We start from the raw sequence: 144179 nt of genomic DNA on the forward strand, positions 1-144179 counted from the left end.
ATATAAATATATATATATATATATATATATATATATATATATATATATATATATATATATATATATATATATATATCGTTTGTATATTAATAATTTAATGATAGTAGTTATAATAAAACCAAAATAATATTAATATTAATAGTGGTAAAAATGATAGTAATTATAATACTTAATATTACTAATGGGATGATAATGTTAATAATTCTATTAATGATAATAATAATGATATTAATAATTAATAATAATAACTATAGAAAATATTAATTTTTCTATTAATGATAGTTATGATAATGATTTTTAATAGTTACATAATAATAATAAACATGATAATTTAAATATTAATACTTATTTTAATGATAATAATATATATTTGCATTATTATAGTTTTACTAATCATTAACTTAACCATAATAATAATAATAACCATATTGATAAAGGTAGTCATTTTAATTTTAATAATAATAATTGTAATATTAATAATGACACTTATATTAATAATAAGTATAGTCATGATAATACATTTGTGTATATAATGATAATACTAATTTTTAATGATAACAATAAATTTAGTATGATAGTTATAATAATACATAACTTAACAATAATGATAATAATATTGTTAGTAACAATAATAATAATGGTAATCATAATAATACTTAAAATCATAATTTCTAATAATAATTATTATAGTGATAGTCATAATAATATTAATAATAACAATTATCTCAATCATGGTAATAATACTTAAAATGATAAATAAATAAGTAATAATAATAATAATAATAATAATAATAATTAAAAAAAAAAAAACTACCTTCTAAGCCTCCTTAAAAAGAACTGCACAAAGACGGTTCGAACCCGAGACCTCTCGCTCATCGCTAACACCCTTAACCATTTGACCATCTCAGTTTTTCTGAGATTAATCCCCTCCAAATATTTATAACTCTTTCCTTTTCTGTTTCTATGTCTCTTCATCTTTTTCAAACATAATCGACTGAAAATCTCACCAATCCATTCACAGCTTAATAATTTGTTTGATTTTAGGATTCATAAAAAATATAGCATCAACTTAAGAATAATTAAATTAATTAAACCACAAAGAAAAATAAAACAAAACAAACTGTTACAGTCTTTTGTTATACGCGATGAACTCCAAATCCAATTTCAAATTTAAGGATGTTTTAGGCAAAGATTTCTAAATGAAATATATTTTAAATTGTTCCAGTAAACTTCCTGGACAACCAATTGAACCAGAGACTTAATTTAGAACTCGAATTTCTTGATAAACCAAATAGTTGACTTTTTAAAGATTATCTTTGACTCGTAAATTTGGATTCATTATGTTGAATTGAGACTTCAAATCTTGCAGAGAGATTTAGTAAAAGCTTCCTAACATCACTACATTTATATATTTTAAAATGGAATTCGAATTGCAGTTGATGTTATTCACAGTTATGAACACTAGAAACTTGAAATCAAATTTGAGATTTTAGTACGTTTTAGACCATGATTACTAAACGAAAGAGGTTCTAAATCCTTATTAGAAACTTCATGAATACTCAATTTAAATTAAAACACAAAAATGAACTTGAATTTTCATGCAAAACAATCGTTTGACTTTTGAATTTATAACTTTGACCTAAAAATTAGAACTTGATAGAATGATTTGGACCTTGATATTTTGCAGTTAGTTTGAGCAGAGGATTCCTAACAAAACTGCATCATTACATTTTGAAATTGGTTCTGAAATCGAGTTTTGAGCAAATCGAAATTAAGAACAGGGCACGACCTGGTTCCTGTGTTTTTTTCTGTTTATTTCTTCATGTGACTGTTATTTAAATTGGTAAGTGATAATGTGGATGGGAAAATCTGAATGATTCTTTGCCTAATAATATAGACTAACTAGTTATTCTATAGTCAGACAGGATAAATCGATCGTACAAGCAAATAAGAAAAAAAAATTAAAAGTGATAACAATGGCTAACAAACTTTGGATTATATCTGTGATCGGATTTGTATGTAATTCAATTAGCTAGACAAATTAAACAGATAAGACAGCAACATGAAACAGTATTTGCAACCGTATATAAATGTATCTATACCTCTGTGTTTATGTATACGTATATATATATCATTATTTGGCATATGTATAAGTATCTAATTTATAATCTGCACATATACTTTCATATATGTTTTAATATATTCGTATTTATATTTATAAATTATAACTATCTTTATTAATAAATATAAATATAAATATAATAATAATACACTTGATAATAATGATAAAATTTTTAATAATATAATAATAATATTATTATTACTAATGATGATTATAATAGTTACTATAAAATATATAACAATAATATTATTAATAACAATAATACTAATTATAATAATGCTAATAATATTAATAACAACAGTAATATCAATAATAACAATACTAATAATAATGATATTAATATTATCCATGATTCATGATAATATAACCAACTTAAGTGTATTAACTTTCAGTAATATAACTAATACTGATTTTAAATGTTAAAATTGTTATTAATATTAATAATATTAATGAAAGTACTATTAATATTAGTATTATATTTTTAACTTGTAATTACACTTAACATGTTAAGATTATATTATAATTATACACTATATATTATATGATAACATGTGTTGTATATTTATTATAAATACTTTATATAATATGTGTATGCATATTAATTATGAAAATGTAATTGTCTTATATATATAAGTACTGTATATATATTTATTTAAATTACAATATTCTCTCATCATAGAAATAAATTTAAACATATAGTATTTATAATTTATATATATATTCCAATATCTATATGATAATAATTATTACAGATATCTATTCAGAGGTTTGTTTTAATAATAATTTTCTTATCTTGTAATAGCTTACTTATTTAATTCTAATGATTCAATTATCTTTTATTATAACCAATTCATACATATATATATATATATATATATATATATATATATATATATATATATATATATATACATATATATTTATTTACAAACAATTGTTCGTGAATCCTCGGGAATAGTCTAAGGTTATATGAATATATTGAAATAGTTCAATAATTTTTTAGACTCAATTTTCCAGACTTTGCTTATCGTGTCGAAATCATATAAAGATTAAGTTTAAATTTGGTCGAAAATTTTCGGGTCGTCACATCGTGAAGATTTAAAATGAACAAAGTGTAATGACGTCTCTAACGTAACTCGTATCGAATCGAAAGAATTTGTGCAACTCTGAAGAAGCATTTTCCTAGGGAAGTGTATAAATGATTGTCCACGTCAATGCGGTTCTAGTTAAACGATAATGTCTTTAGGCACGAAAAGAGTAACGAATTATGATAACGAGTAGTACGTAACTGTAGTGATAAATAGTGATGACGATACTCATCTAAAGTAGTGGTGGTAACTTTACAACACTTGTAAATAATAAGCTGAGACAGGGTGAATAACAACGTGGGAGACAGAATTCCCGAACTAGTATAACTAATGAAGTCGTCGTCATCCATACGTGTATGAATCTTGAATTCACGTGTGTTACCAGAAAGTGGCAGAATACGGATTCGTATGATGAAAGCTTGGTACCAGTAAGAAGTTTGCCTAAGAATGATTCAAGTATAATGCACAAGTAGTCAAGTAAGTGCTATCTATAGCAAATGCAAGTCAGAATGCAATGATTAACTATCCGGTTGTAGTCTAGATTCACTAATGCGTTCTAACGACTCTGTCAGACACACTAATGCATATCCTAGTTCCGTACAACCAACGCTCTAATACCATCTGTAACGACCAGCCAAAATTGCTATTGACAGCGCCGTTAACTTAGGTCCCGTTACGTGGTCATAGTCCCTAAATGAGACGCGTTTGACCAAAATTATGTCGCATTCATTTGAAACGTGTAAGACTTGCAAAGTTTTAAGTTACCAAACGGTTCGACAATGAGTTTAAGTTTACAAAAGTTAATAAGTAAAATGAAATAACTTGCGACATAATATAAGTTGAAAATCACGAATGCTATTCATAGCGTATGCATGTAAACATTAAGTTTGAATCCAAAGGTGCTATCACTAGCGTATGCATGTATGCTTGACCCCAAGCAAGTAATCAAAGTGTGCAGAAGCATGTATCAAGTAGCCAAGTATGAACATGAGAAACATATAGAAAACTGTCAACGAAAAACGTTGGTGAAATCATAGGTGTATTTGTAAACGTTGTTTTTGAACCACAAGATTTAGTATTTCTATAACGTTGATTATCTAAATCGTTTGCATTCCAAAAGTATGTTCGCGAGCACCCAATTATCAAGGCTTAACTTTCCACGAACCCCATACACATAGTGTTAGAACCGACACTGTTTCTCGAAAATATATTTCATCCGAATAACGGTAGCGAATCGTCCGATGAGTGTTTGTCAAACCCATATGGCCATACAACATAAGTTCTCGCTTACACTCGACAAGTGTAACTAATGAAAATCGAATTGAGGATTTTTGTTCTAACTCGCTGTGGAATGTTTGTTTTCATACTTGTGTTCAAAGCACAAAAGTATAATACGTATATGTTTCTCATCCCATAATTTAAAGAGTAAAAGTTGTTGAAAAGGTGGGACTATGATCTCACAGTAGTTGCCTGCCAAAGTACTTGAAATTAAACGTTGTGCAATGAAAGTTGCTTAGCCTTGACCTAAACAAATAAGTCGTATCAAATACCGGTCACGACACAAGGTCGGTCGAAATGTGTTCAATTAGTCCTATGGCTCGTTATGACTCGATTATTTAGCATGTGAATCAAGTTGTAAAGTTTCATGCAAGAATCAAGTATAAAAGAGGATTAGAACGATTGCATAAGTTTTTGGTTAAGTTTGACTAAAAGTCAAACTTGGTCAAGGTCAAAGTCAATGGGGTCAGGTCGGGTATCCGACAATTTTTCTAAGTTATATAATCGTATATGAGCATGTTGGCCAAGTTTCATGTTAATCGGAGGTGCGTAGCATAGTTAGAATTAAACGAAAAATGACAATTTTGGACAGCCCCTGATAGATCATCTGGACGGTGTCTAGAATGGCTGGATGGTGTCCAGCAGTGAAGGGTGGGACAGCGTCCAAATGTATTACAGATCGCTGCTGCTGCAATTTGACAAGTCTCGAACCAAAACACTTTCAAACACAAAATATGAACCGAAAACATTCAGAACACGTATCTTATATCGTTGGAAAGGTATTTTGACGAGGAATACAACTAAACACATATCATCAAACAATTACATCATTTAAAATGACCAAATCCTCGTCAGATGATCGTTCAAAGTTCATCATTGAAGTTTCAAGTTCGTAAAATGCATTTTATGATTCGGGAACTTACTACACACATATAATATGCCGTTTCGTAGGTAATTACGCATACAACACAACTAAACACTTACAAATGTCATTACAAAGCATTTAATGCATCGAATGTTCGTTGTAAGATCTATCAAACCCTAACCATGAATCACAAGATCAATAATCAAGTTAAGGTAAGGTTTTCATGTCATCCAACATACCAAAACGAAGCTAATGCTGCTAGTAACACTTTTAACACATAAGGTTTAACATCTAACAACATTTAATCAACCAAAATCAAGGATTTAATAAACCCATTTCAAGTGTTCATGCTAGTTACACCAAATAACAAGATCGAGCATACAAATTACATACACGACATCACAATGAGCCATAGACACTAATTAACACCATTTCAAGTCTAAAGGTCTAATTTATGAAAATTAGAGATTTTGAAAAGCTTACCATAAGCTATAAAATTGGTACCAAATTGAAGAGGATGATGCAAGGATTGCAAATATGTAGTCGGATTTGTTGTGAGCTTCCTAGATGTGAAATAGATGATGAATTAGTGAATTAGGTGTTTAAGAGTAAAAATGGAAGTATGAAGAAGAGATAAGAGAGAATGAGAGATGGAAGGTGGGTGGTGGTGACTAGTTGGCCACTAGTCTCCACTTTGGTCCCTTGACAACAATAGTCCCTCGAGTTTAAAAGCGGGTGCGTGAATTAACTAAACGAATTATTTTAAATACGCGAGAGTAAACGGAAGATGTTATAATCCAATAACGGAAATGTTAAGAACGTTAGTTAACGAAAGGTACGAATATAGATGACGAAAGGTATTATTTAAAAAAAAGACGGGCGTTAAAATGAATTAACGAAAAAATGCGGGATGTTACATTACCTACACCTTAAAAGAAATTTCGTCCCGAAATTTAGTTGAAAGTAGTAGTCGTTGTTTCTTCTTCAAAATCTTGTGTTGCCAATTCTACGAATGAGTGAAGGTACTTCCTTGGGCATTTCAACGAACTTCGAAAATCGGGGTTTTACGTTGTTTTAAAGTTTGGTTTCACGATTCATAGTTCCCCTAGGAAGTGATGGTGGTCGTCGATAGTAAGCTCATCGAAAAGGTTAACAAGTTCTTGTTTCGCAAGACACGTCTTTAAGTTTGATACACAGAATGTAGGATGAACAGAATTTGTGATCGTTTCCTCTTTCTCGTTGTTTCTGACATCTTAGTGACTTCCCCCCTTCATCTCTTTGAAAAAAGTCGATCCACTGTGGTAAAGTCCCATCTTGTGTGTTGGCCGAATGTGTTGTCTCGTTTTTCTGTGGATTAGCATCTCAGGGTCCTTTGTTGGGCATAAAGAAGTCGTATGGCAGCATTAAACCAACTTTTTATTTTAGGTAATTATGTTTTACTCAGTGAGTAGCGGTCAAGGACAATCTTAGGAGAACCAAAAATTAAATGAGGTGTAATAGTAGGGAAGAAAATATCTTTTCTAATCAATCGCATGAACCTCTCTTTCATTATTTGAAAGAAGGGGTGGGCCAATCACTAATGGATTTGTAGCTTCATCATTAGTTTTTAAAGAAAGAAAACTTTAAAGACCGACAAAAGAGAAATATAAGATAATTCTTTATAGCCTTAACTGAAAGTGGGGGAGGCCCATGTCTACATACGGGTCTTGGATCAATAGAATTCTTCAATTGTTAAGGAAAGAATATTGAGATTAGTCTCCTTGCCATTTTTGTTGTCTTAAGCAATAATATATATATATATATATATATATATATATATATATATATATATATATATATATATATATATATATATAATGTCTCTGTATTAATAAATACTTGAAATCATTAGAGTGCTCCCAACCATGACAACACTTCCTCAAGGACTAACCAACCATTCAGCGCCACATCAGCACTTCCATCTCACTTCCTTCCCAGGACTAAACTCAGGACTAAACACTCCCAACAATGACACTCATTCTTTCATATTTTTTAATTACTTTTTAAATAAAAATAACATATAAAAGAGCAAATTACATTTAATTATCTTAATTAAATTAAAAAAAACTTTCATTATTATTAATAATATTAAAAGAATGCTGTAAAAAAAATATTATTAGAATTATTAATTATTTTTTTACATTCAATCAAACTTTGTAAATAATTTTGGCCATACATTTCTGGGACCCACAATAAATAATATTAAATTACAAATATCTCTATCATCTTCTTCATCTACATAAACCAGATGTCTTCATTTCTTTTATCACCATCACCATCTCCATCTCAAACTTTGAAAACAAATAAAAAAAAATATGCTAAATTTTCAAGTGCAAAAAACGGGCAAAAACACCCAACTTTTCCACAAATATGCTCACAATAGTAATTGAGCTGGACGATCGGGCCTGAGCGGGTTTGGTGCCATCGACGCCCAGCGTGGGCGAGTTTGGGCGGGTCTCCAGGACTAACCGTTGGGAGTGCTCTTAGTACCAAAATTAAATCCAACCCCCTTCCCCTATTAAAATACTATTTGTTACACTGTTTAAACATTATCATATGTCATTGCAATTTATTTTTAAATCTCATAAATAAGAGAGACTACTACATTACAATACTTACGTTTCATTCTTTATGTTTTTTTTAGAGCGAAAAACAAAGGAATTGAATGGATAAAAGATAACATGCATTGTCGAGTTTTTATTTTAAGTGAAAAGGAATATAGAGGAAACGATTAGGAATGAGTGTACATAAGTTTTTTGTTAATCACAATTTCTGCCCCTATTTGGATGGATTGGAAGGACAACTTACATATTTATTTATCTTAATATTATATGTAATCCACTTATTATTTTATAACCAACGTTATTTTTTTGTGCACACAATATTAAATGATGAAAGTAATAATTGAGTTGTTTTTCTCATGTTTAAAAATAATATATGTATGAAATTAATAATTAAATATTGGCTAAATGTAATACATTGATCATATGTTTTATTTACAAACTAACTCATTTCAAATATTGCAAATAATATAACTGCAAAAATGTTTATCTTACATTCATTTTGAATAAATTCATCATAACTGTACATTAATAAATTATATTTATATTATATTTATATTATAGAATATAGAAAAGCACATTTGTAGTGAATTTACCAAAAAATATGACGTATATTATCACCTTTTCACTTTTATGATAATAGTATAAATATATTGATATAGTATTATAATATAAATATAAATATAAACTTTAAGGGGGCGTTTGGTTCGTGGATTTCAATTCCCGGGATTTGAAATCCCATGCGAATTGAAATCCCACGGGATTTGAAATCCTGGGATTTGAAATCCTATCTTCTGTTTGGTTCAAGGTTTTCAAATCTCAAATTTGTAATGCGAACCCGAACGGAAACGAGATCGCAAAACAAAAACCCGAAATCGAAACGTGAATCCAAAACGAGAATGCGACCGTGATACGCGAACCCGAAACCGAAATGCGAACCAAAAATCGAAATGCGAACCCGAATGGACAACGAAACGCGAACCCGAAACGCGTACCCGAAATGCGAAACCGAAACGCTATCCCGAAATGTGACCCCGAAATGCGAACCTAAAACGTGAGCCCGAAACTCGAACCTGAAACGCGAACCCGAAACGCGAGCCCGGATCGCGTATCCGAAATATGACCCCGAAACGCGAACCCAAAATGTAACCCGAAACTCGAGCCCGAAGCGCGAACCCAAAATGTAACCCGAAACTCGAGCCCGAAACGCGAACCCGAAAAGCGAACCCGAAAATCGAACCCGAAACGCGAACCCGAAACGCGAACCTGAAATTCGAACCCGAAACTCGAACCCGAAACGGGAACCCGATCGAAAAACGAAGCCGAAACGCGAACCCGAAAAGCGAACCCGAAACGAGAACCCAAAACCCGAAACGTAAATCGTAAACGTAAAATCATAGAACATGGGATTTCAAATCCCTCATATATACAAAGGATTTTCAAATCCTTCATCTATGGGATTTCAAGGGATTTGAAATGCAAATCTCACGAACCAAATCCTCCAACCAAACATGGGATTTGAAATACAAATCCCACGAAATCCCACGAACCAAACGCCTCCTAAGACTACCAAATGGTTATATATATATATATATATATATATATATATATATATATATATATATATATATATATATATATATATATATATATATATTTCAATGTAGACCATATACCTAAAAATACTATTGTAGGCTTCATACTTTAAAAATATGTATCATTGTAAATATTTGTTAGCCTGCTACCTGTTCCACCTGTAAACTGTCTGTTTATGTTCTTCCTCCTTCATATAATTTTGTCAAAAACCTTAATTCGATTGGATTGATGCTAGAAATCAATTCCTTAGAATTCCAGAAACATCGACTAAGCTTTATAAAGAACCAATTTGAACAAAAACAACATCAATTGTTAAAAATTGATCGCGAACAGTCAGCAGGCAGCAACAATTTTGGACCTCAAATAAAATTTGATTATGTGATTTTGAGTGATTTTAGACATGATTCCTTCATGAATGATATTTCAAATCCATTTACCAATGCTCGAAAGTCATTTCCTTATCATTAACATCACTGAATCGTCGTTTGACTATTTCACTTAAACGTTGACCTTCAAATTGGAGTTTGATTCAGCGAATTAGATCTTCAAAATTTGCAGAAAGCTTCACGCAGTGATTTGTAACAACTATGCTTTTTACATTTTCCCGATTTGTTTCGAAACGACCCGGAGGCTAAACCGTTGAATGACGAACACGAATGAAGAACTCGATCCGATTCGATATGATTTGGTTGTTGTTATACAAATACGAGCAATCACGAAGTTTATATATCTGTTGTATATCACTGAAGTAAGTCGAAAATCTGTTGAAGATCATTAAATAATAGAATCAAACTCGAACTGCATCTTCTTCCACGTTAACAAGTTGTATTGGTGTATATTAACACATTCATTGAGAGTATAAAGCCTACAATAGTATTGTTTTAAAAATATATGACAAACAAAAGAAAAAATATATAATCATTTGATAGCTTTAACCCTAAATATAAATATGATTTTTTGTAATGACAACACTTTAGGTTGTCAATACAAAATTTGAACATGAGTAAAACACATGTACATTAAAAGAAGTCAACCACCATTTCAAATTAATTACCACATGTAACATGACTTTTTACGCTAAATTAATTTTGATTGACAATGACAATTCACCATTAGAGTTGTTAATATAGTACTCCGTAGTTAACTAGTTAATATTAATGTTAATGATTAAAAATTAAAAAATAAATCAAAATAAACATAAAAGCTGAATCTTCTCAAAGAAGTAAAACAACTTCAACCACTTGTATTATTCTCCAAAAGCAAAAGCGAGCAAAGGAAAGCAAAGGAAAGCAAAGCATATTAAATCAATGTAATCACAAAGTTTTGGACTTAGTGATATGGGATAGTCAAGTGTCTCGGGTTCAAGTCTCATCATAAGTTTTCTCTTTCTTGAAAAAAAAAACTTCGCGTTTCGGATTCGGGTGACATGTTTCCTCTGACAATTTTGTGTATATGAATGGGTGGGTGTTTTCGACATTGCGTTCGAACTCCGTCGGTAACTACTAATTCAAAAAAAAAAAAAAAGTTTAAGCAAAGCTTGTTTCCTGATATCAAAAGTTTAATTACTTTAAATAATTATTTTAAGTATTTAATAATAATTTAATCATCAGAAAAGAAAAGAATAAATGTTTTGAAAAAAAATAATAATAATTAATAATTAATAATTAATAATTAATAATTAATAATAATAATAATAATAATAATAATAATAATAATAATAATAATAATAATAATAATAATAATAATAATAATAATAATAATAATAATAATATTTTCTATTTTCTATAATAACTAAAATATTACTTATTGCCCCGCAAAAGTAACACCTTCTGGCTTCTCCACCACTCTAAGTAAAACTTTGATTCAATTTTTAAAAAATCTTAAATGCGATTTCAATTTTACAAAACCCCCCCTATTTACTTCACTTCTTCTCTATTTATGAACCCTGATTTCATCAGTTTCGTTATCTCGACCTGATTTTTGTTGACGATTTATTACACACAGTAATACACTCCGAAATACACATACATATAGATACACAAACAAAAATTTGAGAAATGGCGAACAATGGAGGCAACGGAAGCCACGCTGAAGTTGCTGACGATCATCTGTCATCTGCGCGAAGGTAAAGCCCTATAATTTTGTAATAATTTATATAATATTATTTTTATTTCATGATATATATTATTTTAATAAAATGATTTGATCATTGGCGTGTAAATTGTCAGGCTACATGCAAAAATGTGTGTATATATGTGTATCTGTATGTATATATACACTGATTATCTGTATGTTAGTTGCTAGTTGCTGTATGATTTATATAATTTTGGGTGAAATTTTGGTTGGATGAATAGGATGGTGATGTCAGCATATATATACTTAGATTTTTGTTTAATTAGGGCAATATACCCTTTTTTAGCAAAGGGTACTTTATGTTGAATAACTACGGAGTATTTATTATGTCATCTACATATATACACATATACAGTATTATTTATACATTACATTATATAAATTATATAAATAGAGTAATAAATATAAATATAAATAAAATAGTAGTGTTCAATATTCATGTGAGTCAACAAGGTTTCTCTAGTTGTTTGTTTATTTATATTCTAATTGAAAGTACAATGTATATTGTATACTTATACTAATTTTAGTAATGTGAACTGAAATTAGTATGGGGTATTCTGCATACAAGAATAAAGTATATTTTTTTTCCACACAATATATATACATATCGACACATACATATGATGAAATTTACAAATTTATTTAATGTAATGACTAATTATTTGTGTGTTGATGCAAATGTTCATGTTGAGTTTTTCAGTTATCAGATAGAAGCTTTAGAGCAAGCTTTAAAGCAGAACACAATAGTGTTTTTGGAGACTGGATCAGGCAAAACGTTAATTGCTATTATGCTTTTACGTCGCTATGCACATCTCTTGCGAAAACCTTCACGTTTCTTTGCTGTTTTTTTGGTACCCACTGTTGTGTTAGTCAAACAGGTATACGAAGTTTGTGTTTGACTTATTTCAAGATTAATTATGAGAGTTTGTATATGATATTGTCGTATTGTTGTATCATGTTGTATAGCAAGCTGAAGCTGTGAGGAAGCACCTTGATCTCGATGTGGAAGAATACTGGGGGGAAAAGGGTGTTGATTATTGGAACGCTGCCGATTGGAAAAAACAGCAAGACACACATCAGGTATAAGTCAACAGTTGACTTTTTCTATTATTATTTTTTTTTTAACTTTTTGTTATATATTAAAATTATATGCTATACATATACATAAAGATACTATATATAAAGAAATATATGTGTGTGTATCACTAATGGTCAAACAGTCAAATATCTAGAGGATTTGGAGTTAGGATCACAAATCATGAGCATATTGTATAATTTGCTTATGCAAAGGTGATTAACTTTGGATAAAAAATTGGAATTTTGAAACGTCATATATTTTTATTGGACAATAAAATTCAATACGTAAAGGGTTTTTTTTTTTTTTTTTTTTTTTTTTTTTTTGATGTTGTGAACTACGAATATTATTACCTTGTATTTTAAGTTCTTGTTTTGCTGTTAAATGAAAGTAAATACAGTAAACCTTTAGATCATAAAATGCAAATAAAAGTGCTGACATATAATAAATTTGACGTTTTTTTACATTTCATTCATGCTTTGTTACAGCTAATGGTTATGACACCGGCCATTTTACTTGACGCGTTGAGGCATAGTTTTTTAAGCATGGATGACATCAAGTTACTGATATTCGATGAATGTCATCATGCGAGGAAACGACATGCTTACGCTCTTATTATGCAGGTTTGCTATATGATCCTTCTGTTTCTTTGTATGATCACGCTGTTAATAATTTAATTGATTTCTTACACATAATTTAAAAATCTGAAATGATAATTGTAGGAGTTCTATCACCGCCAGCTACGTGATGGTGCTGATCATCTTCCTAGGATACTCGGGATGACAGCTTCACCTGTGAAAGCTAAAGGTTTGGAAACACTTATTGGTTGCTTAATTAAGTAATGATTTTTACTTTATCTTAATAAATATATATTAGTAAGAAATTCTCACTTTAGATCATCTTATTATATTAAACTTTGTTTGCAATAGAGGTCCTTAGTAGCTTGTTTATTGTACTATAGGGTCAAGCTCAGCTGAGGTTTACTGGAAACACATTAAGAAGCTCGAGAGTCTCATGCAATCTAAGGTTCTCAAGTATCTATTTTGTTTGCTTCTTATATTTTAATTTTCGGGCCAAAATAATAGTATGCGAGAATTGAAGATCAAGGTTGTAAAAGTCATTAGAAGGGGACTGGTTAGTCAAGTCGGGTACTAGTCAAACGCTGACCAATGTTGACTTTCAAACATAAATATAAACAGTTAAGTAGGCCACGTGCTTGCTTTTTTTTCAGAAAAGGGCGGCCCCAACATAAATGAACCAGACCCTAATTTTAAAGCATATAAATTCTTAACCAACTTTGACTTTGACCCATTTTTCCTGACTTTGACCTTCTTTGACCGACTTTTGACCATTGACCGACTTTTTCAGCGATTTTTTCCAAATCCAGTAGGGTTAGTTATTTAGGCCGACTAGTCGACGAGTACTTAACTGTTTAAATGAAGATAATGATGTAGATTGGGAAAATCTTGTTTTTTTTTGGTTTCTGATATTGTACATGTATAATCTTTAAAATGCAGTTCTGTATAGGTAGAAGTTTATATTTATTTTTATTTATATCTATCTATATTTGATAATATAATAATGACTAAATGTGGTTTTATTATTGGATGAAGGTATATACATGTGCAAGTGAATCTGATCTAGCCAAGTACATTTCTTTCTCTACCGAAAAGTATAGATTTTACAAGGCGATCGAAGTTCCATATCAGATGTTTGAGAAGATTATGAGTAGCTTGTCAATATTAAGACAAAAGGTAATTTTGATCTTTGTGTAGAACGTAAATTTGATTTTTTTCTTCTTTTTTTTTTGCATAAAAATAAAAGCTTGGATATCTATGATATGATCCGCAGCATGAAAGAACGATACGAATTTCAAATCTTTCTGAATCGTCAAGGGACAGTGCTATTAAAAGGTTGTCAACGCTATCCAAAACATTCGAGTTCTGCTTAAATGAGCTAGGCATATGGTTGGCAATAAAGGTATATTTGTAAAAAATCATAATTTTGCGTATAATTAACACAACTACTTACTGTTTTTTTTATAAGAATGATGTTTGGGGGTATGAAACAAAAAACCACGTACGATCCTTTAAATGTCAACTTACTCTATTTAACATTCCCTTTAATACAGGCAGCCGAAACATACTCATATGAATCAAACGACCTCTTTATGTGGGGGAATTTGGATGTTCGTGGTGAGAAATTTGCTAGAGAATTTTGCAATGATGCGAAGAAAGTTTTCTCCGCCTATGTACCCCATGGTAATAAAGGCATACTATGATTGTTTTTTATTACATTATTATTATCATTATCATTATATCTATATCTATTGGTAGTAGCTTATATTTGCAGAATCTTTATTTCTGAATTATCATTTTTGGCACTGTCTAGATTGGATGATTAACCACGTTAACCAAGCAGCTGTGAACATTGGATTACTGTCAACCAAAGTAGTGTGCTTAGTTGAATCACTTGCTGATTACAGGTTTGTGCAATATTGTATATCGGTATGTAGGTGACAATTTTGACCCATGTGTGAATGGGTCGATTGTGGTTTCTTTTGTACAGGTGAAACTTAAAAAGTTGAGCTTAATTGGATTGGGTCGTGCTGTAATTAAAATGTTTTGAAATCATAGTTCAAACATTATGCATACAATATTATAAATGTTAAATATGAAAGTATTTGTAGGTCAACAACTAACCTGTTACACCCCATACTGCCACCTCTAATACGTACTCTTAGTTTTGTGTTGCTTATTTGGAGTTTAGTATTAATTTTTTTAACATTTTGGAACTTCATGCAGGCATGTTAATGATATGCGATGTATAATATTTGTTGAGAGGGTGATTACGGCTATCGTGCTTAAAAGCTTACTCAGGGAATTAAATCCCAATCTATGTGGGTGGAAAACCGAATATACAGCTGGCAATCATTCTACGATGCAGTCGCAAAGCCGTGGTGCTCAAAATAAAATTGTTGAAGAGTTTCGTAAGGGAGAGGTTTGCCCATTTTGTTGTGCATATAAGTTAATGTTATTGCTAGGAATATAGATTAGTTTAAATTGTTGAACTTGTTGTAAGTTGTGATTTTGTACAGGTTAATATTATTGTTGCAACATCGATTCTTGAAGAAGGTTTGGACGTTCAGAGTTGTAATCTCGTGATCCGATTCGACATATCTGCTACTGTGTGTAGTTTCATTCAGTCTCGTGGTCGGGCCCGTATGCAAAATTCTGATTTTTTGTTGTTGCTTAGAAGGTATCAACTTTTAAGAGTTCTTGTTTAACTTGAAATTAGAGGTGGTGGTATGGGCAGGTTGATTTATGAGTCAAAACTGATTTGTGTCATAATGAGTTCATCAAAGAATCCTGCTAAACTTTTTCTTGCTTTCATAAATGTATATGTATATGTATATATGAACAGTTTGTCGAATATTGTTTAAAGAATAGTTGTTTCAATAGTTATAATTTTTTAGAATAAGATTTTCTAAGGATGGTTTAACACGTTATCAGTTCAACATTTCATCTTTGGTGACTTCTGGCCCCCTTGAACCATTTGACACGTTGCCTTTTAAGCTAAGTTATTAGTCCCCGTTTGAGCTAATAGAGAACCCATTCACAATTTAATGGATGTATTTTTTTTGCGAACATAAGATTAGTTTCTATTCATGTTGTAAGCCTTATATTTCATGTGTTATAACATATTCAATTATTCCATGTCAGGTTATTAGGTAATTGACAATTAAAAAGTCAAATTTGGATTCTGTTAATTATAACTGAGTTATTACTCATTTTTATGATTCTCAGTGGTGATATGGAAACATTGAATAAGGTAAACAATTACCTCATGAGTGGAAAAATCATGCGAGATGAGTCATTAAGTCATGCGTCTGAACCGTGTGAGCCACTTGACAACGAGATTTTGAATGAAGTTGTTTATCATGTTGAATCTACTGGTGCAACATTAAGCTTGAGCTCTAGCATTTCAATGGTTTACTTCTATTGTTCTCGGCTACCGTCTGATGGGTTTGCTCTAACTCTTAAATGCGCTAATGTTAGTATTACTTGACATTGGTTAAAACTGCAGGCTTGTGCGGGTTAATATTATAATTTCCTACGTAAACTTTTGATGGGTTTGCATTTTGTTGTTATTCTTTGCATGTGCTATGACTGTTATTTAAACTTACCCTGTGCTAGGTGAATAGGACAGTTTTTTTTCGGGATTATTACGAGTCGGGTTGGGTTGACCTTGGACACTTATTGTCTCAAACAATTATTTATTTGTAAACATCTAGTATGTCAACTGTGACTACCAAAGCTAATTTTATTACAATAAACATCTTGTTTTTGATTAAAATGAGTTATGAGGTTTTATGCAGTAAAAGTGTACTTGGGTGACTTTTAACCCATCTGCGGTTTCAATTTGAGCTAAATTTTTGTTGGAAGACTTGCATATCTCCCCAAATTCATATTTTTCAAAAGTAAAAGTATCAATGCATGTTCAGGGAAGTATGTAATATAGATGAACGGATTTTACTTTCCACCTCTATGCATAATTTTTGAATTTTTGTCTATTCATTAGATCATTCAGTTCAGACATAATATGGAAGCTACTGATTATTTATATATAATCGCACCATAGTTGAATTAAAATGTTGCATACTTTGTTGACATGAGAAGTATTATTTTTACATATCATCGTTTTGAGTCTTTAATGAATATGTTTTTATGTTTCATCATTTAGGTATTTTAAACCGTATCCACGATTTGATATTGATAAGCAATCAGGAACTTGCAGCATATATTTTCCTAAAAGTTGCCCACTTCCAAGTATTCATATATCTAGCAGTTCAAGAATGCTAAAACAACTTGCATGCCTTGAGGCTTGTAAGCAACTTCATAAGTTGGGCGCATTAACTGATAATCTTGTTCCTGATACTGTGGAGACATCTGTTGATCCACAAGAAATCGGTAAAATTACTATCCTGTCCTTGGAACCATTAGCTGTGAAATATTGGTGGGCTGGACTGTTTATTTCATGGGTCAAAAAGGGTTAGGCTTGGTCAAAATGGGCCCGGTTAGATCAGAAACACCTTTTTATGTTCTGTGCATTTTGTATATAGAGTTTGTTTTTTACTATAATAACCAAAAGTATCATTTTAGTTATTATTATCCAAACTATTATTATTTCACTGAACACAGGGGCGAAACTGTGTGGGGGCAGGGGGCCGGCCGCCCCCAGTGGATTTTTTTTTCAGCGTAAATTTTTTGGGTTTTTCGACTTTGCCCCCGGTGGATTTTTTTTCCCCCAAAACCTACATATTTTGCCCCAAAACCTTCAAATTTTGCCCAAAATTCTCCAACTTTTGCCCAAAAATCTTCAACTTTTGCCCCAAAATTTTCAAATTTTGTCCAAAAAAATTGCTATGGTTTAAATTTTTTTTTTTTGCACCCGGTGAAAAAAATCCTAGTTTCGCCACTGCTGAACGTATGTTTTTTTTTTTTTGATGAAAACTGATTGTAATTAGTATGCATTAGAAATGCATATTTGGGTGACTTTTGACCCTAGTTTTTGCAAAGTCGTCATTTTTATTCTCCTGTATGACTCCTTAGAGATTGAAAATAACCTGAATTGACCCATTCCATTGTAATTCAATTGAAGCTGAGATCTTTATAGAATTTATATATGTAGTCAATCAGTTCTCTGATAAAAATATATGAATACAGAGTATGATTATGTAGAAGAACAAGTTCAATATGTACCACCAGAGATTGTGGGTCGATTTGGAGCTGATTCAACTAAGATATTTCATTTCTATCTAATAAAACTAAAGAAAAACTTCAATTACGAAGTTCCATTACAAGATATTGTGCTTGGAGTGAACACCGAGTTAAATCTCGACAATGAAGGGTTATCTTTTGATCTCGAGGCCGACAGGGGCAACATTGCTGTCTCTATGACATATATCGGAACTTCTTTGCTTACACAAGAGCAGGTAATTTTAAATTTGCAAAATAAAAATTAAAAAAATTAGACATAACTAATATATAACTATAATAAATTATTTAGTTGTTTTCATCCTGATAATTATATTTGCCTTTTCCAGATCACAATATCTATCAACTTCCAAATGACTGTTTTGAGAGTACTTCTCGATGGTTCTATCACGAAGTTGATCAAGTCTCTTGAAGAGTTCAAATTAGAAAATAGTCCGATGGTATTCGACTATTTATTGCTCCCGTCGATGGGATTAGATGAAAACCCATTAACGATCGATTGGAGTTCTGTTCTGTCTGTCTTGTTTCCTTTTCAAAAAGAACATAATTGTTCTTTAACGGGTGATAACCATCACCCGGTACACATAAAAAACGGCGATAACCATCTGCAAGTAATATGCAGCTGTTTGGTGGAAAATTCACTTGTGTATACGCCTCATAATAAGCGTGTTTATTGCATAAAAAATAGAATACCTGGACTAAATGGTAATTCTTTGATGCAAATAAACGAAGGGGGATCAATTTTATACAAAAATTACTACAAAACGAGGTACCGATTCTTTGCTATAAAGTTGTTTTGTTAGTTTGGTTTTGTAAAGATAAAACTTAGCTTGTTTAAAAATGCAGATATGGGATTAACTTATTGTGTGAAGATGAATCTTTTTTTGCTGCTAGACAACTTTTTGTTGTTCGAAATTATCTTCAAAGAGGCAGACATTACAAGGAAAAAGGTTGGAAAAATTCTTGATTTTTTGCTTCTATGTCTCAGCTTTTTTCTCCTTTTTCCTAATTTTTTCTTGTTACGTTATCTGTTTGTCTTATGACATTATTAAAAATGGTAATGACACGAGTAGATTAGTTATTGTAGATGAACAGTTATCAAATCAAATTTGCAACATTCATTTTCTTTCTACCTTATGACATTCATTTTCTTTCATAAATCATAGAATTAGTATCTCTATCAAAAAGACACTCTGTTTGATTAGACTTTAGTGAATAATCGTTTTCTTCTTTGAATATGACATTTGTTTCATATCGTTTATTACTTTATTTGTTTTTGCAGAGATAAGTAATGCAGGAGTTGAACTGCCATCTGAACTGTGTTACGTATTAATGTCTCCCATATCTATAAAAACCTTATACTCTTTCTCGTTTGTACCATCTATAATGCATAGGATCAAGTCCTGGCTTATTGCCTTGAATTTGAAAAAAATGCATTTAGATTGTAACCCACAATGTGCAAACGTTCCTGCTTCAAAGGTATTACATATAAAAAAAGTATGAACCTTTCTTATTGATTTACCTGAAATAAATTATCCTATAATGATATTATTATTGCGAATGCTATTTCAGATTTTGGAAGCAATCACGACCAAGAAATGCATTGAAAAATTTCATCTTGAATCATTTGAGACTTTAGGCGATTCTTTCTTGAAATATGCTGCTAGCCAGCAACTATTTAAAAACTTTCAGGATCAACATGAAGGCATCTTGAGTTCGAGAAGGGAAAAAATAATCTCCAATAACTCCTTATGTAGATTGGGATGTAACTGCAATCTTCCAGTAATTATTCTTCCTTTATATCTTAAAAATATCATGATTAAAGTACTTAATAATAGTGGTAATTTGAACCCGTTGAAAATTGGTCAAATTGGGCTTTTCGATTATTTCTAAAGGGTTGATTCTAAAGAAAATATGTCAAATGGATCGAAAGTTCCCATAATTAATAACTTGTTCGTAGTTATATTTTGCACACTAAATATTTTAAAAAACTGTTTTGGGTAAATTAAGAATCTAACTGGCCTGTTATGATTTGACCCGGCTCTGATTTGACTCGTTATGCAACTCATCTTTTCTTTTACCTGTATCTTTATTTTGTTATCAAAAAAGTTGTAAAATGACATTCCAATTTCTTACAATGGTAACCCTTTATCTTATTTTTGTAAAGGATATTAATTAATTTATTATATGGTGATATGCTGTTGTTTGCAGGGTTTTATACGCAACGAGCCATTTGATCCAAAAACTTGGGTTGTTCCCGGGGATCGTTCTTGCCCGTTAAAAATGGATGAATTGGTACTTTCAAATGGAAGAAAAATCTATATTGCTCGAACAAGAACCATAAAAAAGAAAGTTGTTGCAGATGTCGTTGAAGCCTTAATTGGTGTATTTTTAATCGAAGGAGGCGAAATGGCAGCTTTATCTTTCATGGGCTGGCTCGGTATAACTGTTGACTTTAACAACACACCGTACATAAGAGACTTGACTTTTCAACCCGAAAAGTTTCTAAATATACAACACTTGGAATCTTTACTTAAATATAAATTTAAAGACGCCTCGTTGCTTGTTGAGGCTCTTACGCACGGATCTTACATGCTACCCGAGATTCCTAAATGTTACCAGGTAACTTTAATTGGTTGGTTATATGGTTTTTTCACATGTTCAAGTAGAACAGTTTGATAGTTTTATATAAGATTGGTTACTGAAACCTATTTATTTTAATCATTTTTGCAGCGTTTAGAATTTTTGGGAGATGCGGTGTTGGATTATCTCATAACGATGCACTTAAACACTAAATATCCGGGGCTGACTCCGGGAATGTTGACTGATCTGAGATCGGCATCCGTAAATAACGATTGTTATGCACAATCTGCAATGAAGGTTGAACTTCACAAACACATTCTACATGGATCTCCAGACCTTCATCGTCATATAGTCTCTACCGTTGAAACCTTTGACCCGTTGTCCTTGGAATATACTTTCGGATGGGAGTCCGAGACCAGTTTTCCAAAGGTCAGTTAATTTTGGTTGGATTTTATTTTTTTTACTTATGAATTTCAATTGTGACTATTTGTTCTAGGATCAGATAATACGTTTTCGGTTATCTACTTTCTTACAAGGTTCTGCAAAACCGATTACTCAAAAAAGTCTAACTGTATACTCTGTAATTTTAACCTTTATTTGAGGGACCTTTAATATGTTTGTTGCTTTCTCAAACTAGTTTATGGACATTTTGTTCTGTGGTTATTTAAAGACAAAATTACTTCATTGGTCCTTGGTCCTTCATGTTTGCCCAAAGTTTCATGAATGGCCCAAAGTATTTTTTTTGGGACGTGAATGACACTAATTTTTGAAAATGTTGCGTCGTTGGTTCCTGATTGTAACAGACGTTATTTTTCCATCGTTATTGTGCATCATGTGAGATGCACACGAGGGCTTTTTAGCCATTTTAGGTATGTAGCACTCATTATTCCCCATCTTTGTGTGCATCATGTCCCCATCGTTAATGACTAAAGAGCCCTCGTGTGCATCTCATGTGATGCACACTAACAATAGGGGAATAACGTCTGGTACATTCAGGGACCAATGACGCAACATTTTCAAAAATTAGGGCCAATGGCGTAATTTTGTTTTTTTTAAATAAGTAAAGTTTTCTGAAGCACTAATCCATAGTAGTATATTTCAAAGTTTATATTTGAATCTGATTTTGGTTGCTCAGTACAAAATCAATATTTAAATAGTAAAACGCACTCTAAAGACCTGTTAACTATTTATCTAACTTTTTATATGTCGGCATTATATATAGGTACTTGGAGATGTTATTGAATCTCTAGCCGGGGCAATTTTTGTTGACTCGGGCTATAATAAAGAGCGAGTTTATGAGAGCATTAGGCCTCTTTTGGAGCCATTGGTGACACCGGAGACTCTAAAACTACACCCTGTGAAAGAGTTGCAGAATATTACTCAAAAAAATCATTACGAATTTAACAAATCGCGTAAACGCACTGAAGATGGTACAATCTTGTTCACTGTCGAAGTGAAGGCGGAAGGCCATGTATTTAAAGAGTCGGGCATGGCACAAGACAAGAAAATGGCTGAAAGACTCGCATCCAAGTCTGTTTTGAAGTTACTTAAAGAAAAAATACCTTCGATTTTTCACAATTCGAAGGAGGGAAATGATTTGAATTCTGAAATGAATGATTAAACTAATGTGCAAAAAGTCCTGTTTGGTATTTCGCCTTTCGAAGTAGGAAGAAGTAAAAGATTTACATCTTGTAGCTATAATGACTTGAATTCTTATTTGAATCAAACTAGGGCAAGTGTTTTGTAGTCCTTAAACCTTAAGGGCTGTGTTTGTTGTGTACTGTTGTACTGAATTCGAATTGTTAAAGCACTTATGAATCCTTGTTTACACAAACAGATGATTGATAAGGTTCAGATTTTAAAACCTCCAGCTAGAAACATTATTGAACTTAAGTAGGTGTCTGTGAATACTAATGTGCTGGTGAAACTTAAAAAAAGTACCCGATATGATATCCAAGCTTCTTTTAAACCATGGCTTGCAGCAACTAGGGTAAGCTCTGCACATCTCTCTGATGATACTCGTTTCTGATAAGAGTGACACTAAAATATGTTACCATCTGATGTCTCTACACTTTTATTAATGAACGAGTCAACCCGGGTTGTGTTTTATCCAAAGAAGTCAAATATAAAATGTACCTAAAATAAGACTTTTTTCTCAGTTGGTCCCTTTATTATACTCCAAATTGCTACTTTGGTCCCTCGATTTTTAATTTTGCAATCAGCGTCCCTTAATTATTTTAATTTTGCAATTCGAGTCCCTCCGTCAAATTTATGTTAAAAAGGTCTGTTAACCCTTGTCATGTGCAATGCGTGTGAGGGTATAATCGTCTTTTTACTCTTTTATTCACTAAAAACAAGGGACCACCGGCGCAAAAAAATCTTAAAATTTTAATTTTTTTAATTTTTTAATTTTTTAATTTATAAATTTATGATATAATTATATTAAAACAATTCATCATCCGATTATCACACTGCATTCAGACATCAAAACCAAAAAAAATAATTCAGTTTCATGATATATGGTACTGTACACGAACAAATTCAATTTCCTATATTATTTTTTTGCTATAGTACCGATATATGCTACATGAACTCCTAATTTGATAATTCAAATTGTTGTTCAAATTTCACTCTGAGTTCAATTTTGTGATTTTGAACCTAAAACGAATGTTTAAGAATCATCACTTTCGACTCACAGTTTCAGATTATAGGAGATATCAATTGTGTTCTTAGTGTTTAACCAAAAAGGAGAAATCGATCTGTTTATATCAATCTAGCAGATCTCATATCGAATCAAACTTAATTTCATGATTCTATACCGACAACGCAACTTCGAAGATCATCAATTTCAAACAAAAGTTTCACTTTGTTACCAAATTACTTCGTGTTCTTCATTCTTCGACAACATCAAGTCGTTGAGGTCCTCGTAGTAAGTCGGTCTATCTCAGCTCAAATTAAACAGAGTTTCGGGTTTCTGGATAAACACTTAAGCTATGTGCATTATGTATTATGAATAACAACAACAAAATCACGCATGATTGATTCAAGCTCTACGTTTCTTCAAAAACATGCCCGTTTTGGTCTCCGGAATAATCTAGCAAATCTCTGATCAAATTGAGGATATATTATGGTTCATAATTACTCAATGAATCTACGAGAAGCATTAGTTTGGCTTACATCTCAACTCGGATCTCGAATTCGCGAAGTCAAACTTCAGGAGAAAAAGTCAAATGAATATGATTTCATCAAATTCAAGTTTAGTTTGTTGTTTCTGGACCGATTGATGGTTGACGAGTATTAGGTGATGGATTTACAATCGATTTTATGAACGAATCAGTATCTAAAATGTACTAACTCGCAAAATCAATTATGGATGAAGTTCATGAAGTTCGCTAGCTGTCCATCAATGATGTTGGAGATAAAAATTTTAAAGAATTTTTAAAGTAAAAAATAGATTATAAAAAATAGATTAAATTAAAGAAAAGTAAATATAATTATATTATAAGAATTTTTAAAGTAAATATAATATAATTATATCATAAATTTATAAATTAAAAAATAAAAATTTTAAGAATTTTTTGCGCCGGTGGTCCTTTGTTTTTTAGTGAATAAAAGAGTAAAAAGACGATTATACCCTCACATGCATTGCACATCACAAGGGTTAACGGACCTTTTTAACAGAAATTTGACGGAGGGACTCGAATTGCAAAATTAAAATAATTAAGGGACACTGATTGCCAAATTAAAAACCGAGGGACCAAAGTAGTGATTTGGTGTATAAAAGAGGGACCAACTGAGCAAAAAAGTCCTAAAATAAAATGGAAATATGTCAGATGGGTCAAAAGTCACCCAAAAGTTTATTCAATTGTATAGAACCTTCAATATCATTTTACTGCAAATTTATTACTATTATTGTAATATTGTAATTGTTTTCTTGTGCTTATATTCAAAAACATTTTCAAGTAAAGTGGACAAAATTTGTATGCATGTCAACCCAACACGTTCTGAACTCATTTGATAACGAAATCAAGCATAATAATTGAGTTCTCCTTATCTGTATTCATAGAGTAGTTTCTATATGGAAATAGCACACTTACCTATTTTAAGTATAAGGTACCATTAACTAATACAAATTGTATAAGTTGTTATAATTCAGTAGGCTTATAACTACCTTTAGTGATTTGATTCTTGATTAAGAATACTAATAATGAAGTGTAAGAACAAAGATGATAATGGAGAGAAAGAGAGAAACACTTTGTAAGTGTGAGAAATGGTGCAAGTTTAATGCTTGCATTCATGACTATTTATAGCAAAAATATCACAAGTTTAGGTAATACAACAATATTACTTTTGTGTATCAATAATTGACTATCCATTTATATATATATTTATATATTATAACACTCCCCCTTGGATAGCAATTTTGTTTGTTGGAGATCAACTGTAAGTTACTGCCTCGTTAAAAACCTTGCTAAAGAAAACCCAGTTGGAAAAAACCTTAGCCAAGGGAAAAAGAGTGCAGCATGGAGTTGACTCCCCCTCAAGTAAATATCTCTTCAGCTGTTACATCTTTTGAACATGTCTCATGCCAATGTTATGAACGTGTGTTCTGAAAATAGCAGTTGAAAGTGCTTTCGTGAAAAGATCAGCAGAGTTTTTGCTGGATTGAACATATCTCATTTCAATCTCGTTGTCCTTAATGAGATTTTGAGTGTATGAGAAGAATCTAGGAGGAATGTATTTTGTTCGGTCACTTTTGATATACCCTTCTTTCATATGTGCTATGCAAGCTGCATTATCTTCATAGATAATTGTGGGACTTTTATTGTAACGACCCGACCAAAACCGTTATTGGCGGCGCCGTTAACTTAGGTCCCGTTGCGTGGTCGTAGTCCCTATATGAGACTCGTTTGACCAAAATTATGTCGCATTCATTTGAAAGGTACAAGACTTGCAAGTTTAGTTTACAAAACCGTTCGACAACAAGTCTAAGTTTACAAAAGTCATAAAGTATAAATGAAATAACTTGCGACATAATTAGTTTAAAAACACAGTTGCTATAAATAGCGTAAGTATGTAAACAAAAGTTTGAATCCAAAAGTGCTATCCCTAGCGTATACATGCATGGTTGACTCCAATCAAGTAATCAAAGAGTGCGGAAGCATGTATCAAATAGCCAAGTATGAACCTGAGAAACATATAGAAAACTGTCAACGAAAAACGTTGGTGAAATCATAGATGTATTTGTAAACGTTGTTTTTGAACCACAAGATTTAGTATTCCCATAGTTGATTATCAAAATCGTTTGCATTCCAAAAGTATTGTTCGCGAGCACCCAATTATCAAGACTTAACGTTTCCTTCCATAGAACCCCATCACAATAGTGTTAGAACATACACTGTTTCTCGAAAATATATTTCATCCGTAGACGGTAGCGAACCGTCCGTAATGAGGGTTTGTCAAACCCGTATGGCCACACAATATAAGTTCTCGCTTACACCCTGCAAGTGTAACTAATGATAATCGAATTGAGGATTTTTGTTCTAACTCGCTGTGGAATGTTTGTTTTCCTTGTACTTGTGTTCAAAGTATAAAAGTAAGTAGTACAAAATGTAACAAAGTATATGTTTCTCAGCCCACAATTTAAAAGTATAAAAAGTTGTTGAAAAGGTGGGACTATGATCTCACCTTGAGTGCACGAGTATAAAAGTACTTCACAAAGTAACGTATGCATGAAAGTTGCTTAGCCTTGACCTAAACAAGTAAGTTGTGTCAATTAACCGGTTACGATACAAGGTCGGGTGAAATGTGTTCAATTAGTCCTATGGCTCGTTACGACTCGAAAAGTATAGCATGTGAATCACGTTGTCAAGTTTCATGCAAGAATCAAGTATAAAAGAAAGACTAGAACGATTGCATAAGTGTTTAGTTAAGTTTGACTAAAAGTCAAACTTGGTCAAAGTCAAAGTCAACGAGGTCGGGTCGGGTATCCGACAATTTTTCTAAGTTATATAATCATATATGAGCATGTTGGCCAAGTTTCATGTTAATCGGAGGTCCGTAGCATATCAAACATTTTACGTCAAATGACCAAGCAAAACAACCCATTTTAGTGTATCAGGACGGTGTCCCAAAATCAGGACGGTGTCCCAGTATGAAGAGTGGGACGGCGTCCCAAAATCAGGACGGCGTCCCAATATGAAGAGTGGGACGGCGTCCCAAAAGTCAGGACGGCGTCCCAATTGGCATCCAGGGTCTGTTTGCTGAATTCCTCAAATGGACGAACCAAAACACAAACAATCACATTTTATGATCCGCAAACAATTAGAACATGTATTTTATATCACCGGAAAGCTCTTTCGACAAGGAACGCAACTAAGCACTTTTCATCAAGCAAAAACATCATATACAATAACCGAAATCCCGTCAAGTGATCAATAGAGGTTTATTTTCAAGTTTCAAGTTCATCAATTGCACTTTAAGTTTCGGGAATCCAATTTATACATATGATATGCCGTTTTGAAGGTAATGAAACATGTAATACAACTAAACACTTATCAATAACATTAACAAGCATTCAACGCATCAAAAGTTCGTTTTAAGAGTTGTCAAACCCTAACCAAAACCTCAAAATCACTAATCATGTTAATGTAAGGTTTTCATGTCAATCAACACACCAAAACGAAGCTATTGAAGTAACTAACACTTTGAACACACAAACATTAACATCTAAACACATTTCATCATCCAAAATCCAAGATTAAGCATACACTTTTCATTTTCAAGCTAGTTACACCAAAACATCAAGATCGAGCATACAAATCATATATTCATGTTATACACGAGCCATAGACACTAACTAACAACATATCAAGTCAAAAACATGAATTTGAGAAATCTAGAGTTTTAGAAATGTTACCCAAAATCGGTGTAGTTAGTATCAAATCGTAGAGGATGACGAGAGGATTAAGAATATGTAGTCAGATTTGTTGTGAGCTTCCAAGATCAAAATTAGATGATGAATTTTGTGTTTGTGTTCTTGAGAGAAAAGGAAGAAAGAAAAAGAGGAAGAAGATGGTGAAATGAAGTGTGTGGTGGTGAGGAGTCACTAGTTAGCCAAGTTTACTCGAGTGGCGAGATTAGTCCCTCAAGTTTGTTGTCGGGTGCGGGAAATAACCAAACGAATATTTTTAAAACGCAAGTTAACGAGAGATGTTATAATCGAGTAACGGGATTATCATGAACACTAGTTAATGAAGTGCACGAATATAGGTGACGAAAGATGTTATTAAAAAAAAAGACGGTATTAAAATAAATTTAACGGAAAAAACGCGGGATGTTACATTATCCACACCTCAAAAGAAATTTCGTCCCGAAATTTAGTTGGAAGTAGTAGTTGTTGAATCTTCCTCGAGATCTTGCGTTGTAAATTCTACGGATAAGTGAAGGTACGTCCTTGGGCATTTCAACGAACTTCGACGGTCGGGATTTTTACGTTGGATTGAAGTTTGGTTTCACGATTCATAATTTCAACCGGTTCTCCTAGGAAGTGGAGTGTACCATCGATAGCAAGCTCATCGAAGGGAATAGCAAGTTACGTCTTCAGGTTCTATGTAGGATGAACGGAGACTCAAATGAGTTGAAAAATCTAAACGGCTAGTAACGGGTCCAAAACGCCCCAGGATTTTAAAAGGACTAAAAATATCGCGGATTTAGCTATCTACGTTTCCCGAAACAGATTACACCTTTTCAAGGTGCGACTTTTAACGTGACGCGGTTTCCCACATGGAACACGAAAGGTTTACGTCTAACATTGGCAAGCTCTCTGGGCGACTACGAGTCGTGTTGGGTCTTTCTTGAATATGAATAAATTTTCTCAGTTGCTCATGAATAAACTCGGCCCCGGTGAATTGATCATCGTTTACTTTGTTCGACAAAAGAGAATGACGTTTCCGGTCACATGTGGTTTCAAAAGGTGTGACGTTAAGAATCGAATGATAACTATCGTGGTAAGAGATTCTGGTTAAAGGCAAGACTTTTCTCAAGTGGTTTGAAGTTGGTAACACAAATTCGTATTACAATTTCCAAGGTTTGAATCGTATGTTTGTTCGGTCCGTCGGGTTTTAGATGGTACGCGGTACTCATGTCTAAACGTGGTCCCGAGGCTTTTTGTAAGGCACTCCGAAATCTAGAAGTGAAACGAGGATCTCGATCCGAAACAAAGTACATTCCGTAAGGTATATTTGAACAAGTTTGTTAGGACAAGTTTCTCAAGAAAATTCGCGTCGCGGAAGATTTATCGGTTTCCAAATACGTTCGTCGAGACTATTCACCCTCGAGGCGAATACTAGTATAACGTGAAGAGTCTCTCTCCATTGAGAATTTAAAATAAAAGATTTCCTGAACCAGAATTACGAGTGTAAGGCGAGAGAAGTTTCCGCCTCGATGCGAGCATAACGAGTAAATTGTAGTTAGTCAATAAGACTGTGCGAGGACGAGATAGTATACACGTGTAACGTATGGTCAAAGTTGGGAGAATTCGTCATTCATTCGGAAGCATAAATATAGTTCGACAATAATCGAAAATGTGTCCCTGGTATGGTGGTTGTCAGTACTTTCGGAGTTTTTAGATGTCCAACATGAATAGATGAAGTCATGTACATGGCTCATGGTGGTGTTTAGGTTGATCGAGTCTAATCACCATCACGTGTCACTAGAACTTTGGTATGTCTTACCGTAATATAACCACGTTGATCGAGTGTCGTTATATTACGCTAACTCATACCTCCATTCCCACATCACTCTATAGATTCAAGTTCGTGTAATCGTGAAGTTTAAAATAAACAAAATGTAACGACATCTCAAATGTGACTCGTATTGAATCGAAAGAATTTCTGCAACTCTAAGGAAGCGTTCCCCGAGGGAAGTGTATAAATGATTGTTCACGTCAATGCGGTTCGAGTCAGACAATAATGTATTTAGGTATGAAAAGAGTAACGAGTCATGATAACGAGTAGTACGCAACCGTAGTGATAAATAGTGATGACGATACTCATCTAGAGTAGTGGTGGTAACTTTACAACACTTGTGGATAGTAAGCTGAGATGGGGTGGATAACAACCAAGGAGTCAGAATTCCCGAACTAGAGTGACTAACGAAGTCGTGGTCATCCGTACGCGTATAAACCTTGAATTCACGTGTGTTACCAAAAAGTGGCGGAATACGAGTTCGTATGATGAAGGTTGGGTACCATTAGAAAGTTTGCCTAAGAATGATTCAAGTATAATGCACAAGTAGTCAAGTAAGTGCTATCTATAGCAAATGTATGTCAGAATGCAATGGCTAACTATCCGGTTGTAGTCTAGATTCACTAATGCGTCCTAACGACTCTGTCAGACACACTAATGCATATCCTAGTTCCCTACAACCAACGCTCTGATACCACTTGTAGCGACCCGACCAAAACTGTTATTGGCGGCGCCGTTAACTGAGGTCCCGTTGCGTGGTCGTAGTCCCTATATGAGACTCGTTTGACCAAAATTATGTCGCATTCATTTGAAAGGTACAAGACTTGCAAGTTTAGTTTACAAAACCGTTCGACAACAAGTCTAAGTTTACAAAAGTCATAAAGTATAAATGAAATAACTTGCGACATAATTAGTTTAAAAACACAGTTGCTATAAATAGCGTAAGTATGTAAACAAAAGTTTGAATCCAAAAGTGCTATCCCTAGCGTATGCATGCATGGTTGACTCCAATCAAGTAATCAAAGAGTGCGGAAGCATGTATCAAATAGCCAAGTATGAACCTGAGAAACATATAGAAAACTGTCAACGAAAAACGTTGGTGAAATCATAGATGTATTTGTAAACGTTGTTTTTGAACCACAAGATTTAGTATTCCCATAGTTGATTATCAAAATCGTTTGCATTCCAAAAGTATTGTTCGCGAGCACCCAATTATCAAGACTTAATGTTTCCTTCCATAGAACCCCATCACAATAGTGTTAGAACATACACTGTTTCTCGAAAATATATTTCATCCGTAGACGGTAGCGAACCGTCCGTAATGAGGGTTTGTCAAACCCGTATGGCCACACAATATAAGTTCTCGCTTACACCCTGCAAGTGTAACTAATGATAATCGAATTGAGGATTTTTGTTCTAACTCGCTGTGGAATGTTTGTTTTCCTTGTACTTGTGTTCAAAGTATAAAAGTAAGTAGTACAAAATGTAACAAAGTATATGTTTCTCAGCCCACAATTTAAAAGTATAAAAAGTTGTTGAAAAGGTGGGACTATGATCTCACCCCGAGTGCACGAGTATAAAAGTACTTCACAAAGTAACGTATGCATGAAAGTTGCTTAGCCTTGACCTAAACAAGTAAGTTGTGTCAATTAACCGGTTACGATACAAGGTCGGGTGAAATGTGTTCAATTAGTCCTATGGCTCATTACGACTCGAAAAGTATAGCATGTGAATCACGTTGTCAAGTTTCATGCAAGAATCAAGTATAAAAGAAAGACTAGAACGATTGCATAAGTGTTTAGTTAAGTTTGACTAAAAGTCAAACTTAGTCAAAGTCAAAGTCAATGGGGTCGGGTCGGGTATCCGACAATTTTTCTAAGTTATATAATCATATATGAGCATGTTGGCCAAGTTTCATGTTAATCGGAGGTCCGTAGCATATCAAACATTTTACGTCAAATGACCAAGTAAAACAGCCCATTTTAGTGTATCAGGACGGTGTCCCAAAATCAGGACGGTGTCCCAGTATGAAGAGTGGGACGGCGTCCCAAAATCAGGACGGCGTCCCAATATGAAGAGTGGGACGGCGTCCCAAAAGTCAGGACGGCGTCCCAATTGGCATCCAGGGTCTGTTTGCTGAATTCCTCAAATGGACGAACCAAAACACAAACAATCACATTTTATGATCCGCAAACAATTAGAACATGTATTTTATATCACCGGAAAGATCTTTCGACAAGGAACGCAACTAAGCACTTTTCATCAAGCAAAAACATCATATACAATAACCGAAATCCCGTCAAGTGATCAATAGAGGTTTATTTTCAAGTTTCAAGTTCATCAATTGCACTTTAAGTTTCGGGAATCCAATTTATACATATGATATACCGTTTTGAAGGTAATGAAACATGTAATACAACTAAACACTTATCAATAACATTAACAAGCATTCAACGCATCAAAAGTTCGTTTTAAGAGTTGTCAAACCCTAACCAAAACCTCAAAATCACTAATCATGTTAATGTAAGGTTTTCATGTCAATCAACACACCAAAACGAAGCTATTGAAGTAACTAACACTTTGAACACACAAACATTAACATCTAAACACATTTCATCATCCAAAATCCAAGATTAAGCATACACTTTTCATTTTCAAGCTAGTTACACCAAAACATCAAGATCGAGCATACAAATCATATATTCATGTTATACACGAGCCATAGACACTAACTAACAACATATCAAGTCAAAAACATGAATTTGAGAAATCTAGAGTTTTAGAAATGTTACCCAAAATCGGTGTAGTTAGTATCAAATCGTAGAGGATGACGAGAGGATTAAGAATATGTAGTCGGATTTGTTGTGAGCTTCCAAGATCAAAATTAGATGATGAATTTTGTGTTTGTGTTCTTGAGAGAAAAGGAAGAAAGAAAAAGAGGAAGAAGATGGTGAAATGAAGCGTGTGGTGGTGAGGAGTCACTAGTTAGCCAAGTTTACTTGAGTGGCGAGATTAGTCCCTCAAGTTTGTTGTCGGGTGCGGGAAATAACCAAACGAATATTTTTAAAACGCAAGTTAACGAGAGATGTTATAATCGAGTAACTGGATTATCATGAACACTAGTTAACGAAGTGCACGAATATAGGTGACGAAAGATGTTATTAAAAAAAAAGACGGTATTAAAATAAATTTAACGGAAAAAAACGCGGGATGTTACATTTATCGTGTTCTAGTCCACAAGAATCAGTAATGATTTGTGTCATTGATCTCAACCAAAAACATTCCCGAGTAGCTTCATGTAATGCAATTACTTCGGCATGATTTGATGATGTAGCAACAAGTGTTTATTTTTGAGAACGCCATGATATTGCAGTACCTCCATTTAGGAATACATATCCAGTTTGAGATTTAGCTTTATGTGGATCAGATAAATAACCTGCATCTGCATAACCAACCAAATCTTGTTTTGATTCGTTAGAATAAAATAATCCTAAATCAGTAGTTCCTCGAAGGTATCGAAATATGTGTTTGATCCCATTCCAGTGTCTTTTGGTAGGAGCAGAGTTGAACCTTGCCAACAAATTAACTGCAAAAGAAATGTCAGGTCTTGTACAATTTGTAAGATACATAAGAGCTCCAATTGCACTGAGATATGGTACTTCTGGTCCAAGAATATCTTCATGATCTTCACATGGATGAAATAGATCAGTTTCAACATTGAGTGATATAACAACCATAGGAGTACCTAATGGTTTTGCCTTGTCCATATTGAAACGTTTCAAAATCTTTTCAGTGTATGTTGTTTGATGTACAAGTAAACCATTAGGTATATGCTCAATTTGTAAACCAAGGCAATACTTGGTTTTTCCGAGATCTTTCATTTCAGATTCTTTCTTTAGAAGTTGAATGGCTTCATGGATCTCTTTATTTGTACCTATGATGTTAAGATCATCAACATAAACAGCTATGATCACATATCCGGATGTTGTTTTCTTAATGAAAACACAAGGGCAAGTCAGGTTATTTGTATACCCTTTGCTTATCAAGTAATCACTTAATCGGTTATACGACATACGTCCCGATTGTTTTAACCCATATAAAGATCTTTGTAATTTAATCGAAAACATTTCTTTGGGTTTTTCATTTGATGCTTCTGGTACCTTAAATCCTTCAGGTATCTTCATATATATATCACTATCAAGTGATCCATATAGATAAGCAGTCACAACATCCATGAGATGCATTTCTAAATTTTTAGAAACTGCCAGGCTGATTAAGTATCTAAAAGTAATTGCATCCATAACGGGGGAATAAGTTTCTTCATAATCAATTCCCGGTCTTTGAGAAAAACCTTGAGCTACAAGTCTAGCTTTATACCTTGTAACTTCATTTTTCTCATTTCTTTTTCGGACAAAAATCCATATGTATCCTACAGGTTTCACATCTTTATGAGTGAGAATGACGGATCCGAAAACTTTTCTTTTATTGAGTGATTCTAATTCAGCTCGTATTGCTTCTTTCCATTGAGCCCAATCATGTCTATTTTGACATTCAACCATAGATGTTGGTTCTGGATCATCATCATTATTCATGATGTCATATGCAACATTAAATGAAAATTTCTCATCAAGATTTTTCATTTCATTTCGGTTCCATAATATTTTTGAATATGCATAATTGATTGAAATTTCTGTATTGACATCATCAATCTCCTCTGCAGTAGGAGTACTGATTTGTGGTTCTTCTTGAATACTTTCTTTTACTTCATTATCAGCTGATTTTCTTTTTCGAGGATTTTTATCCTTTGAACCAATTGGTCTTCCACGTTTCTGACGTGGCAAAGATTCATGAGTGACGTTATTGTCAGCTTTTGGAATTTCAATTCGAGCTGGAGTATTTACTGCTGGTATATATGATTTTGTCATCATTTTTGTATCTGTAAATGCATCAGGCAATTGATTTGCAAGTTCTTGTATATGCATTATCTTTTGAACTTCTGTCTCGCATTCTTTTGTGCGAGGATCAAGATACTTTAATTGAGGTTCACACCATGAAACATCATTTTCTTTATTTTTCATTTCTCCCCCTAATCTAGGGAACAATGTTTCATTAAAATGACAATCAGCAAAACGTGCTGTAAAAACGTCACCTGTCATAGGTTCAATATACCTTAAGATTGAAGATGTTTCATATCCAACATATATTCCCAACCTCCTTTGAGGACCCATTTTTGTACGTTGTGGTGTCGCAATTGGAACATACACTGCACAACCAAATGTTCTAAGATGGGAAATATTTGGCTCTTGACCAAAAGCAAGTTGTAGAGGGGAATATTTATGACTTGCACTTGGTCTGATGTGAATCAATGCAGCAGCATGTAAAATTGCATGACCCCATATAGATACAGGGAGTTTTGTTCTCATTATCAATGGTCTAGCGATTAACTGTAAACGTTTAATCAATGACTCGGCTAAACCATTTTGTGTATGCACATGAGCAACAGAATGTTCAACAACAATTCCTATAGACATGCAATAGTCATTAAATGCTTGAGATGTAAATTCACCAGCATTATCAAGTCTCACCCTTTTAATGGTGTAATCAGAAAAATGTGCTCTCAATTTAATAATTTGGGCAAGAAATTTTGCAAATGCCACATTACGACTTGATAACAGACAAACATGAGACAATCTGCTAGATGCATCTATTAGAACCATGAAATATCTAAATGGTCCACATGGTGGATGAATTGGTCCACATATATCACCTTGGATTCTTTCAAGAAACATTGGTGATTCTTTCTCAACCTTAAGTGGTGAGGGTCTAGTTATCAATTTTCCAAGAGAGCAAGATGTACATGGAACCATTGTATCATGATGGATTTTTCTATCCTTTAGTGGATGTCCATGAGTACATTCAATACTCCTTTTCATTATTGTTGATCCTGGATGGCCTAATCTGTTATGCCATAAACTGAATACACCAGGATCAATATATTTTCGTTAACTACCATATGTATTTCTGGTACATTTATATGTGTATAATGTAATCCAGAACTAAGTCTTGGTAGTTTTTCAACCACATGACTCTTGTCAGTGATACTTAAATATTTCTCATTTTCTGTTGTCACTGACTGATAATCATACCCATTAAGGTATATGTCGGAGAAACTCAATAAATTTCGGCTTGACTTGGGAGAGAATAATGTGACAACCCGGAAATTTCCAACCAAATTTAAACTTTAATCTTTATATGTTTCCGACACGATAAGCAATATTTGTTAAATTAAATTTCAAGAATTTTAAACTATGTTCATACATTCATTCAACCTCGACCAAGTTCCAACGATTCACGAACCATTAAACGAATATGATTATATATGTATATGTGTATATATATTATAACTTGAAACGTAAACAAAATATTAGATTAAATACTTTATATGATTGTATCTGTTTCAAAATGTTTATCAATAGAATTAGAAGATAAGATCAAATGATTGAATTATCAGATATATTGAATTATGATTACAAGTCTCTGTTGAAAGGCCCACGTTGATTTGAGAAATCTTTCCATTTTAACAATATTCAGAAAATGGTAAAGTGATTTATAAATAAGAACAAATTGTCAATCATTGAGAACTAGACAAAGGATAGTTGAAGATTGAATCTCATAAAGACTCGATTGATCTATTTAGTTTCAAACGTACAAAAACGTTTTCAGTTTAAAAAGAACTTTATTATTAAAACGTATATAACTTTTATAAATATCTAGAACCATTTTTGACAACTCATTACTTAACTAGTATGATAAAGATAACGATATTTATATTTTATTTTATTAAATATATATAACGATTTAAATTAATATTATATATATTTATACGCGTATTATACGTACATAGTTTTATACTTTTACTATACTTAAACTTTACCTTTACTTTATTTTTACTTTACTTTAACTTTAATAATTTACTTTAATAATTTATACTTTAATAATTCACTTTAATAATTCATACTTTAATAATTCATACTTTAATAATTCACTTTAATAATTCATACTTTAATAATTCACTTTAATAATTCATACTTTAATAATTCACTTTAATAATTCAAAAATCTATTATAAATAGAATTCAATATGTTTCTTTATTTCATAGAAACTTGAAAATATTTTTCTCTAAACTCTCTCAATCGATTTACATATATATATTTACTCCGTATTATTTCAAGATATTATTAGTATACATAAAATATTACGACGGAGTGCTGTCCGAGTGATTTCAAAATTGTTTTTTGAGTAGGATAGGATTAAGGAAATTATGGGTTATAGCTATGGAGGTGATTGAGTATGGTTCATGTGTATGCTCGTGAGGTCAATATAGTGTTTATCATTTCCGTTGCGTCTACGTACCTTTCCTGCAATATTGAATCTCAATATTGATACGTGAGTACTCATAATTTAACTTTTACATACTAATAGTGTATCCCTGACTAGTGCTCGAGTATTTAAGATTATGCATGCTTGTACTTTTGATATTGCCCTTAGACAGGTTATGTTGAATCTTGAATTAGTTACACTTGCGGTTGAGATAAGGTATAAGATATGCATGTCCTTGGAAAGCTAGCGAAAAATTAAGAACTTTTCCTTTAGATATCGAATGGTTTCGATGAACGGATTAGAAGTTATAATCAATTGAATTTTTGATATTTTTATTAAAAATGATTATTATTATCGTCGTTTTTATCGTCGTTCTAGTTTTATCTTATTATTATCATTATTATTATCTTTATCAATAAAAGGGATTTATCATTAAAAATTGTTATTTTTTTTATTATTACTATCGTTATTATCGTTAAAGTTATAATTAGTAATATTATTATTATTATTATCCAATTATTATTATTATTATTATTATTATTATTATTATTATTATTATTATTATTATTATTATTATTATTATTATTATTATTATTATTATTATTATTAGTATTAGTATTATTATTATTATTATCATTATTAATATATATCATTATTTAAAAATGGTTATTATTATTGTTATTATTATTATTATTACTATATTATCATTAAGATAATTATTAGTATTATCGTTAATAATGTTATAGTAAATATCATTATTAATATTAGTGTAATTAAAACAAATATTTGTAACACCTAATTATTTTGATTACTATTATTATCATTATTATGAACACGATATAAAAGATGATTAAAAGCTATTAAATGAAACGATTAGGAAATAATGAGTAAGAGTATCATGATGAAATTAAAATATTATAAGATATTGATTTAGATAAAATTATCGTTCTTATTATTTTTATCATTACTATTATTATTAAAAGTATCGTTAGTATTAAAACTATCATTTTAACAAAAATTATCATTTTAATAGAAATGTCATTGTTACTATAAAATATCATCATCATTATTATTATTATTATTATTATTATTTTAAATAGAATTATTATTTTAAAGATAATATTAAAAATTATCGTAAATATTAAAGTTATCATAATTAGAATTATCGTTTTATCATAATGCCATCTTAGTAATTATAAATATTTATATTTTTATAATAATAATTATTATTACAAAATAATACAACTTTTACTTACTATTATTATAGATATTATTTTATCAAATAAATACGTGATATAAACATATTTTACTACGTGTAATAACTTACTTTAATAATACCTATCATATTATCTTTATGATATTAAATAAACCCTATAAATTTTATTACTTAATATATATAAAAGTATATTTTATTATATAAATTTAATATAAAATTTTATTTATTAATAAATAAATTATATTATTTACTCTAATAAATCTTTTAAAAATATTTAAAAATATAAAACGACGATATTTAAACTATATATTAATCATGTATAGATTTTTGGAAATTATTTTGAGTCAAATTTACTTTTGTTGACTTTTGCATATTAGTCTCGAGCATTCGGATTGTGGTACACTATGACTTGACCTAATTTGTTAGACAAATATTGACCAACACATAAATATATATAATTAATTTAGGTTCGTGAATCCGAGGCCAACCTTGCACTTGTTCAATGACGTTATATGTATTTTTACTACAAAATACAGTATGGTGAGTTTCATTTGCCTTTTTACCCTTTATATTTTTGAGACTGAGAATACATGCGCTTTTATAAATGTTTGACGAAATAGACACAAGTAAATTGAAACTACATTCTATGGTTGAATTATCGAAATCGAATATGCCCCTTTTTATTAAAGTCTGGTAATCTAAGAATTAGGGAACAGACACCCTAATTGACGCGAATCCTAAAGATAGATCTATTGGGCCTAACAAACCCCATCCAAAGTACCGGATCCTTTAGTACTTCGAAATTTATATCATGTCCGAAGGAGGATCCCGGAATGATAGGGGATATTCTTATATGTATCTAGTTAATGTCGGTTACCAGGTGTTCACCATATGAATGATTATTTTTGTCTCTATGCATGGGACGTATATTTATGAGAACTGGAAATGAAATTCTTGTGATCTATTAAAACGATGGAAATAATTGATTATGATAAACTAATGAACTCACCAACCTTTTGGTTGACACTTTAAAGCATGTTTATTCTCAGGTGTTAAAGAAATCTTCCGCTGTGCATTTGCTCATTTTAAAGATATTACTTGGAGTCTTTCATAGCATATTTCGAAGAACGTTGTATTCGAGTCATTGAGTTCATCAAAGATTATTATTAAATCAATTTATAGTTGGATAGTGGATATTATGAAATGGTATGCATGCCTGTCAATTTTCGATGTAAAGAAAGTTTGTCTTTTAAAAACGAATGCAATGTTTGTAAAGTGTATCCTATAGAGGTCAAATACCTCGCAATGTAATCAATTATTGTAAATCGTTTATAATGTATATGAACGGGTCCTTTCAGTTAGTATCAGAGCGGTGGTCTTAGCGAACCAGGTCTGCATTAGTGTGTCTAACTGATAAGTCGATAGGATGCATTAGTGAGTCTAGACTTCGACCGTGTCTGCATGTCAAAAGTTTCGCTTATCATTTTGTGTCGAAAATTAACTACTTATCATCCTCAGAAAATTACCTGCTTATCATTTTTAGTCTAAGACACGTCTTGCTGCATTGATTGCATGAATAGTGTATAGACAAAAATTCATATCTTAGCATATCTGCTAAATCATATCTTATCGTATCTGTTACTTTAAACTTTGCCTGACATATCCCGCAAAGTCCTCCGTAATCTACGAAATCTTTTGATCTATATATATATATATATATATATATATATATATATATATATATATATATATATATATATTCTATGTAATTAGAATACCATCCGTTAGCCAAAATCATTTCATATCGGAAAAAAAAAATCCTTTATCTAATCGTACGAAATAGAATTCGTCATCAGTTCAAGTCACTCAGATTCCGAAATGGAATCCCATTCAAGCTCTGAAAGCAGTGTGACCGGAATAGATCAACCAATCAGTCATCACCTATTCTGGATGAATTGGGGATGGGTTCGTAGCCTCCTCAATCATTGGAGACAAGAAGAAGGTGATCCCTTCCATCCACCACATTGCCCTCTTGACGAAGAACCTGAAGCACTTACCGGCGAACCTGTCCGAAACACCATTTTCTCGCTCATTTCTAGAGTATCTCGTCACGATTATATATTACATCAAATTTTAGATTTTATTTATCCGCTCGTCCGAACCGACAATCACTCCGGTGTAATAGAAGAAGTCAACGAGCTTCGCGCTCGGGTAGTGGCTTTGGAGAATATGGTGCAGAGATTACAAACACCAGCAGCAGCATCAGCAACATAACCAGTACCACCATCATCAACGCCAACAGTACCATTACCACCTTCAACCACAACCGCATCGTAAACCTCAACTTCACAATCTGTCCCACGAGCATCAACGTCATACGCACCATAGATACCAAGGAGTACCAACAACAATAACTGACGAAGTATTAATTCATAACTTCATTGGAGAAACGTTCCGCGACGATTATGTAATCTCTAAAGTCTTAGAGATTATCTAATCTAGACCTAACCATAAATCAGTTAAGCGAACCAAAATGATAGAAGGAAGAGTAGAAACCCTGACAAAAATGGTGTGTGATTAACAAGCTAAACTTGCTTTACCAACATCATCAACAGTACCGTCAGCGTTACCAACATCGTCAGTACAGTCAACATCCGAATCAACAACACCGATAACATCACAAACTCCGTCAGTTCAAGAATCACTGTGGACATTATTACAAATCAATAACGTGTATATTGTATCAACGAGTTATGAAGAATTAACTCATTCCCTCTGAAGAAATTATATGTATATTATATGTATATATATATATATACATATATATATATATACATATATATATACATATATATATATACATATATATATATATATACATATATATATATATATATATATATATATATATACATATATATATATACATATATATATATATACATATATATATATATATATTGAAATAAATCTTTCCGTGCTAAGCTATTGTGTGTGAATATTAACTACTCGGTTAATTCATATTACAAATATGTAATAATGTACGTTCTTCGGCCGCAACTTAACCAGCATTAACTACAATCTCTGTCGCAATTCAACAAATTCCAATTCATAATAAATCAAGTATATATTTGATTTTACACTTTCATCATCGATGTACCCGAAACTTTTCAGATAACATCATTCGTACTTTGCGAAATTCACAAGAATTCCACGAACTGAACATCATACATCAACAAATAACGAAGTATTGATTCATAATTTCAATGTCATTAAAGAAATACTGCGTAAAAGTTATGTACTTTTTAAAGCCTTTAGGGATTATTCAATTCTAGTTTCAACCGTAAATCAAATGAGTTTAATTTAACATTAACTCATTAAATCTATGTTACATCTGAAGAAAATATACATATCTATATATTTTCATAAAGACTGTAATAAAATTCTTTTGTACAAAATATTAATTGTGAAATTTTTTTTAACGGGTAGGTAATACCCGAGAGATATATAAATTCACAATTAATATGTTACATTCTTCGAATCTGATTCAGCAAATCATCCATTATACTCCCTACTTTTACAACAATATACATTCTTTTATAGAAATCAAAACAACCATACTCATTCAAAATTTAATTACATATTCTGATTTTAAAATCTCAAAATTCAACTTGAGATATGACTAAAATCATCACTCTTAGATCCTTACATCTTTCACAAGCCATATTTTGACTTTAAAACTATGTTAGAACATCAAATGTATGTTAACGATTACAATCTGTGTTTAAACCCTTCAAAAATTTCTGAAGACACTTCGAATGATGAGAAAACGAGATGATACATGTTACCTACAGTTATGTACCCGAAAAACTCTTGAAACCAAAGTAAAAGTTTAAACAACGTATCCGCGTCAGATTCTTTGGCATTTATTAGCAAAAATAACTTTGCAACTCCTATTCAAAGTAGCCAGTTTTGTCACAGCTCCATCAAGTCAACTTCGACTTTTCAGTCAGACTAACCTTATTATAACCTTGAGATATACACCATCGTTACTAGGGAACCTTTTACATTCCACCACATTATTAGCAGATGTACCCACAACTTCATTACCCTTTGACTTTAGCCTCTCCAAAAAGTCATTATAATTATTCATTGAAACCCCATCATTTACTCATTCGCATCTTGTAATGAGAATTGCCATACGAATCATTGGGAATTAGCAATCAGTATTTTGAAATCTCGCAGCATGTCTACGCCAACAGTTATATGTGTATATATAACGTCTATCTTCTGGACTTAATTTGAATGTGAAGTTTCTGAAAAACACTCCGAACTACGAATTGGTTCTCCGAAAATGGAAAAAATGCCGATGAAGCAGCAAAAACTATAAACGACTTTAAACGGTAAAAGCTGGATGATAATGATGAAGTGTGCTGGCAAAGCGCAGAAAAAGAGAAGTTTTAGAACTGGAAAACGGATTGAGCAAAGTAGGAAGGAGGCTGTGGACAAATTACAAAGACTGAACCTGACTTCAAAGGATCCAAATGATTCAGTACCTGTTGAAGTCATTAACGAATACCTTGCTCATGACTATAAACCCCTGCGGACAATATTCTTCATCATCCTCTGATATTAGAAATTCAAAAATATCATCATATCTTTCATTATAAATATCCTCCATATTTCTGAAGATATTTTCTTAATTTTTCTTATTTGAAATCATTTACCTCTTCACGCTATCTGTATTACATCATAAAAGAAACTATTTTAGTTTCTAAATTCTGAAACATTCAAGTTTAAAATAGGAATATTTTGAAGTAGTGTTGGGAACTGAAGCATGAATTAGTATAATATAATGACACTTGATCAATGTGATTATATTACAGTAAGTCATGCCGAGTTTCTAAATGAAATGTGATGATTCACAGATCATAACATCATCATGTGCCATGTTATACGACTCTTATATTCTATTTAACCTCTAAAATATCAAGAAAATATTTCTTGATGGTTCGGCCTTTTCCAAGGTATTCTAGTAATTTGACAAGTCAAGATCATGCCATCACAATTTCCTTCCTAGAACATTAACAATGTTCATTCCGAAATTCATATCTGTGAATTCTGGACCATTACAAGCGGTGCTTAATCGCAAGAAGAAGAAACGAAAGGACAAAACTTCGAAATAGAAATTGGGGTATAAATTGCAGCAAATAAAAGAGAGCATTAACTGTGAATGATAATGATTATAGAAAACATAAGCAGAGACTTTGATATATAAGGGAACATATAAAGCCCAACGACAAACTAGAAATTATAAACCATATATATCGATGCATATAGCAATATAAAGACACGGGAGAACTAGAAACACTATAAACCCAAGAGTATAGTAGAAGTAAATAGATTCTTCCGGCGGTAGATGAAAAAGAAGAATGACCGATATGAAAGTTAGAAGTATATCGAGAATCAGAACTGGATAGAGCATATTGATGAATACTTTAAAATATGAGTTGAGGGGGAAAGAATAGAAGGTGATGAAACATGACTAGGAACTTAGAAATCAACAGATTTAACTCACACAATGGCGGAATAGTGAATCAAACCCTCTAGTGAATAGGTTAAGTTTTTTTTTTGATTAATTTAGTCAAACCACAACTAAATCAAGTGTGATTAGATCAACACCTAGAGCTATTATTCACCACCAGGGTGATTTGGACTGAGAGAGAATCGGAGGAGCTCACTAGATCTGAGTGTGTGTAACAAATGAGAGGCTTAACCTAAAATAAAGAACATAAGACTTTATATACCCCTGCAGTTGACTCACCCATACGATTCATTCGTCACACGTACGAGTTGGCTTCATCAGCCGTACGGGTGATCACTCACTCGTGTCTTCTCATTTAGGTTGTAATTGTGACTTAGCTCATCATCAACCATGCGTATGAGCCTGTCAGCTGTACTAGTGAGGCTTCACTCGTACGTCTGACTAAGTCTAACATAGTCAAACATCTAAATCTCGTTCCTGCAGTTCCTGTAACCACATACAAAACATAGATAGGATAATAACGAGCAATCATGGTGGCCTGTAAACTGTTGTACCTGCAATGGACGTGGGTAGATGTCTAGGGACTTGCATAAAATGCATCAACAGAAGGCGTGAGTTGTAAGGAAATGAAGGAGGTGAATTTATAAGAAAATCTCCGACAAAACAATTAAAATAGACGATCGCATTTAAAGCGGATCCTAATTCCCTTGATTACCGGAGAGTCAAATCTTATTAAGAAGATTTTCTTCAAATCCCTTGAAATCTGGGAATCAATCATATCTACGTCAAATGATAAGATGAATCTATACTTACTCATTTCACTCTTCTATGTTAGCTTCATTCGTACTCTTCATATAAATGGATTGTTTATCCAAATTATTCGCTGATGATAAAACTCTAATTTTCAGCCCGTATGCATCATGAAAACGTACTTATTATCATTCACGACCTTTCCACTCAAATTTCGGGACGAAATTTCTTTAACGGGTAGGTACTGTGACAACCCAGAAATTTCCAACCAAATTTAAACTTTAATCTTTATAGGTTTCCGACACGATAAGTAATATTTGTTAAGTTAAATTTCAAAAATTTTAAACTATGTTCATACATTCATTCAACCTCGACCAAGTTCCAACGATTCACGAACCATTAAACGAATATGATTATATATGTATATGTGTATATATATTATAACTTGAAACGTAAACAAAATATTAGATTAAATACTTTATATGATTGTATCTGATTCAAAATGTTTATCAATGGAATTAGAAGATAAGATCAAATGATTGAATTATCAGATATATTGAATTATGATTACAAGTCTCTGTTGAAAGGCCCACGTTGATTTGAGAAATCTTTCCATTTTAACAATATTCGGAAAATGGTAAAGTGATTTATAAATAAGAACAAATTGTCAATCATTGAGAACTAGACAAAGGATAGTTGAAGATTGAATCTCATAAAGACTCGATTGATCTATTTAGTTTCAAACGTACAAAAACATTTTCAGTTTAAAAAGAACTTTATTATTAAAACGTATATAACTTTTATAAATATCTAGAACCACTTTTGACAACTCATTACTTAACAAGTATGATAAAGATAACGATATTTATATTTTATTTTATTAAATATATATAACGATTTAAATTAATATTATATATATTTATACGCGTATTATACGTACATAGTTTTATACTTTTACTATACTTAAACTTTACCTTTACTTTATTGTTACTTTACTTTAACTTTAATAATTTACTTTAATAATTTATACTTTAATAATTCACTTTAATAATTCATACTTTAATAATTCACTTTAATAATTCATACTTTAATAATTCACTTTAATAATTCATACTTTAATAATTCACTTTAATAATTCATACTTTAATAATTCACTTTAATAATTCATACTTTAATAATTCACTTTAATAATTCATACTTTAATAATTCACTTTAATAATTCAAAAATCTATTATATATAGAATTCAATAGGTTTCTTTATTTCATAGAAACTTGAAAATATTTTTCTCTAAACTCTCTCAATCGATTTACATATATATATTTACTCCGTATTATTTCAAGATATTATTAGTATACATAAAATATTACGACGGAGTGCTGTCCGAGTGATTTCGAAATTATTTTTCGAGTAGGATAGGATTAAGAAAATTATGGGTTATAGCTATGGAGGTGATTGAGTATGGTTCATGTGTATGCTCGTGAGGTCAATATAGTGTTTATCATTTCCGTTGCGTCTACGTACCTTTCCTGTAATATTGAATCTCAATATTGATACGTGAGTACTCATAATTTAACTTTTACATACTAATAGTGTATCCCTGACTAGTGCTCGAGTATTTAAGATTACGCATGCTTGTACTTTTGATATTGCCCTTAGACAGGTTAGGTTGAATCTTGAATTAGTTACACTTGCGGTTGAGATAAGGTATAAGATATGCATGTCCTTGGAAAGCTAGCAAAAAATTAAGAACTTTTCCTTTAGATATCGAATGGTTTCGATGAACGGATTAGAAGTTATAATCAATTGAATTTTCGATATTTTTATTAAAAATGATTATTATTATCGTCGTTCTAGTTTTATCTTATTATTATCATTTTTATTATCTTTATCAATAAAAGGGATTTATCATTAAAAATTGTTATTTTTTTTATTATTACTATCGTTATTATCGTTAAAGTTATAATTAGTATTATTATTATTATCCAATTATTATTATTATTATTATTATTATTATTATTATTATTATTATTATTATTATTATTATTATTATTATTATTATTATTATTATTATTATTATTATTATTATTATTATTATTATTATTATTATCATTATTAATATATATATCATTATTTAAAAATGGTTATTGTTATTGTTATTATTATTACTATATTATCATTAAGATAATTATTAGTATTATCGTTAATAATGTTATAGTAACTATCATTATTAATATTAGTGTAATTAAAACAAATATTTGTAACACCTAATTATTTTGATTACTATTATTATCATTATTATTAACACGATATAAAAGACGATTAAAAGCTATAAAACGAAACGATTAGGAAATAATGAGTAAGAGTATCGTGATGAAATTAAAATATTATAAGATATTGATTTAGATAAAATTATCGTTCTTATTATTTTTATCATTACTATTATTATTAAAAGTATCGTTAGTATTAAAACTATAATTTTAACAAAAATTATCATTTTAATAGAAATGTCATTGTTATTATAAAATATCATTATTATTATTATTTTAAATAGAATTATTATTTTAAAGATAATATTAAAAATTATCGTAAATATTAAAGTTATCATAATTAGAATTATCGTTTTATCATAATGTCATCTTAGTAATTATAAATATTGATATTTTTATAATAATAATTATTATTACAAAATAATACAACTTTTACTTACTATTATTATAGATATTATTTTATCAAATAAATACGTGATACAAACATATTTTACTACGTGTAATAACTTACTTTAATAATACCTATCATATTATCTTTATGATATTAAATGAACCCTATAAATTTTATTACTTAATATATATAAAAGTATATTTTATTATATAAATTTAATATAAAATTTTATTTATTAATAAATAAATTATATTATTTACTCTAATAAATCTTTTAAAAATATTTAAAAATATAAAATGACGATATTTAAACTTTATATTAATAATGTATAGATTTTTGGAAATTATTTTGAGTCAAATTTACTTTTGTTGACTTTTGCATATTAGTCTCGAGCATTAGGATTGTGGTACACTATGACTTAACCTAATTTGTTAGACAAATATTGACCAACACATAAATATATATAATTAATTTAGGTTCGTGAATCCGAGGCCAACCTTGCACTTGTTCAATGACGTTATATGTATTTTTACTACGAAATACAGTATGGTGAGTTTCATTTGCCTTTTTACCCTTTATATTTTTGGGATTGAGAATACATGCGCTTTTATAAATGTTTGACGAAATAGACACAAGTAAATTGAAACTACATTCTATGGTTGAATTATCGAAATCGAATATGCCCCTTTTTATTAAAGTCTGGTAATCTAAGAATTAGGGAACAGACACCCTAATTGACGCGAATCCTAAAGATAGATCTATTGGGCCTAACAAACCCCATCCAAAGTACCGGATGCTTTAGTACTTCAAAATTTATATCATGTCCGAAGGAGGATCCCGGAATGATAGGGGATATTCTTATATGTATCTAGTTAATGTCGGTTACCAGGTGTTCACCATATGAATGATTATTTTTGTCTCTATGCATGGGAAGTATATTTATGAGAACTGGAAATGAAATTCTCGTGGTCTATTAAAACGATGGAAATAAATGATTATGATAAACTAATGAACTCACCAACCTTTTGGTTGACACTTTAAAGCATGTTTATTCTCAGGTGTTAAAGAAATCTTCCGCTGTGCATTTGCTCATTTTAAAGATATTACTTGGAGTCTTTCATGGCATATTTCGAAGAATGTTGCATTCGAGTCATTGAGTTCATCAAAGATTATTATTAAATCAATTTATAGTTGGATAGTGGATATTATGAAATGGTATGCATGCCTGTCAATTTTTGATGTAAAGAAAGTTTGTCTTTTAAAAACGAATGCAATGTTTGTAAAGTGTATCCTATAGAGGTCAAATACCTCGCAATGTAATCAACTATTGTGAATCGTTTTATAATGTATATGAACGGGTCCTTTCAAATAAGGCATCATTTATTAAAAATTTTGTACCATTTGGTATTATGAAATTTGCCTTTCCTATCCCTTTTATCAAGTTAGCAGGTCCTGATATTGTATGTATAGTTCCTTCCGTTGGTTTTAGATCAATAAAATATTTCTCGGATTTAAGTATAGTGTGTGTAGCTCCACTGTCTGCTATACAGAGATCTCCACCACTTGATTGATGTTGTATTCCAGCAAAATTCATATTGAACATCATATATAAGAAATAAATAGTGAGTACATTAATATTACACAATATTTTACACGCAAATAGATAGTACTAAAATATTTAGCAAACATAATGATAAAGACAGACGATATTAAATCGTTTATTTTTCGAAAGACACACAACAACTTAAACATTCAAGAAATCTTCATATAAATCAGATGGTTTCTCAGTGACTGTTGGATCGAGGTTATCCACAAAGTTTACTTCCTTTTCTTTATCTTTCAGCAAATCCTGAAACATCTTAACAAGATGTTTAGATGTTCGGCAAGTATTAGCCCAGTGGCCCATTCTACCACATCTGTAGCAAGATTCTTCAGAATTTTTAGAAGAATTTTCTTCAACATCTTGTTTAGTGGGCTTGTTTTGTGGTTGATATTTATATTTTCGTGGATTATTATTTCTTTGACCACTACGGCCACGACCACGACCACGTCCTCGCCCATTACCATTACCATAAGGATGGTTTCTACCATAGTTATGGCTTTTAGCATGATGATGGTGATGGTTATTATAACCACGACCTTGCCCGCGTCCTTGTCCCTATTTATAATTATTTGCAGTATTTGCTTCAGGGATGGCAAGTGTACCAGTAGGACGGGATTGCTGATTTTTCATTAATAGCTCATCATTTTGCTCTGCAACTAAGAGACATGAATTAAGTTCAGGATATGTTTTGAACTTTAGCATTCTCAAATTTCTTTGCACTGTGATGTTTGCAGCATTCATTGTGGAGAAAGTTTTCTCCATCATGTCTGCATCACTTATTTCATGTCCACAGAATTTAAGTTATGAACATGTATTATACAGAGCTGAGCTATATTCATTTACTTTCTTAAAGTCTTGGAACCTTAATATTCTCCATTGTTCCATAGCAGCTGGAAGTAAAATTTCTCTTTGATTATTGAATCTGCTTTTGAGACCTTCCCATAAAACATGGGGATCTTCTACAGTCACATAATTATTTTGTAAGCATTCATCAATATGTTGATGAATAAAGCAACATGCCGTTGCTTGTTCTTTTTCAGAACAAGTGTTGTTTTCATTTACGGCTTCAAGAATGCCCATTGATTTAAGATGCATTTTTACTTTTATAACCCATGGCATGTAGTTGTTTCCAGTTGATTCTAAATGAGTAAATTTAAGCTTTTCCAGGTTCGACATTTTCTATTAAAACAAACAACATGATAAATTATAGTCACTTTATATTCATAAGTATATAAACATTAAACATAAATTTAATATAACATAAATGATAAGTAGGTAACATTGTCGACCATATGTAAGCAATCATTAATAAATGTTATATTACATAAATATAAATATTAGTAAACATAAATGATAATTAGGCGACAGTGTCGGCCATATAAATGTTAGATAATAGAAATATAAATGTTAGTAACAAAAATGATAAATAGGCGACAGTGTCGGCCATAATAGAAATATAAATGTTAGTAACATAAATAATAATTAGGCGACAGTGTCGGCCATTATAAATGTTAGATAATAGAAATATAAATGTTAGTAACATAAATGATAATTAGGCGACAGTGTCGACCATATATTATTCAGGTGGTATAACCGAACATATATCATTTAGGTGGCAGTGCCAACCATAATTAGTATTAAGATTATCGTGCTGATAACGTATTATAATTCAGTAGGCTTATAACTACCTTTAGTGATTTGATTCTTGATTAAGAATACTAATAATGAAGTGTAAGAACAAATATGGTAATGGAGAGAAAGAAAGAAACACTTTGTAAGTGTGAGAAATGGTGCAAGTTTAATGCTTGCATTCATGGCTATTTATAGCAAAAATATCACAAGTTTAGGTAATACAATAATATTACTTTTGTGTATCAATAATTGACTATCCATTTATATATATATATATTTATATATTATAACATAAGTATTATTGTTTCATGTTTCACTAATTATACCTCAATCAAGCGTTTGTAACATTTGGATACCATTACATTCGAAACTAACCTCCTTAATTCCCTTTTGACTAGAAGTGATCGTATTAGACGCATTCGATGAGTTTATTAGTCCAGGGCAAACAACCGTTACCATGATTCCTTTTTGGTAAAGCTGAAATGAGAAGAAAAGTGCTTAGTATACCGCTCGTGTAACATTTTTCTCTACATCAAGTATACCTCGGACCGCAAGGAATGGAAGTAGCCATTTAACGCAAATTTTGATGCAAAATAGACTGATTGTCCTGGTGCAGGAGTCTTACCTGCAGCACTAATCATTTGCAGATACAAAGGATTTCTAATTTACAAAAAGTGAAAGATAGAAAAAATAAAATAAAAGTAATTATGAATAACAATATACAGAACTAAATGAAGACAATTTGGGAACCTAAAGCCTTATTACAAGAAAAAAAACAAAAAGTTAAACATACCACGACAAAGTGTCCTCTACCTCTCTTCAACATGTGAGGGAGCAGCAGCCGCGTAAGAGATATAGGCCCGATAACATTTACATCAAGTGTTGCCTGATAGCCAAATAGAGATATTACATTTACTTGAAAAGAACAATTGGATGAAGTACATATGATAGACCGATATCAACTGGTATTGTCACATAATACAAAAATTAAATAAAGTAATCTAATGATTTGACTATATTAATATGTGATACCTTGAGACTTGCTTCATGTACATCAAGTGCTGTTGATTTCTGCAATAAGAACAAAACAGGGAAATAAGCTATGTGTTAGCAGTTGAGATGCTTTCTAAATTGACTCATTCGTAAATGAGTAGAAATTGCCACCTTTATTGTGATCTCATAAACAAGGTGCATGCTCCATATACAGGCAAAAAGAAAAGTTATTAAGCGCATTTTAGTACTAAGATAACCTAACTTACAGGTCGTTCAAACGCAGCATTATGAATCACATAATCTACACCAGCTCCGTCAAATAAAGACACAACTTTTTCAACAACCTCTCTTATTGAATCTTCACCAGAACTCAAATCCAAACGTAATATCTCCACCCTTTCAGGTCCATGTTTTCCTAAATTCAGTTCTGAAATTTTCTTAAGACCATGATAAGAATAAGAACAGACACCAAAATATTCATACATATTAAGCAGCAAAAGATATGATAACATGTACCGGAAATTTGTTTCTTAACCCTTTCCAATTCTGACTCATTTCTCGCAGAAATTATTATCTTAGCCCCTAAAGTTGCAAGTTGCTTAGCAAGAACCTCACCTTCATGCAAAAGACTCAAGATGATAAAGTAACAATTTCACATAGTTTCAAGAAAGCTTTGATTATATGATGGAATAACTGATGTTATGCGAGGTGTATATAAAATAGCTTATAAATTTTACAAGGAAATATTATTAAATACGATACAATTTTACACAAGATATTTATTTATTTATAGAATGGATATACTTAAACCTTGCTACAACACTTATAGGCAGTGTACCTATGTACCTAATCGTACAGTAGTGTAGTTTTTAGTAAGTCCGGTTCGTTCCACAGGGAAAAAATCTTTAAACAAAGCTTAACGCTATATTAGTTTTATTTTATAAAAATACAAATATATATAAGTAATATTATTATTATAATGGGGAGTTTTTACCGTTTAATGACCGGTTTGTGAATTTTTAAAACTTTAGTCGCAGTTAAAACCTAATGTAAAATATTAAAAATAAATAAAAGACTAAATTTAAAACGTAAAGTAAATAACGATAATGAAATTGCGATAAATAAAATTGCGATAAAATAAAATTGCGATAATTAAAAAGTACGATAATTAAAAGTGCAATTAAATACAATAACAATAAATAAAAGTGCGATAATTAGAAGTGCAATTAAATATAAAATAAAGGAAATTAAATATGAAATAAAAGAATTATGCTTATTTAAACTTCCGTAATCATGATGTTTGACGTGTTGATTTTAGTTTTATGCCCATGGATTAATTGTCCTTTGTCCTGGATTATTTAATATGTCCGTCTGGTTTTTGTCCATAACAGTCCATCAGTCATAAATATAAAGTGCGAGTATCCTCGTCAAATTATCCTTATACCCGAAGTTAAATATTCCAACTAATTGGGGACTTAAACTGTAACAAGATTTTAATACTTTGTTTAATAATTACACCAGGTTATCGACTGCGTGTAACCCAAGGTTTTAATACTTTGTTATCAATTATGCCAAGTGTCCTTGTACATAATTTCACCCCTGTTTTAATAATTCTAGTGACTATTAATCCATTCCCGTGTCCGGTTAAATGAACGATTATTCGTACATATAAATACCCCGCCCATCGTGTCATAACCCGTCCTTAACCCTAAGAACGAGTTAGATAACGTATGATTTCATTGCGAGGTATTGACCTCTATATGCGACATTTTTAAAAGAGAAACTGCATATATTATACATTACAAACCATAACCATTATTTTTGTTACAAGCTTTAGACAATAAAAAGATGATTATCGTTTAGCGATAATCTTCGACTTACAAACTTTACAAATAATGATAACAACACGATTTCTAGTATATTTTACAACACAAATCCTTGGGTATGCAGTTTTATTTTTGACACAAATATGCGTACGCAAGATCCTGCTCAAATTCAACATAATGCAGCGGAAACTTCTAATTATCACCTGAGAATAAACATGTTTAAAACGTCAACATAAAGTTGGTGAGATATAGGTTTAGTGCCGGCAGCAATATATATATAGACCACAAGATTTCGTATATAAACAGTTTAATAAAAATGTTCTAAGTGGTTGAGCACTTGGTAACCATACTTAACATTTAATCACGTCGCATATTCCCTTTATTATGAAATCTTACTACACCGTACCAAGTGTAGTCACGAAACGAAGTACTGTGCAACCGTTGAATACTGGTCGTCCAGTCCGGTTGGGGTTGTCAGGCCCGATAGATCTATCAACAGGATTCGCGTTTACAATACCGCTGTAAATATTAGTTACCAAGCTACAGGGAAGTATGCCAGTGGTACAACTCAACGTAGAATATATTTTTCAGTTACTTGTGTCCATAACGTAAAACATAAAATACATGTATTCTCATCCCGAAATATTTAGAGTTTAAAAGTGGGACTATATACTCACTTTCGTCTTGAAGATATATATATAATTTGACTTGGTCTCCGGTTGATATCACGAACCTATCCATATATAATATATCAATACCTTTTCTTTTTAAACAAACGTCACATATATATACTTGTTATACTTTTAATACTTTGAATAATTCCTTAGTCCGTAGTTAGCAGTTCGTTGTTAGTAATTCAATTTTAATGGTTCATTTTTAGATGTTTAATATACCCGCAATGAAATAAATAAAACCCCCAACGAAATAAATAAAACCCCATCGTATATGTATTGGTCGAGATTAATCTTGACCCATGGTACCGGTGTTGTCAAATGACGTGTTGCGTACATAAAGTACCGGTGTTGTCAAATGACGTGTTGCGTACAATCATGGGATCTTATGATTAATCTTCTCGTGTTGTTTACGGGTGATCCTGAACCATATAAAATTGAATTATAAGTACATATATATAAAATATCATGTTAACTTAAAAAGATGTGATTTATTTAATTTTTTTCCCAATTATTTTCGTGGCTAAACTAGTCTTGGATATCCGATTTTGTTTCGGTCATAGTTTCTTCGTTACAACTCCGTTTTCGTTGATTCAACTTGCCATCTCCTTGGATCGAGTCCCTCTTTAAGACTATGAACTGTAAATACCTTAGTTTGTATTCAAAATCACACGGCATAGGTCAAACTTTAGTGAAACTTATGAAGTTAATCATTTTCCATCATGTAAACAACCTCAAATGATTATTTTTCTAAAAATACTTATACTTTGAGTTAAATCATGAAATTTTTATGTGTTATCATATTCATAGTAAAAATCATTTTTCCAGAAAATAAACCTCCAATTCAAAGTTTAAGATGGTTTTTAATTATCCAACCCAAAACAGCCCCCGGTTGCACTCCGACGTCGTAAATTCAGTTTTTAAGGTGTTCTTTGAAAAACCAAGTTATACCTTGTTAAGTTAGCATATAATTAAGATATGTTACAGGTCTTGAAGTATTTTAAAAGTTAAGTTAGAAGGATCTATTTAGTTTGCGAACAAGTTTGAAATCATTCAAACTATGTTCTAGTTTATAAACTCTTATATATATAGCTTTAAATATATGAATTGAAAAAGAGTTGAAGTAGAGTTTTTACCTCAAGTTTAAAATGTAAAGTTGCTGGAAAGAAGTAGTAAAATAAAAGTTGAGAGAGTTCTTGCAAGTGTGTGTGAAAATTGGAAGTAAAATTTGGAAAATGAATGTGTAAAAATGAGTTAGAAATGGTGCTTATTTATAGGCTTGAAAATTTGGTTTTTAGTGAAAATATCTAAGATAAGTTAAAATTTATTATGTCATGAATGACATATTATTCCAATAATTGAAGATTTCTATTGGTATATACCAATAGTAAATACTTCTAGAAGCTGTGTATAGTACCCTAGATATACGTATAGGATTATTGAGGAAACGGAACGAGAATTCAAATATAACTATCTTTTGTAAATATACTTATATTGTTTTATGTATAAAAGCCCTTTAAAAATGATTAAATACATTACTTATACGATATATGTATAAACATTATAAATCATCAGTATTTATGTCAAATAACGTTACGTAGGTTATTGTTTTGAAAACTTAAGTTAGTAGTTTCAAAATATACTTATGACTTTTTGTTATTAATACAAAATGAGATATTAAAACATCCTTAGATCATGTTAAATATGTATGTATAATTATCATATATTGTATAGTTCGTGATATCATCGGTCAAACTAGACGGTCAAACGTTGTGTAAAACTCTTTTCAAAAACATAAATCTTAACAATTTGGATTGCTTATCATGTTGGTAAGGTTTAATTTATGTAAATATTAATCTCATAAGTATATAACGATCTGAAAAGTGCGGGTCGTTACAGTACCTACCCGTTAAATAAATTTCGTCCCGAAATTTTAAAATTGTACCTATTTTGCGTCATCGAGAAACAAGTGTGGATACTTTTGTTTCATCTGATCCTCTCGTTCCCAAGTAAACTCAGGACCTCTTCGAGCATTCCAACGAACCTTAACGATCGGTATGTTGCTCTGCTTGAGCCGTTTAACTTCACGATCCATGATTTCGATTGGTTCTTCGATGAATTGTAGTTTCTCGTCGACATGGATTTCTTCAAGAGGAATGGTGAGATCTTCCTTTGCAAGACACTTCTTAAGGTTTGAGACGTGAAAGGTATTATGTACTCCGGCGAGTTGTTGCGGTAACTCGAGTCGATAAGCTACCGGTCCAATGCGTTCGATGATCTTGAACGGGCCTACATACCTTGGGTTTAGTTTACCCCTTTTTCCAAAACGTATTACACCTTTCCAAGGTGACACCTTTAACATAACCATGTCACCGATCTGAAACTCTAATGGTTTCCTTCGAACATCGGCGTAGCTCTTTTGGCGACTACGGGCTGTTTTCAATCTCTCCTTGATTTGTACTATCTTCTCAGTCGTTTCGTGTATGATCTCGGGACCAGTTAATTGTCGATCTCCTACTTCATTCCAACAAATAGGAGATCTACACTTCCTTCCGTACAATGCTTCAAATGGCGCAGCTTTAATGCTCGCATGATAACTATTATTATACGAGAATTCTGCTAATGGTAGATATTTATCCCATCCGTTTCCAAAATCGATCACACATGCCCTGAGCATGTCTTCAAGAGTCTGAATCGTTCTTTCACTCTGCCCGTCGGTTTGCGGATGATACGCGGTACTCATATCCAAACGAGTTCCTAGGGCCTCCTGTAGTGATTGCCAGAACTTTGATGTAAATCTACTATCACGATCGGATATAATGGAAATAGGTATTCCATGCCTTGAAACAACTTCCTTTATATACAATCGTAATAGTTTCTCCATTCTATCCGTTTCCTTTATAGGCAAGAAGTGTGCAGACTTGGTGAGACGATCAACAATCACCCAAATGGTGTCGTATCCCCAGGCAGTCTTTGGTAACTTCGTGATGAAATCCATGGTAATACCATCCCATTTCCATTCTGGGATTTCTGGTTGTTGAAGTAACCCTGACGGCTTCTGGTGTTCAGCTTTGACTTTGGAACAAGTTAAACATTCCCCAACATATGTTGCAACGTCTGTCTTTAAATTAGGCCACCAATAATGTGTCTTAAGATCTTGGTACATCTTTCCAACTCCAGGATGTATCGAGTATCTTGTCTTATGTGCCTCATTTAATATCAACTTCCTTAATCCACCCAACTTCGGTACCCAAATACGATTTGCAAAATATCGAATTCCATCTTCCCGCATAACGAGTTGCTTCTCATACTTCTTCATTATTTCATTTCCTATATTTTCTTTAGTAAGTGCTTCTCGTTGAACTTCTTTGATTTGTGAGTTGAGATTCATGCGAATTTTTATGTTCATCGCTCGTACTCGAATTGGTTCTCGTTCCTTTCTGCTTAAAGCATCGGCCACCACGTTCGCCTTCCCGGGATGATAACGAATTTCACAATCATAGTCGTTTATTAACTCGACCCACCTACGTTGTCTCATGTTCAGCTGTTTCTGATCAAAAATATGTTGAAGGCTTTTATGATCAGTAAACACAGTGCATTTAACCCCATACAAGTAGTGTCTCCATATCTTCAATGCAAACACGACTGCTCCCAGTTCTAGATCATGCGTCGTATAATTCCGCTCGTGAATCTTCAATTGTCGGGATGCGTATGCAATAACTTTCTTTCGTTGCATAAGAACGCAACCAAAACCTTGTCGCGAAGCGTCACAATATATTTCAAAATCATCGTTCCCTTCTGGTAACGATAAAATAGGCGCCGTAGTTAACTTCTTCTTTAGTAATTGAAATGCACTCTCCTGCTCAGAAGTCCATTCATATTTCTTCCCTTTTTGCGTTAACGCTGTCAACGGCTTAGCTATTCGGGAAAAATCTTGAATAAACCTTCTATAATAACCGGCTAAACCCAAAAATTGACGTATCTGCGTTGGTGTCTTAGGAGTCTCCCATTTTTCAATGGCTTCAGTTTTTGCTGGATCAACCTGAATTCCTTTGCTACTAACAACGTGGCCAAGAAATTGAACTTCTTTCAACCAAAAAGCACACTTAGAAAATTTAGCATATAGTTGTTCTTTTCTCAACAACTCTAATATCAACCTTAAATGCTCTTCATGCTCTTGCTCACTCTTGGAATAGATAAGAATATCATCAATGAAAACGATAACAAACTTATCTAAATACGGACTACAAACTCGATTCATGAGGTCCATGAATACAGCTGGCGCATTCGTCAATCCAAACGGCATAACCAAAAATTCGTAATGACCATAACGTGTCCGAAAAGCAGTTTTCGGTATATCTTCTTCTTTGACACGTAATTGATGATAGCCCGACCTTAAGTCAATTTTTGAGTACACACATGATCCTTGGAGTTGATCAAATAAGTCGTCAATTCTCGGTAGTGGATACCGATTCTTGATAGTTAACTTATTTAATTCACGATAATCTATACACATCCTAAAAGATCCATCTTTCTTTTTAACAAATAGAATCGGAGCTCCCCACGGTGAAGTACTTGGTCGTATGAATCCATGATCCAGTAATTCTTTTAACTGACTCTGAAGTTCTTTTAACTCGGATGGTGCAAGTCTATATGGAGCATGAGCCACTGGTGCAGCTCCTGGTACTAAATCTATTTGAAATTCTACAGATCTAAATGGAGGTAATCCCGGCAACTTTTCCGGAAAGACTTCAGGAAAATCTCTTGCCACAGGCACGTCATTGATGCTCTTCACTTTTTCCTTTGTTTCGACTTTATTAACATGTGCTAAGATAGCATAGCACCCTTTCTTCAAGCACTTTTGAGCTTTCAAATAACTAATGAGTTTTAGCTTTGAGTTACCCTTCTCTCCATAAATCATTACTGGCGTTTTATCCTTACGAGGAATGCGAATTGCCTTCTTGGCGCACACAACTTCAGCTCCTATTTTGGACATCCAGTCCATGCCGACTATTACATCAAAACTTCCTAATTCTACGGGTATCAAGTCAATTTTAAACGTTTCTCCGGCTAAATTTATTTTACAATCACGGCAAATTTTATCGGCTTTAATTAGTTTACCATTAGCTAACTCAATCATGTACTTAGCATCGAGAGGTAATGATGAACAATTCAATTTAGCGTGAAAGTCTCCGTAACAAGCTCCGGGTCTTCACATGCCTCTTTAGCATTAATAACAAATGCTCTTCCACGTGCAGGTCCGATATTCTTCTCTGGATTCGGGCACTGGCTCTTATAGTGGCCTTGTTTTCCACACCCAAAACAAGTAATGGTAGCCAAAGCAGTTCTATTTGCGTTGGTGGCAGGAGTCTTGGCACCATTTGTATTCGTAACGAGAGCCCTACAATCTTCAGCAAGATGACCCTGTCGATTACATTTGTTGCATACCACACTACAGTAACCAAAGTGATGTTTGTGACATCGGTTGCATAAAGGACTTTGTCCTTTGTAACCAAAACCTGAACCACTACCCGCACCTTTCGGGGTTTCTTGTTTCTTAAAAGTTTGTTGTTGATTACCTCGATCATAGCTTCCATTCCACTTTCTCTTGTTACCTGATACCTTCACATCAGTATTGAATGCTTTCTTATCCAAAATGACCTGATCCATTAGCTCGTTTGCCATGGTTATAGCTTCATGAATTGTCTTAGGTTTCGATGCTGTAACATTTGCCTTGACCTTTTTGGGCAAACCATCTTTGTACATTTCAATCTTCCGTTCTTCGGTTGGAACCAATTCAGGACATAGCAAAACTAATTCCATGAATCGCTGATTGTAGTTGGTGATTTCAGTACCAATAACCTTCAGACTTTGTAACTCATCTTCCAACTTCCTAACCTCGTTCCTTGGATAATATTCATTGATTAACATTGTTTTGAATTCTTCCCACGGAGTATCATAAGCTACATCTCCTCCTACAGCCTTCACATAATTTTTCCACCACGTGAGTGCACTATCTTGTAAAGTGCACGATGCGTATTTGGTCATGTCCTTTTCAACACAACCACTGATTTTGAACACAGTTTCCATCTTTTCTATCCATCGGGTTAAACCGATCGGTCCTTCTGTTCCACTGAATGATGAGGGCTTGCAAGCTTGAAAAGTTTTGTAAGTGCACCCCACACGAGGATTTGGGTTAACTGCAGCACCTCTTGCAGCCTCGACCCATAACATTCTGTCGTTCACTCGCTGATTGATGAGTTCCTGGATTTCTTGTTCCGTCATTCGGTTCAATCGCGCCATATTCTTCTATAAGAATGAAAAGAAAATAATTATTCACATGGAATATTATAGATGTAGTGTATATTTACAGTACATTATAGCTTATTAATAATATGAACCAGGTATTATTATAAAAGCCTTTTCTTCTTATTAGCGTTTTATAATTATATCTAGGGTAGTACCTACCCGTTAATGTCCATACTTAATAGCTTAGTACAGAATCAATTACTACCATCTAAATAATACTTAACCATGGAAAATTATTGCATTTCACACTTCACTATTTTACATATGCTTATCTTACATCGAACATTAAGCAAACCACACTAATAATATTATACAAAACATTATATGATCCCATGGTTTAATACGGCAGCGCATCGTTTGGTCTATTTTCTAGGACGTTTAGGTTCAAGGAATGGCCTAACGCTTATCCTAGCTGTCTGCCTATATTTTGGCTGTGGGGCTGAAGAACTGGATGCCGGGACAGCACGAATAGGAATAGCGGGAATAGGGGTGGTAGTGTCTAGTGGAGTTGGTGCCACATCATCCTTACTAAACTCGGGATTTGAATTTTCTAATTCATTAGCCTTTCGTTTCTTTCCTAGTTCGAACTCGTCTTTTGTAATTTCCTGTATTTCTTCCTCGGGTTCACTTTCCTCCTCGGGTTCACTTTCCTCCTCGGGTTCACTTTCCTCCTCGGGTTCACTTTCCTCCTCGGGTTCACTTTCCGGGTTCTCTATAGTCGGTTCATCCGGAATTTGTGAGTCTTCCCCAAAGATATTATTTTCGTCATCGGATAGGTTAATGACTGGAACACCATCTGAAGATTCTGGTTCGGAGTCGCTGAATGTGATAACAAGTTTTGAGCCCGACATCTATCATATAACAACTAACCCATTAGTACTACATAATATTTACATATAAATTTTAACCAACAATGATAAGCAATGGTTTTTAAATCAGACCCGGTCAAAGTCCAGACTTACAAATGTATCCTAACGACTTATCGGTTAGACACACTAATGCAAACCTGGTTCACTAAGACCACCGCTCTGATACCACATGTCATAACCCGTCCTTAACCCTAAGAACGAGTTAGATAACGTATGATTTCATTGCGAGGTATTGACCTCTATATGCGACATTTTTAAAAGAGAAACTGCATATATTATACATTACAAACCATAACCATTATTTTTGTTACAAGCTTTAGACAATAAAAAGATGATTATCGTTTAGCGATAATCTTCGACTTACAAACTTTACAAATAATGATAACAACACGATTTCTAGTATATTTTACAACACAAATCCTTGGGTATGCAGTTTTATTTTTGACACAAATATGCGTACGCAAGATCCTGCTCAAATTCAACATAATGCAGCGGAAACTTCTAATTATCACCTGAGAATAAACATGTTTAAAACGTCAACATAAAGTTGGTGAGATATAGGTTTAGTGCCGGCAGCAATATATATATAGACCACAAGATTTCGTATATAAACAGTTTAATAAAAATGTTCTAAGTGGTTGAGCACTTGGTAACCATACTTAACATTTAATCACGTCGCATATTCCCTTTATTATGAAATCTTACTACACCGTACCAAGTGTAGTCACGAAACGAAGTACTGTGCAACCGTTGAATACTGGTCGTCCAGTCCGGTTGGGGTTGTCAGGCCCGATAGATCTATCAACAGGATTCGCGTTTACAATACCGCTGTAAATATTAGTTACCAAGCTACAGGGAAGTATGCCAGTGGTACAACTCAACGTAGAATATATTTTTCAGTTACTTGTGTCCATAACGTAAAACATAAAATACATGTATTCTCATCCCGAAATATTTAGAGTTTAAAAGTGGGACTATATACTCACTTTCGTCTTGAAGATATATATATAATTTGACTTGGTCTCCGGTTGATATCACGAACCTATCCATATATAATATATCAATACCTTTTCTTTTTAAACAAACGTCACATATATATACTTGTTATACTTTTAATACTTTGAATAATTCCTTAGTCCGTAGTTAGCAGTTCGTTGTTAGTAATTCAATTTTAATGGTTCATTTTTAGATGTTTAATATACCCGCAATGAAATAAATAAAACCCCCAACGAAATAAATAAAACCCCATCGTATATGTATTGGTCGAGATTAATCTTGACCCATGGTACCGGTGTTGTCAAATGACGTGTTGCGTACATAAAGTACCGGTGTTGTCAAATGACGTGTTGCGTACAATCATGGGATCTTATGATTAATCTTCTCGTGTTGTTTACGGGTGATCCTGAACCATATAAAATTGAATTATAAGTACATATATATAAAATATCATGTTAACTTAAAAAGATGTGATTTATTTAATTTTTTTCCCAATTATTTTCGTGGCTAAACTAGTCTTGGATATCCGATTTTGTTTCGGTCATAGTTTCTTCGTTACAACTCCGTTTTCGTTGATTCAACTTGCCATCTCCTTGGATCGAGTCCCTCTTTAAGACTATGAACTGTAAATACCTTAGTTTGTATTCAAAATCACACGGCATAGGTCAAACTTTAGTGAAACTTATGAAGTTAATCATTTTCCATCATGTAAACAACCTCAAATGATTATTTTTCTAAAAATACTTATACTTTGAGTTAAATCATGAAATTTTTATGTGTTATCATATTCATAGTAAAAATCATTTTTCCAGAAAATAAACCTCCAATTCAAAGTTTAAGATGGTTTTTAATTATCCAACCCAAAACAGCCCCCGGTTGCACTCCGACGTCGTAAATTCAGTTTTTAAGGTGTTCTTTGAAAAACCAAGTTATACCTTGTTAAGTTAGCATATAATTAAGATATGTTACAGGTCTTGAAGTATTTTAAAAGTTAAGTTAGAAGGATCTATTTAGTTTGCGAACAAGTTTGAAATCATTCAAACTATGTTCTAGTTTATAAACTCTTATATATATAGCTTTAAATATATGAATTGAAAAAGAGTTGAAGTAGAGTTTTTACCTCAAGTTTAAAATGTAAAGTTGCTGGAAAGAAGTAGTAAAATAAAAGTTGAGAGAGTTCTTGCAAGTGTGTGTGAAAATTGGAAGTAAAATTTGGAAAATGAATGTGTAAAAATGAGTTAGAAATGGTGCTTATTTATAGGCTTGAAAATTTGGTTTTTAGTGAAAATATCTAAGATAAGTTAAAATTTATTATGTCATGAATGACATATTATTCCAATAATTGAAGATTTCTATTGGTATATACCAATAGTAAATACTTCTAGAAGCTGTGTATAGTACCCTAGATATACGTATAGGATTATTGAGGAAACGGAACGAGAATTCAAATATAACTATCTTTTGTAAATATACTTATATTGTTTTATGTATAAAAGCCCTTTAAAAATGATTAAATACATTACTTATACGATATATGTATAAACATTATAAATCATCAGTATTTATGTCAAATAACGTTACGTAGGTTATTGTTTTGAAAACTTAAGTTAGTAGTTTCAAAATATACTTATGACTTTTTGTTATTAATACAAAATGAGATATTAAAACATCCTTAGATCATGTTAAATATGTATGTATAATTATCATATATTGTATAGTTCGTGATATCATCGGTCAAACTAGACGGTCAAACGTTGTGTAAAACTCTTTTCAAAAACATAAATCTTAACAATTTGGATTGCTTATCATGTTGGTAAGGTTTAATTTATGTAAATATTAATCTCATAAGTATATAACGATCTGAAAAGTGCGGGTCGTTACACATCGTGTCCGATCGAGTGTATATGGTTATTTATAGGGACGTCCAATTATAAATCTTTATATTAAAATTAACAAATTCTCATTTAGTTAAACAAATATAAAGCCCATTAATAGCCCATAGTCTAATTTCCACAAGTGTCGTTCTTTTGTCCAAACCCCAATTATGGTACAAAGCCCGATTACCCAATTTTAATATTTTTAGCCCAACATCATGATTACTTCGGATTAAATAAGCATAATAATAACTTAGCTACGAGACATTAAATTAAAAAGGTTGAACATAACTTACAATGATTAAAAATAGCGTAGCGTTACACGGACAGAATTTCGACTTACACCCTTACAACATTCGCTAACATACCCTTATTATTAGGATTTAAAATTAAAATTAAAATTAAAATATAAATTATATATATATATATATATATATATATATATATATATATATATATATATATATATATATTTACGTATATATTGAGAGAGAGATAGATTATTGATATATGGTACACCAGAGCTCGTGTTTTATAGGCCTTGTGAACTGAAAAAGTTGGCCATGCGATCGCATGGCTTTTGTGCCTCCAGGCCATGCGATCGCATAGTGGTAGGTGACAGCTCAAAATTCTTGTTTTCTTGTTTGTCGACGTTTTAATTAAATAAATATAATATATAAATAATTATAAGAATTATTTAAATATTATATTATATTTATGTGCATAGTTGACTTGTAATTTTTAGTCCGTTGCGTCGAGCGTTGAGAGTTGACCCTGGTCCCGGTTCCGGATTTTCGAACGTCCTTGCGTACAATTTAATATCTTGTACTTTGCGTTTTGAATCTTGTACTCTTGTAATTTCGAGACGTTTCTTATCAATAATTGGAACCTCTTTGATTGTATTTTGTACTTTTGAGCTTTTTGGTCGTTTGCGTCTTCAATTCGTCGAATCTGTCTTTTGTCTTCACCTTTTATTATTTAAACGAATATCACTTGTAAATAGGACAATTGCAACTAAAAGCTTGTCTTTCTTGAGGAATAATGCTATGAAATATATGTTCGTTTTTAGCATTATCAAATATTCCCACACTTGAGCGTTGCTTGTCCTCAAGTAATATAGTCTTGAAATACTAGAATCACTTCTTTATTCTTCACACTTTGTACATCAGTGATTTCTTTACGGCGGTATAAACAATGGTAGTAACGATGTGGTTTACAGTCCCACATGACTATAAAATTTAGATCCATTAAGGAAATTGGATTTTTATGAAAACATTTGATCTTTTTGAAAATTAAATCTAGCTTTTACCCTAGATAAGTTTTCCGGAATAACCCTTCACCGGTGTTTGCAAAATATTTTTGTGGGTTTGGTGGGTTTCAGATTTGAAAATTTTAGCTCAAAACTTGCGGTTTTGTGTCACCCACTTGCTAACCTTGTATTGGGAAAGCAACACGTCCAGTTTACTTGTTCCGAATATTACCTTTCGGTAAACTACCGTCCGGTTGTAAAGGAAAGCGTTGAACAAGCAACTGTTAAGGAAATGTCCCCTGACATGCTTTTAATTATGGTCTATAACATGTCGGACGCAATTACTATCCTTTGTAGGAGCAATAGTAAAGCTCACCCTTATAATTTTTCGGTCTGGCACAAAGTCCTGTCTTTGACCATGCTATGCAACCACCGTTCTTACGGTTGATACCCGATTTGGTTCAGATGACCTAATGAATTCCAGTTGAATTCCTAGGATTTTACGTTCAATGGTAATGAGCGCATTGAAAATAGGTTTTCAGAAAACAAATCGGTTTTAATTTGATCAAAATATTTTCTCGTTCAAGCTCGAGTTTAGATATCATTGAATTCCATGAGTTTGTAATTCTTAATCTTTAAAGTCAATCTCGAGGATTGAGTAATATCAGGCTTAAAAGCTGAATTTTTATCTTTAAGGAGATTATCCTTTCTGGGGGTCTGATTCATTAGTCTTATCAAGCTAATTTGCACGGCGCCCTCCCCATTTTACGAGACAGATCCTCTCATGGTTAGGATAAGTCTGGCCACATGGCGACTCTGTTTGATGCCGAGGTCCGTGGATTTCCTGCTGATTTTAGAGATGACTTTTCTAGATTTTTCGTCAACCTACAGCTGGTCTGGACGACAACTTCATGACCTAAATCAAGAAGCGCGTTTCTTTTACGGAAGACTTTACTTCCTTTTAACGATGGAATTGATTCATCGTGTAGATCCATCTTTCTTTCAAATATATTACAGTAAATCGGGTAAAACTGTTTAGTTTAGTCCAAAGCAAAAGTATCTTCAATTATTTGTTACAGAAATATGTGACATATGTTTAAAATAACTTGGTAATTTTGCCACACTTGGTTTCTATTTTCCTTTTTATTGTCCTCTATTCCATTTTAAATGAATTCTAACATTTTGGTTTGTTTCTTAATTTATGTCCTTTCCTAGGTAACAATAATTTCGGTGTTAACACCTAGTTTTATCGTTCATAAATATGTATAAACATGATTTTGAATTCATTTAATTGAAAATTTTGAAAAATTTTACTAGAATTGGGTAGTCAGTATATAAGACTAGGGTTGTTCTTTATTATCAGAGAGCACTAGATTCTAATACAACTACTACGTTACTAGTATATCTAATTGTAACTGTAGTGACCCGAACTTTTCCATGTTTATATATATATATTAAATGAAATTGTTATTTACATGATTAAGTGTTTCCAACATGTTAAGCAATCAAACTTGTTAAGACTTGATTAATTGAAATAGGTTTCATATAGACAATTGACCACCCAAGTTGACCGGTGATTCACGAATGTTAAAACTTGTAAAAACTATATGATGACATATATATGGTTATATATATAGTTAACATGATATTATGATAAGCAAACATATCATTAAGTATATTAACAATGAACTACATATGTAAAAATAAGACTACTACCTTAATGATTTTGAAACGAGACATATATGTAACGATTATCGTTGTAACGACATTTAATGTATATATATCATATTAAGAGATATTCGTACATCATAATATCATGATAATATAATAATTTAAAATCTCTTTTGATATTATAAACATTGGGTTAACAACATTTAACAAGATCGTAAACCTAAAGGTTTCAAAACAACACTTACATGTAACGACTAACGATGACTTAACGACTCAGTTAAAATGTATATACATGTAGTGTTTTAATATGTATTCATACACTTTTGAAAGACTTCAAGACACTTATCAAAATACTTCTACTTAACAAAAATTCTTACAATTACATCCTCGTTCAGTTTCATCAACAATTCTACTCGTATGCACCCGTATTCGTACTCGTACAATACACAGCTTTTAGATGTATGTACTATTGGTATATACACTCCAATGATCAGCTCTTAGCAGCCCATGTGAGTCACCTAACACATGTGAGAACCATCATTTGGCAACTAGCATGAAATATCTCATAAAATTACAAAAATATGAGTAATCATTCATGACTTATTTACATGAAAACAAAATTACATATCCTTTATATCTAATCCATACACCAACGACCAAAAATACCTACAAACACTTTCATTCTTCAATTTTCTTCATCTAATTGATCTCTCTCAAGTTCTATCTTCAAGTTCTAAGTGTTCTTCATAAATTCCAAAAGTTCTAGTTTCATAAAATCAAGAATACTTCCAAGATTGCAAGTTTACTTCCAAGTTTTCTAAATCCATTCCAAGTAATCATCCAAGATCAAGAAACCTTTGTTACTTATAGTAGGTTATCTTTCTAATACAAGGTAATAATCATAATCAAACTTTAATTCAATTTCTATAACTATAACAATCTTATTTCGAGTGGAAATCTTACTTGAAATTGTTTTCGTATCATGATTCTGCTTCAAGAACTTTCAAGCCATCCAAGGATCCTTTGAAGCTAGATCTATTTTTCTCATTTCCAGTAAGCTTATCCAAGGAACTTGAGGTAGTAATGATGTTCATAACATCATTCAATTCATACATATAAAGCTATCTTATTCGAAGGTTTAAACTTGTAATCACTAGAACATAGTTTAGTTAATTCTAAACTTGTTTGCAAATAAAAGTTAATCCTTCTAACTTGACTTTTAAAATCAACTAAACACATGTTCTATATCTATATGATATGCTAACTTAATGATTAAAAACCTGGAAACACGAAAAACACCGTAAAACCGGATTTAAGCCGTCGTAGTAACACCGCGGGCTGTTTTGGGTTAGTTAATTAAAAACTATGACAAACTTTGATTTAAAAGTTGTTATTCTGGGAAAATGATTTTTATTATGAATATAAAACTATATCCAAAAATTGTGGTTAAACTCAAAGTGGAAGTATGTTTTCTAAAATGGTCATCTAGACGTCGTTCTTTCGACTGAAATGACTACCTTTACAAAAATGACTTGTAACTTATTTTTCCGACTATAAACCTATACTTTTTTTGTTTAGATTCATAAAATAGAGTTCAATATGAAACCATAGCAATTTGATTCACTCAAAACGGATTTAAAATGAAGAAGTTATGGGTAAAACAAGATTGGATAAATTTTTCTCATTTTAGCTACGTGAAAATTGGTAACAAATCTATTTCAACCCTAACTTAATCAACTTGTATTGTATATTATGTAATCTTGAGATACCATAGACACGTATACAATGTTTCGACCTATCATGTTGACACATCTATATATATTTCGGAACAACCATAGACACTCTATATGTGAATGTTGGAGTTAGCTATACAGGGTTGAGGTTGATTCCAAAATATATATAGTTTGAGTTGTGATCAATACTGAGATACGTATACACTGGGTCGTGGATTGATTCAAGATAATATTTATCGATTTATTTATGTACATCTAACTGTGGACAACTAGTTGTAGGTTACTAACGAGGACAGCTGACTTAATAAACTTAAAACATCAAAATATATTAAAAGTGTTGTAAATATATTTTGAAAATACTTTGATATATATGTTGAAATGTCCCGTTCTTATTGATTAAAAATATTCCATATTAATTGATTTCGTTGCGAGGTTTTGACCTCTATATGAGACGTTTTTCAAAGACTGCATTCATTTTAAAACAAACCATAACCTTTATTTCATCAATAAAGGTTTAAAAAGCTTTACGTAGATTATCAAATAATGATAATCTAAAATATCCTGTTTACACACGACCATTACATAATGGTTTACAATACAAATATGTTACAACAAAATAAGTTTCTTGAATGCAGTTTTTACACAATATCATACAAGCATGGACTCCAAATCTCGTCCTTATTTAAGTATGCGACAGCGGAAGCTCTTAATAATCACCTGAGAATAAACATGCTTAAAACGTCAACAAAAATGTTGGTGAGTTATAGGTTTAACCTATATATATCAAATCATAATAATAGACCACAAGATTTCATATTTCAATACACATCCCATACATAGAGATAAAAATCATTCATATGGTGAACACCTGGTAACCGACATTAACAAGATGCATATATAAGAATATCCCCATCATTCCGGGATCCTCCATCGGACATGATATAAATTTCGAAGTACTAAAGCATCTGGTACTTTGGATGGGGCTTGTTGGGCCCGATAGATCTATCTTTAGGATTCGCGTCAATTAGGGTGTCTGTTCCCTAATTCTTAGATTACCAGACTTAATAAAAAGGGGCATATTCGATTTCGATAATTCAACCATAGAATGTAGTTTCACGTACTTGTGTCTATTTTGTAAATCATTTATAAAACCTGCATGTATTCTCATCCCAAAAATATTAGATTTTAAAAGTGGGACTATAACTCACTTTCACAGATTTTTACTTCGTCGGGAAGTAAGACTTGGCCACTGGTTGATTCACGAACCTATAACAATATATACATATATATCAAAGTATGTTCAAAATATATTTACAACACTTTTAATATATTTTGATGTTTTAAGTTTATTAAGTCAGCTGTCCTCGTTAGTAACCTACAACTAGTTGTCCACAGTTAGATGTACAGAAATAAATCGATAAATATTATCTTGAATCAATCCACGACCCAGTGTATACGTATCTCAGTATTGGCACAACTCAAACTATATATATTTTGGAATCAACCTCAACCCTGTATAGCTAACTCCAACATTCACATATAGAGTGTCTATGGTTGTTCCGAAATATATATAGATGTGTCGACATGATAGGTCGAAACATTGTATACGTGTCTATGGTATCTCAAGATTACATAATATATAATACAAGTTGATTAAGTTATGGTTGGAATAGATTTGTTACCAATTTTCACGTAGCTAAAATGAGAAAAATTATCCAATCTTGTTTTACCCATAACTTCTTCATTTTAAATCCGTTTTGAGTGAATCAAATTGCTATGGTTTCATATTGAACTCTATTTTATGAATCTAAACAGAAAAAGTATAGGTTTATAGTCGGAAAAATAAGTTACAAGTCGTTTTTGTAAAGGTAGTCATTTCAGTCGAAAGAACGACGTCTAGATGACCATTTTAGAAAACATACTTCCACTTTGAGTTTAACCATAATTTTTGAATATAGTTTCATGTTCATAATAAAAATAATTTTCTCAGAATAACAACTTTTAAATCAAAGTTTATCATAGTTTTTAATTAACTAACCCAAAACAGCCCGCGGTGTTACTACGACGGCGTAAATCCGGTTTTATGGTGTTTTTCGTATTTCCAGGTTTTAAATCATTAAGTTAGCATATCATATAGATATAGAACATGTGTTTAGTTGATTTTAAAAGTCAAGTTAGAAGGATTAACTTTTATTTGCGAACAAGTTTAGAATTAACTAAACTATGTTCTAGTGATTACAAGTTTAAACCTTCGAATAAGATAGCTTTATATGTATGAATCGAATGATGTTATGAACATCATTACTACCTTAAGTTCCTTGGATAAACCTACTGGAAAAGAGAAAAATGGATCTAGCTTCAACGGATCCTTGGATGGCTCGAAGTTCTTGAAGCAGAATCATGACACGAAAACAAGTTCAAGTAAGATCATCACTTGAAATAAGATTGTTATAGTTATAGAAATTGAACCAAAGTTTGAATATGATTATTACCTTGTATTAGAGTGATAACCTACTGTAATAAACAAAGATTTCTTGAGTTTGGATGATCACCTTACAAGATTGGAAGTGAGCTAGCAAACTTGAAAGTATTCTTGATTTTATGTAACTAGAACTTGTAGAATATATGAAGAACACTTAGAACTTGAAGATAGAACTTGAGAGAGATCAATTAGATGAAGAAAATTGAAGAATGAAAGTGTTTGTAGGTGTTTTTGGTCGTTGGTGTATGGATTAGATATAAAGGATATGTAATTTTGTTTTCATGTAAATAAGTCATGAATGATTACTCATATTTTTGTAATTTTATGAGATATTTCATGCTAGTTACCAAATGATGGTTCCCACATGTGTTAGGTGACTCACATGGGCTGCTAAGAGCTGATCATTGGAGTGTATATACTAATAGTACATACATCTAAAAGCTGTGTATTGTACGAGTACGAATACGGGTGCATACGAGTAGAATTGTGATGACCCGAAAATTTCGACTAAATTTAAACTTAATCTTAAATGATTAATGACTTCGACACGATAAGCAAAGCCTATGAAGTTGAATCTCAAAATTTTGAACTATTCAATTACCCTTCGGTTGTTCTCAACGATTCGCGAACCATTATATGTAAACAGATACATATATATACTATAACTTGAAAACGTAACAAAGTTTTAATTGCATGATACCGTACATTAAACTTATTGGTTTATATATCTATTTGAATATATATGATTTCAAGTTATTTAGTAAACGATAGTAACATTCGATTATTGATTCGATTGATATTTAGATAAGTTAACTAAAACGTTTAAGATGAACAAGTAAAATACTAATTTGCTACAGTATTTTCAAATTGCTACAGTACCCAAAATGCTACAGTGTTTTCAAAAATCACTATTTACTACAGTGAAATTGACTTTGCTACAGTGAATTGCTACAGTAACACTATTTCAAAATGAAAATGTATATATTATATATATATTAACAAATAGCGAGACGATGATTTATAGAAGTAAATGACCAAAACATTTGAAAGTTTAAGATATACTATGAGTGGTATAGTTTATGGATAATTTAAGACTATATTTTGACAAAGGTACGTGACACGAAACGTAAAATGCAAGTTTTCTAAAGGTACGAAAGGACATTCGAAAAACTGGAACCGGGACATAAGTCGAGTGATGACGTACGACTTATCGGAACAAAAATTACAAGTCAACTATGCACGTGAATTTAATATAATATATAATTAATTATTTAAATTATATATATTATATTAATATTTTATCATGTCGACAAACAAATGGACAAATGATTCTGAGCTGGAAATTGAGGCCATGCGATCGCATGGCCATCATGCCCAAAATCCATGCGATCGCATGAGGCAAAATTTCAGGCCAAGTGCTATAAATTCTCGAGTTTTGGCCAGATAAATCACACACACATATATATTATTTTTACTCCGTATTTATTTATTTTATTATTATTATTATTATTATTATTATTAATAATAAGATTATTATTAATCTTATTATTTTTATTATTAGTGTTATTATTTTTGCGATACAAAAATAATAATGTACATAAAATATTACGATGGAGTGCTGTCCAAGTAATTTTTCAAAACGAGTTTCCGAGAAAGCTAGAGCTAAGGAAAATATGGGTTATTGCCAAGGAGGTTATGGGTAATATTCGGGGGTATTTTTGTGAATCAAACCTCGTGCTTATTATCTCCAATGCGTCTACGTGCTTTCCTGCAATATTGTATATCAATATTAAACTGTGAGTTTCATAAGATCCCTTTTACTCTTTACATTTTGGGGCTGAGAATACATGTAAATGCTTTATTAACTGATTTACAATATTTATATGTGTGAGTTTCATTTGCTCCCTTTTTAATTGCTTTTGCAATATATATTTTTGGGCTGAGAATACATGCACTTTAATTTAAACGCAATGGACACAAGTACATACTAAATTCTACATCGAGTTTGAACCGAAAATCCCTTAGCTTTGGTAACTAGTAACTGCCAGTTATAAGAACTGGTGGGCGCGAGTAGTTGTATATGGATCCATAGGGCTTGATATCCCCGTCCGAGCTAGAGCGCTAGCCTTTTAACGGACGTATGCTATTTGAGAAGCGTACACGTTGGTTTGCGTGTATTATTAAGATGATTATACAAAGGGTACAAATTATATAAACGTTAAAGTTTAGTTACCAGGGTGCTCAATTTTGTAGAACCGATTGATAAACGTTTCGGATGAAACAACTGAAATCTTGTGATCCCCCTTTTATGTAAAACCTATTGATAAACGTTTTGAATAAAACAACTGAACTTTTGTAATCCACATTGATATACGGATTATGTGTAATATTAAAACTATGAACTCACCAACCTTTGTGTTGACACTTGAAGCATGTTTATTCTCAGGTTTCCTTAGAAGTCTTCCGCTGTTTGCTTATATGTTAGACAAGCTATGTGCATGGAGTCATACATGGCATATTTTTCAAGGAAACGTTGCATTCACCAAATCATCACCATGTATCTTATTTTGACTGCACTGTCAACGGAAGTACTATTGTAAACTATTATTTACAGTGATTGTCTATATGTAGAAATCATCAGATGTTGAAAACCTTTGATTTAAATATTCATTTATGGTGTGCCTTTTCAAAAGAATGCAATGTTTACAAAACGTATCATATAGAGGTTAAATACCTCGCAATGAAATCAATGAATGACGTATTGTCCATATGGATTTGGAGCGATCGTCACAAGAATTGTTGATGAAACTGAACGAGGATGTAATTGTAAGCATTTTTGTTAAGTAGAAGTATTTTGATAAGTGTATTGAAGTCTTTCAAAAGTGTATAAATACATATTAAAACACTACATGTATATACATTTTAACTGAGTCGTTAAGTCATCGTTAGTCGTTACATGTAAGTGTTGTTTTGAAACCTTTAGGTTAACGATCTTGTTAAATGTTGTTAACCCAATGTTTATAATATCAAATGAGATTTTAAATTATTATATTATCATGATATTATCATGTATGAATATCTCTTAATATGATATATATACATTAAATGTCTTTACAACGATAATCGTTACATATATGTCTCGTTTAAAAATCATTAAGTTAGTAGTCTTGTTTTTACATATGTAGTTCATTTTTAATATACTTAATGATATGTTTACTTATCATAGTATCATGTTAACTATATATATATCCATATATATGTCATCATATAGTTTTTACAAGTTTTAACGTTCGTGAATCACCGGCCAACTTGGGTGGTCAATTGTCTATATGAAACATATTTCAATTAATCAAGTCTTAACAAGTTTGATTGCTTAACATGTTGGAAACATTTAATCATGTAAATATCAATCTCAATTAATATATATAAACATGGAAAAGTTCGGTCACTACAGTACCTACCCGTTAAATAAATTTCGTCTCGAAATTTTAAGCTGTTGAAGGTGTTGACGAATCTTCTGGAAATAGATGCGGGTATTTCTTCTTCATCTGATCTTCACACTCCCAGGTGAACTCAGGTCCACTACGAGCATTCCATCGAACCTTAACAATTGGTATCTTGTTTTGCTTAAGTCTTTTAACCTCACGATCCATTATTTCGACGGGTTCTTCGATGAATTGGAGTTTTTCGTTGATTTGGATTTCATCTAACGGAATAGTGAGATCTTCTTTGGCAAAACATTTCTTCAAATTCGAGACGTGGAAAGTGTTATGTACAGCCGCGAGTTGTTGAGGTAACTCAAGTCGGTAAGCTACTGGTCCGACACGATCAATAATCTTGAATGGTCCAATATACCTTGGATTTAATTTTCCTCGTTTACCAAATCGAACAACGCCTTTCCAAGGTGCAACTTTAAGCATGACCATCTCTCCAATTTCAAATTCTATATCTTTTCTTTTAATGTCAGCGTAGCTCTTTTGTCGACTTTGGGCGGTTTTCAACCGTTGTTGAATTTGGATGATCTTCTCGGTAGTTTCTTGTATAATCTCCGGACCCGTAATCTGTCTATCCCCCACTTCACTCCAACAAATCGGAGACCTGCACTTTCTACCATAAAGTGCTTCAAACGGTGCCATCTCAATGCTTAAAGGGTAGCTGTTGTTGTAGGAAAATTCTGTTAACGGTAGATGTCGATCCCAACTGTTTCCGAAATCAATAACACATGCTCGTAGCATGTCTTCAAGCGTTTGTATCGTCCTTTCGCTCTGCCCATCAGTTTGTGGATGATAGGCAGTACTCATGTCTAGACGAGTTCCTAATGCTTGCTGTAATGTCTGCCAGAATCTTGAAATAAATCTGCCATCCCTATCAGAGATAATAGAGATTGGTATTCCATGTCTGGAGATGACTTCCTTCAAATACAGTCGTGCTAACTTCTCCATCTTGTCATCTTCTCTTATTGGCAGGAAGTGTGCTGATTTGGTGAGACGATCAACTATTACCCAAATAGTATCAAAACCACTTGCAGTCCTTGGCAATTTAGTGATGAAATCCATGGTAATGTTTTCCCATTTCCATTCCGGGATTTCGGGTTGTTGAAGTAGACCTGATGGTTTCTGATGCTCAGCTTTGACCTTAGAACACGTCAAACATTCTCCTACGTATTTAGCAACATCGGCTTTCATACCCGGCCACCAAAAATGTTTCTTGAGATCCTTGTACATCTTCCCCGTTCCAGGATGTATTGAGTATCTGGTTTTATGAGCTTCTCTAAGTACCATTTCTCTCATATCTCCAAATTTTGGTACCCAAATCCTTTCAGCCCTATACCGGGTTCCGTCTTCCCGAATATTAAGATGCTTCTCCGATCCCTTGGGTATTTCATCCTTTAAATTTTCCTCTTTTAAAACTCCTTGTTGCGCCTCCTTTATTTGAGTAGTAAGGTTATTATGAATCATTATATTCATAGATTTTACTCGAATGGGTTCTCTGTCCTTCCTGCTCAAGGCATCGGCTACCACATTTGCCTTCCCCGGGTGGTAACGAATCTCAAAGTCGTAATCATTCAACAATTCAATCCACCTACGCTGCCTCATATTCAGTTGTTTCTGATTAAATATGTGTTGAAGACTTTTTTGGTCGGTATATATAATACTTTTGACCCCATATAAGTAGTGCCTCCAAGTCTTTAATGCAAAAACAACCGCGCCTAATTCCAAATCATGCGTCGTATAATTTTGTTCGTGAATCTTCAATTGTCTAGACGCATAAGCAATCACCTTCGTTCGTTGCATTAATACACAACCGAGACCTTGCTTTGATGCGTCACAATAAATCACAAAATCATCATTCCCTTCAGGCAATGACAATATAGGTGCCGTAGTTAGCTTTTTCTTCAATAACTGAAACGCTTTCTCTTGTTCATCATTCCATTCAAATTTCTTCCCTTTATGCGTTAATGCAGTCAAGGGTTTTGCTATTCTGGAAAAGTCTTGGATGAACCTTCTGTAGTAACCAGCTAGTCCTAAAAACTGGCGTATGTGTTTCGGAGTTTTCGGGGTTTCCCACTTTTCAACAGTTTCTATCTTTGCCGGATCCACCTTAATACCTTCTTTGTTCACTATGTGACCGAGGAATTGAACTTCTTCCAACCAAAATGCACACTTTGAAAACTTAGCGTACAATTCTTCCTTCCTCAATACTTCTAACACCTTTCCCAAATGTTCACCGTGTTCTTGGTCATTCTTTGAGTAAATAAGTATGTCATCAATGAAAACAATGACAAACTTGTCAAGGTATGGTCCACACACTCGGTTCATAATGTCCATGAACACAGCTGGTGCATTAGTTAAACCAAACGGCATGACCATAAACTCGTAATGACCGTAACGTGTTCTGAAAGCAGTCTTTGGAATATCATCTTCTTTCACCCGCATTTGATGATACCCGGAACGTAAGTCAATCTTTGAATAAACAGACGAGCCTTGTAGTTGATCAAATAAGTCATCGATTCTCGGTAGTGGGTAGCGGTTCTTGATGGTAAGTTTGTTCAACTCTCGATAGTCGATACACAACCTGAATGTACCATCTTTCTTCTTGACAAACAAAATAGGAGCTCCCCACGGTGATGTGCTTGGTCGAATGAAACCACGCTCTAAAAGTTCTTGTAATTGGCTTTGCAGTTCTTTCATCTCGCTGGGTGCGAGTCTGTAAGGAGCACGAGCTATTGGTGCAGCTCCTGGTACAAGATCTATTTGAAATTCAACGGATCGATGTGGGGGTAATCCCGGTAATTCTTTCGGAAATACATCGGGAAATTCTTTTGCAATGGGAACATCATTGATGCTCTTTTCTTCGGTTTATACTTTCTCGACGTGTGCTAGAACAGCATAGCAACCTTTTCTTATTAGTTTTTGTGCCTTCAAATTACTAATAAGATGTAGCTTCGTGTTGCCCTTTTCTCCGTACACCATTAAGGATTTTCCTTTTTCTCGTATAATGCGAATTTCATTTTTGTAACAAACGATCTCTGCTTTCACTTCTTTCAACCAGTCCATACCGATTATCACATCAAAACTCCCTAACTCTACTGGTATCAAATCAATCTTAAATGTTTCGCTAACCAGTTTAATTTCTCGATTCCGACATATATTATCTGCTGAAATTAATTTACCATTTGCTAATTCGAGTAAAAATTTACTATCCAAAGGCGTCAATGGACAACTTAATTTAGCACAAAAATCTCTACTCATATAGCTTCTATCCGCACCCGAATCAAATAAAACGTAAGCAGATTTATTGTCAATAAGAAACGTACCTGTAACAAGCTCCGGGTCTTCCTGTGCCTCTGCCGCATTAATATTGAAAACTCTTCCGCGGCCTTGTCCATTCGTGTTCTCCTGGTTCGGGCAATTTTTAATAATGTGGCCCGGTTTTCCACATTTATAACAAACTACATTGGCATAACTTGCTCCGACACTACTTGCTCCACCATTACTCGTTCCAACACCATTTGTTCCTTTCATTCTATTATCCCCTGGTCCGTAGACCTCACACTTCGCCGCGCTATGACCATTTCTTTTACACTTATTGCAAAATTTGGTGCAGAACTCCGAGTGATACTTTTCACACCTTTGGCATAGCTGCTTCTGATTGTTGTTGTTGTTGCGGTTATTATTGTTGTTGGGATGATTGTTGTAGTTGCTGTTGTTGTTGTTGTTGTTGTTGGGCCGTTTGTTGTAGTTGCGATTGATGTTGCGATTGTTGGGATAATTGTTGCGATTATTGTTGTAATTGCTGTTGTTGTTGTATTGGTGATTCTTATCACTGTTTTCCTCCCACTTTCTTTTGACTTGCTTCACATTGGCCTCTTCAACAGTCTGTTCTTTAATTCTTTCTTCAATCTGGTTCACTAGTTTGTGAGCCATTCTACATGCCTGTTGTATGGAGACGGGCTCGTGTGAACTTATATCTTCTTGGATTCTTTCCGGTAATCCTTTCACAAACGCGTCGATCTTCTCTTCCTCATCTTCGAATGCTCCCGGACACAATAGGCACAATTCTGTGAATCGTCTTTCGTACGTGGTAATATCAAATCCTTGGGTTCGTAACCCTCTAAGTTCTGTCTTGAGCTTATTGACCTCGGTTCTGGGACGGTACTTCTCGTTCATCAAGTGCTTGAATGCTGACCATGGTAGTGCGTACGCATCGTCTTGTCCCACTTGCTCTAGATAGGTATTCCACCATGTTAACGCAGAACCTATGAAGGTATGCGTAGTGTACTTCACTTTGTCCTCTTCAGTACACTTACTTATGGCAAACACCGATTCGACCTTCTCGGTCCACCGTTTCAATCCGATCGGTCCTTCGGTTCCATCAAATTCCAAAGGTTTGCAGGCAGTGAATTCTTTGTAGGTGCATCCTACACGATTTCCTGTACTGCTAGATCCAAGGTTATTATTGGTATGTAGCGCAGCCTGTACTGCGGCTATGTTTGAAGCTATAAAAGTACGGAATTCCTCTTCATTCATATTCAAGGTGTGTCGAGTAGTCGGTGCCATTTCCTTCAAAATAGTCAAATAGAACAAGTTAATCATACAGAATATTAAGAGTAGTTAATAGTATTTCGTAGCATAATATGAACTCATTTATAAAAGCTTTTTCTTCATATTAGCGTTTTATAAGTTTAAATTCGGGTAGTACCTACCCGTTAAGTTCGTACTTAGTAGCTAATATACAATTCAACTACTACAATTCTATATGAAAAACTGATTATAATAATATTTCGCGTTCAAACTTTTACACAATATTTTACAAACTTACAATACCGCTTATTTTACATATAGCATGAAATATAGCACACAATAAATTTGATACAAGATGGTTGTGAAGATAATTCTAGCTAGTACACAAGTCGTTCAGCAAAGCCAATAAAGACACGTAATTCATACGTCCAGAAACAAGTCATGCGTTCTGGTTTTACTAGGATTACTTCCCATCCTTGGTCTTGTAGAACATAACCGTTATGGCCGTTGATAAGACAGCGTGTTGTAACATTGTCAAAGGGATGAGGGTTACGTAATGTCCAACAGTCCCGTAACAATCTAAAAACCTCATTTCTTACCCCAATTACCGACTCCGTCACTTGTGGGAACGTTTTGTTTAATAGTTGTAGCCCGATGTTCTTGTTCTCACTTTGGTGAGAAGCGAACATTACTAATCCGTAAGCATAACATGCTTCTTTATGTTGCATGTTAGCCGCTTTTTCTAAATCACGAAGTCCAATATTTGGATATATTGAGTCAAAATAATTTCTTAACCCATTGCGTAAAATAGCATTTGGGTTCCCCGCAATATATGCGTCAAAGTAAACACATCGTAACTTATGGATTTCCCAATGTGATATCGCCCATCTTTCGAACGAAAGCCTTTTATAAACCAAGGCATTCTTGGAACGTTCTTCGAATGTCTTACAAACTGATCTCACCTTAAATAGTTGTGCCGAAGAATTCTGACCGACTCTAGACAAGATTTCATCAATCATGTCTCCGGGTAGGTCTCTTAAAATATTGGGTTGTCTATCCATTTTGTGTTTTTATACTGTAAAATAGACAAGAGTTAGATTCATAAAAAAATACTTATTAATACAAGCAATTTTTTTTTACATATATCATAAAGCATAAGCACACTATATTACATATATTACACCACACGAATACAACTATCTTATTCCGACTCGCTTGTTTCTTCTTCTTCGGTTTTAGTTCGTTTTGCCAAGTTTCTAGGGATATATGTTGTTCCCCTAATACGAGCCGTCGTTATCCACATTGGTTTAGAAAAACCTGGTGGTTTAGAGGTTCCCGGGTCATTGTTACAACTTAAGGACTTCGGGGGTTGACGATACATATAAAGTTCATCAGGGTTGGAATTAGATTTCTCTATTTTTATGCCCTTTCCCTTATTATTTTCTTTTGTCTTTTTAAATTCAGTTGGGGTAATTTCTATAACATCATCGGAATTCTCGTCGGAATCCGATTCATCGGATAATTGGTAATCCTCCCAATATTTTGCTTCCTTGGCGGAAACACCATTGACCATAATTAACCTTGGTCGGTTGGTTGAGGATTTTCTTTTACTTAACCGTTTTATTATTTCCCCCACCGGTTCTATTTCTTCATCCGGTTCCTATTCTTCTTCCGGTTCCGATTCTTCTTCCGGTTCCGACTCTTCTTCCGGTTCCTCTTCGGGAACTTGTGAATCAGTCCACGAATCATTCCAATTTACATTTGACTCTTCATTATTATTAGGTGAGTCAATGGGACTTGTTCTAGAGGTAGACATCTATCACATAATATCAAACGCGTTAAGAGATTAATATATCACATAATATTCACATGTTAAAAATATATAGTTTCCAACAAAATTTGTTAAGCAATCATTTTTCAAGTAAACACGGTCGAAGTCCAGACTCACTAATGCATCCTAACAAACTCGATAAGACACACTAATGCAAAATTCTGGTTCTCTAAGACCAACGCTCGGATACCAACTGAAATGTCCCGTTCTTATTGATTAAAAACGTTCCATATTAATTGATTTCGTTGCGAGGTTTTGACCTCTATATGAGACGTTTTTCAAAGACTGCATTCATTTTAAAACAAACCATAACCTTTATTTCATCAATAAAGGTTTAAAAAGCTTTACGTAGATTATCAAATAATGATAATCTAAAATATCTTGTTTACACACGACCATTACATAATGGTTTACAATACAAATATGTTACAACAAAATAAGTTTCTTGAATGCAGTTTTTACACAATATCATACAAGCATGGACTCCAAATCTCGTCCTTAGTTAAGTATGCGACAGCGGAAGCTCTTAATAATCACCTGAGAATAAACATGCTTAAAACGTCAACAAAAATGTTGGTGAGTTATAGGTTTAATCTATATATATCAAATCATAATAATAGACCACAAGATTTCATATTTCAATACACATCCCATACATAGAGATAAAAATCATTCATATGGTGAACACCTGGTAACCGACATTAACAAGATGCATATATAAGAATATCCCCATCACTCCGGGATCCTCCATCGGACATGATATAAATTTCGAAGTACTAAAGCATCCGGTACTTTGGATGGGGCTTGTTGGGCCCGATAGATCTATCTTTAGGATTCGCGTCAATTAGGGTGTCTGTTCCCTAATTCTTAGATTACCAGACTTAATAAAAAGGGGCATATTCGATTCGATAATTCAACCATAGAATGTAGTTTCACGTACTTGTGTCTATTTTGTAAATCATTTATAAAACCTGCATGTATTCTCATCCCAAAAATATTAGATTTTAAAAGTGGGACTATAACTCACTTTCACAGATTTTTACTTCGTCGGGAAGTAAGACTTGGCCACTGGTTGATTCACGAACCTATAACAATATATACATATATATCAAAGTATGTTCAAAATATATTTACAACACTTTTAATATATTTTGATGTTTTAAGTTTATTAAGTCAGCTGTCCTCGTTAGTAACCTACAACTAGTTGTCCACAGTTAGATGTACAGAAATAAATCGATAAATATTATCTTGAATCAATCCACGACCCAGTGTATACGTATCTCAGTATTGATCACAACTCAAACTATATATATTTTGGAATCAACCTCAACCCTGTATAGCTAACTCCAACATTCACATATAGAGTGTCTATGGTTGTTCCGAAAAATATATAGATGTGTCGACATGATAGGTCGAAACATTGTATACGTGTCTAAGGTATCTCAAGATTACATAATATACAATACAAGTTGATTAAGTTATGGTTGGAATAGATTTGTTACCAATTTTCACGTAGATAAAATGAGAAAAATTATCCAATCTTGTTTTACCCATAACTTCTTCATTTTAAATCCGTTTTGAGTGAATCAAATTGCTATGGTTTCATATTGAACTCTATTTTATGAATCTAAACAGAAAAAGTATAGGTTTATAGTCGGAAAAATAAGTTACAAGTCGTTTTTGTAAAGGTAGTCATTTCAGTCGAAAGAACGACGTCTAGATGACCATTTTAGAAAACATACTTCCACTTTGAGTTTAACCATAATTTTTGGATATAGTTTCATGTTCATAATAAAAATCATTTTCTCAGAATAACAACTTTTAAATCAAAGTTTATCATAGTTTTTAATTAACTAACCCAAAACAGCCCGCGGTGTTACTACGACGGCGTAAATCCGGTTTTACGGTGTTTTTTGTGTTTCCAGGTTTTAAATCATTAAGTTAGCATATCATATAGATATAGAACATGTGTTTAGTTGATTTTAAAAGTCAAGTTAGAAGGATTAACTTTTGTTTGCGAACAAGTTTAGAATTAACTAAACTATGTTCTAGTGATTACAAGTTTAAACCTTCGAATAAGATAGCTTTATATGTATGAATCGAATGATGTTATGAACATCATTACTACCTTAAGTTCCTTGGATAAACCTACTGGAAAATAGAAAAATGGATCTAGCTTCAACGGATCCTTGGATGGCTCGAAGTTCTTGAAGCAGAATCATGACACGAAAACAAGTTCAAGTAAGATCATCACTTGAAATAAGATTGTTATAGTTATAGAAATTGAACCAAAGTTTGAATATGATTATTACCTTGTATTAGAGTGATAACCTACTGTAAGAAACAAAGATTTCTTGAGTTTGGATGATCACCTTACAAGATTGGAAGTGAGCTAGCAAACTTGAAAGTATTCTTGATTTTATGTAACTAGAACTTGTAGAATATATGAAGAACACTTAGAACTTGAAGATAGAACTTGAGAGAGATCAATTAGATGAAGAAAATTGAAGAATGAAAGTGTTTGTAGGTGTTTTTGGTCGTTGGTGTATGGATTAGATATAAAGGATATGTAATTTTGTTTTCATGTAAATAAGTCATGAATGATTACTCATATTTTTGTAATTTTATGAGATATTTCATGCTAGTTGCCAATTTATGGTTCCCACATGTGTTAGGTGACTCACATGGGCTGCTAAGAGCTGATCATTGTAGTGTATATACCAATAGTACATACATCTAAAAGCTGTGTATTGTACGAGTACGAATACGGGTGCATACGAGTAGAATTGTTGATGAAACTGAACGAGGATGTAATTGTAAGCATTTTTGTTAAGTAGAAGTATTTTGATAAGTGTATTGAAGTCTTTAAAAAGTGTATAAATACATATTAAAACACTACATGTATATACATTTTAACTGAGTCGTTAAGTCATCGTTAGTCGTTACATGTAAGTGTTGTTTTGAAACCTTTAGGTTAACGATCTTGTTAAATGTTGTTAACCCAATGTTTATAATATCAAATGAGATTTTAAATTATTATATTATCATGATATTATCATGTATGAATATCTCTTAATATGATATATATACATTAAATGTCTTTACAACGATAATCGTTACATATATGTCTCGTTTAAAAATCATTAAGTTAGTAGTCTTGTTTTTACATATGTAGTTCATTGTTAATATACTTAATGATATGTTTACTTATCATAGTATCATGTTAACTATATATATATATCCATATATATGTCATCATATAGTTTTTACAAGTTTTAACGTTCGTGAATCACCGGCCAACTTGGGTGGTCAATTGTCTATATGAAACATATTTCAATTAATCAAGTCTTAACAAGTTTGATTGCTTAACATGTTGGAAACATTTAATCATGTAAATATCAATCTCAATTAATATATATAAACATGGAAAAGTTCGGGTCACTACATATGTATATATTGTTATAGGTTCGTGAATCAACCAGTGGCCAAGTCTTACTTCCCGACTAAGTAAAAATCTGTGAAAGTGAGTTATAGTCCCACTTTTAAAATCTAATATTTTTGGGATGAGAATACATGCAGGTTTTATAAATGATTTACAAAATAGACACAAGTACGTGAAACTACATTCTATGGTTGAATTATCGAAATCGAATATGCCCCTTTTTATTAAGTCTGGTAATCTAAGAATTAGGGAACAGACACCCTAATTGACGCGAATCCTAAAGATAGATCTATTGGGCCTAACAAACCCCATCCAAAGTACCGGATGCTTTAGTACTTCGAAATTTATATCATATCCGAAGGGTGTCCCGGAATGATGGGGATATTCTTATATATGCATCTTGTTATTGTCGGTTACCAGGTGTTCACCATATGAATGATTTTTATCTCTATGTATGGGATGTGTATTGAAATATGAAATCTTGTGATCTATTGTTACGATTTGATATATATAGGTTAAACCTATAACTCACCAACATTTTTGTTGACGTTTAAAACATGTTTATTCTCAGGTGAATACTAAGAGCAACCGCTTTTGCATACTAAAAAAAGGATAAGATTTGGAGTCCATGTTTGTATGATATTGTGTAAAAACTGCATTCAAGAAACTGATTTTGATGTAACATATTTGTATTGTAAACCATTATGTAATGGTCGTGTGTAAACAGGATATTTTAGATTATCATTATTTGATAATCTACGTAAAGCTTTTTAAACCTTTATTTATGAAATAAAGGTTATGGTTTGTTTTAAAATGAATGCAGTCTTTGAAAAACGTCTCATATAGAGGTCAAAACCTCGCAACGAAATCAATTAATATGGAACGTTTTTAATCAATAAGAACGGGACATTTCAGTTGGTATCCGAGCGTTGGTCTTAGAGAACCAGAAAATTTGCATTAATGTGTCTTATCGAGTTTGTTAGGATGCATTAGTGAGTCTGGACTTCGACCGTGTTTTCTTTAAAAATGATTGCTTAACATTTTTGTTGGAAACTATATATTATTAACATGTATATATTATGTGATATATTAATCTCTTAACATATTTGATATTGTGTGATAGATGTCTACCTCTAGCACAAATCCCATTGACTCACCTAATAATAACGAAGAGTCGAATATATATTGGACTGATTCACAAGTTCTCGAAGAAGAACCGGAAGAATAATCAGAACCGGAAGAAGAATCAGAACCGGAAGAGGAGGAACCGGAGGAGGAAATAGAACCGGTGGGGGAAATAATAAAACGATTAAGTAAAAGAAAATTCTCAACCAACCGACCAAGGTTAATTATGGTCAATGGTGTTTCCGCCAAGGAAGCAAAATATTGGGAGGATTACCAATTCTCCGATGAATCGGATTCCGACGAGAATTCCGATGATGTTATAGAAATTACCCCAACTGAATTTAAAAAGGTAAAAGAAAACAATAAGGGAAAGGGCATAAAAATAGAGAAATCTAATTCCAACCCCGATGAACTTTATATGTATCGTCAACCCCCGAAGCCCTTAAGTTGTAACAATGACCCGGGAACCTCTAAACCACCATGTTTTTCTAAACCGTTGTGGAAAACGACAGCTCGTATTAGGGGAACATCATATATCCCTAGAAACTTGGCAAAACGAACCAAAACCGAAGAAGAAGAAACGAGCGAGTTGGAATAAGATAGTTGTATTCGTGTGGTGTAATATATGTAATATAGTGTGCTTATGCTTTATGATATATGTAAAAATTGCTTGTATTAATAAGTATTTTTTTTATTATGAATCTAACTCTTGTCTATTTTACAGTATAAAAGCACAAAATGGATAGACAACCCAATATTTTAAGAGACCTACCCGGAGACATGATTGATGAAATCTTGTCTAGAGTCGGTCAAAATTCCTCGACACAACTATTTAAGGCGAGATCAGTTTGTAAGACATTCGAAGAACGTTCCAAGAATTTCTTGGTTTATAAAAGGCTTTCGTTCGAAATATGGGGGATATCACATTGGTAAATCCATAAGTTACGATGTGTTTACTTTGACGCATATATTGCGGGGAACCCAAATGCTATTTTACGCAACGGGTTAAGAAATTATTTTGACTCAATATATCCGAATATAGGACTTCGTGATTTAGAAAAAGCGGCTAACATGCAACATAAAGAAGCATGTTATGCTTACGGATTAGTAATGTTCGCTTCTCACCAAAGTGAGAACAAGAACATCGGGCTACTACTATTAAACAAAACGTTCCCACAAGTGACGGAGTCGGTAATTGGGGTAAGAAATGAGGTTTTTAGATTGTTAAGGGACTGTTGGATATTACGTAACCCTCATCCCTTTGACGACGTTACAACACGCTGTCTTATCAACGGCCATAACGGTTATGTTCCACAAGACCAAGGATGGGAAGTAGTCCTAGTAAAATCAGAATGCATGACTTGTTTCTGGACGTATGAATTACGTGTCTTTATTGTCTTTGCTGAATGACTTGTGTACTAGCTAGAATTATCTTCACAACTATCTTGTATCAAAGTTATTGTGTGCTATATTTCATGCTTTATGTAAAATAAGCGGTATTGTAAGTTTGTAAAATATTGTATAAAAGTTTGAACGCGAAATATTATTATAATCAGTTTTTCATATAGAATTGTAGTAGTTGAATTGTATATTAGCTACTAAGTATGAACTTAACGGGTAGGCACTACCCGAATTTAAACTTATAAAACGCTAATATGAAGAAAAAGCTTTTATAAGTGAGTTCATATTATGCTACAAAATACTATTAACTACTCTTAATATTCTGTATGATTAACTTGTTCCATTTGACTATTTTGAAGGAAATGGCACCGACAACTCGACAAACCGTGAATATGAATGAAGAGGAATTCCGTACTTTTCTAGCTTCAAACATAGCCGCAGTACAGGCTGCGCTACATACCAACAATAACCTTGGATCTAGCAGTACAGGAAATCGTGTAGGATGCACCTACAAAGAATTCACTGCCTGCAAACCTTTGGAATTTGATGGAACCAAAGGACCAATCGGATTGAAATGGTGGACCGAGAAGGTCGAATCGGTGTTTGCCATAAGTAAGTGTACTGAAGAGGACAAAGTGAAGTACGCTACGCATACCTTCACATGTTCTGCGTTAACATGGTGGAATACCTATCTAGAGTAAGTGGGACAAGATGATGCTTACACACTACCGTGGTCAGCATGCAAGCACTTGATGAACGAGAAGTACCGTCCAAGAACCGAGGTCAATAAGCTCAAGACAGAACTTAGAGGGTTACGAACCCAAGGATTTGATATTACCACGTATGAAAGACGATTCACAGAATTGTGCCTATTGTGTCCGGGAGCGTTCGAAGATGAGGAAGGGAAGATCGACGCGTTTGTGAAAGGATTACCGGAAAGAATCCAAGAAGATATAAGTTCACACGAGCCCGCCTCCATACAACAGGCATGTAGAATGGCTCACAAACTAGTTAACCAGATTGAAGAAAGAATTAAAGAACAGACTGCTGAAGAGGCCAATGTGAAGCAAGTCAAAAGAAAGTGGGAGGAAAACAGTGATAAGAATCACCAATACAATAACAACAGCAATTACAACAATAATCGCAACAATTATCCCAACAATCGCAACATCAATCGCAACTACAACAAACGGCCCAACAACAACAACAACAACAACAACAACAACAACAACAACAACAACAGTAACTACAACAATCATCCCAACAACAATAACAACCGCAACAACAACAACAATCAGAAGCAGCTATGCCAAAGGTGTGAAAAGTATCACTCGGGGTTCTGCACCAAATTTTGCGACAAGTGTAAAAGAAATGGTCATAGCGCGGCGAAGTGTGAGGTCTACGGACCAGGGGTTAACAGAACGAAAGGAACAAATGGTGTCGGAACGAGTAATGGCGGAGCAAGTAGTGTCGGAGCAAGTTATGCCAATGTAGTTTGTTATAAATGTGGAAAACCGGGCCACATTATTAGAAATTGCCCGAACCAGGAGAACACGAATGGACAAGGCCGTGGAAGAGTTTTCAATATTAATGCGGCAGAGGCACAGGAAGACCCGGAGCTTGTTACAGGTACGTTTCTTATTGACAATAAATCTACTTACGTTTTATTTGATTCGGGTGCGGATAGAAGCTATATGAGTAGAGATTTTTGTGCTAAATTAAGTTGTCCATTGACACCTTTGGATAGTAAATTTTTACTCGAATTAGCAAATGGTAAATTAATTTCAGCAGATAATATATGTCGGAATCGAGAAATTAAACTGGTTAGCGAATCATTTAAGATTGACTTGATACCAGTAGAGTTAGGGAGTTTTGATGTGATAATCGGTATGGACTGGTTGAAAGAAGTGAAAGCAGAGATTGTTTGTTACAAAAATGCAATTCGCATTATACGAGAAAAAGGAAAACCGTTAATGGTGTACGGAGAAAAGGGCAACACGAAGCTACATCTTATTAGTAATTTGAAGGCACAAAAACTAATAAAAAAAGGTTGCTATGCTATTCTAGCACACGTCGAGAAAGTACAAACTGAAGAAAAGAGCATCAATGATGTTCCCGTAGCAAAAGAATTTCCCGATGTATTTCTGAAAGAATTACCGGGATTACCCCCACATCGATCCGTTGAATTTCAAATAGATCTTGTACCAGGAGCTGCACCAATAGCTCGTGCTCCTTACAGACTCGCACCCAGCGAGATGAAAGAACTGCAAAGTCAATTACAAGAACTTTTAGAACGTGGTTTCATTCGACCAAGCACATCACCGTGGGGAGCTCCTGTTTTGTTTGTCAAGAAGAAAGATGGTACATTCAGGTTGTGTATCGACTACCGAGAGTTGAACAAACTTACCATCAAGAACCGCTACCCACTACTGAGAATCGACGACTTATTTGATCAACTACAAGGCTCGTCTGTTTATTCAAAGATTGACTTACATTCCGGGTATCATCAAATGCGGGTGAAAGAAGATGATATTCCAAAGACTGCTTTTAGGACGCGTTATGGTCATTACAAGTTTATGGTTATGCCGTTTGGATTGACTAACGCACCAGCTGTGTTCATAGACCTTATGAACCGAGTGTGTGGACCATACCTTGACAAGTTTGTCATTGTTTTCATTGATGACATACTTATTTACTCAAAGAATGACCAAGAACACGGTGAACATTTGAGAAAGGTGTTAGAAGTATTGAGGAAGGAAGAATTGTACGCTAAGTTTTCAAAGTGTGCATTTTGGTTGGAAGAAGTTCAATTCCTCGGTCACATAGTGAACAAAGAAGGTATTAAGGTGGATCGGGAAAAGATAGAAACTGTTGAAAAGTGGGAAACCCCAAAAAACTCCGAAGCATATACGTCAATTTTTAGGATTGGCTGGTTACTACAGAAGATTCATCCAAGATTTCTCCAAAATAGCAAAACCCTTGACTGCATTAACGCATAAAGGGAAGAAATTTGAATGGAAGGATGAACAAGAGAAGGCGTTTCAATTATTGAAGAAAAAGCTAACTACGGCACCTATATTGTCATTGCCTGAAGGGAATGATGATTTTGTGATTTATTGTGACTCATCAAAGCAAGGTCTCGGTTGTGTATTAATGCAACGGACGAAGGTGATTGCTTATGCGTCTAGACAATTGAAGATTCACGAGAAAAATTATACGACGTATGATTTGGAATTAGGCGCGGTTGTTTTTGCATTAAAGACTTGGAGGCACTACTTATATGGGGTCAAAAGTATTATATATACTGACCACAAAAGTCTTCAACACATATTTAATCAGAAACAACTGAATATGAGGCAGCGTAGGTGGATTGAATTGTTGAATGATTACGACTTTGAGATTCGTTACCACCCGGGGAAGGCAAATGTGGTAGCCAACGCCTTGAGCAGAAAGGACAGAGAACCCATTCGAGTAAAATCTATGAATATAATGATTCACACTAACCTTACTACTCAAATAAAGGAGGCGCAACAAGGAGTTTTAAAAGAGGGAAATTTAAAGGATGAAATACCCAAAGGATTGGAGAAGCATCTTAATATTCGGGAAGATGGAACCCGGTATAGGGCTGAAAGAATTTGGGTACCAAAATTTGGAGATATGAGAGAAATGGTACTTAGAGAAGCTCATAAAACCAGATACTCAATACATCCTGGAACGGGGAAGATGTACAAGGATCTTAAGAAACATTTTTGGTGGCCAGGTATGAAAGCCGATATTACTAAATATGTAGGAGAATGTTTGACGTGTTCTAAGGTCAAAGCTGAGCATCAGATGTGATGACCCGGAAATTTTCGATCAAATTTAAACTTTAATCTTTATATGTTTCCGACACGATAAGCAAAATCTGTAATGTTGAGTCTCGAAAAGTTTGAAAACTAGATTCATGTAATCGATTACCCTTTGACCATGCCTAATAATTCACGAACAATTATGTGTAAATAAATATATATACATATACATATGTGTGATTATTAAATTTAGATATATTAATAAAACATTGAACGGATTAGTTGATATGAATATAAGCTATGAGATCTATTTTATGAACTTGGAAATGCTATTAAGGTATTGAATGAATAATATGTTACATAAACGTATTTGTTCTATGTAAGTTTATCGACGAGATTAAAAGAAGATATCAAATGATTGATTTATCTGTTACATTGAATTATGATTACGAGTCTCTGTTATGAGGTCCACGTTGATTTGAGAAATTATTATTTTTTTAACGGTATTCGAAAATTTAGTAAAGTGATTTACATAAAATAACAAAAGTGTTATTATTGAGGAATAGACAGAAGTTAGTGGAGATTTGAATTTCATAAAACTTGATTGAGCTATTTTCAAACGTGCGGAAACCTTTTCTGATATAATAGAATTTGTTATTTAAAATGTCTTTGTTTAAATAACGTAAGTTGGAAAATTGGTTACTAAATATATTATTTAGAAAGTTTAAGGAAATTAAACTAGACATTGACGCGTAAATGAATTATATCAAATTAGGTTTAAAGTATAAAGGTTACGTGTTATAGGATTTTCTAAACGAATTTAAAATAAACTTTGAACTATTATTAGCTAAATCTTATTATACTAATATTTCCATTATATACGATATGTACAGGTTTATATTTTTAAATATAAAAAAAAAGATATTTACCTTTTACAAATTGATGAATTACAATATCAGATTAGTCATAAAACGTGTTGAATTTAAAAACTATACTTTGACAAACAACGAGACTTTGATTTACAGAAGTAAATGACTAAAACGCTCAAATGATTTAGTTACACTTTGAGTGGGTTAGTTTTTCATTTATTTAAGTATAATTTTGATAAAGGTACGAGTCACTAAACGTAAAAGGCTAGTTTTCTAGGCGTACGAAAGGTCGTTCGAGAAACCGGAACCGAGACATGAGTCGAGTGACAGCGTCCGTGTCATTTGAGTAAAAATTACAGTTTTATCATAAATATAAATATAATATAATATATAATTAATTATATAGATTAAATAATAATTTATAATATATATAATAATTTATATAAGTGTCGGTAATACAATCCAATTCTCTTACTGTATTGTGATTCCATTTCAACTCTTACTAGTACAATTATTAGGATTAGGATATTTATTATTATATTATATATTATTACATATTTATTATGATATATATAAATGTATATGTACCACTATATGCAAGAACAAAACCACACCATATGGAGTTCTTCTTTTTCTTTCTCCTTCGTACAAACTCAACCACCGGCACCTTCAACCTAGTCACAACCAGCCGTGCCACCATGATCCGCCAGTCACCACCGCTGGCTATATATATTTCGGTTGAAGAAACAAGCCACCACAACCGAAACTAATCACCATCACCACTCACAAACCCGCTTACTGTTTTCGGTCCAAGGATCACCAACAAAAACTCCATAAAAATCACCACCACTTTTTAGTATATATATCTATTACATATAGATATAACACATACACTAACCATATTTCACTACCAACTTGTTTCACTTCTATTACTCGATCAACCATTCCATTGCATCACCAAGTCGACACCAAACTGTCGCCCGAATGATCTTATTGTTACTACTTTTTTTTAACACGTCACCACCTCCATGAGACCATCTTCGAAGAACACCCAAACACCTACATCTATTTTCTTTTCTGTCTTATTTTATCTTGGAACCAAGAACAAACCACCATTTAAAAAAAATAAATCTTTGTTGCAGCTGCTATACATTTACTGTTTTTTTCTATTTCTTCGGCTATCTTAAACCATCATTGAAACCATTGAAGTTAACTGCTAGCTTCTGCTATTCGTTCACGTGAGACTGCAGCTGCATCGGTTTCCTGTTACAACTTACTGTTACTCGCATTTGGGTTCTATGCAAACCGAAGTAGAGGATGATACAATGACGACAATGATTTATTGATGATGTGAGGATAACGATGATGGGTGTTATGATGAAAAACGATGACACGATAATGATGTCAACTAACTACTGCATTTTTCTCGGTCGAGGTTCATATGATTATATTGTTGGGCTTTCTAAATCGCTAACAGGCCATGAATATTTGTTGGGGTTTATTAAATCGCGGGCTCAATATAATTAATATGTTGGGCCATTTAGGATGTTTAATGGACTGCTTATATGGGCTATTTTGCTTCTTGGACTCATGGATTACGAATATAAGTTAAAAAGATTTAAATCCTATTTAATACAGAAAGAATCAGCGGAGCAAGTGGTTGGGTGTTTGGTCGGGGAACAAGAGGTCAAGGGTTCGAAACCATGCCATAGCACTTTTATTTTTAATTAAACAGAATGGGCTTGTATCTTGGACTTGTCAATGATTGGGCTACGGTTTTCCTTGTGGGCCGAGATTAGAGTGTCTGTTGGAATGTAAATATAGTTGGGTTGCAAAATATAGCCGGGCCGAAAAGAAAAGGTTATACATTTTATTTCGAGGTATTGAAAACAGAAAAGAGACACAGAGAGACGGTTAGGAGAATGTTTGAGTATTCGAGGGGTCATGGGTTCGAGTCCCATCTCGGGCAGTTTAATTCTTTTTAAGGCTACAAAGGTATAACTTAATATTGTTATTATTATTATTATTATTATTATTATTATTATTATTATTATTATTATTATTATTATTATTATTATTATTATTATTATTATTATTGTTATTGTTATTATTATTGTTATTGTTATTGTTATTCTTATTGTTATTGTTATTGTTATTGTTATTGTTATTGTTATTGTTATTGTTATTGTTATTGTTATTGTTATTAGTATTAAGTATCATAACTATTATTATTATTATTATTTATACAAGTATTAAGTACTATTTATTATTATTATTATGATTAGGGTTACAATTACGAATATTATTATTATTTATATTAATATTAATGTTATTATTAAGTATCAAGTATTATTATGAATATTATCATTATTAGTATTAAAATGATTATCATATTCATTATTACAAATATTAATTGAATATTATTATAATAATTATCTTAATAAACAAATGATATATATATATATATAAAGATATATTTAAAATTTATAACATAACAAAAATTAATATTTTTATATACAAAATGAATATATGAGACGTATATATATTATTAATATAAAAATGACATAATTAGTAAATTATATATATATATATACAAACTTATTCGATTACGATATGAATATTAATAAATATACAATTGATATAGGTTCGTGAATTCGAGGCCAACCCTATACTTGTTCATTGTCGTTCTATGTATTTTTACTACAAAATACATTAGGTGAGTTTCATTTGCTCCCTTTTTCTCTCTTTACATTTTTGGGCTGAGAATACATGCAAATGCTTTATTAACTGTTTTACCATATTTACATGCGTGAGTTTCATTTGCTCCCTTTTTCTCTCTTTACATTTTTGGGCTGAGAATACATGCAAATGCTTTATTAACTGTTTTACCATATTTACATGCGTGAGTTTCATTTGCTCCCTTTTTAAATGCTTTTGCAATATATATTTTTGGGACTGAGAATACATGCGCTGCTTTTATAAATGCTTTACGAAATAGACACAAGTAATCGAAACTACATTCTATGGTTGGATTATCTAATCGAATATGCCCTTTTTATTAAGTCTGGTAATCTAAGAATTAGGGAACAGACACCCTAATTGACGCGAATCCTAAAGATAGATCTATCGGGCCCAACAAGCCCCATCCAAAGTACCGGATGCTTTAGTACTTCGAAATTTATATCATGTCCGAAGGAGGATCCCGGAATGATGGGGATATTCTTATATGCATATTGTGAATGTCGGTTACCAGGTGTTCAATCCATATGAATGATATTTTTGTCTCTATGCATGGGACGTTTGTTTATGATAAATGGAAATATGAAATCTTGTGGTCTATTAAAATTATGAAATGATTATTTATGTTAAACTAATGAACTCACCAACCTTTTGGTTGACACTTGAAAGCATGTTTATTCTTAGGTATGAAAGAAATCTTCCGCTGTGCAATTGCTCATTTTAAAGATATTACTTGGAGTCATTCATAACATATTTCAAAAGACGTTGCATTCGAGTCATTGAATTCATCAAGATTATTATTAAGTCAATTATAGTTAGATATTATAAAATGGTATGCATGACGTCCACTTTTGATGTAATGAAATATTGTCTTTTCAAAAACGAATGCAATGTTTGTAAAATGTAACATATAGAGGTCAAGTACCTCGCGATGTAATCAACTGTTGTGATTCGTTTATAATCGATATGGACTTCGTTCGGATGGATTAGGACGGGTTCTTTCATCAGAAACCATCAGGTCTACTTCAACAACCCGAAATCCCGGAATGGAAATGGGAAAACATTACCATGGATTTCATCACTAAATTGCCAAGGACTGCAAGTGGTTTTGATACTATTTGGGTAATAGTTGATCGTCTCACCAAATCAGCACATTTCCTGCCAATAAGAGAAGATGACAAGATGGAGAAGTTAGCACGACTGTATTTGAAGGAAGTCGTCTCCAGACATGGAATACCAATCTCTATTATCTCTGATAGGGATGGCAGATTTATTTCAAGATTCTGGCAGACATTACAGCAAGCATTGGGAACTCGTCTAGACATGAGTACTGCCTATCATCCACAAACTGATGGGCAGAGCGAAAGGACGATACAAACACTTGAAGACATGCTATGAGCTTGTTTATTGATTTCGGAAACAGTTGGGATCGACATCTACCGTTAGCAGAATTTTCCTACAACAACAGCTACCATTCAAGCATTGAGATGGCGCCATTTGAAGCACTTTATGGTAGAAAGTGCAGGTCTCTGATTTGTTGGAGTGAAGTGGGGGATAGACATATTACGGGTCCGGAGATAATACAAGAAACTACCGAGAAAATCATCCAAATTCAACAAAGATTGAAAACCGCCCAGAGTCGACAAAAGAGCTACGCGGACAGTAAAAGAAAAGATATAGAGTTTGAAATTGGAGAAATGGTCATGCTTAAGGTTTCACCTTGGAAAGGCGTTGTTCGATTTGTTAAACGGGGGAAACTAAATCCAAGGTACATTGGACCATTCAAGATTATAGATCGTGTCGGACCAGTAGCTTACCAACTGGAGCTACCTCAACAACTCGCGGTTGTACATAACACTTTTCACGTCTCAAATTTGAAGAAATGTTTTGCTAAAGAAGATCTCACTATTCCGTTAGATGAAATCCAAATCAACGAAAAACTTCAATTCATCGAAGAACCCGTCGAAATAATGGATCGTGAGGTTAAAAGACTCAAACAAAATAAGATACCAATTGTTAAGGTTCGATGGAATGCTCATAGAGGACCCGAGTTCACCTGGGAACGAGAAGATCAGATGAAGAAGAAATACCCGCACTTATTTCCAGAAGATACGTCAACACCTCCAACTGCTTAAAATTCCGGGACGAAATTTATTTAACGGGTAGGTACTGTAGTGACCCGAACTTTTCCATGTTTATATATATATTAAATGAAATTGTTATTTACATGATTAAGTGTTTCCAACATGTTAAGCAATTAAACTTGTTAAGACTTAATTAATTGAAATAGGTTTCATATAGACAATTGACCACCCAAGTTGACTGGTGATTCACGAATGTTAAAATTTGTAAAAACTATATGATGAAATATATATGGTTATATATATAGTTAACATGATATTATGATAAGCAAACATATCATTAAGTATATTAATAATGAACTACATATGTAAAAACAACACTACTAACTTAATGATTTTGAAACGAGACATATATGTAACGATTATCGTTGTAACGACATTTAATGTATATATATCATATTAAGAGATATCCGTACATCATAATATCATGATAATATAATAATTTAAAATCTCTTTTGATATTGTAAACATTGGGTTAACAACATTTTACAAGATCGTTAACCTAAAGGTTTCAAAACAACACTTACATGTAACGACTAACGATGACTTAACGACTCAGTTAAAATGTATATACATGTAGTGTTTTAATATGTATTCATACACTTTTGAAAGACTTCAAGACACTTATCAAAATACTTCTACTTAACAAAAATGCTTACAATTACATCCTCGTTCAGTTTCATCAACAATTCTACTCGTATGCACCCGTATTCGTACTCGTACAATACACAGCTTTTAGATGTATGTACTATTAGTATGTACACTCCAATGATCAGCTCTTAGCAGCCCATGTGAGTCACCTAACACATGTGGGAACCATCATTTGGCAACTAGCATGAAATATCTCATAAAATTACAAAAATATGAGTAATCATTCATAACTTATTTACATGAAAACAAAATTACATATCCTTTATATCTAATCCATACACCAACGACCAAAAATACCTACAAACACTTTCATTCTTCAATTTTCTTCATCTAATTGATCTCTCTCAAGTTCTATCTTCAAGTTCTAAGTGTTCTTCATAAATTCCAAAAGTTCTAGTTTCATAAAATCAAGAATACTTCCAAGATTGCAAGTTTACTTCCAAGTTTTCTAAATCCTTTCCAAGTAATCATCCAAGATCAAGAAACCTTTGTTACTTATAGTAGGTTATCTTTCTAATACAAGTTAATAATCATAATCAAACTTTAATTCAATTTCTATAACTATAACAATCTTATTTCGAGTGGAAATCTTACTTGAAATTGTTTTCGTGTCATGATTCTGCTTCAAGAACTTTCAAGCCATCCAAGGATCCTTTGAAGCTAGATCTATTTTTATCATTTCTAGTAGGCTTATCCAAGGAACTTTAGGTAGTAATGATGTTCATAACATCATTCGATTCATACATATAAAGCTATCTTATTCGAAGGTTTAAACTTGTAATCACTAGTACATAGTTTAGTTAATTCTAAACTTGTTCACAAATAAAAGTTAATCCTTATAAATTGACTTTTAAAATCAACTAAATACATGTTCTATATCTATATGATATGCTAACTTAATGATTTAAAACCTGGAAACACGAAAAACACCGTAAAACCGGATTTACGCCGTCGTAGTAACACCGCGGGCTATTTTTGGTAAGTTAATTAAAAACTATGACAAACTTTGATGTAAAATTTGTTATTTTGGGAAAATGATTTTTATTATGAACATGAAACTATATCCAAAAATTATGTTTAAACTCAAAGTGGAAGCATGTTTTCTAAAATGGTCATCTAGACGTCGTTCTTTCGACTGAAATGACTACCTTTACAAAAACGACTTGTAACTTATTTTTCCGACTATAAACCTATAATTTTTCTGTTTAGATTCATAAAATAGAGTTCAATATGAAACCATAGCAATTTGATTCACTCAAAACGGATTTAAAATGAAGAAGTTATGGGTAAAACAAGATTGGATAAATTTTTCTCATTTTAGCTACGTGAAAATTGGTAACAAATCTATTCCAACCATAACTTAATCAACTTGTATTGTATATTATGTAATCTTGAGATACCATACACACGTATATAATGTTTCGACCTATCATGTCGACACATCTATATATATTTCGGAACAACCATAGACACTCTATATGTGAATGTTGGAGTTAGCTATACAGGGTTGAGGTTGATTCCAAAATATATATAGTTTGAGTTGTGATCAATACTGAGATACGTATACACTGGGTCGTGGATTGATTCAAGATAATATTTATCGATTTATTTATGTACATCTAACTGTGGACAACTAGTTGTAGGTTACTAACGAGGACAGCTGACTTAATAAACTTAAAACATCAAAATATATTAAAAGTGTTGTAAATATATTTTGAACATACTTTGATATATATGTATATATTGTTATAGGTTCGTGAATCAACCAGTGACCAAGTCTTACTTCCCGACGAAGTAAAAATCTGTGAAAGTGAGTTATAGTCCCACTTTTAAAATCTATTTTTGGGATGAGAATACATGCAGGTTTTATAAATGGTTTACAAAATAGACACAAGTACGTGAAACTACATTCTATGGTTGAATTATCGAAATTGAATATGCCCCTTTTTATTAAGTCTGGTAATCTAAGAATTAGGGAACAGACACCCTAATTGATGTGAATCCTAAAGATAGATCTACTGGGCCCAACAAGCCCCATCCAAAGTACCGAATGCTTTAGTACTTCGAAATTTATATCATATCTGAAGGGTGTCCCAGAATGATGGGGATATTCTTATATATGCATCTTGTTAATGTCAGTTACCAGGTGTTCACCATATGAATGATTTTTATCTCTATGTATGGGATGTGTATTGAAATATGAAATCTTGTGGTCTATTGTTACGATTTGATATATATAGGTTAAACCTATAACTCACCAACATTTTTGTTGACGTTTAAAGCATGTTTATTCTCAGGTGAATACTAAGAGCTTCTGCTGTTGCATACTAAAATAAGGACAAGATTTGGAGTCCATGTTTGTATGATATTGTGTAAAAACTGCATTCAAGAAACTGATTTCGATGTAACATATTTGTATTGTAAACCATTATGTAATGGTCGTGTGTAAACAGGATATTTTAGATTATCATTATTTGATAATCTACGTAAAGCTTTTTAAACCTTTATTTATGAAATAAAGGTTATGGTTTGTTTTAAAATGAATGCAGTCTTTGAAAAACGTCTCATATAGAGGTCAAAACCTCGCAACGAAATCAATTAATATGGAACGTTTTTAATCAATAAGAACGGGACATTTCAGTAACCAAGTGTATAAAGTGAAAATTTTAAAATTCGAAAGAATTTAACCCCTTCCCACACTTAAGATCTTGCAATGCCCTCATTTGCAAGAAATCAGTAACAATTTAAATTATTGAGGGTGATTAGCGTAGAAATTATTAAATTTTACCAAAGTTTCCAAACATATTGGCGTTTGTTTGTTGAATGATAAATGGTGCATATCATTTGTTCATTCCGTCTATTGTTACATCACATTTATTTGTCATCTTGTCGTCAAAATTAGTAGCTTTTGCTGAACTTAATGCCAGTCTTTGAAAATGCGCTGTTTTACCCTGTTTTGTACAATCGACAATATACATACATACAAATATAAACATGCATGGCAATTTGAAATGAGACTTAATATCCCACTTTAAAATCCTAAATGTGAAATATTAGTACACAATAATAATAGAACTGATAAAAATTACACAAATATATCCAATAACATAAGTTTAAACATGAAAAAGTAAAAAGATAAAAATATAAAAATCATAAAAATAACCAAATGGAACTAAATCAGTCTGGATATGGGTTCCAGTTCATCTCATCAGGTGGGTTCCATTGTTGGTTATAGGTGTTCTGATAGGTTTGGTTATAGTCATATCGGTTAAAGGGTGGTTGGATATCGGGGCTGTGTGGCGGAAAATAAGCAGGTCGAGTAGGTACATAGTTATTTGGTACCTGATATGATAGCTGGCTCATGATTTGGTGCTGAGGAACTAACCAGCTATCGTGTTGGCATCGCCTATAATCCTCGTATACTCGCTCGGAGTTCCACTGCTCGTACATACTATGTCTGGCCGCGTTAGTCATTGATTCCTCCTCTATACGAACGTAGACGTCTTCCTCCCCTAATGTCTTCCGCTTCCTCCATTTCCTCGTCTGAGCCTCTCTCTATCTGAGGATGAAGTCCCTCATAGGGTACTGCCTGGTTACGTCTACTTTTCAATACCTTAGCACCCACATAAACTTTCAATCCTAAGGGCTCAACCTGTTCTCTACAAAGCTGTAATGGACCCCCTTGGTTCCAATCAACACCTAAATACTCTCCAATGAGAGTAACAAAAATACCTCCTCCTATTATACTCCCGTCCTGCATTCCCTCTACCATTTTAAATAAATAAAAAGCAACACAGTAAGGGATATTGACAAAGCTTCTAGGATCCCGAATACACTTTAGGTAGAATAAATCATGTAAGGTAATTTTTTCTTTATTGTGACCTCTCTGTGTAATCGAGTTAGCCAAAAATCTATGAATAATACGAAGCTCGGCTCTGTCAATATGTGTATAGGAGTGTCCTCCTGCTCGTGTAAAAACATCAAAATGTGTCATACGCCTCCAAATGGCGTCAGCGTCAAAGTTGCTATCTACCCTTTCACCATAATGAATCAAGTTTGTACAATCGGGTAGTAGCAACTCACCAGGAGTATATATCTGTAAAGCCCTGGCCATGTCCAGCATGGACATTCTGTACATCCTACCGCCAAGGATAAATCTAAAAAATCTTCTATCATCTATTCTAACTATATTTGTATCAAGTGATACAGTACTCATCAACTCAACACACCATTCTTTATATACAGGTCTACGAATGGTGAAAAGACATTCCCAATCTGTAAAAGAAGAACTGCCATACCTTTGAACTAAAAGCTGTCTAACACGGTCAGCTAGATGGACCGTTTCCAAAGGAACCCAATCGATTACCCTTGGCACCTCTACATTTTTTGTTACCAATTTGAATTTGTTCCTTTGATATGTCTCGTAATCTCTCCATCTCCTATCAAATCTCAGATTAGGATGCAGAGTGTGCTCAGAAATTGTTGGGAATTCTACTGGCGGTCTCATCGGGAATACTATGAATTCATTAACAAACTGTACCGGATCATAATAAGGTATGTGCTGATCAGGCTGTTGTTGTGGTTCTTGTTGTGGTTCTTGTTCGTGTTGCATTTCTGGTTCTGGTTCTGGTGCTGGTGCTGCTCGTCTAGATGATGATACACCTGAACTTCCCGTATCGGCTTTCTGCAAAACACATTAAACACAAAATTTGTGCATCCAAATATGCATTAGTGTTAGCAAAATAACAACTTAAAATAATCACTATAACATGTTAAATCAAAATTAAACTTATACACATTTTCACAATTTTTCACAATTCTACACTTTTCAAATAAGCACATATGAAAATGTATACAAAGTTCATAAGCATTTAACTCAAATAACATGTCAAAATAGTCATTACTAATAATTAAACAAGTCTCAAATGGCAATTACATCAAATTAATCAAGTTCATGAATTTTGGACTTAAAAAGTCCACTTTAATCTCCAAAAATCATGTTTAGGGTCAATGTTTGGATCATATAACTACCTAAACATGTTACACTACTCAATTTAGCAATAATTCATGACAAAAATCGGCCATAACCTGTTTATATCAAAAAGCCCCAAATTGTTCAAGAACACAAACCCTAGATTTCTAAAAATTTTGAAGTTTTTGGCTTCAAATCATATTAAATAGCATCAATCTAGGTTATAAATGCATAAAATACTAACAATTTAACACTAATTACACTAGAAATTAACAAAATTGCATTAGGTAAAAAAAATGGTAATTATCACAAAAACTAGGAATTTATAGAGTTTAGGGGTGTAATTTTTACCATTTTGCTGAAGAATGAGAATCTAGGCATGATTAGAGCAAGAAAAATGACAAATTACGGTGAAAAATGGCGAATTTTAGAGGTGATTTGGGAGTATTTTCGTATGTTTGTGTGTTGTGGTGTGAAGAACTCAGCTCTCTGAGCTATTTGTTTCTGGCCCGAAATTTGCCTCCATGCGATCGCATGGAGGTGTAGGGAGAATCCCTTGCGATCGCATGGATGCCCGGCTACAGTGTTTTGGCTTTTTTTTTTTTTATATAAAACCTTATACTTTATAAAACATATAATTAATTAAATTTTAAAAATTTTATTTTCCTTTAGGAGCGAGGGCGTTTCGGATCGTTGTCCTAGTCTGTCCCTCGACAAAATTTTAAATTTTGTCAAATCAAAGCGCGGTTTTAAAAGTAAAGATTTTTGGGTTTTTTTTAATGTTTTTGGCATACTTTAGTTCAATAAGATTAAAAATAATGATAATAAAAGTTCTCATCCCTCCCTCGAGTAAAGCAATTTCGGTTCAACGACCTAGTCTTCAACTTACGACGAATTTTAAAAATCATACTTTTAACTTACGAAATAAAGTAAATTTTTTTTTTTTGTTTTTTTAATTCACACCAAACTTAAATTTAAAATGCATAAAATTAAAAATTCATATTAAAAATTCACACCAAACTTAAATTATATTTTTGTTTTTATACATTCAAACTTATATTAAAAATATTAATTTTTCAAATATTTACAATTTTAAAGAAGTTTACAATATTAATTTAATATTTATATATTAATTTTAAAAACATGGTAAAAATTAAATTAAAAATCTTTTTGGCTTTTATCCCACTTTAATCAATCAAATATTATCAAAAACATATGCCCCTCTTTTCGATAAAGTAATTTCAGTTCCATGACCTAATTTAACTCATGACGAATTTTTGAAATATTTTGGGTTGATTGATTAAAGATATTTATACCTTAAGAATAAACGTTAAATTTCGCAGTGATGTAATAAATTTTTGAATGATATCAATAATTTCGGTCGCCAAACCTAATTTCATCGAATACCAATTTAATACTTTATATCGAACAAATTAGCGTTTATTATCAAAAGGTTAAAAATAAAAATAAAAAATAAAAACTGTACAGACTTACCTGTGAGATAGTATTCTTAGTGATACGATCTTTCCCACTCATAAGATAGTCGGTTTAATTGGTTTTCCATAGCTACATAGGCATAACCTCGAGCATTCAGTGTTTTTTCTTCTAAACATATGAACGATCCGTCTCTGCATAAAGTAACAAATTCGGTGTTTGAATAGGTTTGATTATTTGAACATTTACCTCCATGTGACCATTTTCTGCATTTGTGACATCTTTCTAGGTGTCGTGCTCTTCTTTTCGCTGCGGATTTTGATTTTCCTTTACCAAATTGTAACTTATTATCTTCGCATCTGGATTTTTTTCTTACTCCGTCCAATCTTTTCTGATTACTGATACTAGTTCACTCGGAAGTGTGTCATTATTACGTTTAGTGATCAAAGCGTGTAGCATTAGACCATGGTTTAGTTCACAGAAAGTCTTCATTTCGTAAAAACCTAAAAAAAAAAAAAAATCAGAATGGGGGGAGAAGACTAGTTCTTTAGGGTCTGCTAGGGAAAGACCATTCGGGTTCCATTTTCGAGAACTACACGAAAACAGAAAATCTAACTCTAATAGAAATACATATTATCCTTTAAAAGACTTGATTCTCCCCACACTTAGTTAGCTGTGGTATCGAAATTGTGATTAAATTCGTTGTCAACTTCCATTGGACTATCTATGTAATGTTTAACTCTGTGACCATTAACTTTAAATTCAATCCCATTTGAATTTATTAATTCTACTGTTCCGTATGGGAAAACTCTTTTGACTATGAATGGTCCAGACCATCTTGATTTCAATTTTCCAGGAAATAGCTTGAATCGTGAATTGAAAAGAAGAACTCTGTCTCCTTCCTTAAATTCTTTTGAACTTCTTATTCTTTTATCATGCCATTTCTTCGTTCTTTCCTTATAGATTAACGAATTTTCGTATGCTTCTTGTCTTAATTCTTCTAATTCGTTTAATGACTTAACCGTAGACGTCCGGCTTCATGTAAATCAAGATTACATGTCTTCAAAGCCCAAAATGCTTTGTGTTCAATTTCTACTGGAAGATGACATGCTTTTCCGTAAACGAGTCTAAAAGGTGTGATTCCAATTGGAGTTTTGTAGGCTGTTCTAAAAGCCCAGAGTGCATCCTCCAATTTAATGGACCATTCCTTCGGATTTGATCCTACGGTTTTTTCTAGAATACGTTTTAAAGCTCGGTTGTTATTTTCAACTTGTCCACTTGTTTGTGGATGATATGCAGTGGAGATTTTATGAGTTACTCCATATCTTTTAAGAACTTTCTCAAGTTGATTATTACAGAAATAAGTTCCCCGATCACTTATTAAAGCTTTCAGTGTTCCAAACCTTGCAAAAAGACGTTTTAAAAAGTTGACTACAACTCGTGCATCGTTAGTTGGGAGAGCTTGTGCTTCCGCCCATTTAGATACATAATCAATGGCTACGAGAATATATAGATTATTATGAGATTTTGGAAATGGACCCATAAAGTCAATACCCCAAATGTCAAATACTTCACATACTTGAATGACATTTTGTGGCATTTCATCACGTTGACTTATTTTTCGGCCCTTTGACAAGCATCACAGGATTTGCAAAGAAGGTGTGCGTCTTTGTAAATTGTAGGCCAATAGAATCCAGCATCATAAACTTTTCTTGCTGTTAGTTGAAGCCCATAATGCCCTCCTGTTGGTCCTGTGTGACAATGGTTTAAAATTTTACTAGCTTCATCTCCGAATACACATCGGCGTATTATTCCATCTGGACAACTTTTAAACAAATGTGGATCTTCCCAAAAATAGTGTTTTATATCACTGAAGAATTTCTTTCGTTTTTGGTACGATAATCCTTTTTCAAGGAATCCACATACTAAGTAGTTTGCATAGTCTGCAAACCATGGAATTTCATTATAATCTATCTTCAATAGATATTCATCAGGAAAGTTGTCTTGTATGGCCGATTCATTTAGAACTTCTAATTCGGGATTTTCAAGACGAGAAAGATGATCAGCGGCGAGATTTTCTGCTCCTCTTTTATCTCGGATTTCAATATTGAACTCTTGTAAGAGTAAGATCCAACGGATTAATCTTGGTTTGGCATCTTGTTTCGAAAATAGGTATCTAAGAGCAGAATGGTCGGTATAGACCACCGTTTTTGCTAGAACGAGATATGAATGAAATTTGTCAAAAGCAAAGACAATAGCAAGGAGTTCTTTTTCAGTAGTTGTGTAATTTGTTTGTGCTCCTTGTAACGTCTTACTAGCATAATATATAGGTTGAAATCGTTTTTCAATCCTTTGTCCTAAAACGGCTCCCATTGCAAAATCACTTGCATCGCACATTAGTTCAAATGGTAGATTCTAATTTGGTGTTATCATGATCGGCGCATTAGTGAGTTTCTCTTTAAGAATATTAAAAGATTTGATACATTCCTCTGAAAAGATGAATGGAGCATCCTTTTCTAGGAGTTTATTCATAGGAGTGGCAATTTTAGAAAAATCTTTTATGAAACGTCGGTAAAAACCGGCATGCCCTAGAAAACTCCTAACTCCTCTAACATTGGTGGGATGTGGAAGTTTAGAAATTACATCTACTTTAGCTCTATCCACTTCAATTCCTTCCTTTAAAATTTTATGTCCAAGAACGATGTCTTCTTTAACCATGAAATGGCATTTCTCCCAATTAAGTACTAGATTTGATTGTTCACATCTAATAAGCATTCATTCAAGATTAACTAAACATGATTCAAATGTATCACCGAAGACTGAAAATTCATCCATGAAAACTTCTATGCATTCTTCTATCATGTCGTGAAAAATCGCCATCATGCACCTTTGAAAGGTTGCAGGGGCGTTGCAAAGTCCCAATGGCATGCGTTTGTAAGCAAAAGTACTATAAGGGCACGTGAATGTGGTTTTTTCTTGGTCTTCGGGTGCTATTGGAATTTGAAAATATCCGGAAAATCCATCAAGAAAACAATAGTAACTATTTCCGGCTAATCTTTCCAACATTTGATCAATAAAAGGTAAGGGAAAGTGATCTTTTCTGGTGGCGTCATTTAATTTTCTATAATCAATACATACACGCCATCCTGTTACAGTCCTAGTTGGAATAAGCTCATTTTTCTCATTTGTAATGACAGTCATGCCACCCTTCTTAGGCACGCATTGAACTGGGCTTACCCATGGACTATCAGAAATTGGATAAATTAAACCTGCATCTAGCAGTTTAATTATTTCCTTTTTAACAACATCTTGCATATTAGGATTTAGTCTTCGTTGGTGTTGCACATACGTTTTATGACCTTCTTCCATAAGGATTTTATGTGTGCAATACGAAGGACTTATTCCTAAGTCATGGCTAGAATCTAAGTCATGGCTAGAATCGGCTCTAGCTGCTTTAGATGATCTAACGATATATTTTTCTTGGTGCCACTCATGTGAGTGGAAAGCAGTGTTATCAATAATTTTATAAGCATCAGTTTCGGTTTTCTTCATAATAGAACCACCAGCTGCTATATCTATGTCTTTCCTTGTAGTGATGTTGCATCCTTGGTAGAATATTTGTACTATTTGACAGGTGTCTAAACCATGTTGCGGACATCCTCTTAATAACTTTCCAAATCTTGTCCACGCCTCATATAAAGTTTCATTCGGTTTCTGTGTGAACGTAACAATTTCTCCTTGAAGTCTTACAGCTTTAGATGCAGGAAAGAATTGTTTAAGAAATTTTTCAACTAAAACGTCCCATGTATCCATCGCCCCTTCAGGTAATGATTCCAACCAATCTTTGGCTTCTCCCTTTAAAGTCCAGGGAAATAATATGAGATATATCTGTTCATCCTCCACTTCTCTTATTTTAAATAGTGTGCAGATCCTATTAAAGGTACAAAGATGTTCATTTGGATCTTCCTTCGGCGCACCACTAAATTGGCATTGATTAGTCACCATATTTAGAATTTGTCCTTTGATTTCATAATCTGGCGCATTAATGTCTGGATGAGTAATTGTGTGACCTTGGCCAGTCGTTTAGCTCTCATTCGGTCTTCCATACTTAAAGGTTCTAGATTTTCCATGATTGAATTTGTTGAATCTGAATCACTAGAGGATTCTGATTTAATGGTTCGTTCCTCAACAATCTCTGTTTAAATGATTGGTGGTTCCGGAGGAAAAATTAATGGTTCAGGATCTATGAATCGTCCCTGAATATTCTCCGGATTCTCAATTGTGAGGTCGGGTTCAAAAAATGGATTATCGGAAATTTGAATTGGAGTACTTGGTTGACTGGATGACGATTCTAAAGAAAAATCAACGGCGACAATATTTGCTAGATGTCTTGATCTGGTTACAGGTGGTGAACGTACAAAAGGTGGTGAACGTCTTGCTCGGTGCATTCACTGAATATCCTATTAGTTTTTTAAAAGGAAAGAAAAATTATATAAGTTATCCAATTAATAGACTTTTCTGATTTTGCCCACGTTTCGAATAGCCAAAAGATGCAGCAGAGGGGCAGGATTCGTTTGGTCTCAATATAATTGAGTACTGTTTGGCTCCAATAACCCGGTCCACGTACAAATCCAACTATTACTACGAACCAGAAAATTTTGATGTCTATTAATTTAACCACTTAAATAAATTTTCATAATTTTAAGAAATTTAGATAAGAAATAGAATAAAAATCTATGTCCTAAAACTAGAATGTCGAGAAAATAAGAAAGAAAAAGAGCGCGTCGAAAAAGGTCGAAAAAGAAAAGAAAAAGAGCGACTTATAAAATTTTAAAAACACTCGACTAACCCAACCTTATTACTATCACTAACTTAAAATTAAAATTGCAAATTGAGATTACTAATTGGAGTAATAATTGATACATAGGTAAAAAGCGTCGAAAAATAAAAAATAAGAAAGTAGCGCGTTGAAACTTAAAAAGGAACTAAAAACTAAAAATTAAAAGTTGCGTCTAAAAATATTAAAGCTTAAAAGTAAAACTATATCCCAAATGGCAATATCTTAAAAAGGAACAAAAACTTAAAAAGGCGTCGCAAAATTCTAAAGCACTTAGATCTTAGTCTAAAGAAAAAGCACTTAAGGGATTTTACGGCAAAGCCTAAAACTCTAGATATAAAAATAACTATGGCAAAAATTATAACTCAAAAGTAAAAACGAGCGAAAAATACAAATATTACGCTAAAAACAAATAAAAAGGAACAAAATATAAAAATATACTAAAAGTTGTAAAAAGTTGTAAAAAGTACAATTTTTATAAAAATATTATTTTTATATTATTTATTTTATAAAACTATTAATTTTATAAACTAATTAAACTAAATAATACAAATTAAATAATAAAACTAAAACTAAATAATAAAAAATACAACCCTAATTAGGGTTTTAAGTTAAATAATAATAATTATTATCCGTAATAAATGCTGATTTCAGTCAATTCTGGCGTGTCTGCAGAACTCATGCGATCGCATGAGTTCTAAGTTACCCGGCCATGCGATCGCATTGGCTAGGGTTTCGGGCCAGACACTGGGCTGCTACAGTACTTGGACTCGAGTGTTTTTTTTTTTTTGCTGTTTTAATAAAAAAAAATTATGTAATATATTTATATAAATTAAATAAAACTTATTTTTTTATAAAATAAAGATAAAGAAAATTTTTATATAACTTACAAACTCTTAAAAATATTTATATTTTTGTTTTTCTTTTTATATTTTCGAATATTTAAAACGTATTTTTACAAAAGTGTATTTTTTTTATAAAATTAAACTAAAAATAAAAATCTTTTTTTTTTATATTTAGCGTTGCGCTTCCGACTTTTAAGCTAGATTTTGTTCCCCGGCAGCGGCGCCAAAAATACTTGATGTTATGCGAGGTGTATATAAAATAGCTTATAAATTTTACAAGAAAATACTATTAAATACGATACAATTTTACACAAGATATTTATTTATTTATAGAATGGATATACTTAAACCTTGCTACAACACTTATAGGCAGTGTACCTAATCGTAGAGTAGTGTAGTTTTTAGTAAGTCCGGTTCGTTCTACAGGGAAAAAATCTTTAAACAAAGCTTAACGCTATATTAGTTTTATTTTATAAAAATACAAATATATATAAGTAATATTATTATTATAAAGGGGAGTTTTTACCGTTTAATGACCGGTTTGTCGATTTTTAAAACTTTAGTCACAGTTAAAACCTAATGTAAAATATTAAAAATAAATAAAAGACTAAATTTAAAACGTAAAGTAAATAACGATAAGGAAATTGCGATAAATTAAATTGCGATAAAATAAAATTGCGATAATTAAAAAGTACGATAATTAAAAGTGCAATTAAATACAATAACAATAAATAAAAGTGCGATAATTAGAAGTGCAATTAAATATAAAATAAAGGAAATTAAATATGAAATAAAAGAATTATGCTTATTTAAACTTCCGTAATCATGATGTTTGACGTGTTGATTTTAGTTTTATGCCCATGGGTTAATTGTCCTTTGTCCTGGATTATTTAATATGTCCGTCTGGTTTTTGTCCATAACAGTCCATCAGTCATAAATATAAAGTGCGAGTATCCTCGTCAAATTATCCTTATACCCGAAGTTAAATATTTCAACTAATTGGGGACTTAAACTGTAACAAGATTTTAATACTTTGTTTAATAATTACACCAGGTTATCGACTGCGTGTAACCCAAGGTTTTAATACTTTGTTATCAATTATGCCAAGTGTCCTTGTACATAATTTCACCCCTGTTTTAATAATTCTAGTGACTATTAATCCATTCCCGTGTCCGGTTAAATGAACGATTATTCGTACATATAAATACCCCGCCCATCGTGTCCGATCGAGTGTATATGGTTATTTATAGGGACGTCCAATTGTAAATATTTATATTAAAATTAACAAATTCTCATTTAGTTAAACAAATATAAAGCCCATTAATAGCCCATAGTCTAATTTCCACAAGTGTCGTTCTTTTGTCCAAACCCCAATTATGGTACAAAGCCCAATTACCCAATTTTAATATTTTTAGCCCAACATCATGATTACTTTGGATTAAATAAGCATAATAATAACTTAGCTACAAGACATTAAATTAAAAAGGTTGAACATAACTTACAATGATTAAAAATAGCGTAGCATTACACGGACAGAATTTCGACTTACACCCTTACAACATTCGCTAACATACCCTTATTATTAGGATTTAAAATTAAAATTAAAATTAAAATATAAATTATATATATATATATATATATATATATATATATATATATATATATATATATTTACGTATATATTGAGAGAGAGATAGATTATTGATATATGGTACACCAGAGCTCGTGTTTTATAGGCCTTGTGAACTGAAAAAGTTGGTCATGCGATCGCATGGCTTTTGTGCCTCCAGGCCATGCGATCGCATGGTGGTAGGTGACAGTTCAAAATTCTTGTTTTCTTGTTTGTCGACGTTTTAATTAAATAAATATAATATATAAATAATTATAAGAATTATTTAAATATTATATTATATTTATGTGCATAGTTGACTTGTAATTTTTAGTCCGTTGCGTCGAGCGTTGAGAGTTGACCCTGGTCCCGGTTCCGGATTTTCGAACGTCCTTGCGTACAATTTAATATCTTGTACTTTGCGTTTTGAATCTTGTACTCTTGTAATTTCGAGACGTTTCTTATTAATAATTGAAACCTCTTTGATTGTATTTTGTACTTTTGAGCTTTTTGGTCGTTTGCGTCTTCAATTCGTCGAATCTGTCTTTTGTCTTCACCTTTTATTATTTAAACGAATATCACTTGTAAATAGGACAATTGCAACTAAAACCTTGTCTTTCTTGAGGAATAATGTTATGAAATATATGTTCGTTTTTAGCATTATCAATAACTCTAAGAATAATAATAATAATAATTTAACATACCAATTCCCCGACTTGCTCCAGTAATCCAAACAACCTATTGTTTATTCAAATGAAAAAACAACGGTATCCTTAAACCGATCAACCTCTTATATGCATTTGAAAAAACTTATATCTAGATCATTAAACCTATAAACATTTACAAATACTCAGTTGCAATTGAGTACAAACTGTTGCATCCTCAGTTGCAGACAAAACATAAGCAGATAAGGCACAAATTGAATGAAATCGAAACGCACGTCAAGTTATTTCTTATTTTAGAACTCAAATTTAATACTGCACCAACGGAAATCAAAGATACAACAAACTGCATCTACAATTCCGTACAGTTCGCCCTGCAAGATGCATTTCATATCAAATAGGGCTAAACTTTGACTTCAAAATCGATTCAAAGTCAAACAAATTGTACCAAATTTGTTCACATTTATTTCATAGCTCAAGTCAGATCAATTTACATTCAGAAATTACTCATTTGAACGTTTAAATACCCTAAGTTTGCGCAATAAGCTCATATACTAAAATATAATCAGAAACAGAATATTAATGTGAACTGAAAATTATAAAGAAACAAACACCTTATCTTGAAAACTTTCACGCTTTACTTTTCCTTTTGACAGCAATGTGAAATCACCTGCAAAAGCACAAATTAACGAATTATTGTTATGAACTGGTAAAATTTAATAAAATTACAGCTGAAATTTTGGTATGTCATATGTGTGAAATGAAATACCATCGCCAGTAATAAATTTGTGTGATAAAGTAACAATTAGGGCAACGATTACTGATGAAACAATTATCGATAGCATTTTGTTTTAAGATTGAAGTGAGCGTAGAGATTTTGTTATAAACTGTACGTATCAATGTTTACTATGAGTCCAAAATCATACGAAGATTCGTTTTAACCGCCTAACCGTTCATATGTGATTTACCACCACAAAAAGATGCTACGACAATTTTGATGGTTCATTGTGTGATTTTTATTGTTTAGATAATTTAATTTTTAATTTTAGTTAAATTAATACTTACAATGAAATGAAGATTTATGATAATTAATACAGGAAATTTACATATTTTATCCTAAAGAATAAATGTATAATATCATATTTGTTTCGAGTTTACTAAAAGATCATTTAGCGATATATGAAACATTTTTCATGTGAAAGAATAAATTTATATATTTTGTTCTAAAGGATGAATGTATGTATGATAATATCTGTTGCGACTTTACAAAAATATATAACAGTATCAAGGTAACCTGTTTCATTAAGAAGTTGTGTGGTGGCATTTAGATATATTTTTTTTAAAATATCACTTTGAAATATATGGTTGATTAAACTCATCCTTATCAAAAAAGGATGAGGATATTTTCATGTATATAGATAGTCCATAATATATATTGAGTTGTATTTTGAGTGCTATAGTAGTACATATACTCCTTAGATAGGTCTAATGTACTCAGTAACTTCGAGCTATTAATACAAGTTGGTTTGCTTTAAAAAAAAATAGGACTAATGTACTCTGTAACTTCGAGCTATTAATACAAGTTGGTTTGCTTTAAAAAAAATAAAAAATAAAAATAAAAATAAAAAATAAACTCATCCTTGTCACCTTTATAAATCGTAATTGACGCTTGGATAACGTTTGAATTCAATTTAATGGACTATATATTATAGAATTTCATATAAACAAGAAAAATAAACCCGCGCTTCACTGCGGGGCGGTTTCGATTGGTTAACGGTCAGTCAGTTGAACGTTAGAAAACAGTTAACAAAAGAATGAAAAATAACGGAGAAATTACAATTGGTACATCTACATTTTTTTACATTATTTGATAATAAAGAGAAGTAATTAAGAAGGGTGCTAAGCCCACAAAATGTTGGCCCAACCCACATTACACATGAAGATACCCAACTGAATTTGCATTTTAATTCATCATTCGGCCCAAATTTCAAATTTGACCAAGTCTAACGTAATGAACGCACAGTAGTCCTATAATCTCTTTTCACTTTTTTCATCTACTTTGCCCCTTTTCATCCTAAACCAATATATCCCATTCCCTTTCCTAAAATCCACCGCCCACCACTATATCTGCCGCCGTTGGCCACCGATAACTCAACTCCACCTCCATCAGGCACTAAACCACCACTATTCCCCTCTACACCAAACCTTTGCCCACCTTTCTATTATCCGGCCAACCACCTCTCAAATCGGCATCAAGTTTTGATAAGTCGGTCTCGCTTTAAATTTTCAGGTATATATCAAGCAGCAAACCGCCCTATCTTCAGAGAGCTTCAGTATCTGATTTTTTCTTCAAATCTAATATTTTCTTCAAATCTAATTTTTTTCTTCAAATATGAGATTTTGTTCAGATCTGGTTTTGTTTTGCATCTATATATTATTTTTGTTTTTAATTACATTTTCTTGTTTTAACAATGTTTTTATCAGATTTGTGTGGCGGTTGTGTGTACCGGCGGTGGTTGTTGCCCGAAGTTGCTATCGGTGGTGGTATTTTTTTAGTAATAGTCTATAGAATCGTATATTAAGTAGAATGCTAAAATTGTTCATATTGAGTTTATGATTTTTCATTCGCGTTTATGTCATGTTTATTAGATCATGTTAATGTCGTATATACTTTTCTGGATATGATTTTATGATACTGAGTGTTTTTTTTTTGGTGTTATTACGATCTGGATGCTTCTGGTATTTTTGGACTTTGTAAGTGGTGGGAAGAAAGCAAAAAGATTTTTTTTAGCGGGTGTAAAAAGACTAGATACCCTTGGTTACTGTTATACTGTAGCAACGGTGGTGATGTGGTGGAATATTATTGGTTGACATTGTCCATATTTAGTATATATATAAATATAAATAAATATAAATATAAACAGGACTCATCTAGAGATGTAGCAACGGTGATGATGTGGTGGAATATCATTGGTTGGCATTGTCCATATTTAGTATATATATAAATATAAATATAAATATAAATATAAATATAAATATAAATATAAATATGACTCATCTAGAGATGCATGTAATTAATTTATAGAATATTAAATATGATGCATTTTAATAAAATATATAAATATAAATAATTGTGAATTTACTTTGAGATTTTATTTTAAAGTATATTATTCATTATTCAATATTTGATTATTAATTATTATACTGTTTTTAACCGTGCTTGTGCATCAGAGGTAAATGATGTGTTTTTTTGTGAAAAAGTGAATTTTTTTACTGTGATTTTATTTGACCATCGTTAACTTAAAATGTCAAATTTCGGTATCAAATATATGTAAGGTGACGTACTAAAATCTGATTGACATTGGCATAGCTCTTTTGACGATTACGGGCCGTCTTGAGCCTTTCTTGGATTTGAACGATCTTCTTGGTTGTTTCATGGATGAGTTCGGGTCCGGTGATTTGCTTATCACCTACTTCGGCCCAACAAATAGGAGAACGGCATTTGCGGTCATATAATGCTTCGAAAGGTGCGGCGTTAATACTCGAGTGGTAACTGTTGTTGTAAGAGAATTCGGCTAGAGGCAAATGCTTTTCCCAAGCTTTTCCGAAGTCAATAACACAAGCTCACAACATGTCTTTCAAGGTTTGAATCGTGCGTTCGCTTTGTCCGTCGATTTGTGGGTGATATGCGGTACTAATGTCTAAATGTGTTCTCAAGGCTTCTTGTAAGGAACGCCAAAATCTAGAAGCGAAACGGGCATCTCGATCAAAAATGATCGATAATGGTACACCGTGACGGGATACAATTTCCTTTATGTACAGTTGTGCAAGTTTGTCCATCTTATCGGTTTCTTTCATGGCTAAGAAGTGAGCGGATTTGGTGAGACGGTCAATAATAACCCAAATGGTATCATAACCGCCTACCGTTTTTGGTAGTTTCGTGATAAAGTTCATCGTTATTCTTTCCCACTTTCATTACGGGATTCCTGGTTGTTGAAGTAACCCAGATGGCTTTTGATGTTCGGCTTTGACCTTGGAATAAGTTAAACACTTTCCAACATAAGTAGCAATGTCCTTTTTAATGTCCGGCCACCAGTATTGTTCTTTGAGATCGTGGTACATCTTACCGGCCCCTAGATGAATCGAATACCTTGACTTATGAGCTTCGTCTAGAATAAGGCTTCGTAAATTCCCATAACTAGGCACCCAAATTCTTCCGGCGAAATATCGGAGCCCGGTCTCTTTAACCTCGAATCGAGAGAAGAGAATGTTCAAGCGTTCGTGAGAAATATTTTCATCTTTGAGAGCCTCATCTTGGGCTACACGGATTTGGCTATTGAGGTTTGTGTGGATGGTGATGTTTAAGGCTCGGACACGAAGAGGTACCATTCTTTCCTTTTGGCTCAAGGCATCGGCTACTACATTTGCCTTCTCGAGATGGTAACGAAGTTCACAATCGTAATCGTTCAATGTTTCGATCCACCATCATTGTCTCATATTTAGTTGTTTTTGATCAAAAATGTGTTGGAGGCTTTTATGGTCAGTGAAGATGGTACTTTTGGTTCCGTAAAGATAGTGTCTCCACATTTTGAGTGCAAAGACAACGGCTCTAAGTTCGAGATGGTGTGTTGTATAGTTTCGTTTGTGAGTTTTCAATTGTCGAGAGGCATAGGCAATAACTTTCTTTCGTTGCATCAATACACACCCAAAACTATATTTCGAGGCATCGCAATAGACAATAAAATCATCATTGCCTTCGGGAAGAGATAAGATAGGAGCGGTGGTTAACTTTTTCTGTAAGGTTTGAAACGCCGACTCTTGTTCGGTCGCCCAAACGAATTTCTTTCCTTTGTGAGTTAACGCGGTTAGGGGACGCGCAACTATGCAAAAATCTTCAATAACTCTTCGATAATAACCCAAAAGAATTGACGAATATGAGTAGGAGTCGTGGGAGTCTCCCAATTACTTATGGCTTCGATTTTTCGTGGGATCAACTTTGATATCTTAGCTACTAACAACGTGGCCAAGAAATTGAACTTCGCGTAACCAAAATTCACACTTAGAGAATTTGGCATAGAGTTGCTCTTTTCTCAAGAGTTCGGGCATGAGACGGAGATTTTGCTCGTGTTCCTACTTACATTATGTGCTATAATAACCGGGTTCTTAGTGCTCGTTAGTTGTGTGTGCTTATTTGTAGTGTTTGAATCTTGTATAAATTTTGAGGGTAAAAGATGTATATCATGCACCGCATCACATACAAATAAATAAACATATGTAAATTTGGATCATGGAAAGGGTGCTTGATATGAATTCGTTAGTCACTAGTTATGAGATTATAAGTTGTGAGAAGCTTGTTATTAACTGAGTATTAGTTATTAGCATGTGCAATGTTTGACCTAAAACTCTTACTAATTTCTTAGTATGTCACAGAAGGTTTAAGTGTGGGGATTCTGATTATACTTGAGAACTTACCCTCGACGTCTACCCAAAACCCTAAAGTGAGGATTAAAACGATCCTTCTTCGATATTCTGGAAACCTGCTAGTCAGGTGACCAGTCTTATCGTGGACTATCAAAATGGGTTATCAAACCTCTTAAGGTCAAACGTTCTTAACACTAACAAGAGTGATCAAATGTTATACTCAAGCTAAAACGTGATAATGTAGTACGCTTCTTAAGTAAACATATTTCTAAAAATTTAAGGGTGAAAGTACTTGACATAAAGGTGTCGCTTAGCGGTAGAAATACATGACCTTTTATCTACCAAGATGGGTGTTAATCCCACATACTTTTCTTCTTTAACTAATTAGTTTTCGAAAGATTCAATTAAGATATGTGTTAATAAATTTGTTTTTATTATATCGAATAAAAGATACTCTATAACCGGGTCAAGGTACGATGCCAGAGTGTATCACATTCCCTATCTCCAGACCATGTTTTATAAAATACGTCGATGGTATAATGTACTTTACCTATTCCTCTTAGTTTTTTTTATAGTAACATGTGAGTACAAAGTATTTTCATTATCAACGATACTTCAATATATCTTTTATGCAGAATTCATAATGCTTTAGTGGCACTTACTACAACCGACGTGCCTCCGAAACCACGACATTATGTATCTCATAAAGCTCGCATTGTGTTGTATCTAACCATAGGTTTGACATAGATAGTAACTTTATATCGAGGTACGCGACGTCTCAATATTAAAGTTACAAATCACGTTCTTTGATTAAAAGTGATTTGAATTTATAAAGACAATATTTGTCGGACAACGTAATACAACATCACATCTCAATATTTATCCCATAATAATTAACTAACTACGTCATAACAAACACACAATAAAACTACTCGTTATTCATGGAAATTGGAAACATAACGATAAATAAGATAAACATTATAAAATAAAGATAGAATATAAAAATGAAGGAATTCACCGTAGATTATAATGAGTTATGAATTACAAAAAGGATCGACAACTTTCGATGCACCGTGCACCTTACAAACTTTGTTCAATAACTATAGATAATTACCACTAATCTAGTGATAATTTTATTTAATTTAGAAGCTAAGTATTAAAATTAATTAGGTGTGAGAAAGTGCGAAAGAATTGGAAGTGTGTTAAAATGTAGATGTAGTGGAGTATTTATAAATGAAATGTTACAAAACTGACCCCTCAAATCCTTGAGAAAGTTTGGTCCTCTGATTCCTTTGTAGTGTGTTTCTTCCGGATTGAAAATAGGATTAAAAATTCAATCTTTGCCGTGATGACCCGTCCAAATCCATTTAGACGAATACATCATTCATTGATTTCATAGTGAGGTTTTAACCTCTATATGATACGTTTTGTAAACATTGCATTCTTTTAAAAAGGCACACCATAAATGAATATATAAATCCAAGGTTTTCGACGTCTGATGATTTCTACGTATAGACAATCACCGTATATAATAGTTTACAATACTACATCCATTGACAATGCAGTTAAAATAAGATACATGGTGATGATTTTGTGAATGCAAAGTTTTCTTGAATAAAGCCTGTATGACTCCATGCACATAGCTTGTATAACGTATAAGCAAACAGCGGAAGACTTCTAGGAACCTGAGAATAAACATGCTTAAAAGTGTCAACACAAAGGTTGCTGAGTTCATAGTTTAGTGTTGCACATAATCTGTATATAAAGGTGGATCACAAGATTTCAGTTGTTTCATCCAGAAACGTTTATCAAATTATTCTACAAGATTGAGCACCCTGGTAACTAAACTTTAACGTTATAATAAGTTACCCTGTTTTAACATACATGCAACCAACATGTACAATACACGCAATCCAACGTGTACTAAACTCAAATAGCATACGTCTGTTTTATAGTTCAGGCTAGGGTTTCTATACCTGGAATAGACGGGGATGTCAAGCCCTATGGATCCATATATAATTATTCGCGCCCACCAGTCCATATCGTATGTACTGACAGCTACTAGTTACCAAAGCTAAGGGATTTTCGGTTTAACTCAGTGTAGAATTTAGTATGTACTTGTGTCTTATTGTGTTTAAAATAAATTGCATGTATTCTCAACCCAAAAATATTTAAAGTATTTAAAAAGGGAGACTATAACTCACGTATCAATATTGTGATTCAATATTGCAGGAAAGTACGTAGACGTAACAGAGATGATAAACACTAGGTTTGACTTGTAAAATAATACCCACGAACATTACCCATAACCTCCATAGCTATAACCCATAGTTTCCTTAGCTCTATCCCGCTCGAAAACCATTTTGAAAATGACACGCTCATGACCTCGTCGTAGTATTTTATGTATAATACTACTAATAATAATAAGATTAATAATAATATTAATCTTAATAATAATAATAATAATAATAATAAATAATAAATATAAATATAAATATAATACGGAGTAATATAGATAAATATGAGTGTGAGTGTGTGTTGAGCAAACTGGCCAATTTATAGAATGTTTCTGAATTCTGACTGCCATGCGATCGCATGGGTTTTATGCCTATTTCTCATGCAGTCACATGGCCCCAAAATCCAGCTCACAATTTTTTGTACACTAGCTTGTCGACATATTTTTATAATATAAATATAATATATTTAATTTATATAATTAATTATATATTATATTAAATTCACGTGCATAGTTGACTTGTAACTTTTGCTCCAATAAGTCATACGTTGTCACTCGACTTATGTCCCGGTTCCGGTTTCTCGAACGCATTTTCGTAAGCTTAGAAAACTCGCAATTTACGTTTTGTGACTCGTACCTTTGTCAAAATATAATCTTAAATTATCAATAAACTATATCATTCAAAGTGTATCTTAAACTTTCGAGTGTTTTGGTCATTTACTTCTATAAATCATTGTCTCGCTATTTGTTAATATACATATAATAACAAATCGTTTTATGACCAAGTTAATATATATTTTCAACATTCATAAACACGTTTTAAATATACGTCGCAAGTTATTCATACAATTAATATTCCAACTTATCATATATATTCAAATAAATATTTAAACCAATAAGTTTAATGTACGGTATCAAACAATTAATACATTGTTACGTTTTCAAGTTATAGTGTATATATATATGTATCTATATACATATAATTGTTTGCGAATCATCAAGAACAATCGAAAGGTATTTGAATATATGAAAGTAGTTCAAAAATTTTGAGATTCAGTTTTACAGACTTTGCTTATCGTGTCGGAAATCTTAATCATACAAAGATTAAGTTTAAATTTGGTCAGAAATTTCCGGGTCATCACAGTACCTACCCGTTAAAGAAATTTCGTTCCGAAATTTAAGTGAGGTCGTCATGACTAACAACAAAAATGTTTTCATGACGTATATGTGTTGATAAATAGAGTTTTATCACCGTTGAATAATATGGATAAAACAATCCGATTATTCAAAGCGTATGAGAGAAATTATCGTAAAAGAGTGAAATGAAGAATAGAGATTCGTCTTAACTCTTGATGTATTAACGATTGATTTCCGTAATTTAAGGAATAGAAAATCTTCATAATCTAAATAAGATTTGATTCTTCGGAATTTAAGGAAATTAAGATTTCGTTTGATTAAATGCGTAATTTGCCTCGATTGCTATGTTTGATATTTCGCTATAAATTGACCTCTTCCGTTTCATTATTTTCATCACTCTTATATCTTCTTCCTCATTTCCTATTTTCAAAAGATTGTGAAAAATGCTTCATCCAGTTCTGATTCTTGATATACTCCTAACCTTCATATCTGTCATTCTTCTTTTTCATCTATCACCGGAGGAATCTGTTTACTTCTACTTTGCCCTTGCGGTTATAGTGCTTTTAATTCTCCCGTGTCTTTATGTTGAGATAAACATTGATATACACGGTTTGTAATTTATGTGTTGTTATCGGGCTTTATATTCTCCCTTATATTTTAAAGTTCCTGCTTCTATCTTCTATAATTATTGTCATCCCCAGTTAATGCTTTCTTTTATTTGCTGCGATTTATACCCCAATTTCTATTTCGGAGTTTTGTCCCTTCGTTTCTTCTTCTTGTAACTAAGCATTGCTTGTAATGGTCCAGAATTCGCAGATATGAATTTCGGAATGAACATTGTTAATGTTCTAAAAAAAATGGTAATGACACGATCTTGATTTGTTAAATTACCAGAATACCCTGGAAAAGACAGAATCATCAAAAAATATTTTCTTGATATTTTAGAGATTAACTAGAATACAAGAGTCGTATGACATAGCACATGATGACGTTATGATCTGTGAATCATCACGTTCCATTTAGAAACTCAGCATAACTTACTGTAATATAATTACGTTGATCAAGTGTCATTATATTATACTAACTCATGCTTCAGCTCCCAACACCACTTCAAAAATATTCATATTTTAAACTTGAAGGTTTCAGAATTTAGAAACTAAAATAGTTTCTTTTATGATGTAACACATATATCATAAGGAGAAAATTGATTTCCGATAAGATTGATTATGGAATTATCTCCAGAAATATGGAGGATATTTATAATGAAAGATACGATGATATCTTAGAATTTCTAATATCAGAGGATGATGAAGAATATTATCCGCAAGGGTTTAGATTCGGAAGCAAGGTATTCGTTAATGGCTTCAGCAGATACTGAATCATTTGGATTCTTTGAAGGCAGGTTTAGTCTTTGTGGTTTGTCCACAGCCTCCTTCATGATTTGCTCAATCCGTTTTCAGTACCAAATTTTCTCTTTTTCTGAGCTTTGCCAACACATTATTCATTATCATCAAACTTTTGGCTGTTAAGGTCATTTACAGTTTTTGCTGCTTCATCAGTATTTTTCAAAATTCAGAGTATTGATTCGTAGACTGGTTGCTTTCCAGATTTTCAGAATGAAAGCTCATAATTCTAAGAGATGAATGTTATATGTATACATATGATGTTCTAGTACAGTTTTGAAGTCAAAGTATAGATTTGAAAGATGTAGGAATCTAAGAATGATGTCTTTTGTTAAATCTTGACTTGGATTTTGATTTGTCAAAATCAAAATATGTAATCAATTTGGATGAGGATGGTTGTTTTAATTTTTATAAAAGAATATCTATTGTTGTGAAAGTAGTGAGTATAGTTGATGATTTGTAGAATCAGAATCGAAGAATGTAACATATTAATTGTGAATTTATATATCCCTCGGGTATTACCTACCTGTTAAAATATTCCCACCATTAACAGTTTGTACAAAATAATTTTCTTAATTACAATCTTTATGAAAATATACCTATATATATAGTTTCCTTAGATGTAATCATGGATTTAATGAGTTAACATAATATTAATCTCATCTAGTTTCCGACTTAGACTAGAATATATAATCTCTAAAACTTTTAGAAACTACATATTCTCTGCAGAATATTTCTTTGATGAAGTTATGAATCAATACTTCGTCGGTTATTGTTGTTGGTACTCCTTGGTATCTATGGTTTGTATGACGTTGATGCTCGTGGAACATCTCGTGATATTGAATTATGGGATGTGGATGTTGTTGATGGTGGTAATGGTACTGTTGGTGTTGATGTTGGTGGTGCAGTTGGTGGTTGTGGGGCTTGTGATGCTTGTAAGTTCTGCATCATATTCTTCAAAGCCAATACTCGAGCGCGAAGCTCGTTGACTTCTTCTACTACACCGGGATGATTGGCGGTTTGGACGAGCGGACGAATAAGATTTAGAATGTGAGATAGTATATAATCATGACTAGATACTCTGGAAATGAGAGAGAAAATGGTATTACGAACAGGTTCGCCGGTAAGTGCTTCAGGTTCTTCGCCAAGAGGGCAATGTGGTGGATGGAAGGGATCGCCTTCTTCTTGTCTCCAATGACTAAGTAAGCTACGAACCCATCCCCAATTCATCCAGAATAGATGATGGCTAATTGGTTGATCCATTCCGGTTACACTGTCTTCGGAGTTCAGGTGAATATCCATATCGGAATAGCTGTCGGAGTTTAAGGAATTTAAACTAGATACGTGATCCATCTTGTATAATCAGGGAATTGATTTTTGATATAAGATAGATTATAGAATTTAGATTGGTACTCTTCAATACATAATTTACATATGTATATATAATACCAAAATCCAGTAAATTACGGAGAAATCTTCGGAAGATGTCAGGAAAAGTTTACAGTAACCGATACGCTAAGATATGAATTAGCAGATAAGCTAAGATATGAATTTTGTCTTTACACTATTCATGCAATAATTGCAGGTAAACGTTTCTAGACTTAAGAATGATAAGCATGTAATTTCTGACAAGAAATGATAAGCAAAACTCGGTAAAAACAGATACGGTCATAGTCCAGACTCACTAATGCATCCTAACAATTACTAGTTAAACACACTAATGCAAATTATGGTTCCCTATGACCTCAAGCTCTGATACCAACTGTGATGACCCGTCCAAATCCATTTAGATGAATACATCATTCATTGATTTCATAGTGAGGTTTTGACCTCTATATGATACGTTTTGTAAACATTGCATTCTTTTAAAAAGGCACACCATAAATGAATATATAAATCCAAGGTTTTCAACGTCTGATGATTTCTACGTATAGACAATCACCGTATATAATAGTTTACAATACTACATCCGTTGACAATGCAGTTAAAATAAGATACATGGTGATGATTTTGTGAATGCAAAGTTTTCTTGTATAAAGCCTGTATGACTCCATGCACATAGCTTGTATAACGTATAAGCAAACAGCGGAAGACTTCTAGGAACCTGAGAATAAACATACTTAAAAGTGTCAACACAAAGGTTGGTGAGTTCATAGTTTAGTGTTGCGCATAATCTGTATATAAAGGTGGATCACAAGATTTCAGTTGTTTCATCCAGAAACGTTTATCAAATTATTCTACAAGATTGAGCACCCTGGTAACTAAACTTTAACGTTATAATAAGTACCCCTGTTTTTGTAACACCCCAGGTAAAACGTTCCCCGTAGCATGATATTGTCCGCTTTGCAGAGATAGGGACGTACCCTTGTCTCCCCCGTAGGTTGCTCACGGATTTTTCTTGGCGACCAAACACGACGAGCACTTTCCCAGGAGGTCACCCATCCTGGTAGTGCTCTCGCCTGAGCACGCTTAACCGCAGAGTTCTCATGGGATCTGCTGCGCTTGTGGTCCCAAAACGCGTCATGTTAGGAAAGGTCTCCACACCCTTATAAGGCATGCTTCGTTCCCCTCTCCAATCGATGTGGGACGGATGTAACACGGATGTTACAATCCTCCCCCCTAATGGGACACAGCGTCCTCGCTGTGCACGTTTGGTCCGGGGCCTGGCTCTGATACCATTCTGTAACACCCCAGGTAAAACGTTCCCCGTAGCATGATATTGTCCGCTTTGCAGAGATAGGGACGTACCCTTGTCTCCCCCGTAGGTTGCTCACGGATTTTTCTTGGCGACCAAACACGACGAGCACTTTCCCAGGAGGTCACCCATCCTGGTAGTGCTCTCGCCTGAGCACGCTTAACTGCAGAGTTCTCATGGGATCTGCTGCGCTTGTGGTCCCAAAACGCGTCATGCTAGGAAAGGTCTCCACACCCTTATAAGGCATGCTTCGTTCCCCTCTCCAACCGATGTGGGACGGATGTAACACGGATGTTACAGTTTTAACATACATGCAACCAACATGTACAATACACACAATCCAACGTGTACTAAACTCAAATAGCATACGTCTGTTTTATAGTTCAGGCTAGGGTTTCTATACCTGGAACAGACGGGGATGTCAAGCCCTATGGATCCATATATAATTATTCGCGCCCACCAGTCCATATCCTATTTACTGGCAGCTACTAGTTACCAAAGCTAAGGGATTTTCGGTTTAACTCAGTGTAGAATTTAGTATGTACTTGTGTCTTATTGCGTTTAAAATAAATTGCATGTATTCTCAGCCCAAAAATATTTAAAGTATTTAAAAAGGGAGACTATAACTCACGTATCAATATTGTGATTCAATATTGCAGGAAAGTACGTAGACGTAACATAGATGATAAACACTATGTTTGACTTGTAAAATAATACCCACGAACATTACTCATAACCTCCATAGCTATAACCCATAGTTTTCTTAGCTCTATCCCGCTCGAAAACCATTTTGAAAATGACACGCTCATGACCTCGTCGTAGTATTTTATGTATAATACTACTAATAATAATAAGATTAATAATAATATTAATCTTAATAATAAAAATAATAATAATAATAATAATAATAATAATAAATAATAAATATAAATATAATACGGAGTAATATAGATAAATATGTGTGTGAGTGTGTGTTGAGCAAACTGGCCAATTTATAGAATGTTTCTGAATTCTGACTGCCATGCGATCGCATGGGTTTTATGCCTATTTCTCATGCGGTCGTATGGCCCCAAAATCCAGCTCACAATTTTTTGTATACTAGCTTGTCGACATATTTTTATAATATAAATATAATATATTTAATTTATATAATTAATTATATATTATATTAAATTCACGTGCATAGTTGACTTGTAACTTTTGCTCCGATAAGTCGTACGTTGTCACTCGACTTATGTCCCGGTTCCGGTTTCTCGAACGCATTTTCGTACGCTTAGAAAACTCGCAATTTACGTTTTGTGACTCGTACCTTTGTCAAAATATAATCTTAAATTATCAATAAACTATATCATTCAAAGTGTATATTAAACTTTCGAGTGTTTTGGTTATTTACTTCTATAAATCATTGTCTCGCTATTTGTTTATATATATATAATAACAAATCGTTTTATGACCAAGTTAATATATATTTTCAACATTCATAAACACGTTTTAAATATATGTCGCAAGTTATTCATATAATTAATATTCCAACTTATCATATATATTCAAATAAATATTTAAACTAATAAGTTTAATGTACAGTATCAAACAATTAATACATTGTTACGTTTTCAAGTTATAGTATATATATATGTATCTATATACATATAATTGTTTGCGAAAGAACAACCGAAAGGTATTTGAATATATGAAAGTAGTTCAAAAATTTTGAGATTCAGTTTTACAGACTTTGTGTATCGTGTCGGAAATGTTAATCATACAAAGATTAAGTTTAAATTTGGTCAGAAATTTTCGGGTCATCACATTTGCTCAAAACGGTCGGATTTCAACATTTGGGTTGGATCCGCCCCAAAAGGGATCGAATTTTGTGCATAGCCTAAATCCGCCACCTGCGGTTGTCGGTTTTTTGCTTCACATCGGATTCAGGTACCTGGTTGGGTACCAGATCCGTCATCCTTTTTGCTCGTGCTGGTCGGTTTTCTGGTACCGGATTCGGTTACCCTCGGTGGTATCGGCTCCGGAGTCTTTTGTGATGATGTCGGCCGGTTTCAGGGTACCGGATCCGGGTACCTTTGTTTGGGTACCGGATTCGGGTACTGTTCATGGGTCGTTTCTCGAGACCGTTTTTCCTCTGGTTTCTTTATTATAACTCTATTTTCTTCGATCATTGCGCCATTGGATTCGCTTTTATGATATCTACAAAATAACCCAATAAAAGGTAATTTTTGGAATATTTATTCGATGAAGTACTTTAAGTGGGAAGTATAACGCGATTAAAAACATGACTTTTAACTCGTTATCAAGCGACGATGACGATAAAGGGAGAGCCCTAGTTTTGTGTTTGGTCTTTTACGAGATTGAAAGGCAAGAATAATGTTCAATCTGTAGATAGTTCCCAGTTATGACCGTTTCTTTTTTTTCGTTGTTTCTGACATCTTACTGACTTTCCCCCTCATCTCTTTGAAAAAAGTCGATACACGGTGGTAAAGTCTCATCTTGTGTGTTGGCCGAATTTATTGTCTTGTTTTTTCGTGGATTAGCATCTCGGGATTCTTTGTTGGGAATGAGTGTACATAAGTTTTTTGTTAATCACAATTTCTGCCCCTATTTGGGTGGATCGAAAGGAAAACTTACATATTTATCTATCTTAATATTATATGTAATTCACTTATTATTTCATAACCAACATTATTTTTTGTGCACACAGCATTAAATGATGAAAGTAATAATTGAGTTGTTTTTCTCTATTTTTTTTCTCATGTTTAAAAATAATATATGTATGAAATTAATAATTAAATATTGGCTAAATGTAATACATTGATCATATGTTTTATTTACAAATTAACTCATTTCAGATATTGCAAATGATATCACTGCAAAAATATTTATCTTACATTCATTTTGGATAAATTCATCATTACTGTACATTAATAAATTATATTTATATTATAGAATATAGAAAAGCACATTTATAGTGAATTTACCAAAAATAATGACATATATTATCACCCTTTCACTTTTAAGATAATAATATAAATATATTAAGATAGTATTATAATATAAACTAGAAAAAATTTGACCGCGCGTTGCTACGGTTGTATTCAACGCGCAGTCGAATTTGGATATACGTTGTTTGGTACCTAATATATCTAGTAGGTTGGGTTGTTTGTTGGACGTGTATGTATATGTATGAAATATAGCTCGAAATATTTAGTGTTTTTTAACGATGTTCGTTTCGCGTATAGTTAGTCGCGTTGTGTTCATAAAATAATTTCGAGTTGAGCGGTGGTCTCGGAAAAATTTAACTCGCACCGAGCGAGAATATAAGGCCCGTTATTTAGTGTTTTTTAAACGATGTCCGTTTCGCGTATAGTTAGTCCCGTTAGGTCTGTCTGATTTTTTCGAGTTAAACGGTGGTCTCGAACAAATTTAACTCGGACCGAGCGAGAAGATAGGGCCCGTTAAAAATACGGGTGGAATTAATTTCTTTTATTTTAATAAAATTATATATTTACGCTTTCTATCCCTGAAAAAGTAAAAATTTGAGGGTCGTTATGTAAATTAAGCCGAATTTAAGGGGCCGTTTATAGTGTGAACGCAAACTCAAAACGACGGCGTGAGTTTTAGTATATAGATAAATAAATAAATAAATAAATATAAACGTTAAGACTACCAAATGGTTAAATACGTATTTTTTTTTCAATGTAGACCATATACCTAAAAAATACTATTGTAGACTTCATATTTTCAAAATGTGTATCATTGTAAACATTTGTTAACCTGCTACCTGCTGCACCTGTAAACTGTCCGTTTATGTTCTTCCTTCATATAATTTTGTCAAAAACCTTAATTCGATTGGATTGATGCTAGAAATCAATTCCTTAGAATTCCAGAAACATCAATTAAGCTTTCTTAAGAACCATTTTGAACAAAAACAACATCAATTGTTAAAAATTGATCGCGAACAGTCAGCAAGCAGCAACAATTTTGGACCTAAAATAAAATTTGATTATGTGATTTTGAGTGATTTTAGACATGATTCCTTCATGAATGATGTATCAAATCCATTCACCAATGCTCGAAAATCATTTCCTTATCATTAACATCACTAAATCGTCGTTTGACTATTTCACTTAAACGTTGACCTTCGAATTCGAGTTTGACTCAACGAATTAGATCTTCAAAATTTGCACAAGCTTCACAAAGTGATTTGTAACAACTATGTGTTTTTACATTTTTCCGATTCGTTCCGAAACGATCCGGAGGCTAAACCGTTGAATGTCGAACACGAATGAAGAACTCGATCCGATTCGATATGATTTGGTTGTTGTTATACAAATACGAGCAATCACGAAGTTTATATTTCTGTTGTGTATCACTGAAGTAAGTCGAAAATCTGTTGAAGATCATTAAATAATAGAATCAAACTCGAACTGCATCTTATTTCATGTCAACAAGTTGTATTGGTTTATATTAACACATTCATCGAGAGTATAAAGCCTACAAAAGTATTGTTTTAAAAATATATGGCCTACATTGAAACAAAAGAAAAAGTATATAAACATTTGATAGCTTTAACCCTAAATATAAATATAATTTTTTGTAATGACAACACTATAGGTTGTCAATACAAAATTTGAACATGCGTAAAATACATGTACATTAAAAGAAGTCAACCACCATTTCAAAATAATTACCACATGTAACATGACTTTTTACGCTAAATTAATTTTGATTGACAATGACAATTCACCATTAGACTTGTTAATATAGTAATTAACTAATTAATATTAATGTTAATGATCAAAAATTAAGAAATAAATCAAAATAAAGATAAAAACTAAAACTTCTCAAAGAAGTAAAACAACCACAACCACTTGTATTATTCTCCTAAAGCAAAAGCAAGAAAAGGAAAGGAAAGGAAAGCAAAGCATATTAAATCAAAGCAACCAGAAAGTTTTGGACTTAGTGATATGGGATACTCCCGTGTCTCGGGGTTCAAGTCTCATCAGAAGTTTTACCTTTCTCAAAAATAAATTCGTGTTTCGGATTCGGGTTGACAGGTTTGCTGTGACAATTTTGTGTATATGAATGGGTGGGTGTTTTCGACATTGCGTTCGAACTCCGTCAGTGATTACTAATTCTAAAAAAAAAGTTTCAGATTCCTGATATCAAAAGTTTAATTACTTTAAATAATTATTTTAAGTTTATAATAATTTAATTATCAGAAAAGAAAAGAATAACGTTTTGAAAAAAAACATAATAATAATAATAATAATAATAATAATAATAATAATAATAATAATAATAATAATAATAATAATTAATAATTTCTATAATTTCTAAAATATTACTACTGCCCCACACAAGTAACACCTTCTGGCTTCTCCACCACTCTAAGTAAAACTTTGATTCAATTTTTAAAAAATCTTAAATGCGATTTCAATTTTACAAAACCCCCCCTATTTACTTCACTTCTTCTCTATTTATGAACCCTGATTTCATCAGTTTCGTTATTTCGACCTGATTTTTGTTGACGATTTATTACACACAGTAATACACTCCGAAATACACATACATATAGATACACAAACAAAAATTTGAGAAATGGCGAACAATGGAGGCAACGGAAGCCTCGCAGAAGTTGCTAACGATCATCACTCAACCGCGCGAAGGTAAAGCCCTATAATTTTGTAATAATTTATATAATATTATTTTTATTTCATGATATATATTATTTTAATAAAATGATTTGATCATTGGCGTGTAAATTGTCAGGCTACATGCAAAAATGTGTGTATATATGTGTATCTGTATGTATATATACACTGATTATCTGTATGTTAGTTGCTAGTTGCTGTATGATTTATATAATTTTGGGTGAAATTTTGGTTGGATGAATAGGATGGTGATGTCAGCATATATATACTTAGATTTTTGTTTAATTAGGGCAATATACCCTTTTTTAGCAAAGGGTACCTTATGTTGAATAACTACGGAGTATTTATTATGTCATCTACACATATACACATATACAGTATTATTTATTTATACATTACATTATATAAATTATATAAATAGAGTAATAAATATAAATAAAATAGTAGTGTTCAATATTCATGTGAGTCAACAAGGTTTCTCTAGTTGTTTGTTTATTTATATTCTAATTGAAAGTACAATGTATATTGTATACTTATACTAATTTTAGTAATGTGAACTGAAATTAGTATGGGGTATTCTGCATACAAGAATAAAGTATATTTTTTTTTTCACACAATATATATACATATCGACACATACATATGATGAAATTTACAAATTTATTTAATGTAATGACTAATTATTTGTGTGTTGATGCAAATGTTCATGTTGAGTTTTTCAGTTATCAGATAGAAGCTTTAGAGCAAGCTTTAAAGCAGAACACAATAGTGTTTTTGGAGACTGGATCAGGCAAAACGTTAATTGCTATTATGCTTTTACGTCGCTATGCACATCTGTTGCGAAAACCTTCACGTTTCTTTGCTGTTTTTTTGGTACCCACTGTTGTGTTAGTCAAACAGGTATACGAAGTTTGTGTTTGACTTATTTCAAGATTAATTATGAGAGTTTGTATATTTTATTGTCGTATTGTTGTATCATGTTGTATAGCAAGCTGAAGCTGTGAGGAAGCACCTTGATCTCGACGTGGAAGAATACTGGGGGGAAAAGGGTGTCGATTATTGGAACGCTGCAGAATGGAAAAAACAGCAAGAAACACATCAGGTATAAGTCAACATTTGACTTATTTCTATTGATTTAAAAAAAAAAAACATTTTATTATATGCTATACATATACATATATAAAGCTTTTTTTTCTTTTATGTCGTAACTTTGAATGTTACTACTCGTACGTTGTTTGAATTTTAAGTTCTTATTTTGCTGTTAAATGAAAGTAGAAACAGTAATATGACCTTTAGATCATAAGTAGCAAATAAAGTGCTCACGCATGATAAATTTTATGTTGTTTCACTATTGTCTATTCATTCATGCTATTATTGTGCAGCTAATGGTCATGACACCTGCCATTTTATTTGACGCGTTGACACATAAATTTTTAAGCATGGATGCCATTAAGTTACTGATATTTGATGAATGTCATAATGCGAAAAAGAGACATGCTTATGCCCAAATTATGAAGGTATACTGTACTATACTATGTTTTTACACCTTCCTGTTTCTTTGTATGATCATACTGTTAATATTTTAATTGGTTCCTTAATCTGAATTGATAATTGTAGGAGTTCTATCACCGCCAGCTAAGTGATAGTGCTAATCAGCTTCCGAGGATACTCGGGATGACAGCTTCACCTGTGAAAGCTAAAGGTATGGAAACACTTGTGGGTTGCTTAATTAAGTAATGATTTTTACTTCATCTCAAAAAATTATGTTTTTTTTTGTTTTTTTTTATTAATTTTTTTTCTTTCTTCATGTTAGATCATCTTATCATATTACAGTTTGTTTGGCAAAGGGGCCCTAAGTAGCTTGTTTATTTTTACTATAGGGTCAAGCTTACCGGAGGCTTACTGGAAACACATTAAGAAGCTCGAGAGTCTTATGCATTCTAAGGTTCCCTAGTTTCTATTTGTTTGCTTGTTATATCTTAATTTTTGGGTCTAAAATAATAGTATGCGAGGAGAAGAGAAGATTAAGATTGAAAAACTCGCTAGTCGGGGTACTAGTCAGATTTTGATCAACGTAAACTTTCAACCATAAACATAAACAGTTAATTAGGTCATGTGCTTGCTCGTTTTTCTGAACAAAAGAAAAAAGAGCAGCCCCAACACAAATGAACCTGACCCTAATCTTAAAGCATATAAATTTTTTACCAACTTCGACTTTGACTGGCTTTTGACTGACTTTTGACTGCTGGGAAAATCTTGTTTTGTTGGTTTTTCTGATGTTGTACTAGTATAATTTTTAAAATGCAGTTATCTGTAGGTAAAAATTTTTATTTGATAATAATGACTAATGTGGCTTTTATATTGGATGAAGGTATATACATGTGCAAATGAATCTGATATAGCCAAGTATATTCCTTCCTCTACTGAAAAGTATAGATTTTACAAGACGATGGAAGTTCCGTATCAGATATTTGAGATTATAAGTAGTTTGTCAATATTAAGACAAAAGGTAATTTTGATTGTTTTGGGATGTCTTTTTCTGTCCGAAAGTAAAATTTTGTGTACAAGGTAAAGTTTGATCTTTTTTGCATAAAATAGAAGCTAAGAAATGTATGATATGATACGCAGCATGAAAGAACGATACGAAATTCAAATCTTTTGGAATCGTCGAGGGACAGTGCTATTAAAAGGTTGTCGACGCTATCCAGAACATTCGAGTTCTGCTTAAATGAACTAGGCATATGGTTGGCAATAAAGGTATGTTTGTAAAAAAAAAATAATAATTACAATTTTTACTTTCTGTATTTTTATTAATTTTTTTTTTGTTTTCACAAGAATGATGTTTAGGAGTATGAAACAAGAAGTCAAGTACGATGCTTCAAATGTCAACTTACTCCTTTTAACATTTTTTCTTTTTAATAGGCAGCAGAAACGTACTCGTATGAATTAAATGACCTGTTTACGTGGGGTAATTTGGATGTACGTGGTGAGAAATTTGCTAGAGAATTTTGTAAAGATGCCAAGCAAGTTTTCTCCTCTTACGTACCCCATGGTAATAAAGGCATACTATGATTATTTTTATATATTATTATTATTATTGTTATTATTATTATATCTATATTTAATATTTAATATTCTATATCTATAGCTTAGGCCTATTTTTGCAGAATCTTTATCTTTAAACTGTTATTTTTGGCACTGTCTAGATTGGATGATTAACCACGTTAATCAAGCAGCCGTGAGCTTGGGATTACTCTCAACAAAAGTAGTGTGCTTACTCGAATCACTCGCAGATTATAGGTTTGTGCAAGATTGTACTTCAATACGTAGGTGGCAATTTTGACCCGTGTACTTGTGAATGGGTCGATTGTGGTTTCTTTTGTAACAGGTGAAACCAAAAAAGTTAAGCTAAAATGGGTTGGGTCGTACTAACTTGCAATCTCCTATATTTTTGCTGTAATTAAAATGTTTTGAATTCATGTTTTAAACATTATGCATATAAAATTATAAACGTTAAATTTGAAAGTATTTGTAGGTCAACAACTAACTTGTTACACCCCATATTGCCACATCTTAATACCTACTCATAATTTTGTGTTTCTTATTTGGAACTTCATGTAGGCATGTTAATGATATGCGATGTATTATATTTGTTGAGAGGGTGATTACGGCTATCGTACTTAAAAGCTTACTCAAGGAATTAAATCCCAATCTATGTGGGTGGAAAACCGAATATACAGCTGGCAATCATTCTACGATGCAGTCGCAAAGCCGTGGTGCTCAAAATAAAATTGTCGAAGAGTTTCGTAAGGGAGAGGTTTGCCCATTTTGTTGTGCATATAGTAGTTAGTGTTAATTGCTATGAATATAGATTAGTTTAAATTGTTGAACTTGTTGTAAGGTGTGATTTTGTACAGGTTAATATTATTGTTGCAACATCGATTCTTGAAGAAGGTTTGGACGTTCAAAGTTGCAATCTCGTAATTCGATTCGACCTTTCATCTACTGTTTGTAGCTTTATTCAATCTCGTGGTCGGGCCCGTATGCAAAATTCAGATTTTTTGTTGTTGCTTAGAAGGTATCAACTTTTAAGAATTATCGTTTAACTTGAGATTAGAGGTTGTGATATGGGCATGTTGATTTATGTGTCAAAACTGATTTCTCATTTGTGTCGTAATGAGTTCATGAAAGGTATTCCTAAACTTTTTTTTCTTTTATCAATGGATATGTATATATCAACGGTTTGTCAAATACAGTTTAAAGAATAGTTTGTTTGAATTGTAAGAAACTTTTTTGGAATATGATATCTAGGATGTTTTAACACGTTTTCAATTTAACATTCACTTTAGGTGATTTTTGGCCCCCTTGTACCATTCGACACGTTGTCTTTTAAGCTAAAGTTATTAGTCCCTGTTTGAGCGAATAGAGAACCCATTCACAATTTAATTGATGTCTTTTTTTTTTTATAAATATACTATCTGTTTTCTGTAAGAAGAGTTTCTTTTCATGTTGTAAGTCTTATAAGAGTTTCTATTCATCTTCTAATTCTTATTCTTATATTAGCTATTTCACAATTAAAAAGTCAAATTTGGATTCTGTTAATTATAACTGAGTTATTACTCATTTTTATGATTCTCAGTGGTGATATGGAAACATTGAATAAGGTAAACAATTACCTCATGAGTGGAAAAATCATGCGAGATGAGTCATTAAGTCATGCGTCTGAACCGTGTGAGCCACTTGACAACGAGATTTTGAATGAAGTTGTTTATCATGTTGAATCTACTGGTGCAACATTAAGCTTGAGCTCTAGCATTTCAATGGTTTACTTCTATTGTTCTCGGCTACCTTCTGATGGGTTTGCTCTTAACTCTTTGATACGTTATAATCACTATTATTACTTACTGCATCTTATGAAAAGTTAATTACTTGACATTAGTTAAAAACCGGAGGTTTGTGCGGGTTATTTTTATGATTTTTCACATTAGCTTTTGATGGGTTTGCATTTTGTTGTTATTCTTTGCATGTGCTATATCTGTAATTTTACTTACTCTGCTAGGAGTAAAGGACTGTTTTTTCTTTCCGGATTGTTACGAGTCGGGTTCGGTTGACCTTGAACACTTTTTGTCTCAAACAATTATCTATTTGTAAACAACTGGTATGTCAAATGTGACTACAAAAGTTGTTTTTATTACAATAATCATCTTGTTTTTGGAATAAATAAGTTATGACTTATGAGGTTTTATGCATAATTAAATAAGTTATGACTTATGAGGTTTTATGCATAATTTATGGATTTTGGTCATTTTTATTAAAAGATCATTCATTTCAGACATAATATAGAAGCTACTGGTTATTTGAAAATAGCACTATAGTTGAAGTAAAATGTTGCACACTTTGTTGACATGAGAAGTATTATTTTTACACATCATTTTGAGTCATTAATGACAATGTGTTTATGTTTCATGTTTTAGGTATTTTAAGCCATATCCAAGATTCGATATTAATAAGCAAGCAGGAACTTGCAGCATATATTTTCCTAAAAGTTGCCCACTTCCAAGTATTCATATATCTAGCAATTCAAGAATGCTAAAGCAACTTGCATGCCTTGAGGCATGTAAGCAACTTCATAAGTTGGGCGCATTAACTGATAATCTTGTTCCAGATACTGTGGAGACAGCTGTTGATCCACAAGAAATCGGTAAAATTACTATATTGTCCTTGGAACCATTAGCTGTGAAATATTGGTGGGCTGGGCGGTTTCTTTCATGGGTCAAAAAGGGTTAGGCTTGGTCAAAATGGGCCGGGTAGATCAGAAACACCTTTTTATGTTCTGTGCATTTTGTATATAGAGTTGGTTTTCAACTATAATAACCAAAAGTATCATTTTAGTTATCATTACCCAAACTATTATTATTTCACTAAACGTCTTTTTTTGTTGTTGGAAAATGATTGTAATTGGTATGTTTGGGTGACTTTTGACCCTAGTTTTTTGCAAAGCCATCATTTTTGTTCTCCTGTATGACTCCTTAGAGATTGAAAATAACCTGATTTTTACCCATTCCATAGTAATTCGATTAAAACTGAGATCTTTAGAATTTATATATGTAGTCAATTAGTTCTCTGATAAAAAATTTTATGAATACAGAGTATGATTATGTAGAAGAACAAGTTCAATATGTACCACCAGAGATTGTGGGTCGATTTGGAGCTGATTCAACTAAGATATTTCATTTCTATCTAATAAAACTAAAGAAAAACTTCAATTACGAAGTTCCGTTACAAGATATTGTGCTTGGAGTGAACACCGAGTTAAATCTCGACAACGAAGGGTTATCTTTTGATCTTGAGGCTGACAGGGGCAACATTGCTGTGTCTATGACATATATCGGAACTTCATTGCTTACACAGGAGCAGGTGATATTAAATTTGCAAAATAAAAGTTAAAAAAAATTAGACATAACTAATATATCACTTAAATAAATTAGTTATACTTTTGTTAAAATATACTTTTTTGTAGAATGATTCATGACGTTGGTTGATTTAATATATATTATCTGAAACTTTTAACCCATATGGACTTGTTATAAAGTAAATAAGTCTAATTCACCACCTTTAGTTATTTTCATCCTGATAACTTTATTTGCCTATCGCAGATAACAATATCTATCAACTTTCAAATGACTGTTTTGAGAGTACTTCTAGATGGTTCTATCACAAAGTTGATCAAGTCTCTTGAAGAGTTCAAATTGGAAAATAGTCCGATGGTATTCGACTATTTATTGCTCCCGTCAATGGGATTAGATGAAAGCCCATTAACGATCGATTGGAGTTCTGTTCTTTCTGTCTTGTTTCCTTTTCAGAAAGAACATAATTGTTCTTTAACAGGTGATAACCATCACCCGGTACACATAAAAAACGGCGATAACCATCTACAGGTTATATGCAGCTGTTTAGTGGAAAATTCACTTGTGTATACACCTCATAATAAGCGTGTTTATTGCATAAAAAATAGAATACCTGGACTAAATGCTAATTCTCCTATGCAAATAAACGAAGGGGGATCAATTTTATACAAAAATTACTACAAAACGAGGTAAAGATTTGTTGCTATAAAGTTGTTTTGTTAGTTTGGTTTTGTAAAGATAAAACTTAGCTTGTTTAAAAATGCAGATATGGGATTAACTTATTGTGTGAAGAAGAATCGTTTTTTGCTGCTCGGCAACTTTTTGTTGTTCGAAATTATCTTCAAAGAGGCAGACATTACAAGGAAAAAGGTAAAGATTCTTAATTTTTGGCTTCCATGTCTCAACTTTTTTCTCCTTTTTCCTAATTTTTTCTTGTTACATTATCTGTTTGTCTTATGACATTATTAAAAATGGTAATGACACGAGTAGATTAGTTATTGTAGTTGAACAGTTATCAAATCAAATTTGCAACATTCATTTTCTTTCTACCATATGGTTATTTAAAATATTTCATAAATCATAGAATTAGTATCCATCAAAAAGACACTGTCAAATTAGACATTAGTGAATAATCGTTTCCTCTTTTGAATATGACATTTGTTTCGAATCGTTTATTTGTTTTTGCAGAGATAAGTAATGCAGGAGTTGAACTGCCATCTGAACTGTGTTACGTATTAATGTCTCCCATATCTATAAAAACCTTCTACTCTTTCTCTTTTGTACCATCTATAATGCATAGGATCAAGTCCTGGCTTATTGCCTTGAATTTAAAAAAGATGCATTTAGATTGTAACCCACAATATGCAAACGTTTCTGCTTCAAAGGTATTACATATAAAAAAATATGAACCTTTCTTATAGATTTATCTAAAATAAATTATCCTATAATGATATTATTTTGAATGATATTTCAGATTTTGGAAGCAATCACTACCAAGAAATGCATTGAAAAATTTCATCTTGAATCATTTGAGACTTTAGGTGATTCTTTCTTGAAATATGCTGCTAGTCAGCAACTATTTAAAAACTTTCAGGATCAACACGAAGGCATCTTGAGTTCGAGAAGGGAGAAAATAATCTCCAATAACTCCTTATGTAGATTGGGATGTAACTGCAATCTTCCAGTAATTATTCTTCCTTTATATCCTAAATATCCTTATTAAATTACTCAATAACAGTAATGATAATTTGAACCCGCTTAAAATTGGTCAATTTGGGTCTTTGGATTATTTCTAAAGGGTTGATTCTGAAGAAAATATATCAAATGGATCGGAAGTTGCCAAAACTAATAGTAACTTGTTTGTAGTCGTATTTTGCACACTAAATATTTAAAGAATTGTTTTGGGTAAAATTAAGAATCTAACTGGCCTGTTATGATTTGACCCGGATCTGATTTGACTCGTTATGCAACTAATTGTTTATTTTACCCGTGTCTTTATCTTGTTATCAAAAAGTTGTAACATTACGATTTATTACAATGGTAACCTTTTATCTTATTTTGGTAAAGGATATTAATCAATATATTATGGTGATATGCTGTTGTTTGCAGGGTTTTATACGCAACGAGCCGTTTGATCCAAAAACTTGGGTTGTTCCCGGGGATCGTTCTTGCCCGTTAAAAATGGATGAATTGGTACTTTCAAATGGAAGAAAAATCTTTATTGCTCGAACAAGAACCATAAAAAAGAAAGTTGTAGCTGATGTCGTCGAAGCCTTAATTGGTGTATTTTTAATCGAAGGAGGCGAAATGGCAGCTTTATCTTTTATGGGTTGGCTCGGTATAACTGTTGACTTTAACAACACACCGTACATAAGAGACTTGACTTTTCAGCCTGAAAAGTTTCTAAATATACAACACTTGGAATCTTTACTTAAATATAAGTTTAAAGACGCCTCGTTACTTGTTGAGGCCCTAACGCACGGATCTTACATGCTACCTGAGATTCCTAAATGTTACCAGGTAACTTTAAATGGTTCATGTTTAATAAAAACAGATTAATAATAGTTTTATATAAGATTGGTTACTGAAACCTATTTATTTAAATTATTTATGCAGCGTTTAGAATTTTTGGGGGATGCGGTGTTGGATTATCTCATAACGGTGCACTTATACACTAAATATCCAGGGCTGACTCCGGGAATGTTGACTGATCTGAGATCGGCATCCGTAAATAACGATTGTTATGCACAATCTGCAATGAAGGTTGGACTTCACAAACACATTCTACATGGATCTCCAGACCTTCATCGTCATATAGTCTCTACCGTTGAAACCTTTGACCCGTTGTCCTTGGAATATACTTTCGGATGGGAGTCTGAGACCAGTTTTCCAAAGGTCAGTTAAATTTGGTTGGATTTTAAATTTTTTCTTATGAATTTCAATTGTGACTATTTGTTCTAGGATCAGATAATACGTTTTCGGGTATCTATGTTCTTACAAGGTCCTGCTAAAGTAATTACCCAAAAAAGTTGTTTTTGTTTTTTTTTTTTTTTCATTTTTTAAACAAGGGCCCAAAGTGTAATCCATGAGGATTGAACTTGAGTAGAGATTCTCAAGTCCCCACCAATAGGCTACCGGTTTTGGTTACCCAAAAAAGTCAACCTGTAATTTTTTACCTTTTTTTAAGGGACATTTGATATGTTTTGGTCTTTCTGCTTTATGGTTTTTAAATATAAGCATAGTTTTCTGAATCACTTGTCCAAAGTAGTATATTTCAAAGTATATTGATAACTGAATCTGATTTTGGGTACTCTATGAAAGTCAATATTACTCTATAAAATAGTAAAACACACATCTACAGACCTGTTATCGATTAATCTAACTTTTTGTTTGTGGGTATTGTATATAGGTACTTGGAGATGTTATTGAATCTCTAGCCGGGGCAATTTTTGTTGACTCAGGGTATAATAAAGAGCGAGTTTATGAGAGCATTAGGCCTCTTTTGGAGCCGTTGGTCACACCAGAGACTCTAAAACTACACCCTGTGAATGAATTGCAGAACATTACTCAAAAAAACCATTATGAATTTAACAAATCGCATAAACGCACTGAAGATGGTACAGTCTTGTTTACTGTCGAAGTGAAGGCTGAAGGTCATATATTTAAAGAGTCGTGCATGGCACAAGACAAGAAAATGGCTGAAAGACTCGCATCCAAGTCTGTTTTGAAGCTACTGAAAGAAAATGTACCTTTGGTTTTTCACAATTCGAAGGAGGGAAATGATTTGAATTCTGAAATGAACGATTAATGGTTGGCTTTTCGCGTTTCAAAGAAGGAATAAGTAATGATCTTAATCTTGTAGTTAAATGACTTGAATTCTGATTTGAATCAAACTAGGGTAAGTGTATTATAGTCCTTGAGGGCTGTTTGTTGTACTGTGTGATAACTATTCTAGAAAAGTAAAATTAAATTGTGCTTAGAGGATGTTTTTGTTAATCTTATGAATTCTCATATAAAATAAAATTATCTCAAGATAGGTTAATGGATATTAATTCATATTAAATCATCTCAATATAGTCTACTGGTTATCGCTTATCCTAGGTTTATGGCTGACCCAGTAACCGTACAATTTACTGTGTACCCAAACTATTAATCCTCCATGCTTCTATTATTGAAAAAAGAGTGATTCCTTTTTTCGACCAGAGAGTAAATTCATTGGGTATGTATTTCCCTTCTGTCCAGCTACTTTTACTCGTTTTGCGCCAATCTGAACTCAGTTCATAAAGTGAGGGATTTTAAGATGATAGATACCATGAAGTAAAAATAGATAAACTAGTCGCTAAATTTATAGAAATGTATGTCATAAAATCAGTAATGAATCTAGGATCATCATTTAAATGGGCAATTTTATATTAAGTTGCTGGTCACTTCAACATGGGAAACCAAATTTGTAGTCAAATATATCATTTTCGTGTGCAAGTCATATTACCTTGTCCATAACCCAAAATCCAACAGATGGCATGTATTGCACCAGGTACATAACAGCAAGCACAGGCTGTAAAAATAACAGAACGGTGATAACACTCTATGTTGATACAAACAGATGATAATGGTTAGATGTCAAAGATTACAACAAAAACGTTATTGAACTTTATGTAGGCGTCTGTGAATATTAATTTGCTGGTGACACTTAAACAAGTACCTGATATGATATCCAAGCTTCTTTTAAACCATGGCTTGCAGCAACTAGGGTAAGCTCTGCACATCTCTCTGATGATACTCGTTTCTGATAAGGGTGACACTAAACAATGTTAGCATCTGATGGGTCAAGAGTCAATATGGGTTGTGATTTAATCCCAAAGAGGGCAAATTTAAAATGTACCTAGAATGGAAATATGTCAGATGGGTCAAAAGTCACCCAAAAGTTTATTCAATTGCATACAACCTTCAATATCGTTTTATTGCAAATTTATAACTATTATTGTAATAGTTATCGTGTGCTTATATTCAAAAACATTTTCAAGTGAAGTGGAAAAAATGTGTAATTGAGTCAACCCATCATGTTCTGAACTCATTTGATAACAAAATCAAGCATAATAATTGAGTTCTCCTTATCCGTATTCATAGAGTAGTTGACTAGTTTCTATATGGAAATAGCACTCTTACCTATTTTAAGTATAATAAGGTACCATTAACTAATACGGATTACAAATTATAAAGTACCATTGTTTCATGTTTCACTAATTACACCTAAATAACACCACTGTGACATTTGGATACCATTACATTCGAAACTAACCTCCTTAATTCCCTTTTGACTCGAAGTACTCGTATTAGATGCAATCGATGTCTCTATTGGTCCAGGACAAACAACTGTTACCATGAATCCCTTTTGGTAAAGCTGAAATGAGAAGAAAAATGCTTAGTATACCGCTCGTTTAACATTTTTCTCTACATCAAGTATACCTCGGACCGCAAGGAATGGAAGGAGCCATTTAATGCAAATTTTGATGCAGAATAGACTGATTGCCCTGGTGCCGGAGTCTTACCCGCAGCACTACTCATCTGCAGATACAAAGGACTTCTAATTTATAAAAAGTGAAAGATTAGAAAAAAATAAAGTAATTATGAATAACAATATACAGAACTAAATGGAGACAATTTGGGAACCTGAAGCCTTATTACAAGAAAAAAACAAAAAGTTAAACATACCACGACGAAGTGACCTCTACCTCTCTTCAACATGTGAGGGAGCAACAGTCGCGTAAGAGATATAGGCCCGATAACATTTACATCAAGTGTTGCCTGATAGCCAAATAGAGATATTACATTTGCTTAAAAAGAACAATGAGATGAAGTATATGTGATAGAACGATATCAACCGGTATTGTCACATATATACATTAATCAAATAAAGTAATCTAATGATCTGACTACATTAATATGTGATACCTTGAGACTTGCTTCAGGTACATCAAGTGACGTTGATTTCTGCAACAAGAACAAAACAGGGAAATAAGAAATGTGTTAGCAAGATCCTGGTTTGGTCAAACAGGTTATTTTCTACTATGCATAGATATGGGTTGACCCAAATACTTTTGGTCCAAAATATAATATTTATATTTGGAATCTAGATAGATAGCTTTATATGACTACAAAAACTACACCATCGAGAAATAAAATCTAACTTTTGCAATAAAACTAATTGGATGTATGCATTAAAATTACACTTTGGATGACTTTAACCCATTCACCTTTTTTGGTCATTTTTATTTTTCAGTTTTAACCATTGACCCATATGAGATTAAACGTAAACCAAATTGACTCACTCGTAAATGGGTAGAAATTGCCACCTTTATTGTGATGATGTGATCTCATAAACACGGTGCATGCTACATATACAAGCAAAAAGAAAAGTTATTAAGTGCATTTTAGTACTAAGATAACCTAACTTACAGGTCGTTCAAAAGCAGCATTATGAATCACATAATCTACACCTGCTCCATCAAATAAACACACAGCTTTTTTTAACAACCTCTCTTGTTGAATCTTCACCAGAACTCAAATCCAAACGTAATATCTCCACCCCTTCAGGTCCATATTTTCCTAGATTCAGTTCTGAAATTTTTTTTAAGACCATGAAAAGAATAACAATATGATGGAAAACCGTGTGTACTTTTAAATTTTATAAACGCAGCGGAACATGAAAAATAAACATCTTTTATTAACTTTAAAGTAAACATCATTTATTTTATTATAAACTTTCAAGTAAAACATTCACACGATTAACGATCCCAACAAGATCCAATTACACCACTAATAATTGTCAACTAATAAATTCACAAAGAGGAGTTTAGATATACCTTTAGCGAGCGATGCAAGAGTAGTAGAATCAACTGTCCACTTCTAGGTTGAAACATATATTCAAAGTGTATGAATATCTCTATGGTTGATCCACACAAGCACGTCAAACAACACCAACCGGATGCTAGTCCGTATTTAACCCGAAAACAATATCATATATTGTTTTATTAAATCTTGAAAAACAAGAAAACATTTCTTGTATGTTTCTGTTTCGGCCTTCAAGTCTCCACAACATGGAGAGTTTTATTTGTTTAAATTTTTCGAGAAAAATATATAAACACTTCTTGATCATACATGGTCGTAGACCATACTAAAACCAAGAGTCTTTCTTGATATTTTCTCACTTATTCTTCTACTTTAAAAAACAGATGCACCATCTTATTTATATTAATGATCATGTAAAAATGAAAAACCCATTTGTATTATTGTTGTTGGTGAGTCGGTCAAAAACAAAGACTACCAACCCCAATAATTCCTAATAAAGTGTAGAAAACAAATAACTTTTAATTTGAAAAAGTGTCGTGTATTGTTATGTATTATTGAGTCAAATAATCACTCTTATATTCAATGTTTGATTTTATTTTTGCTAGCAAAGCCAAAAAACACATGGGCATATTTATATTGAAAGATTTTATTTACTCTAAATAAATAATTCCATTCA

At 32.6% G+C, this 144179-nt stretch overlaps 4 protein-coding genes across 5 annotated transcripts; 2 read left to right on the top strand and 2 right to left on the bottom strand.

Moving 5' to 3' along the window:
• The first annotated feature begins 11515 nt into the window (after positions 1 to 11515).
• LOC139867401 (endoribonuclease Dicer homolog 2) lies at positions 11516 to 22936 on the top strand. Its single transcript, XM_071855770.1, has 22 exons — positions 11516 to 11674; positions 12383 to 12560; positions 12649 to 12762; positions 13246 to 13380; positions 13480 to 13564; positions 13719 to 13783; positions 14371 to 14511; positions 14609 to 14737; positions 14889 to 15018; positions 15149 to 15242; positions 15562 to 15757; positions 15855 to 16015; positions 16564 to 16782; positions 17501 to 17727; positions 18484 to 18752; positions 18864 to 19303; positions 19381 to 19484; positions 19817 to 20013; positions 20107 to 20316; positions 20746 to 21156; positions 21268 to 21546; positions 22340 to 22936. Exons 1-22 carry the CDS (start codon positions 11607 to 11609, stop codon positions 22736 to 22738), a joined length of 4251 nt encoding a protein of 1416 aa, XP_071711871.1. The 5' UTR covers positions 11516 to 11606; the 3' UTR covers positions 22739 to 22936.
• LOC139869022 (uncharacterized) lies at positions 22929 to 112537 on the bottom strand. Its single transcript, XM_071857355.1, has 11 exons — positions 112462 to 112537; positions 112307 to 112362; positions 111735 to 111768; positions 52159 to 52257; positions 51909 to 52069; positions 51682 to 51720; positions 51444 to 51535; positions 51192 to 51291; positions 51025 to 51126; positions 23059 to 23142; positions 22929 to 22988 (listed from the first exon to the last, which is right to left on the bottom strand). Exons 1-11 carry the CDS (start codon positions 112535 to 112537, stop codon positions 22929 to 22931), a joined length of 903 nt encoding a protein of 300 aa, XP_071713456.1.
• Positions 112538 to 130976: 18439 nt separating this feature from the next.
• On the top strand, positions 130977 to 140692 carry LOC139866942 (endoribonuclease Dicer homolog 2-like). The gene is made up of 21 exons (XM_071855242.1): positions 130977 to 131147; positions 131236 to 131349; positions 131630 to 131764; positions 131865 to 131949; positions 132128 to 132192; positions 132619 to 132756; positions 132876 to 133004; positions 133170 to 133299; positions 133454 to 133547; positions 133869 to 134064; positions 134165 to 134325; positions 134887 to 135105; positions 135722 to 135948; positions 136396 to 136664; positions 136904 to 137343; positions 137421 to 137524; positions 137843 to 138039; positions 138129 to 138338; positions 138764 to 139174; positions 139271 to 139549; positions 140064 to 140692. Exons 1-21 carry the CDS (start codon positions 131058 to 131060, stop codon positions 140460 to 140462), a joined length of 4092 nt encoding a protein of 1363 aa, XP_071711343.1. The 5' UTR covers positions 130977 to 131057; the 3' UTR covers positions 140463 to 140692.
• LOC139866943 (uncharacterized) lies at positions 140688 to 142690 on the bottom strand. Of its 2 annotated transcripts, none has more exons than XM_071855246.1 (7): positions 142607 to 142690; positions 142387 to 142459; positions 142121 to 142219; positions 141954 to 142055; positions 141357 to 141440; positions 141144 to 141209; positions 140688 to 140921 (listed from the first exon to the last, which is right to left on the bottom strand). In XM_071855246.1, the coding sequence occupies exons 3-7, from the start codon at positions 142217 to 142219 to the stop codon at positions 140823 to 140825; spliced, it is 450 nt and encodes a 149-aa protein (XP_071711347.1). In that variant the 5' UTR covers positions 142387 to 142459; positions 142607 to 142690; the 3' UTR covers positions 140688 to 140822. The 2 variants fall into 2 exon arrangements, with proteins under 2 accessions (XP_071711347.1, XP_071711344.1); XM_071855243.1 differs by having other exon boundaries at positions 142367 to 142459.
• Positions 142691 to 144179: the final 1489 nt, after the last annotated feature.

The sequence above is a fragment of the Rutidosis leptorrhynchoides genome, chromosome 9 (assembly GCF_046630445.1).
Source record: "Rutidosis leptorrhynchoides isolate AG116_Rl617_1_P2 chromosome 9, CSIRO_AGI_Rlap_v1, whole genome shotgun sequence".
Lineage (NCBI taxonomy): Eukaryota > Viridiplantae > Streptophyta > Magnoliopsida > Asterales > Asteraceae > Rutidosis > Rutidosis leptorrhynchoides.

Excerpts from the sequence above, each read along its gene's own strand:
- LOC139867401 (XM_071855770.1), top strand. The coding sequence starts at position 11,607 with ATGGCGAACAATGGAGGCAACGGAAGCCACGCTGAAGTTGCTGACGAT. Across the intron at positions 15,758-15,854 it reads AAGAGTTTCGTAAGGGAGAG|GTTAATATTATTGTTGCAAC; the intron begins GTTTGCCCATTT and ends GATTTTGTACAG. Across the intron at positions 19,485-19,816 it reads CAGACATTACAAGGAAAAAG|AGATAAGTAATGCAGGAGTT; the intron begins GTTGGAAAAATT and ends TTGTTTTTGCAG.
- LOC139869022 (XM_071857355.1), bottom strand. The coding sequence starts at position 112,537 with ATGCTATCGATAATTGTTTCATCAGTAATCGTTGCCCTAATTGTTACT. Across the intron at positions 111,769-112,306 it reads GTGAAAGTTTTCAAGATAAG|GTTGTTTGGATTACTGGAGC; the intron begins GTGTTTGTTTCT and ends AATAAACAATAG. Across the intron at positions 51,536-51,681 it reads TACATGAAGCAAGTCTCAAG|GCAACACTTGATGTAAATGT; the intron begins GTATCACATATT and ends TTTGGCTATCAG.
- LOC139866942 (XM_071855242.1), top strand. The coding sequence starts at position 131,058 with ATGCTTTTACGTCGCTATGCACATCTGTTGCGAAAACCTTCACGTTTC. Across the intron at positions 132,757-132,875 it reads TGTCAATATTAAGACAAAAG|CATGAAAGAACGATACGAAA; the intron begins GTAATTTTGATT and ends TATGATACGCAG. Across the intron at positions 135,949-136,395 it reads TGTTGATCCACAAGAAATCG|AGTATGATTATGTAGAAGAA; the intron begins GTAAAATTACTA and ends TTATGAATACAG.
- LOC139866943 (XM_071855243.1), bottom strand. The coding sequence starts at position 142,399 with ATGTTGAAGAGAGGTAGAGGTCACTTCGTCGTG. Across the intron at positions 141,441-141,953 it reads GTCAAAAGGGAATTAAGGAG|AAACGAGTATCATCAGAGAG; the intron begins GTTAGTTTCGAA and ends CACCCTTATCAG. Across the intron at positions 140,922-141,143 it reads GATTTTGGGTTATGGACAAG|ATTGGCGCAAAACGAGTAAA; the intron begins GTAATATGACTT and ends AACTGAGTTCAG.